The sequence below is a fragment of the Mytilus galloprovincialis genome, chromosome 2, assembly GCF_965363235.1.
Source record: "Mytilus galloprovincialis chromosome 2, xbMytGall1.hap1.1, whole genome shotgun sequence".
Classification (NCBI taxonomy): Eukaryota; Metazoa; Mollusca; class Bivalvia; order Mytilida; family Mytilidae; genus Mytilus; species Mytilus galloprovincialis.
The window spans coordinates 63,286,625-63,430,803 of record NC_134839.1 but is presented as its reverse complement, the minus strand read 5'-3'; the positions used below and the strand labels follow the sequence as shown (position 1 = coordinate 63,430,803).

The window sequence follows — 144,179 nt, the reverse complement described above, 5'->3', positions numbered from 1 at the left end:
AGGCCCCGAAATGCTGTGTGGCAGACAGTTTTAACATTAATTAATTATTAGTTCCCTTGGTAAAACTCCAAATTTCATATTAAAAGTATTTTTAATTTACACGATGCTTATATATATTTGTTAATTGCATAGCTTTTGCTATTTGAATTCATTGGTTAAAGATATTTATTCATATTGTAAAGTTTAATATTTGTATCGTTGCAAAATCTTTGGTCACCTTCTTTGGTAAAATGTACCTTCTGTGAGAAACTTATATAATTTATAGATCCTATTTAAGAAGTTACCGACCGAGGAAGGCATGCAGAGTCAGTCAAGGTCTTATAAACCTTCTACTTGTTCCACCAAATATGTGTGGAATTATATGAGGACTGACATACAGTCCTACCTATAAACAAGCGCTAACTACATGCCTTCGTGTAATAAGAGTGAATTGAAATATAGATTGCTCTCTTTCTACTTTCAAACGTTGGACACGATGTTCCTACAACCTCTAGGATTTAAAACAGAATCTTCGAAATTTCATCCGCAAAACAAAATAAAAATGTTAGAAAACACGAACCAATATTAAAACAAATTCAATATATGTTTCAAATTATGTTTTTACAGCTCTTGATCATATACTAAGTAATATCTAGTATATTTGATGATTAGATTAGCAAAGCTATGTGAAAAAACCGGATGTCCAACGTTACATTTATGAAAAACTGTTTTAAATCTTATGTATAGTGATCCTATTTCTTATTCTCTGATCTTCTTGATACTTGGCAGGAACAACGACAGGTGTCGGTTCTTTGTGGCGTTAAAGCCGTTATTTTTGCCAAATTTCATTTGACTCGGTGGCTTCATATTAAGCGGGAATAAGAAAAATGTCCAACGACGTTTTTCGTTATCTCAACGACTGAAAGTGAATTTTGTAAGTAGCAGAAAATGAATAAAAAGAGTAAGACAATAATAATATCTAACAAAAGTACAAATATTTGCCTCATTGTTCGTGAGTTCAAATATCGCTGATTCAATAAAATCTTCTCTACACAGTCGTTTTTCAAACGGTGGCCATTTTGTCCAAGTTGATATTTCATTTTTCAAAGCAGTTAACGCGTATTTTTTATAATTAATCAAAACAAAAGTTAGATACACGAAGAGTAAAAAATGCCAAGATTCTTTTCTTATTAACTACATGTTTGGGTCTTAAAGGAATAAAATGCTTCCACACATTACAAAACAGTAGCCAATTTGTCCAAACGTCGAAAGTTCGAAAGACGCTAATTTCCGTCGTTACAAGTTTCAATTAAATGTTCATGATAATTAAAACAAATCGTGTTATGAAATTTGGGAAAACAGGTTGATGATTGCTGCCGAAAAAAAAAAAGAATAGCGCATGTTGCTATAGACTCCACCCGGGGACATAGGTTCGACACAGGTTAAATTTTGCAATTTTTATTAATCGTTTATAGCTTTTAACGATTTATTTAAAAGAATGGGGAAAAACATCTCATTACATGAACTTCGTCCAACTTTTGCAAAGACAAATTTTAGACACCAAGACAGTCCTCTAAATGTAAAATTCGAATTGAAATTTATATTGTGGAAGTACTCCATAGATCATTTAAAGTCGTCACTTCAGTAAGGTGCAATCACCAATATTACAAGACTTATACCAGTTCACGGAGTGTTTTACTTCGCGATTTGTCCTGCTATTCATGTTATAACTGTCGTGATGAAATTAATTTCTGTACTAGCGAAGCCGGAACTTTTCGTCAATATAAACTTGTGCATGAAATGGAGGTACTAGTAATTGAAAGACAAATCCCAAACAGCGACGAAAACCGTTTCATCGAATTTTAAAAACCCGGGATTATTTAAGCCGTTTTCGCGGACGATCCAGGAGTAGATTACTATATTTTAAAATGTATATCAGAAATTAAACACTATAGATGACTTGCGGAAATAATTCTCAAGCCAAGGTTCAAGTAATTGAAGGGGTGTATTTCGACAACTTATGTACCAGGGAAAATACAATTCTATTCAAATTTAACCAAGGGTAAAAATGTTCGATTTACTTGCAGAGTGTCAGATATATTTGTATTGGGGTTGAGTTATTATAAGATATAGAAATTTTACAATGGCAGATGATATGCACCTTGAAAGTTAAACATCATATGATAAAAGTTCCGTACATCTAAAAAAAATATCTTTTTTATGGAAAACTGTACCACATCTTCCTATATCTACTTCCGTCCCATCTTTCTTTCCCACATTACTTGCTACAGTAATGCATTTTTAGTTGAAATAACTTAAAGGGTAAACATTATTAAATAGATTTCCACAACTTGAGGTAATTTATGATAAAATGACATCACAAAACGAACAGAACCAGAATCAGAAATTTAAAAAAATTTGTAATATAATAATATATATCACCAACATATAAAAAAACGAATAAAACTTGCAAAAATTAATCAAAAACCCTCTTCGACGACGCTTTTTATGAGTAACGTCGTTTTTTAGGGACATCGTGCCCATCGTTTGACAGTAAATAAAGAGCAATCGATACGTCCATTCACCCTTATTACAACAAACCATGGTGTTGTGGGCTTCCTTAAAGAGAGGTGGAACACTTTGCTTGCTTTGATAGGACTTCTGGTCAATCCTCATAGTCCCCGGTCGGTTTCTTATTACTTTCAATCAGGATCTATAAAATATATAAGTTTCTCACAGAAGGTAACCAAAGAAGGTGACCAAAGATTTTGCGACGATACAAATATTAAACTTTACAATATAAATAAATATCTTTAATCAATGAATTCAAATGAATAGCAAAAGCTATGCAATTAACAGATATATACTTATTCAGCTTCATGTAAATTATTTAACAATGAAATACATTAAATATGAAATTTAGAGTTTTACCAAGGGAGCTAATAATTAATTAATAACACTGTCTGCCACACAGCATTTCAGGGGCTCTCCCTCTGGTATCTTTCGTCCCTCTTTTATAGCTGATTATGCGGGGGCTTTTCTAGTTATTGGGGGCATTATGATATGACCTATAGTTGTTAATTTCTGTGTCATTTAGTGTCTTGGCAATCATAATACATATTCTTTAATATATATAGTGATGTCGTTATTACGACATAGCTATGTCGTTATTACGACATGTTATGTCGAAATTACGACATAGCGATGTCGTTATAACGACATATTATGTCGAAATTACGACATAGCGATGTCGTTATAACGACATGTTATGTCGAAATTACGACATGCTATGTCGTAATTACGACATAACATTTTTTTTTTGAATGGGCCTTATCGGCTTCCGTAGTAAAATGACATCACAAAAAAAAACAGAACCAGAATCAACAACAACATATAAAAAAACAAATAAAACTTGCAAAAATTAATCGAAGTCAAAAACCCTCTTTGACGCCGCATTTTTAGTGTAACGTCGTGTTGTAGGAACATCGTGCAAAACGTTATACTGCAGTAATCCAGTTATATTTTTAGGCAAGGATGTATTGTACAAATGACAGCAATTATATTGGAAAACAATGACTTTAAAATTTTGTTTGCACTCAATTTATAGTTCTATCATGTCCTCTTTTTATTCAAAATATTGAATCGTAGTTTTCATACTTCGGAAGGACCTGTTTAACACAAATCTTTTGACCGCATCAATCTAAACTGACATTATTTTCTCTTTTTTTTCTGCAAATCTATATAGCTGCACAGCAATTCAGTTATAATTTTAGGTCAAGAGGGACTGTAATATACTACAAGTTACAGCAATATTGGAAAACAATGACCAAAAAATTATGTTCGCATCAATTTATCATGAGTGCCAGCATGTCCTCTTTTTATTCAAAATATTAAATTGTATACAAATATCAGTAGTTTTCATACTTCAGACTGAGTTATGTAATAAAATCTTTTGCCCGCATCAACCAAAACTGACCATATTTGCTTTTTTTTATGTAAATCTATATCATGTATATAGCTGCACAGTAATTCAGTTATAATTTTAGGTCAAGAGGAACTGTAGCATACAAATAACTGCACTATTGGAAATCAATGACCACCATTTTTTTTCGCATCAATTTATAGCGCCAGCATTTCCTATATTTAATGAAAATATCGCATCAGAAACAAATATCAGTAGTTTTCATATCTCAGACTGACTCATGTAACAAAATTATTTGTCTGCATCAATAAAAACTGACCATATTTGCTTTTTGTTTATGTAAATCTATATCATGTATATAGCTGCACAGTAATTCAGTTATAATTTTAGGTCAAGAGGAACTGTAGCATACAAATAACTGCACTATTGGAAATCAAATACCACCTTTTTTTCGCATCAATTTATAGTGCCAGCATTTCCTATTTTTATTGAAAATATCGCATCAGAAACAAATATCAGTAGTTTTCATATCTCAGACTGACTCATGTAACAAAATTATTTGTCTGCATCAATCAAAACTGACCATATTTGACAGCATCAACCAAAACTGACCATATTTGCCCTTTTTTTATGTAACTCTTATAGTCGCATAGTAAATCTGTAATATTTTTATGTAAGGATGGATTGTATAATACAAATAATAGAAATATTGGTACACAGTGCTACCTAATTTAGTTTGCTTCATGTCCTCTTTTTATTCAAAATATTGTATCATAAACAAATATTAGTAGTTTTCAAACCTCAGACTGACTGGTATAACTAAATTATTTGTCCACATCAACCAAAACTGACCATATTTGCACTTTATTATGTACATGATGTAAATCTTTATAGCCGCAAAGTAAATCACTTATATTTTTATATCAGGATGGATTGTTTAATATAAATGAAAGCAATATTGGAAAACAATACATTGTATATATATATGACTACAAAATTAAGCTCGCATCAGTTTATAGTGCCAGCTGTCCTCTTTTAATTAAAAATTTTGATCCGTAAACTAATTTCAGTAGTTTTGATATCTCAGACTGACTCATAAAACAAACTTATTTGTCCGCATCAACCAAAACTGACCATATTTGCCAGCATCAACCAAAACTGACCATATGTGATAGCATCAACCAAAACTGACCATATTTACACTTTATTATGTAAATGTTAATATATATATATATATATATATAGCCGCATAGTAAATCACTTATAGTTTACTTACATATCACGATGGATTGTATCATTCAAATGACAGCAATATTGGAAAAATTTCCACATCAATTAGAGTACCAGCATGTCCTCTTTTTATTCAAAATATTGAATCGTAAACAAATTTCAGTAGTTTCGATATATCAGACTGTATAAAAAAGAAGATGTGGCATGATTGCCCATGAGACAACTGTCCACAAGAGACCTAAATGACACAGACATTAACAACTATAGGTCACCGTACAACCTTCAACAATGAGCAAAGCCCATCCCGCATAGTCAGCTATAGAAGGCCCCGATATGACAATGTAAAAAAAATCAAACGAAAAACTAACAGCCTTATTTATATAAAAAACAAAATGAACAAAAAACAAATATGTAACACATAAACAAACGACAACCACTGATTCGTTTTAACAACATTATTTGACCGCATCAACCAAAACTGAACATATTTACACTTTATCAAATAAATATATATGGCCTCATTGTAAACCAATAATATTTCTATGTCAGGACGGATCGTATGATAAAGATGACACCAAATCTAAAAATTTTGTTCACATCAATTTAGCGTCCCATAATTTCCTCACTGTATCCATAATAATGAACCGTCACTATTAAAGTGACTTTTTAAGTCAGTAGTTCGTGATAGTTTTTTTTTAAACAAAACTATTTAAAGGCATCATCCAACACTCACATGACTGATTCATATACTTTATTTTAAAATGAAAAGTACATGTATGAGAAGTTCTCTTCTTGGAATAGTATACTGTTAATATAATTTGAAGAAGGTAAAGAAAAATAATTGATTTTGTTTGTAGCTTAACATCCAGGGGCAAATGTTTCAATCATGTTCAGATCCAGTATATTTTTCTGACGTTCTAGACTCCCAGATATCATTTATCACCGTGTATCATCGTACAGCGGATATAGGTACTAATCAAGCGGGCATGATCGATTTTGAACTGACACGGTAACGAAAGTCTTTGTTTTGTTTTATCAACATTCAGTGTACATTTCTCAACATCTGAAATTCCTGCTCCAAAATAATATTCGCATCGATTTTTTCCTATTTATAAGACAACTTTTATATTTAAATAAGAACAATTAACTTGTAAATGCGCAAATAGTTGTGAATGTCAACACCAACTTCCAATTTCGATACAATTGTCGAGACAATTACATGTTTTACCTGAAAGAAAGCTAATACAGGGCAAACGTAATAGTTACCAATCATAAACCTACCTGTGATTACTCATTCCTTGACAGGGCCGTAAATTACATAGAGGCAGGCATGTAGGCAGTTGCCTCCTATTGCGGGCTAACAAAAAAAAAAATAATAAATGGAGAAAAAAACACTGAAAAGAAAAAATTGGTTAAAATCATGCATTATTTTTATAGCACTGGTTGTTAGTTAAAACAACAAGGTGGTTAATCATAATGGCAGGTGTGTTCAATATTTATATCTGAACGGTCGGTACCCATAAAAGTTGCCCACCAAATACTATTGCATCTACATACATAGAAGTGACAATGTTGGCAATATTGAATGCATAGAAGTGCTAAAAAGATGGGATTCGTCCAGTCAGAAAAAATCACCTTAGCATTGACAAAGCCAGAATAAAACTTTTAGTGTATACAAACATTGTTACGTCTTAATGATTTGAACTTGTTAGATAAAGTTATGAGTTATTGAGAATGCATTTTCATTTAAGGTTTGAAAATTGTGTCTTTGAAACGAGGTCAAAATTAGTTCGATTTGGACAGCCAAATAAGCCGGATAAACCACAAAAATTGACCAACTTCAGGTTGCTTTCATTTTAAGTCTTTGCAAAATTTTCCCCTAAACTTAAGTAAAAATAGCTTGTAAAGAAGCAGGATAAAGCGAAAACAAATCTTTAACAAGTCGTGTATTCTGGGGAGGTACATAGCATACAAGGAAAAGGTCCGAAAAAATATCCTTTTCTGCATAAAATGGGTCCAAAATTTTTTTTTGTTTCTTTACAGGGCAGGCAATTTACGGCCCTGCTTGAATCTTTTTGGGTAATAAACAAGTATGAAATTTTGTTTTTGTGTACGGTGTACAGCAATTTAACTATTCACCGTACAGAAAGATTTATGTGGTCAGCTGAACACCGTACACAACGCTTCTTTTGGGATTAAAATATCGAAAAAAACATATGCATGAAAGATTGCTATGCCAATTATTGATACAGCTATACTTATTACACACGCACAGTGGCCTTCTATCAGAAAAAGAGTTGCAATGAATATAGAATTGTATCGGATGAGACGAGTGCCAACTTCTTTGACAAGTATTTGCACATGTTTTTAGTAATCGTTCTTGTTTTAGGAAAATAATGAGACATATCTTATCATCAACCTACGACCAAATCATTTCTTAAAACAACAATTATGTTTAGATTGAGGTACACATTGATATTTTGTGAACAAAACAAAGATTTTCGTTACCGTGTGAGGTCGATAACGCCCGCTTGGTTAGTACCTATATCCGGTGTTTATAATCGTTATGGATTAGTCTGGCTAAATTGACGAGATGGTTCATACAATAACATAGTTTTTTTTACGTTATACAACACTTTTTCATTAATATCCCATAATTCATCCACTGTACAATTTTCGTTTGAACATTTGTCAACACAGAACCTTAAATCATGAATGTAAATCCAAGGTAAATTACGATTAAACTTCCATGCAAAATGCAGTTATATTAAGGAAGAGATTTAAAAATGACGAAAGAAGAAACGTAAACAATGATGTTTATCATGCAATCTTATAAAAATATTTCTCCGATGAGTTGGATATTTCTATCCACTTCGATATTTGTACATGTAACGTTTGATCAGTAAAAATATAGTAAAGTAATTGGAACTGATTTTTTCTTATAAATTCTAAAGTGCCCTTACTGTAGTGACGTCATTTAGAACTGTTCTACAGTTCTGACTGATTTAGTCAGTTCTGCTGACAGTTCTACGGTTAGAACTGATTTGGACAGTTCTACCTAGAACAGTTTTAGACAGTTCTACCCTAGAACTGATTCTGACAGTTCTACCTAGAACAGTCAGTTCTACCTAGAACTGATTCTGACAGTTCTACTTAGAACAGTTCTAGGGTAGAACTGTTCTAGGTAGAACTGTTCTAGGATAGGTTAGAATAGTTCTAGGGTAGAACTGTTCTAGGTAGAACTGTTCTAGGACAGGTTAGAACAGTTCTATGACAGATTATTCTGACAGTTCTAATGAGAGGTTAGAAGTGATCTCCACTGTATGTGGGCGAACGATTATTGGTAATAATATTATGTTTGGCGAGCAATCCACATTCTATGGATATAAAGAAATATTTGACAACATTGTTTTTGTTTTTGTTTTTGGTAGAAGGTTGGGGAAATGGATAAACTTAGTATTTGGATATGTGCGGTTAGCATTAATGTTCTTCAATCCTTAATCTTAATGCCTTTTGGCAAAAATTGTCTTTAATGTGCATTTTCACTTCTCTGTGATTAAAGGGTACAGAAGTCTGTACTTTTAGTTAATTCTATATCACCAATCAACTAAAGACGAAGATAACATAATGTTTTACTTGCGAGGGAAGTTATTTGTGACACCATTATTGTCTTAAATCGATCGATAACCAACATTCGGTCAATATATATAAATGTATATTCATATCGCAGAATTGTAAGGAAAAATGTTTGCTAACTAAGACGTTAGTGTTCATGGTGTTGAAATTAACTTATGAAGCGATGACCCGTTATTGTATTTTGTATTCAATTAATTAAAAAATGTGGCCGTTTCGTACCCTAATCATTGTGTATCCTCCATTTCGTACCATGTGAAAAAAAACAACATTAATTTCGAACTCTTACTATTTCGTACCCCATGGAATATCTAATCAAAGCTAATACAGTTTCCATTTATTGCTTAAGTAAACCAATCCAATGTCTAGAGAATTTCAATTATTCACAAATAATTATATAATATGAAATAGTAATCTATATGAGATACGAAAGAAGCTACCAATTATGCATGCATTAATATATTGTCATAGCGAAGGGCCAATAAATATTTTTTTTTATTAGAGAATTTAAAAATAACATAAACGTTTATTTTACAGCTATTTAATATTCAAGCTTTCTTTCAGTTATACATTTTCCAAATAAAGCCGGCTACAGTTGTACTTTAAATTTGCATTTGCAAATGCATTCCCTTACTAATAACCATTGTGTATAACATCTCTTAATTGAGGTTAAGATTAATAAAACATAATACTGTCACAGTGACACTATTTATTGGGTCGCGGTAACATTTTTATGGCCCCGCCACTAAGTGGGCGGGGACATATAGTTTTACCCTTGTCCATAAATTCCGTAATTCCGAAATTCCGTAATTCCGTAATTCCATAATTCCGTAATTCTGTAATTCCGTTATTCCGTCATTCCGCAACAAACCATTATACAGAGTTTTTTCAAAACCGCTTCAGATATTGGGCTGATCTATGGAATGTAAGTTCTCCATGATGAGTTACAGATCAAGTTTAAGGTTCGTTCCGCTCCGCTAATTTTTGCCGAAATAACGGGCTTTGGACTTTGATAAATTGTTAAAAATCACATTTATACTGACTTTTTTTCTAAATGCTTTCAGATATTGGGAAGATTTTTGGCATGGGAGTTAACCATGATGAGTTACAGATCAAGTTCAAGTTTTGTTTTGCTCGGCTAATTTTTGCCGAAATTACGGGCTTTGGACTTTGATAAATTGTTGAAAATCACAGTTATACAGACTTTTTATCTATACACTTTCAGATATTGGGCTGATTTTCCGTAATTCCGTAATTCCGTAATTCCGTCATTCCGTCATTCCGCAACAAACCATTATACGGAGTTTTTTTTCAAAACCGCTTCAGATATTGGACTGATCTATGGAATGTAAGTTCTCCATGATGAGTTACAGACCAAGATTAAGTTTCGTTCCGCTCCGCTAATTTTTGCCGAAATAACGGGAATGGACTTTGATAAATTGTTAAAAATCACAAATATACGGACTTTTTTTTAAACGCTTTCAGATATTGGGAAGATTTTTGGCATGTGAGTTAACCAAGATGAGTTACAGATCAAGTTAAAGTTTTGTTTTGCTCGGCTAATTTTTGCCGAAATTACGGGCTTTGGAATTAATTTTGATAAATTGTTGAAAATCACAGTTATACAGACTTTTAATCCATACACTTTCAGATATTGTGCTGATTTTTGGTTTGTGAGTTACTCATAATGAGTTACACATCAAGTTTAAGTTTCGTTCCGCTCTGCTAATGTTTGCTGTAATTTCGGGCTTTGGACTTATAAATATTTGAAAATCACAGTTATACGGACCTTTTTTCTAAATGCTTTCAGATATTGGGCTGACTTTTGGTATGTGAGCTAACCATGATGAGTTACAGATCAAGTTTAAGTTTCGTTCCGCTCCGCTAATCTTTTCTAAAATTAAGGGTTTACAACTTTAAAAATTGTTGAAAATGACAGTTATACGGACATTTTTCTATACGCCTCCAGATTTTGAGCTATTTTTTTATATGTGAGAATACCATCATGTTTGTGTCCACATGTGTTATTGAAACTGCACATTTTTCAACTTTTGGACACGGGGCCATTCGCGTCGCTTTGACACATCTAGTTTGTTATTAAATTACAGACACGAATATATTGATAACACAGCATTCAGTAAAGTAACTGCAGCTATTATTTGAAACTATATAATTTGCTTTTATGTGTTTCTGTGGAATTTTATTCAGATTTGCAAGTGTGAAGTATTTATTGTTCTGTACTGAATCGTATTACATTTCATTAGATGCACCCACTGTAATGCCAGTTATTTAGACGTAATTAATTATTTTTTTTAAGATAATATCAAAAAAGAAGATGTGGTATGATGTCAATGAGACAACTCTCCATAAGAGACCACGGAATATATAAACAATTCATAAAACAGTCGAAGAATTCTTATAAAAACTACATTGAACAGCCCAACAAAATGACGTCAGAAAAAACACGACAGACATAAAACAAATATTGGTCCGAGAAAACAGTTATGACGTAGTGAATTTATCTATAATGCGGGGTTCACACATTGCCGATTATTGCTCCCGTTTGAGATCAGACAGCGATACGAAACGAAAAGTGAAAAAAAAAGTCGGATTACTATCCTCAATTATCTGGAATGTCCTATCATTGTCTGAACGCAGTCGTTTAACTTCGTAACAGATTCCTACGGGTCGGGAATGGTGCGTCCCGTAACATTCGGGGAAACTCAGCCGATTTTGTTTAGTCGGATTACAATTGTGCCTATGTCGTGACAGATTCTGCTGTATCGGATCGAATTCCTAACAATGTTCTGTGTATTCTGGACGGTGTCCTGTGGAACGGGAATGATCTGGGGTAATTTTTCATTGCTGTTTTTCTGCCGATTGAGTCCAGATTGCATCCAGATCTTGTCGATTGCGAACCGTTTTAGCCGAAACCGTTCCGAAACAGTCCCGTTATTAATTCGAAATTCGTCAATGATACCCACGTCAGAGTCCCGACAATTACAGAATACAATACGACTGAGACCAAACAAAGCCGTTTGCAATGCGATAGAGCGGACCGTGATAGGATTACGTTCCAACAGTACCTGATCATCCCGAGTATGCCGAGTTTTCGAACGGATATCTTCCGTCAGCGTCGGTTCACTGTCTGGTCACTGTCTGATCTCTGTCGGATTACATTCGATAGAATCAGGACGCAGTTGTGACAGACACGGTCGAATTTTACCAGGCGAAAGATACAAATCGGATTAGAAGCGGATTTAGAACGGGATTATCGGGATAAATTCGCTTGGAAACGGTTGAATATCGACGCTTCCTGAACAATATCTGATTGTTGTCGTGATTAAATTATTTTTTTTACAAATTTTAATTAAAGTTTGAATTTCCATCCACGATTCACAGGATCTTGATCAGACTTTTGACACATTTTATTCGGGAATGGTCCTGTCAAGGACGGCAGTAAAAATCGTGAATGTGTGACCCCAGCTTAACGCAAAAAAACAAAAATATATTAACAAAAATTAGCACCTACTCGATCCAATTTTTTTTTATAGTGTATTGATTAATTATAAACCCACTAAATGTTTATGTAAATGTACATAGTCCGGAACCACGTTACTGGTTTACTTTTGGTCATATCTGTTTTTCTGTCATTTCGACAAACACTGTTATTGATTGCAGGATTTGATTGTATAGGGCTTACCATGTTCACAATGTTTATGAAGTCAGAGCGATTGAGCACTCTCGTCGATAAATGTCTTACAATACTGAAATGTACAATTGAAATGAAGCAAACAATCCCAATTGAAGGGAGAAATGACTACTAAATAGACTGTTGTTGTTTTTTCTATGGTCGGGTTGTTGTCTCTTTGATACATTCCCCATTTCCAATCTCAATTTTATGATAAATAAACTAAAAATTGATAACTAATAATTATATATTATTCAAAACGTTAATATCAATAACTGAAAAAAAAACCACCCCAAAATTAACATGTTGTATTTAGTTCACCAGACGAACGTTGCGACTACAGGGGCGCTCAAATCTGAAAAGTTGAAAGGGTAATGAGTAATGACCAATTGATTACGAGTTTAAATAATCTACAGTTATTTAAAAAAAAAAAAACACACACTGGAAGACATTTTCCTTACTAAGTTCCTTTTTGGAGTTCTCCAGGCTGACTTTCTAGGTCAATTTGTTAACAATGGATAAGTGTAAAGATATAATAGAAAATGTTTTTTTATGGTCAAAGATCTCAGGATTATTAAGAGCATTCTTTCAGGACAATGTGAAAATAATATTTCACAAACCATACTTTGACATTTCAAACCAATTTTATACATATATCTGTTGGTGATTGAAATGAATATTTGTTTTTCTTTTGGGATTTTTCCGAGTTACCATCGACACTAGAAATATGAAAATGTGTTAAATCAGAATGTACTTGATAGGAAGTCTCTGGTAATATCCAAGTAGGAAATCATTTGTCTGCAAGAAAAAAAAATATGTATGAAAAAAAACCCAAACCCAACTGAAATCAGTTTTTTTATTTGCAATTTGTTTTAAACAACCTTACATGTACAAAATACGTCTTAAAACAAATACCACGTTGGAATTTATGATGAATTATTCTTCATGGAATCAGCTTTCCACTAAAATAAAATAGTATACACATATTACACACAAGTTCATAGCCTGTATAGAAAATATCTGATGTTCATCTCGTTTTGTATATCAATTAATTTACTTCACATTAAATGACATGTAGAAAAAAAAAACATATTGAAAAAAAAAAAACATTTAAGAAAAATTGAAATCACATCGTGTTTTAATAATATTCTTTTTCATCGAGGATGTGATGAGTTTTATATTTATCTCAATTCGTGTAATTTACCACTCGTAAACTAATACTAGCACTGTAGTTAAACATGCAGTAACCTGGACATATAATGGTTTACTTTGAAAATTGTGACTTGAATGGATAGTTGTCTCATTGGCACACATACCACATCTTCATATATTTAGATGTTACGATTCTAATTAAGTGAACACCGACATTGCACGATTGATTCAAGGTTGAATTTAGGATAAGTTGTTCAAGGTGAATGTAGCATTTTGCTGTCAAGAAACCAAATAATAACAAGTTTCGAATCATGAAGCGAATGCAACATCATCCTTGTTTTATATCATGGATCGTGCTCGTTTCGAGAATCAGAGGTCTGGAGTTAATACCAGCTGGGTCAAAAACCAAAGTATTGAAATTGACATTTGCTAGCTGCTCTTCCACGGAGCATACGGTTTGTAGAGATAAGAGCAGAGAGCGATAAGCTATGTTCTAATACTTCATGTTTAAATGCCATATTTTGATTGGCTGATACGAGGGTGTTAATTTACTCTATCACATGGCTCAGAGGATGACATTTTTTTTAATGTTACCCTCTCGTCTAGACCAATCAAAAATCGATAATTTAAAGGACAATGAATTGAATCTACATCAAGTTATCAAATACAATGCTAAAGTTCTACGTTTTGGCTCAGATTAAATTTTGACTGTCAAATTAAAAAAAAAATCATCTTGCTTAACTTTTGTTGTTTTTTCTAATACCCTTAACGTTGTATATATTATTATGAGATTTGATGTAATAGTTTTGTAACACACATGTTGTGTTAGGCTCTGATCCTGTTCATAACGTTATTGTATGTTTTGCTTTTTTCCAATCATATTGTGCATAATAATTTTGTAAAATGATGCCCTTTTTGGGTTCTTGATTAGATTAATAAAATTCTTATCTTATTCTTCTTGTACGTGACGTCATAGAAAAATAATTTATAATAAAATTATCTGTAAAAGACTATAATAGTAGGACATTCAGTATAATAAATTAAGTAACACATAGCTGAGAGGGTGATAGAGCAGATTGGTACCCCTCGAAAAAACATTGTCAACCTTGGCTTCGCCGCGGTTGACAATGTTTTCTCGGGGTAACAATCTGCTCTATCACCCTCTCAGCTATGTGTTATTTATATAATGTTTCCAATGATGTATTCTTGATAGGGTTAATGTCTTTATGCCGTCCGACCTAATGAACCCACGCGTTAAATCCCCAACAAGCTGGTTTGTCTAGTATATAGTTAAGAAATAATTGATGCAAGCTATATTTTATTGTAGTTTTAACAATCATTTGTCTGCAAGAAATTAAATATATATTTATATATATACAACTCGTCTAAACATCAACCCAACAATGTTAGATCTGTAAATTTGCTTTCGCAAATATTTGGTTCTTCCCTCGCCGGGATTCGAACCCAAGCTACTGAGATATCGTGACACCAAATGGCCTGCACTGTAACCGGTGCGCTAGACCACACGAACACCTGGTCTTCATAAAAATGAAGCTTTCGGTGGCCGGGTGTTACCTTTCCACGTCAGTTTTAATCTAGCGTCGTACTACAGTACATGATATATAAGGTATGAAGATGTATATATATATATATATATATTAGTACGTCTGAACCAGTGACAACTCTACAACAGATTTATCCATCGGATCACCAGCAATGATGGTGATACATGGCTGTGTACATTCTGTATATACAACTCGTCTAAACATCAACCCAACAATGTTAGATATATATACATATATATATAACAAACAAAAAGAAACCCAACAACAACTGAAATCATTTTTTTTTATTTGCAATTTGTTTTAAGCATCCTTACATGTACAAAATACGTCTTAAAACAAATGCCTAGTTGGAATTTATGATGAATAACTCTTCATGGAATCAGCTTTCTACTTAAATCAGACAGTGTACACATATTAAACACAAGTTCATAGCATGTATAGAAAATATCTGTTGTTCATGTCGTTTTGTATATCAATTAATTTACTTCACACGAAATAGCATGTAGAAAAAAAAACAAATTGAAAGAAAACATTTAAGAAAAATTGAAATCAAATCGTGTTTTAATGATATTCTCTTTCATGAAGGGTGTGATGGTTTATATTTATCTTAATTCGTGTAATTTATAACTAATAAACCTATACTATTACTATAGTTTAACATGCAGATACCTTGACCTTTAATGGTTTAATTTTTAAAATTGTGACTTGAAAGGAGAGTTGTCTAATTTGCACGCATACCACATCTTTCTACATCTAGATGTCACGATTCCAATTAAGTGAACACTGATACTGCATGATTGATTCAAGGTTGAATGTAGCATTTTGCTGTCAAGAAACCAAATAAAAACAAGTTTAGAATCAAAACGCGAATGAAACATCATCCTTGTTTTATATCGTGATATATCCAAATACGCGTTTATAATTAAAATATAGGCTTGGTCTTTGAAAACACATTTATATAATATCAGTATATCAAGACACGAATCTTTAGCCATTGCTAACAAAAAGTCATTAAGGATGTTTGCTTGTCATGTTTTGGAAATTTTGTCAGATTTTCGAAATCCTCTGGTTTAATCCGTTTGAATGCCTTAAAAAGTTTGCCCATGGACCCCCATTTTTCTTTTTATAAATCTTTTACATGTATAATTATAAGTCATTTGTAAAAGTCTTATAAAATTTTATTAATTTTTTAAATAGTTTTTGAGAACTTTAACTGGTCAATGATAAAGATAAGAAAAATCAAGAGAGAACTTTTTCCCGCCAAAATTCCAATGGCTAATATCTCGAAAACAAGCACATTGACCCCTATATTTTTTTTTTGCTTTTTTGATTCCTCAATTAATACCCTATCAATATATACTAGTGTTATGGGAAGCTATTTATTTTGAAACTGAGCAGCGAATTTCCTTAACTGGTGAACAATCGATGATTTAAAAGTACAATGTAATTAGAACTATTACAAATGTAAAAGTCCCTGAAAATGCCTCTGTATATATGTAATACGTCAACGCTTACAGTACATAATCTACTTGTAGTACTTGCTGCTTTTCCGTTCATGTTAAAAACTCCTGATTCGACAGATACAAACAATTTTCTCTCTCAACTTAATCAAATGCATGCCGCCAACTGGAACAGAATGTATTTGATAGAAGGTCTTATTAAAGTAAGACATCACTTGTTTACAAGCAAATACAAAATAAAAAACGGAAATCACTTTTTATGTTTGCAATTTTTATTTAAATTCTTACATGCACAACATGTATCTTCCAAAACAATCTACAACGTTGATTATACTTCTAAATTGGATATTTGATGTTTATTCGTGCACATGTAATTCAATTTTTGTTTATCAAAATACTTGATTGAAAGAATACAAAAAAAATGAAGAATGCATTTGGGCTTTCTTGTTATTTACCTTTACAATTCGTGGAAGGAATTTTCATAAACTGTCACGAAAAGGTAACTGAAAGTAGGGGTAATGTTTTAATGAATCAATTTAGATTGTTTATAACTGGTTTTTTTTTTTTTAAATTGAATCACAATTTTACTGATTTATGACAATATGAAAACTGTATTGTTCATCGACAAATCAGACGACGAAACCGTAGTTTAAGCATCTTCATAAACAAATACAGTGGGTTAAAAACCACCATTGAGGAGTAATTCATTGGTCAGACGTGATTTGATTCTTGTTTAGACTAGTTGACAATCGAATTCGTGTTTGGAGAGAGAAAAACACGGCTTATTGCTATAATTAAATTATCTTGGTAATTTATCAGTTTTTGTTGTGTTTCCCTTAGTTTTAGTTTATAACCTTGATTTGTTTTCTCTCAATCGATTTTTGACAGCGGTGTACTACTGTTGCCTTTATTTAAGAAGGGACGGTGTAACATACAGATCGATGATTTCACATGACTGCAAGTTGATTTTTAATACTCTTGACAGCACTCTGAATTATAAAATGTACGATGCTCACACGGTATGACTGTATCGTTATATTTTGATGATCATGCTTTGACTAAAAGATACTATACCATGGCTAGCTATGTTATCATGCATGCATCATATTGAACACATGTAGCGAAAAATAATCAGAGAGAAACAAGATGTACAAAATTTGCTTAACTTCGGGATGCCTCGTTAAGGAATTACAGAATCCCACCACGTCTTTTACATGAAACGAGAAGACATGTGATTCTGTTGTACAACGGATCAGTACCACATGTTTCTGCATCTGAAGATAATGACATTACACACATTGCTCTTTCTGCTTCAGTCCTGTACTTTTAGTATTAACTTACATACTGTTCGTGGTTAGGGTTTAAACCAATAGCAATAGACCTGTAACAACATTTTCAATAGGTATAGCGATACAGTGTAACCTGTCTGATCCGTCAAATGAGCATCCTACTTTAACCGACACATAAACATGGTCCCAAAATATACCTATCCTAGCAGAAAAAACCTGAGTTTTCCGACACACTGCTTAATCCAACATTTTTTTCCCGGTCTCCTATTGTGTCGGATTACACAGGTTACACTGTATATTGATCAAGCAAATCGTGTTTTCAATGCATCCTTTTAAACTCAGGGTATTCGAAACATTTTTTATTTTACGGTGATTTTTAACGAATATGCAATTTATTTCGGTTTCTTGGATATTTCTGTCCTATCGAAAGGAGTCAAAATATATATCACTATCGGGTGTTGTCGAAAACATTTAGAAAATTTTCTCTACAATCGCATATAATATATATATGTATAACAGTATAACAGAAATGATTCGTTTAAAAAAAAAGTAGGTACATTGTGTAATTGACGTTTTTATACCTAAATTCATGTACAATACAACAAAGCAAACACCAACATAAGCGATGTCCTTACCGTCCCATATGCAGGTAATTGACTTTTTTGTATATCTAAATTGATGTACTTTAAATCCGGGCAAGTAATACTTTTATTTACCAGAGACGTGTTATGACTTTAATTGAGTGAACATATACATTATTTGAAAAGAGGTACAGACGTAAAAGCATAATAAAGTTGTATATCTAAATTAATGTAGAATTTAATTTCTGAATATATATATTTTTCATGTCTTTTTAATTCTGTCATGAATCAGTCGTTTTTCAAACCGCGGAAAAAAGTAATGTTGGTTTTGATATATACTTTGTCAAAGATTTGTTTTACTGACAAATATTATATAAAACATATGCATGATTGATTTAAGGTTCAATAGAGGAAGAAGTCTTGGTAATGTAGTAAATGCCGTCAAGAAACGCCATTTTGATGCGTTTTGAATAATGGAATGCATGGAAAGTAAATTATTTTCCGATGCCTGTTGTCTCATGAAAGCGTCTCAAGTAAATTTGGTCTTAAATCCCTGCTGGGTCAAACTAAAGTAATGCAACTTGATATTTGACGCTCTACTTCAGACCACACATTATTCAAGGGCAAGAGCAAATACTTGTTGGCTATGACTTGTAATTAATTACCCTGGGTAAGGTGAATGTCTTTCTGCGGACCGACAAAGTTTACTATCCCGTTAACACCCGACATAGCTTGTCGTTCTAGTATATAGTGCTAATCAGACTTCATTTTTTAATCATACTATTATGTTATCCTCTTAATATGCATGTACATGCTATATGTAAATGGTCTTAAAACATCAATCCATCGATTATGTCGAGTCTTATCATGTAAATTCTCTGCTCGACTTTACTGGTCGAGCACAAAATATGATCTTTTCAGACTCTGAGCAGCAGTTTGTAGTGTAACTGAATATAAAGCTTTAACATCGATGGGATCAAAGATAACCGTTGAAATATGACACGCCAGACCACAGTGTAAGTTAGGACAAGACTTATGTAAATTATAAAAAAGAAGATGGGGTATGATTGCCAATGAGACAACTATCCACAAAAGACCAAAATGACACAGACATTAACAACTATAGGTCACCGTACGGCCTTCAACAATGAGCAAAGCCCATATCGCATAGTCAGCTATAAAAGGCCCCGATAAGACAATGTAAAACAATTCAAACGAGAAAACTAACGGCCTTATTTATGTAAAAAAATGAACGAAAAACAAAAATGTTACACATAAACAAACGTCAACCACTGAATTACAGGCTCCTAACTTGGGACAGACACATACATAAATAATAAATGTTTGCATGTTAGCGGGATCCCAACCCTCCCCCTAACCTGGGACAGTAATATAACAGTACAACATAAGAACAAACTATAAAAATCAGTTGAAAAAGGCTTAACTCATCAGATGGACAAACAATAGTAGTTTTGTCTACATTTAGATAAAATGTTAAAAAAATATAACATAACGTGGAATTAATTTTATGTGTAATGACATGCATATATATTTTGTTTTTCCCAAGTCATTATTTACCATGATAAATAACAACAACAGTAACATGTAGAGTTACCGAACGTAAGTATTACATAATGCATATACAAAATTATCATATAGGGTCAAGTACGTTAATTTCCACATTTTTTACCAACATAACTTACATTTGTTATTTTTTTTTTGTCTTAAAAGTGTTTGTTTTAGAGGTATCAGAAAAAATAATCTGTATTTAAGGTTTATTGAATTTTAATGTAACTTTGTCAGATGTTTCATTGATGTTTTGTTTTAATTTTGTTAATGTCTCACTGAATAATAAATATTCATTGGACCAGTACGTAATAATAAAACTCCCCTCTTTTATTTATCAAATTTATAAAATTTTACATGAAATTAATGTTTGGGAAATTCTTAACTGGCAAATGGTTTTTTCTAAACCTTAAAATTGAGAAAGGAAATGGGCAATGTGTCAAAGCGACAACAACCCGACCATAGAGCAGACAACAGCCGAAGGCCGACAATGGGTCTTCAATGTAGCTAAACTGCCGCACCCGGAGGTGGTCTTCAGGTGGCCCATTAAAATATGTATACTAGTACAGTGGTAATGGACGTCATACTAAACTCCGAATTATACACAAGAAACTAAAATTAAAAATCATACAAGACTAACAAAGACCAGAGACTTCTGACTTGGGACAGGCGCAAAATTGCGGCGGGGTTAAACATGTTTATGAGATCTCAACCCTCCCACTATTGTTGATGTGATAAAATATTGTGGCATATATTCTTCCGATGAACCTATTGCAAATACTGGTTTATTCGTTGTTATACATAATTTTGATGCAATGGTTCTTTTTTGCCAAATCTGTTATTTTTTATTTTTCATATCTCAAATGACAAATGCCTTTAACCGGGTTTTGTATTGGGAGTGTTGGTACTCAATTTCTATTTAACTTTTTATTATCGATTTCGTATTTCAACCTTTTCGTACGAAAATCAATGATGAATCTTGTTTTGACAAAACGCCTTTCTGGTACATAACATTAAATTTACACTCCAGTTCTATTGTTATACTTCTTAGTTTCTATTTCTGAAACAAGTGTCAATTGAGCAGATCTATTGCTACGAATAACAATAAATTTTGACCACAGGGTGTGATGAGCGGGGTTTCTGGAAACCCCTGCTTTTCCACCCCGCAAGCAAAATCCATTGTTATTCGTAACAATAGAAATTGATTATTCTTTAAATAGCAAGAGCATAAAAAATTACTAACAGTGTTCACTGCAAATTGTGTCAAGATATTAAAAAAACACATGTTAGGAAATTGCAATAGCAGAAAAAAAAATAAGCATCTATTTTGAATACAAAAATAATCCTTTAATTCTCCTTTGCTTCAAGGTATTTTTTTTATTCCAGACATATGTCTCTATTCTAAATCATTGATTTTTAAAAATGGGATTCAACCCTCTCCCCCAATTTACCCATGGGCGATCTGGAGTTGGGATTTCCGCGGGTTGGATCCAACTTTTATTTAAAAGAGCAATGCATTTGAATGGTTGGACCCCCTTTTTGTCTTGAGTTGTGAACCCAAGGCTGGATCAGCCTTTGGTTACCCCCACAAATGGAGTTCATAAAAACCAAATCTGTATCTTTGTATGTTGAGCATGTCTGGTAGTCGGGTTTATAATGCAGACACAACTATCCCTTAGTATGTCCGAATATGAATGTTTGTTTATTATTGAGAAGAGTAGGGGAGGGTTTATAAAACGATAAGATATAAAATACAGTTATGATTACCTTTATTAGACTGATACAAGTGAGCACTTTGGGTTATGTTGCCTTTATCTTTAGTCTCTTCTACTAAATCCAATACTTCACTCAAAATGTCGCCCGTCTTATACTCTTCCATATTGACAACTGTATACAACGAGCATGATGTTTTGTTTTGTTTGTAATAAGCATACAAGAGAGAGTCAACCTTGACATGCTGATCCATATTAGCTCATAAATTTAACAGGAATATGCAAAACAACTTTGACATTTGTAAAATATACTCACTTGTCAAAGTTTGAACGAAGATATCTGAATAAAAGAAAGGTTACTAGTGGGTTTTCATTTAACAAAAAAATAAATCTTATAAATCATGGTTTGATATTGTCAATAAATATGCTATCGTTTTTTTTTTAATTTAATATTCATGTTAACAAATATAGATTTAGAATGGCGTGTAAGTTAGTTATACACCTCAGGATACGGCGTGTCTGGATAAGAAACCCCTGCGTCCTTCGGCCGACGGGGTTTCTAAGTCCGAACTGGAGTGGTGATATCAAAGACCAATGCTGTGGTCCTTTTCTATAATTTGTCTACTGATAGAACGTAAAAATCGTTTATTTACAACCACTAGGTCGATGTATGTTTTAAATACTAAGGCTTTTCTACCTCAGGAATAGATTACCTTAGCTGTATTTGGTCAAACTTTTAGGAATTTTTGGTCCTCAATGCTCTTCAACTTCGTAGTTATTTTGCCTTTTAAACATTTTTTTGATTCGAGCGTCACTGATGAGTCTTTTGTAGACGAAACGCGCGTCTGGCGTAAATATAAAATTTTAATCCTTGCATCTATGATGAGTTTATTTTCAACCACTGGGTCGATGCCACTGCTGTTGGAGATTTATTTCCCCGAGGGTATCACCAGCCCAGTAGTCAGCACATCTGTGGTGACTTGAGTTATCATTGATATGTTCATAATATTAAATTAACTGTTAACAAAACTTTGAAATTATCATGCTAAAGGTGATAAGTAGTAATTTTGAATTGCTATAAAATGTCCTAAGTTTTCATATAGTTTTTCTTTGGAAAAGTCTTCTATATTTATAAGAATAAGTCATCATTTGAATCTAAACATCTTATGTTCAGTAATATAATTATGTGAAAAAAACAATAGGATTAACAGACTTATGCATGCATACTATCTAATTAAAATATTAAAACGATATCGAATGATTAACTATCCTTCTTTTTCAAATGTTGTCTTGGTACAATTGTGAATTTATTTGTGTGCGCTTTTTCAAAGGACCCTATATGAATTAAAAAAAGGTGGTCATTAGTTTTGATTATATAGCCTTATCAGCCGGGACTAAATCAAGTTCCGTGGCCAGGTTTTTTGGCTTATGTTTGAGACGAAATATATGGTTATTATGGTTGTATTTAGGAGGAAAATGATATTAAAAATGTTGTCCACGTACATCAACTATGCATATATATGTTAATTACTGAATTTAAAAAAGGATCTTTAGATTTCTTGTCAGCTTTTTCTCGTTTTGTTCATTTCGAACAGTAAGTACAGAACGAGTCGTAAATGATGTTACAACACGCGTTTCAATTAATAATTGACGGGGAACGATATTTAGATCCTTTACTGAAAAATTATTTCAACTCACGGTCACAAACGATGTTGAGTCTCCTGTTATTACATTTGAACTGGGGCCATAAATGTATTCGGAATTATATTATTGCACTTTCATGACGTAGGTGTATTGTCACTGATATTTGCATCTTCCCACAATTCGCTATAATGAAACACATATATCCAGGCAGATGATTTGTAAACATAACTAATAAGACGAATGTTAGTATTATAAACATAGCAAGGAGTCAGTTCTTTAATAATAATTCTCTTTAAAACATCGGCAATATTTTCAAAATCAAAACCTTTTTTTATTTTCGTCTTTTTCATTTTTAGCCATGGCGTTGTCAGTTTTTCTTCGATTAATGAGTTTGACTGTTCCTCTGGTATCTTTAGCCTCTCTTTTATTAAATTATTTGATTATCATCTTCTAAAATTTATTAACAAGTAAAACAGAAATTGGTTAACAGATAAAAAGGTCCGAAATAATGCTGGAACGCTGTTTTCTTTGATTGAGATTTATTCTACGACGAAGGGAACGGTTTAAACGAACAGTTTTAGAAACAATATCCAATTTGTTAACAGAATCGGTTCTTTATATATTACCAATGTTCCTTGATATTATCATTAAGACGGAGAGGATAGATTGTCTGTAATTTTTTAATCCAATTAAATTCAATTATTTTCTGTGATCGTTCAAACTTTGAATGAGATTCCCAAAGCTGCTTATTTGCTACTTCTAAAGTTTGAACTGTTAAATATCTAATAGGATGATTGTGCTTCTTAAGGTGTTGATAAATGATACCTTTGAATTAATAGGGGTCGTTTAAAAGAGGGGCAAAATATACCAGAGGGACAGTCGATATAAACTGACAACGCCATGTTCAAACAACAAAAAGACAAACAGACAAATAATAGAACAGAGACACAACATAGAAAACTAAAGACTAAGCAACACGAACCCCATCAAAAACCGGGGCTGATCTCAGGTTCTCCGGAAGGGTAAGTAGATCCTGTCCCATATGTGGAACCCGTCGTGTTACTTATGTTATTACAAATCCGTTAAATAGTCTAATTCGGTAGGTCACATTCGTGAAAAAGGGACGGGTATTTTAGTTACGACATAAAGAATATATCCAATATCATCTGTGAAACGGTTATTCCATAACGTTCAACTAACTCGTGATGGCGTCCGTAAAATTGACGAAGGGATGATTTCAGCTTCACCATTTGGAACTCTTGGTTTAATAGCTTCCTTGTGAGCAGCAACCCTCTACCAATGTAATCATGATAGGAAATACAAGTCCGGCAATATCGTATCAATTGGGATATATATACTCCGTATGCAGGCGCTGCTGGAATATTGCTATATAGAAACGATAAAAGTGTTCTTGCTAGTTTTGAAAGAAATTACGTCCAGTTTCACCTACGTACCGAAAACCGCATTCCAGTTTGTAACATGTGCAAAAAAAAAGTAAAATCACAAAATACTGAACTTCGAAGAAAATTAAAAACGGAATGTCCCGAATTAAATGGCAAAATTAAAAGCTTAAACACGCCAGACGAATGGAAAACAACTGTGAATAAAAATAGACTAGTGATATTAGTTTCAAAATTAAATGAAAATATGCAATCATTACACCTGGATCTTCATACTTGTATCAGTAGAAAAAACCCAAAGGATATGGAGTATGCATCCATGGCACAAAATTAGTAATGCACATAAAAATGAAAGGAACAGCGTTTATATTGACTATTTACGTGAACATTGCCTATTGGTGATTTAAAAAAAAATAAAATAAAATATATACAAATGCAATTTTTGGAAAATTCCACTGATACAGCACTATAACGAGTTTAAGTTACACATTCCAGACCTATTTTGGTTACTTTGAACACGTTTTAACTGCTCTATGTCAGTATAATTTTAAAAATATGAACTAAATACAACTGACAATATGTATGTTTGTGCATCACTTAAAGTGTTCATGTTTTGTACAGCTGTGGTCATAAGTGTGTCATGACAACAATGCAACAATAATATAGAAATTAAACGAAAGTCTGAGACCATGGTTACATGTATATAGATTAAAACTTAAATTGTAATGGTTTATACTTATGTTTAAGATTTTTTTAAGGGGTTAGAGAAGCGATGATTTTGCGCAAAATTTTAGGTTAAAGTGATTTCACCCTGCTTACAAATTATGTTTTTAAAGCACATTTATAAGCCCCGTACAATTACCTATAAGAAGTATTTTATTCTTAATTAATACGATAATGGCAAAATTCACAGATTGAAAAAATCTCCAATACGCAATATATGTAAATAAATTGATTTGTTTTTGCATAATCTTTTATAAATCTTCCTTCTCCTGGTCTTCATATAAAAAAATATAGCTATACCTGACATATATAATGAATTGTTTTATTGCTTTCAAATTTCAATTTGGATCTGTTTTGCTGATAGTTCGTTCGTTTGTCAATGTAAGGTTTATAAAGCTTACGTCATAAAATTTATTTCTATTTGCACGTATAGTTTTGTTGCTTTCAATGTGCAGATATCAAATCGTTATTTTCTGTAATCTTTACCAACCTTTAAGATGGGCACGGTGGACTTTCCTTGATTAAAACTCGTGAGAATGATACTCATTCATAAATCTCATAGATGTATATCGTAAATAATATGAAAATCCTATTCTGTTGTATTTAATTAGATTGTCAAATAACAAAAATAAGAATATATATTTCATTTAAAAATGTAGATATGTCATTTATGTAAAAAGATTATGACAATTGATGCTATATATAATATATTCAGATTTGAAATAAAAGAAGAAAAATATATATCTTACTATTACCTACAAAACTTATCATAGAATTAGGACACATAATTTATCATGATATCACGGCCGACACTCGGCTAACCGAGAGTTTGGTTGGTTAATCTATATTGAGTATGCGGCTATATCGGCGGTTGGTCTGTTAATCGGGTTGGCTTAAGTCTGTTAATCAGGTGTTATCGAGAAAATCATTGAAAGTTAAGCATGTTTAACTATATAACTTTTTAAATATATGTTTATCATAAAAAATATTCATGTCTAACAAAACATTTCAATGTACTGAATCCAGTGGTGTAATTATTATTTTTCTAGCTTCAATGTACGATCTATAAAATTAAAAGGCGGGTTACTCATCAATAAATTTATACACATTTTAAACACACAAACTGTACACAAAATGACACGTTGGTTGAATTTACGTGCATGCAATATTTTAAACATCGAAAAAAGACAGGCATTATGTTTGTTAACCATACTGAAATCATTGTGTGAAAAATCTTCACGAAAATCTGTATTTTGGTGACATAAATCAATCTTTAATTAAAACCTGGTCTGTTAATGGGTCGGATGTATAAAACCCGGTCTGTTAATTGGCCTGTTAAGAGTTATGAATGGCAATAAAAGTATAATTTTATTGCTATATGGGATGTTATCGGATCAAATGGGTAGGCTCAAGACGAGCGGCTAAAATATACGGAAACAACACATTAGAAATGAAACATAAAATATACGGAAACAACACATGAACCAGTGGCGGATCCAGGGAGGGGGGTTCCGGGGGTTGGAACCCCCCTTTTTTTGCCGATCAATGCATTTGAATGGAAGCATATAGTTGGAACCCCCCCTTTTTACTCTGGGGTGGGAACCCCCCTTTTTAATTAAAATGGCTGGATCCGCCACTGTGAACAATGAACAGTTTAAACAATGGAAATAGAAAATTGATAAAAACGGTTTCAAAAAGTGTAATATTAAAATAATGTTAATTTCATCCAAGAATGGTCGCATATGTCATGTGGATTCTGTTTAATTGTCATGCATGACACCAACTTGTCATGTACATTGGTAACCAGTATATAAATCAGAGATAAACGTCGTAATGTAACTAAACATCAGTAAGTAAAATATATTGGGGTGCTAAAATATAAAGAATAGAGAAAGAATAATGAGTAAGATAAATAAAAGGTAAAAGGAAAAAAACGTCACGGAAGAAACGTGACATAACAATTTAAAGAATACAGAAATAAACAACACCCCCAATCCGAGCCCTCATGTTATACACGATAATCTGGATGGAGTAGCAGAATATAGAATAATAGATAAGGACAGTAGAGAGTGATGCATTGCTAAAAAAGAGAGAAAAAATAATAATTGTTTAAGAATACACACATGAAACACCCCTGGGTGTTGAAACAGTAACGGATTGCGATGTACTCATATTGGTGACAAATGCTAGAAGTTTACATGCGAACAACTGCCGTTCTCCTCTACACTTACGAAGAAAGGAACTAAACGGAATAAAATGTATTAAAACTTAAGATGACCAAATGTAGCTGCATTCGCTCCTTTCCATTTACTTCTTGAGAATGACTAACATTGCCTATGTAAAATTTTAAAATCGTTTGTATGCACATTGAACGACAAATTTATGTGACGTATAAAATTTTCTGATGTCAGACACTCAAATCAATGAATGTGTTCGTAGATAGTAGATGTTTTTGTGTTCTGTTAAATTGTTCCTTTTAAAATTGTTATACGATGATGACTGATGTACCCATATTTTGACTATTTTATTTATTTTGTCTGTTTATTTAACGCCATCAATGTAAATATAACGGAATTTTATGAGACTGTCATTAAAGTGAGAGTGTTAGCGCTATAGAACCAGGGTTAATCCACCATTTTCTACATTTGAAAATGCCTGTACCAAGTCAGAAATATGACAGTTCTTGTCCATTCGTTTTTGATACGTTTTTTTATTTGATTTTGCCATGTGATTATGGACTTTCCGAATTGATTTTCCTCTAAGTTCAGTATTTTTGTGATTTTACTTTTTTTTGTAAACAACATATGATTAAGCAATAGAAATAAAGAACCAATTGGAGGATGCTTACGAATTAGGGTTTTTCGTCCAGTGACAAATATCATGTGCATATGAGAATGACAACACGTTATATGCACTGGACAGATGTACAGTTTATATTTATTTTACCGGTACCCTGTGTTGTATTAGAAAGACACTTTCAGTCGGATTTGAGAACGTGCTACTTTGAACAGACACAAAAATTGAGGCTGGTTGAAAACATTAATAATAAATTCATGCATATTCCAGCGGCCAATTTATATCACGCTATATTGAAGTGACACCCTTCAATAAAATGCAAAGAAAGTCAAAATAAAAATGCTCTTACTAGTAAATCACAACCGAAATGAATGACAGACGGACATTTTTTACAAAACTTAATGAACAATTGCAATCAAGATATTTGAGGTTTGCGTTTAACGCAAATATAGGAAGAAAAATTTTAAAAAAATGTGTGGCGCTAATTCGCTTCCGTAGGATACTGTTGCACCGTATTATCATTTTTTTTTATTACTTAGGGACATCTCATTCTTAACTTTTTCTATGGGAAAATATAAAGGTAGCAAAAATAACTGTGGCTAAATAACTCTTAACTGACACAATTTCAATTGTCCAACCCATTAACAGACTTTATTCCCATAATTTTCACTAAAACGTGGTAATATTCACGTTATATTACAATTATGAAATATTCACCAATGCAAATTTATTTTTTAGACCCAAAGTACTATTTTGTGTCCTTTAAATGATATCTAAAATTGTTTGTTTCGACTTTTATTAAAAAATTCCTATACGTATAAGCATAAATACTACATACTTGCGCGACGCCTTTTAATTTTACTGAAAACTGCGTAGACTATGAAATGTTTTTACAAGTGGAAAATGTTCTATGATAGATATCATTTTGTCAGACACTTTTCTTTTTTTGATTTGGTTCTTATAATATGCCAAAAATCTGTATATTTGATACAGTTTAACATTAAATTGTGCGTTTTACTCTTAACAGACGTATAACCAACCCGATTAACAGACCAATCTCCCATATAGCCGCATACTCAATATAGATTAACCGACCAATCTCTCGGTTAGCCGAGTGTCGGCCGTGGATATAGTTTAAATCAAATCAACTGTAAATAAAACAGTTAAGTTTTAGTAAGCTAATATTCGTATGTATAAATTCCAATGACAATAAAACAATATATTGAAGTTTGAATTGTGTTTTATGTGCATTGTCATTCGTTGTAAATAAAAATTATTTTGAAAAAAAAAGTATTCGATGGTTTAGTTATAATCTCTTTTACCCATATTTAGATGTACGAAAAATGTTGAAATTGTTGCTCGTTGCATAAAAGTCATCTCACTGTCGGTTTTAAGAATAAGAAAATCTTTACAATGTGTGAAGTACTACCTTTTTCTGTGGTGTCCTTAATTTCAAATGCATGTGAATAGATACGATATAAACACTCACCAGACTTTGTTTTACAAAGAATCAATTATAGAGTGGATTAAAGGCTTTCATTCTATTTTGAAGCCTCCACATAAATCTTTTTCCTAGGGATTAAAGCCAAGTCAACAACAACAACTGTTTTCTGTGGGAGAGCCGATAACATGTTTGGAATACATTTACCAGATGACGTGTCGTCAAATATATTAAAGGAAAAAAACAGAATATTCACAAGTCATCCGTTACAAGTAACTTTTTCTATTAACATACTCATATTTGTTTATTGTTGAGATTTATTTTGCCCCTTTTCGAAGATTCTATTACACAATGCGAGGCCATTTCCCATGTTTGCAAAACTAAATAACATATTATTTTATTACATTATGCGAAAAACGTTTGGCATGATTTTACTGCTTAGAAATATACATGTATGATAGTACATAATGCAAGGAACATTTACCGTGTTTTAACTTCTTATGAAAGGAATATTATATAAAACAAAGTGGCGAACGTTTTCCATGCTCTCATTACTTCGTAACAGCAGATTCCTTTACATTATACTAGAAGAGGTTTTCATATTTCACTTCTTAGTATCAGTGGATTTTATAACAGTATGCAAGGAACATTTTCCAGGCTTACATTACTTTGTGACAGAAGATTCTTTAACATTATATTTCTAAAAACAGAAGATTCTTTAACATTATGTTTCTAAAAACAGAAGATTCTTTAACATTATTTTTCTAAAAACAGAAGATTCTTTAACATTATGTTTCTAAAAACAGAAGATTTTTTAACATTATGTTTCTAAAAACAGAAGATTCTTTAACATTATGTTTCTAAAAACAGAAGATTCTTCTAAATTATGCAATTGACGTTTTCCATATTTTCCCAACTTAGTAACAGAAGATTCGATAATATTATGCTTTCTATGTCATATTCATGATCATCGATTCGATACATAACATGCTAAAACATAAATTCAAATGAAAAAGTAAACAAAAAAAAACAAACAAATGATAACCATGCATTACTTTGTTATAATGTATCAAAATTTCTGGTTTATGTTAGACTAACGCAATCTAATTAACTAGTTATCAAGGGTACCAGGATTATAATTCAATACGCAGAGGCGTCTTCGTCTACAACTGTGTAATAGCAATAATTAAAAAAAAAACACTTCGTTTTACCATGTGATATGAATGATTTTTGTAGGCGAATCAATTAAAAAATATTATTTTTTTTGCGATGTATATATATATATATTTATTGATATTGTGTATTTTTTTTTTTTGATCTTTTTTTGTGATAATTTTCATATCATGCTTCTCGCTTGAGATCGAAACATTATCGCTATAAACTAAGAAGGCCACGTGGCGTTGCTGACGTCTTCATATGTAAAATATCGATTAACGGATTATCATTGGTCATCTCAACTAGATTGCTTTTCTCACTTTCGCTGTACCAGCTCAAGCGTGAAAATCAATCTCGTTGAGATGATCAACGTTAATCTATAAATATAAGCATATTTTGACAAAATTGGACCAAATTGACAGCTAATAGCGAAGTAGTATACCGGTTGCAGGTAAAATAATCCAAAGTTTGTGTAAAAATTAACAAAATATGAAGGTGAAACAGTGGGAATCATATTTTGTCGAAGAATAAGAATATGTCGTGTCACTATAGTCTCTTTTTATGTATTCAATGATATGATGTTGCTTAGTTTTATATGTATGTAGGATATAAATCTGCTCCATTAAATGGTATGCATGAATCATATAAAAAGAAGAAAAGAAGGGGAAAAAAGAAGTTAACTTTATTGATTCACTTAAATGTTACAGACAAAGAACAATTTTTGTCAATAGAAATGATTAAAGTATTGGAAATGATAAAATCTGTAAAGTGTCAAATACTATTATCCTATTTCATTTTAATGACGTCAAATTGATGCAACTTGTAATCTGAAATGATTGATAGATTCATTTTTCCCAAACCTAAACTGCCATTTCAATGTAAGCGAAGGGATATCTAAAAAGATTGAGGAAGTTTTGTTTGATGTATACAGTCTAGACATTTCCGTATAAATTATGGTGTGACATTTTAGCTTTCGCTCGCAGTAAATTATGGTCTATGTAGTCTCATTTGAAACACTGTAAAGAAGTTGTATTGTATTTCTGAATAGAATGAAACGTGCATAAGTTTAATTTGTGTTTTAAAGAACAGTCGGTCAAAACCTTGCTGACAGTACGGAGGGTATTATCAAAGACTCTCGGACTTAGTGGATCTGGAGGCAACACTTTGCAGAACAGGCGTACAATTGCAAAACAGTCAATCAAGCTGTTCACAAGTTAATTATCTGTATTGAATATTTATTTCTGAACTGCTGAAAACATCAGTGAACATACTTATAGTTATCTGGTCTAAACAAAACCAAAAGACAACAAAGCATGTATTTTATGAAATATATACAACATATATCTTTCTACAAAAACATCCTCTCAGATTGCATGTATATGAAGATAGTTATTTTTCAGTCATTGCAAATTCATATATCCATATCGTTTGAATAGACCAACACACATGATCAATTTTGATTACGACATTCCAGAACTGCAAAGCAAAATTTTTACAGTATTACCACTCTTTGAAAATCTGCAGGTGTACCAAATTATATGCTTGGTATTTTTTATGTATTTTTACAAAACCCGACGGTATTTACATTTGTTGTTTGAATGTTTGAATGTTTATCTTTGTCGTACGTGTGATGTATATGCTCTTTTGTTTTACTATCAATGAACATAAAAACAGTATAATTTACCACAGTAATATCGTCCCAAGTAAAGTCATATATTCAATCGTTCTTTATTGGGTTGGAGATGAATAAGTAAACTTGTGAACCCATATACATAGATAGAAAGGTTTATGAGGTTTGTTGTAAATAAATATTCTTTTTTAATGTATACAAACTCATCATAGATACCAGGACTAAAATTTTACACTTACGCCAGACTCATCAGTTACGCTCGAACCAAAAAATGTTTAAAAGGCCAAATAAAGTTCGAAATTGAAGAGCATTGAGGACCAAATATTCCTAAAAATTGTGCCAAATACAGCTGATATGTATATGTGATTCACGTTTTATATTAGAGGACCTTGTCACATTAGATGTTAGACTTAATGTATTTTTTTTGCGTTTTTTCTCTTTTATCAAGTCCGAAAAACCCCTGGCCTTTGTTAGTCTTGTATGTTTTTTTTCTTTCATGTATGTGTTCTATGTTTAGTGTGGTGTCCATTCTGATGTAGTAGAATACATTATTGATTAGCGACCAGCAAGAGTCCGCCTCCAAATGTGGGATATTCTGCCTACATTGAAGACCCTTTGGTTTATGTTCTACTCTTTAGTTGGGTTGATGTCTCTATGACACTTTCCCCGTATAAGTATTTTGTTTTATCATGTAACAAGCCATCTTGTGAACAATAATACATCTCATAAAACCGAAGTGAAAATAAGGCGACGGTGTCATCTCCAATTTTAAACTGTTCCAGAAGATGAAAGGTAAATTTCCAATTTATCTGTTTTTTTTCAATTTCATTTAGATCGCTTCAAAAAATAGAAATTAACCATTCTATAATTCAGGGATTCGTCGAGGTTTTACAGAATTGATTGTAAGTGTTGGATTGCCATCTGATTTACTTTAACGCCACATTTCCATTTATTGAATTAGATATGAAATCAATCTTCAGTATTCAGTTTTATGATTTAACTGACTATTTTAGTAAACAATTATACGGCTCATAAAAACGATTTATTTTGTAATCATTTGAAGTGAAAAAAGGGCGTCGATGTCTTCTCAAGCTCTAAACTGTTGCAGAAGGTGAGATATAAATTTCCATTTTATCTTTTTTTTCCATTTCATTTACATTAGAACGCTTTGTAAAATAGATATTTATCAAATGAGCAAGTATTTTGATCATAATTGAAAATAAGGAGATAACATCTTAAATAATTTCTAAATAACAAATCAAAAACTGGTTAAATCAGACAAAATAAAGGTAGCCATTTCGTCTGTACGTCAACTATTTAACATACCTGCACAAGTCATCTATTAAATTACTAATATGAAATATCTTTGATTCTTTTTTTTTAAATTTCTTTTCAATCCAAAGTCAATTTAGTCTGAAAGTGCTTAACAAATATAGATATGATGATCATTAAGTGGTCCGAGACCACAATTGTCATTCCTTGATTTTCGTTGTTCACAAATATAGTCCCTAGTGTTGACAGTGGGTTACTTGCCATTTAATTTTATACCCCTTCCAAATTTATTTCTCCATGTTTAATGCCTTAAATTGCAAGTAGGATGGTGAAATTACACTGTAAAATAATTTGGGTCCAGAATTTTAAAGGAAAGTAGTGATTTGGTCCAGCTGAAAAAGGTTAAAAATTAGCACTTCGGAAGCTGTCAAAAGATTTCAAGACCCCCTAAACATAAAATTGTCCATATTTGAGTTAGAGCCGATGAAGTTTTCTATAATTTTGATATAATTTGTCCAAAAAGTAGTACAACACACTGTAAAAATTTCATTGAGAAAGCGCAGGTGGGATTTTTTAAATTTTCATTTATGTTCTAAAAGAAATGCACTACGAAATAATTGTGGACCAAGTACACAAATAAATCAAAAATCTAAATCTTATTTTTTCGTCCTTTTTTTTTTTTTTTTAAGCGTTCGATTATTTACTAACAAACATGAATTGAATATAAACATAAACTCATCTGATTTAATGTTAAGATAAAGCAGATAACATGTGTATATAAAAAAGAAGATGTGGTATGATTGCCAATGAGACAACCGTCCACAAGAGTCTAGAATGAAACATTTTTTTCTGAATCAATCTTTCACTTTTATGTTTTGTAAGCGAAATAATTTTGTTCTTGTTTGACTGATATACAATCGACCTTAAAAGTTATAGGACACCCTAATATTCTCTTTGTATAATTTAAATTCAAGCTTGTGGTTAAAATCTAAAAGTGAGCATTAATTGTACATGGCACTCATTGTTGCCTTTTTAAAAGTTTTTCTGTATCTAGATAAATGTTGCGACAGTGTCCAGTCATATAAATGTGTATTAACACAGCGATAAACAACATAGGCGTTTTAAAATGAAGTCGACACTTCAATGATCTACAAAAGAGAAAGCGATTTTTGTAAAGTGATCATATCATATCCAACTTTGCATTTATATTTATATATTGATGTATACTGTATTCCATGTTTTATCACTAAAGTCATCAGAAAGAGTAACAACGCATGTCGTAAAAAATTAACATAAAGTGTTGAAGCGTATAGTGAATTGTAAATATTCATATTTTCTCAGGTATAAATTATAATTTAATGTATAATCTGATGAGTATCATTAGTTATTTACTTGAGCACACAGGTAAGGGATTTAAATGATAATATTTGTTTATTCATTATATGTTTCTCCTCTTTATAACTTTATTTCAGAAGAGCTGACTTCCCAAATTTCTAGTCGTGAATATATTGTATTATTCGTGTCTTCATATTTCTTTTCACTTAATTTCACTTTTCACATTTTTTTTTGGTTTGGTTTGGTTTTGGTTTGTATGTCTGTCGTTTGTATTAGTTTCGGACGGAGAATAATATAGAATCATATGCAAACATCATATGAAAAATGTACGCAAGAGCTCGGATTGAAATTATTTGCATCATGGGTGTCCAAGTATTCACAGAATCACATTTATATTGTCATAATCATTAATTGATTTTTAAACAAGATAATTAAATAATGAAAAATAAATTTCCAGATTATCAAATATCAAATAATCATGAAGAGGCTCAAATAAACGTCATGACCTGGCAAATATTGCTAACCAAAGGAATAGTTCTATATCCAAAATAGTCATTTAAAATGAACATCAAAATATGCTATTAAATGAACCTCTTATTATTCTAACTATTCACATTATAAAGTTTTGTATTTACTTTTGTCATTCATATCATGAAGTTACATAAATTTTATAGTGCATTTAACTTCAGAAACCATAATGTATAGCTTTGTAAATAGCTTTATATTCTTTATTTGAAGTGCGGAATACATTATTTCATTACAAAGAACTTATAATTTGTCCTTCTAAATATGAATAATTTTCACCTTATTCATTAATGTATAGAACATAGGAATTCACCACGAAAAAATAAAAATTTTGATGAGATACACATCCTCTCTTTCGTTACTGTTTTAAAATGCTACTTATAACTGGAATTTTGATTGAGTAATAGTGGGGAATTCAAGCATAACTAGGACTTTTTCTCTCCTTATTGTCAAAACACCATTGTAATTAAAAAACAACAGTTACCGTAAAATATATATGTATTATGATTTTTAAAAATAATTACAAAATAGTGCTATATTTTTGATGAAAAAATAACAATGAGTAGTATATTTTGTTAGCATAAATTAAATTCAGTATTTACAGTAATTAAACTGGAATTAAATTTTGTGAAATATGTTTGTAATATAATAAAAATAAGTATTGAAACACAACATACACGGTAAAACAAATATTGTTAGATTCTATTTGTGTGTTCTGAGTATTTATATCTATTTAATATAACAAGATGAGTAAGACTTTGCCTTTTTGACTTTGAAATCCATCCATCCTTCTATAGGTATATATCCGTCCATTTAGCCCTTTTAATTTAAATTAACCGATCAAACTTATATTGTAAATTAATTCTTACTTACTTATCACTTATCATGTAGAGTGATGCATGAAATACTTACCTTGTGGAGGCACTTATTTCCGCTCCATTTTGGAGTTTTCATTCATACTGATTAGTTTCTTCTTGGTAGATTTATGAAATCTGAACATTAGTAATGCAATGTTGACTCCATTTACTTATATGGGTTGAATGTAGATTGCAAGGGATAAATAGCAACCGGTATCAATTCAATTATTTATTGTGCAAACAATTATATATGTTTTTACCTGAAATTGTACCCCTTGAACGAAGAAGCGTATATTTTTATTTTTGGACATTTTTGATAAGCAGATTCAACTCTAAACACTCGCTTTCAAAGTGAGACTGCAAACATTCTTTGATATGGTATAATATAATCGGGTTAACATATACAATATATAAGTTCTACAAGTATATAATCAAGTAGAATACCTTATTTTATGTTTAAAAATTGTGGAAACTGATTGGAAATAAAACAGAAAAGTTTAATTGATTAAATTAAAACTACTGTTTTCAACAAATACTTATGTTCTAGACAGAAGCCGCGTTAGTTGTTGCTAAGTGTGTACAGTACAACTTTAAACTGAAAAACTACATACCTCTTTTTCTTTTTTTTTTCAAATAATGTTTGTGTTGTAATGCTAATCAAGTGTTCATTTTTATATTGTTAGGATTGTCATGAGGCCTGTCCTTGTTATCAGTTTTTATTGAACCCACAACTACATGTTACTTACATGCGTCATGGGAATTAAACATTGTTTAGTTCAACGTATATTTTTTACCACATTTTTATAAGTGATTACTTTTCCAGTCAGTGTGAAGGCTAAGTTATTATACCAGTTATTACAATTGCTGTTTTTTTTTTATCACATTTTTAATGCACATTCATCTCTTTAAGGAGTGAAATTTTGTCTGTTGTTAAAATAAGACCAGTTACATGCAATTGGATTTAATTTTATATGTATAATAATAAAAAAATAATGAGAAGGATATTTATAACAGGAATTACCAACAACAGTGTACATTACATCAGAAAAAACTAAACTTGGAAAACAAAGCTAAAATATGCTTGTTAATTTATGAAAATATCTAATTTAAACACAGCTGTCTCGCAGGAGAACACGACTAATTTAATGATATATCATTTGATATTTACCATTTGAAATATCGTCATTTGTATTAAAATATTTTATTTTTATCTATAAAAAAAAGATTCAAAGAAATATTATTTTTTATGACATTTATCGTGTTCAACTGATTTATGTAGCAGATAAAACTTTCAGATAGTTTGATGTGAATTTCAGTGTTAAAAAGGTGAAGAGTTTAAGCCTTTAAAATTTTAGGAATCTTGTTTATAATTCAACTCGCTTTCTGATAATATGTAAACAAAACTAATAACAAAAAAAGGAGTGAAACCAACATAGAATGGATAAATAAGAATAAAATTTGTTAAGATTGTCTCATTTGTTATATTGAAAATTTGTATACATGATATTTTTTTTATTATAATGATCGTTTTCTTCCAAAATATTTTCAGTGAAAATTAGAATCTGAAGATTGTTGACCATCTAATATTGATTGTGTCAGTTTTGTTTTCTTTGAGCAGTCAAAACGCGGCAAAGTTAGCTATTTGTCACATGATTCTTGGTGAATCAAAGTTATTAACATTTTGAACATCTAACATTGTTTGTATCAGTTCTGTTTTCCATGAGCGGTCAAAATGCGTCAAATGTTGTAATTTGCCACATGATTCTTGGTGAATCAATGTTATTAACATTTCGAATAATAACCAAATTCCAGTTTGTTTCCTATGAACATCTAATATTGTTTGTGTCAGTTTTTGTTTTTCTATGAGCGGTCAAAACGCATCAAAGTTTGTTATTTGTCACATGATTCTTGGTGAATAAAAGTTATTAACATTTCGAATAACAACCAAATTCAAGTTTGTTTCCTATACATGTAAGTATCTAAATTTGTTTGTATCAGTTTTGTTTTCTATGAGCGGTCAAAACGCATCAAAGTTTCTTATTTGCCACATGATTCCTGGTGAATAAAAGTTAACATTTGTAATAACAACCAAATTCCAGTGTGTTTCCTATGAGCATCATGTATTGTTTGTGTCAGTTTTTGTTTTTCTATAAGCGCTCAAAACGCATCAAAGTTTGTTGTTTGTCACATGATTCTTGGGGAATCAAAGTTATTAACATTTCGAATAACAACCAAATTCAAGTTTGTTTCCTATAAGCATCTAATATTGTTTGTGTCAGTTTTGTTTTCTATGAGCGGTCAAAACGCATCAAAGTTTGTTATTTGCCACATGATTCTTGGTGAATCAACGTTATTAACATTTCGAATAACACCCAAATTCCAGTTTGTTTCCTATGAGCATCTTATATTGTTTGTGTCAGTTTTGTTTTCTTTGAGCGGTGAAAACGCTTCAAATTTCGTTATATGTCACATTATTCTTGGTGTATCAAATTTATTAACATTTCGAATAACACCAAATTTGTCAGACATTTGTTAATATCAGTGTTTGGTTAATTGAAATCTAAGCATTGTTTTTTCTCATATAACATATTTTCAAAAAGTGAATAAGAGAGATTGTTGGATTTATATTACATAAACGATGAGATCTTTGAAAAACATAAAGCTTGCAATTTTTAATCTTATTATAACAAATGTTTAAATTAGATTTAAACAAAAAAATAATGTAGTTTTTATTAGTTTTCACTGCATAGCTATAGTGTTAGAACTATTCGCAAAGTCCTATTTACAACACGTAAAAACGCAATGTTCATTTATTTTCTTCTTTTATTATGGGTGTTTATAAGCTTGAAATAAAATTTAATAGATACTATCTTCAGCAATGTCATCTTTATCATAAATATAACATTTTTAAAGCAATTTATCATATATTTAATCACTTTCATTAATATGTATCTGATAAAAGGTTATATTTTTGCATAAAATTTAAACATTAAAGAAATCCAAATTATGTAATTGTTAGGGCTCAAGCTATGATTCATTTCATAAAACATCAATTCAAACATTTTTGGAACATATAATTTTTTAATCTTAAATTCTTAGAATCTAGGTCATGTTATAATGTGTAAAAAAAGGGGGAGAGGGAAAGAGAGAAACAGAGAAACAGAGAAGTATGTCAACATATTTAATAAGTATATTATTATTATTAATTTCCTACGTCATATTATTTTAGTTATGAATAACTGGATAAGGAAAGGCTTAAATTAACGTGTCGCTTGTGTTCTACATCTATAAAATATTGAAAACATTACAACTGGACTATTTTTACTTTCTTTATTATGTAATTTTTTATTTTAATTTAACCCATGTTTCGAGAGTAAGAAGCTATACGTTTATTATACATCTCGATTTTAAATACTGTAAACACATTCAAGAATTATTCTTTGCATATTTAGTTTGAAATAAAATCACTAACAGTTAATTTATCACTTTATGAAATCTGAGCCTTGCAAGCTCCTTACTATAACAAACATTCTTGTATGTTTGACGTTTAACAAATTAGAAACTTGTGGCTGGCATGGCAGATAATACATTAATTGTAAAATATGAATATGCTGTATAAAGAAAATTAAAACGTGACATTTAACACATTGAATTAACATATTAACGGTATGATACAACTAATTTGGGCATATTATGTAGACCACACACATCAGATAGCATATACTATTACAGATAATCGATAAAAGGGCTTGGAACACATTACTTTTCTCAAGTGTTATTATCTGAAATCGGAATTTGTTTAATTGTTTTATAAGTAATTGGCATAATAAGACAAGTTTGGGCTATAAATGTAGAGGTCAATTACAATAAACAGTGATAACAAATTGAAATTACGGAACATTGTATATTAGGTAACATGACCGAAACAATAACCATGGCTTTATTAAACTTCTTTTAAAAGATATGCTATTCATTTTGCCCATCTCATTCACTAGATGACTGCCAATTGCCTGTCTTTTTTCAATAAAAATTATCCAAAAGTAAAATTACAAAAATACTGAACTCCAAGAAAAATTCAAAACGAGAAGTCCATAATCAATTGGCCAAATCAAAAGCTCAAAGACATCAAACGAATATGTAACAACTGTCATATTCCTGACTTGGAACAGGCATTTCTAATGTAGACAATGGTGGATTGAACCTGGTTTTATAGCTCGCTAAGCCTCTCCTTGTATGACAGTCGCATCAAATTCCACTATATTGACAACGATGCGTGAACAAACCAAACAGATATAATAAGCAGAAATGTCAAATAAAGGGGTACAGCAGTCATCATTGTGTCATAATTTTAATAAAAAAAAAACCCAAAGCAAAACAAACTCCAAAAAACAAATATGTAACAAAGAAGCACAATATGGCATAGACTAAGCATATTAGCAAAAATTAAAGAAAAGAATACACCATAGTAGTATAACACAATGACGGGACGTATACGTATAGAGCTACGTCATATATGTATCAAAGAAACATAAAAAGGCGTATAGACAAACCACATAGTAATAATGAAATACAAGCATACAACATTTAAGTGACACTGAAGAGACATGTACTGTCAAAATGCGCATCTGGTGCAAGAAAATTGGTACCGTTAATTTTATTACTACCACTGTGTCGATGCCTCTGCTGGTGGACTATTAGTCCCCGAGGGTATCACCAGCCCAATAGCCAGTACTTCGGTACTGGTATGAAAATACAGATTTTTTGTTATTAAAATTTGCTGTTAAAAAATGATAGAAATTATTATAAATGAAGGAATGTATCTCCCTCATGCAAAGCTCTGATTCCTTTCACGGATTTGGTTATACTTTTTGGACCTTTTGGATCATAGCTCTTCATCTTTTATATAAGCTTTGGATTTCAAATATTTTAACCAAGAGCATCACTGAAGAGACATTTATTGTCGAAATGCACATCTGATGCAAGAAAATTGGTATCGTTAATTTTATAAACATATTTAACAATATCACAATAACGGGATGTATAACTACACAGCCACGCTATATGTATCGAAGTAACACCAAAAGGCATATAGACAAAGCACATAGGCAAAAAATGAAAGACAAAAATACGAGATTATCATAAACATTAACATAATGCTGGGATGAACAAGAACCACAAGTATCTTAATTACAATAACAAACAAATTTTTAACAAAGAATCACAAAAAAGAATATATCAAATTTAACAACCTCATTCATTGCTTTTTTTTAATTTTTGAATCTTATGTACGTTAAATCCACCCTTAAACGATTGAAAGATTGTAATTTTTATGAAAATATTCTTTATAAAGCACAAAGGTGTCAGTATTCACCTCAAAAACTAACAAAACCTTTGAATAGACTTATTAAGAAGGGATATAGTTACGATACTGTTGTCAGGTCATTAAAGATTGCATATTTTGGCGTTAATATTGATTCAATTATAGGGTCTTTGCATCGGAACTAAACACATTTATTCAAAAACCAGTTGTTGGCATGACACGGGTTATGTTCTTCTCATATATATGTTATGATGGTATGATACTAAACCCCTAACGGGAAGGTTTGTGCCTGATGTTCATATGATGAAATCATAATCTTTCAGTCAGTTTAATTGAAGTCTGGAGCTGGCATGTCAGTTAACTGCTAGTAGTCTGTTGTTATTTATGTATTATGGTCATTTTGTTTATTTTCTTTGGTTACATCTTCTGACATCAGACTCGGACTTCTCTTCAGTTTTAATGTGCGTATTGTTATGCGTTTACTTTTCTACATTGGCTAGAGGTATAGGGGGAGGGTTGAGATCTCACAAACATGTTTAACCCCGCCGCATTTTTGCGCCTGTCCCAAGTCAGGAGCCTCTGGCCATTGTTAGTCTTGTATTATTTCAATTTTAGTTTCTTGTGTACAATTTGGAAATTAGTATGGCATTCATTATCACTGGACTAGTATATATTTGTTTAGGGGCCAGCTGAAGGACGCCTCCGGGTGCGGGAATTTCTCGCTACATTGAAGACCTGTTGGTGACCTTCTGCTGTTGTTTTTTTCTATGGTCGGGTTGTTGTCTCTTTGGCACATTCCCCATTTCCATTCTCAATTTTAAGTACTGGGACCGAACGGTTAAATCAACATAAACTCTGACGTAGAATCGCACGTTTGTCGTCAGAATGTAAACGTCACACAGGTAGCGATATAATATAATTTTGTCGTTCAAAGTATTAATAGAATATAGTCTATAGTTCTTTTAGGCATATTCTTTGCAAAATGTAATTAGAAGTTTACCGTTCCTTCTTGCCGCTTGTCTATATGCCTATTGTGTATTTCTTTTAAAAATAGTCACGTCATTATGAATAACAGAAACACAAACATTCACTGTATTCTATTGATTTTACACCTATAAATTCAAATGATAATACATTAACTACTAGTATTAAAATCAAAATGATATATCTAATGTTTAAAATTCATTCACGTGTGTCATACGTAAACACGTGTTTTTACATTAAAAAAAAGACAAATTTGTTTAATTTGATGTAAAGGTAACATTTGATGAGTTTCTAAATATTTCATGAAGTGGAAATGAATCATTTCGATGTGTTTCGAAAATTCCTTTCATGGAAAATGACACGATTAACTGGATTTGGAAATGATTATTTTGATCAAAGCAAGGCAACATTCGTTTACCGATGTTCAATAACGTCAACAGTGTTTTAAAACAGTCTTACGAAGACTTGTTTTGGCTATTCAGTCAGTTTTCCGTGAAGACCAATAAATTTGTTAACTTATGTTGAGACTTGACTAAGTATAGATCTATCTAATTTAATTTAAGAATGTTCGCTAGATATTAATTACCTTAGCAATTCAATAAATACGTCCAGCTTCCCAATTGTGAACTTTCCATTTCTATATAGCAACATCACAGCAGCGCCTGCATACGGACAATATATATCTACCAATTGATACGATATTCCCAGGCTTGCATTTCCTTGATAGAGGGTAGCTGCTCTCAAGAAAGGTTTTTAACCGAGAGTTCCAAATTGCGAAGTTAAAATCATCCCTTCTTAAATTTTACGGACTCCATCAGGAGTTGATTGACTCTTATGGAAGAACCGTTTCATAGATGATATCGGATATGTTCCTTATGTCGTAACTACAACCCCCTGCCCTTTTAACGAATGTTTTTTTAATGGAATTGTTACGGTTACAAATCTATCAAGCAGAAGCATCACCTAATTTGTTACACGACGGGTGCCATTAGTGAATCAATCTGCTCACCTTTCTTTAACTTTCTAAAAGTGTTGACTATTCGCTGCTTCTATTGCTTTTAAAAAAAATCTATTCCATTGAACCAGAAGATACTTAAGAGACAGTTAAGACTGCTCAATTTATGGACTTGAATTTGACATCGCAATATTCGACTGATTCACGAATGTAAAACTTCCCATTAGCAACACGCCTGGTTTATTTGGTTTTTCTACGTAGATTTCAGTAATTGCGCCGTCATTGACACTACAATAATAGTTTTACCGTAAGAACTAAGTATTTACAATTTCAAACACGTTTTGTATTTATAAGATAAAATAATAAATTTTGCATTATCAAAATATAGACGTTTTCACTGTGAAAGCGTCCAGTCAATCGTCCTCAAGATAAATTTGATTCCCTCAATTTGTGTTCGTTACCTTGCTTTGTTTTTGAACATCGGTAAAACAAATATATCACCAAGCTACCGAATTTCAAGGTCAATTCAATAATAGGAGAATAGAATACAATAGAGTTCATAGAACCTGACACAATCTAAAGGTTTACTATATCAACCAGGAGAAAGAACTGCAACAAACTGTTATATTTATGACTTAGTACATGCATTCTCCTAAGTTCTACTATAGGTTGCGTTTCTTTAAATACAGACAATGCACTTTCTCATATGAACTCCCTTTGAGGCTTGAACTGTGACACTTTTACTATGACGTTTCGTGAAAAATTACATCCTAGAATAAAAGTTTACTAGAACACACCAATGAAATCGTGGTCATTTAGAGCTTGGCTGAAAGTATTTAAACTGTTGTAAAAAAAAAATTTGTTTGAAGAATTTCAGAAAAGTTATCAAAAGTCAGAGGTACTTGGAGACAGGACAATTATTTTAAGCCCTCCCGCTGTTTTCAAAAGACCGTTATTTCTTTGTTTTCTATTAAATGCCACGATTTTAGCGTTTCTGTATACTATGTCTATGAAAATCGTTATGTTATAAATAAAGTGAATTTGCTATTAACTACCAATTCTAATTGCTTCTCCATGGCGATTACTGCTATATTATAAACAGTCTCTACATAATATAGGAGTATAATCATATTATAAACGCAGAATAACGCGAACATAGTTGTCCTGTCCCCCAGTAATCATGAAAATTATGTTTAAAAGTTTAAAACCAGTCTTTAAAAAAGTCTTGTTTATGACTTAAAAGTCGGTTAGATGACGGAAACAATACCCGGACGCCTTTTCTTTCATTGTTCACCCAAAATAATCCAACTGAATAATCATAAGAATGAATGATAAATGCGACTATGCATTGTACCTATAGTACATAGAGGCATGATGATTAATTCATTGCAAAAAGAAGAGAAGCGACACACAAAATGAGATCTTCTCGTTAAACAGTATAGATATGTACTACTATTTTATTCAAAAGTCAAAATATAGGGCTGTGCGGCATATTTTTAACATGTATATGCCCTGAACTTGTTAGATTTAAAACTCATACTAAAAGTGTGTACTACCCCAACTTTTACTTTTTTACTACTTCAGAGTTCATTTGTTACCGCAATAGTATGTTTTATACTGTTAACAGTTTTAAGTTATGTCTCTATGAAATGAAACATAGAGATCATATCTTGGAACCAGAATGTCAACAAATCAAATTATCTATAAATATTATATTAGGAAACAGCTGTATTTTCAAGGTGCAATCTATAATAATTTCTTATAGTTAAACTGTAAATTCAAAAGGTATTTTCTGTGATGTCATAACTAAAGGTGTTTGTATATTGATTTGTATGTTCGGAACGGAGTTATGGGATTTGAACATCAGTACACCTCTATAGTCAGTTATTTACGCAGAAAATATAATACAATGTAAAAAAGCTCTGATAATTTCAGTTAACTCAAGATAGGATTTTAAAAACTAGTTGTTCTAATAAATGTATAAGAACTTGCTCATCATCATCATGATTAGAAAGTTTGAAAAAAGTAAGGATGTTGAAGTAGGATTGGAATAATTAAACATAAAAAAGCCAACAACCATAGGTAAATGAATAGAATTTGAAGAAAAGCAGATGTAATTTTATGTAACAATGGACTTCAGATATCTTCAGATTTGATCGGTTTAGTTTTTAATATAAACAAGAATTGTGCAAAAAAAATTGATTGAATCGTCAATAAATTTTCATCGGAAATTTACTGATATCTCCATTTCATTTGACAATTGAATATGTTTATAGTTATCAAAAGTACCAGGATGATAATTTAGTACGCCAGACGCGCGTTTTGTCTACATAAGACCCATCAGTGACGCTCATATCAAAATATTTATAAAGCCAAACAAGTACAAAGTTGAAGAGCATTGAGGATCCAAAATTCCAAAAAAGTTGTGTCAAATACGGCTAAGGTAATAAATGCCTGGGATAAGTAAATCCTTAGTTTTTCGGTAAATTCAAAGTTCTGTAAAATTAGAAATTTATAAAAATGACCACATTATTGATATTCATGTCAACACCGAAGTGTTTATCATTTTCTTCCGTTACTCAGTTCTGGTGTACTAAATTATAAGCTTGATATTATTTCGGTAAGTGTTTTTTTTTATCTTCAAATCAATAGGTAGACTTGTATTTGCACGTAACACTATAATGCAATATATGACTCGATGGCTTGGTCATAGTGGGAAACCTAGTGAACGAGAACAAAGAAAATGTACTCATCTTACGAAAAAGTCGAGACAATTAATCATAAAACGAATTCGGTGACGATACCGATCAAGGGTATTTTTAAACAACAGTTGTATGTTTTCAAGAAACTATTTGTCAAAATGTGTTAATTGTATATATGCTCAGTATTTATAGGGATAATTGATTTAGAAGTGTATGAAGCTCTTACTGTACATTTATATTGATAAAAAAAAAAACAAACAAAAACAAAAAAAAACGTACAAAATCTAAACATCTTTTAGATCATCAATTTCGAAAGTGTTCCACAAAGTCTACTGGGCTAAATCTGATGACCGTAACTCAATTCACGGTCATCCCAAGAAGGCGGATGAAAAATTCGGTCAGTATCTGTATTGTCTGTTAAAGTATTTCTATATAATTTTCATTACAAAGGATATAAAAAGATTCACACGGAAAACACAAATTACTACGGAGAAATTTGCATGAAACAGGAAATTCGATTTAAAAAAAAACCTAAGATGACCGTAATTTATACAGGATGACAGTAACTTTTAAAGGATGACCGTCAATTATAAAAAAAATCCGTATTTGAATTAGTAGCTTGTTTGTATCAAATAATTAATCGTGTTGGTATTAAACTTGTTTATAAGAGAGTGTTATCCTATAGGTAGAAGAAAATAAGACGTGCTTCAAATACAGAAATTCCCATATGTGTTTTTTTTTATGGTAGAGGATATCATTTTTAAAATTAACATACAACAAGACATGCATATGAACAAATGATGAAATCATGCAACCATAGCGCGATTGAATGACACCTTGCAAGTAAAATGAAAAATGTGGTGCACATCCTCCTACTACAAGCCAAAAGTTTTTTTTTTAATTCTGGGATTCCTTTAAAAGACATATAATAAATACACCTTTTTAAAAATGCCAATGCATGTACATATTCTATCGTTTCAGCTACCATTGCAAATCTTCTTTGTTTTTGATAAGTACATGTGTTATCATTATACCACCTGCAAATTTACATCATCGAATGTAGACAGAATTTTGATACATACTATTGACAACCATGTTGTTCCACAAACATTTAAATTTAGAAAGTTTTGAATGAAAACGCTGGTCATTCTGCCTATTGGTCCGTACATTTCGGAGTTAAAGTAACAAAACTTAAAGTGATGGGCAATTGATTGCATCTGTTTAAAATCAGGAATTTAATGTTGAGTGGTTGTCGTCTGTTCATAAGTGTTTCTGGTTTCTCGTTTTTTTTTTTATAGATTAGACCGTTGGTTTTCCCGTTTGAATGGTTTTACACTATTATTTTGGGGGGAGGGGGGACCTTTATCGCTTGCTGTTCGGTGTGAGCAAAGGCTCCATTTTGAAGGCCGTACCTTGACCTATAATGGTTAACTTTTATAAATTATTACTTGGATGGAGAGTTGTCTCATTGGCTTTCTTACCTCACTAAAACACACCCGCAAAATCGCGGGCATATACAGCTTGTAAACTGTTATAGGTTTAATTTTTGTACAAGATATTATGACTGGAGAATTTCATATAAGGTATCAAAAGCCCTCTCCCTTTTTTCCAAAGTCCCTTATGTGTTTCCTTTCTGTTAAATTCAATTATTTTTCGTGTTTCTGGCCTTATACCACAATTATTCTTCCCCTTTGCTACAATGCATTTTTTGGTAAAAGTCAAATTAAATGAAAAAATTGCACCGCTTCAAACATGAAATAAATGAAACTGCTTATAGACCATTATTATTCTAATAAAATGTGCCTGTAGGACAATCCATCAGTGCCTTTTCTTTAGAGAGCCCTATTAACAGACCAAGGGTAGGATTTGATTCTCGTATAAATGACTATGGCTCATTTGAGGGGTGGTCTGAGGGGCCCTGATCCCCAAATCACGGGATTAAAAACATGAAATCCCGAAGTGCGTATTTTAACGAAATTCATATCCCGACTGTCTGGCTTCAGGTTAAAGTTTTCACTTTAAACAATAATTTTTTATGCCCCATTTATGGGAATTATGTTTTGTAGTCTGTTCGTCCGTTCGTTCGTTCGTCCGTCCGTCTGTCCCGCTTCAGTTCAAAGTTTTTGTCGAGGTAGTTTTTGATGAAGTTGAAGTCCAACGAACTCGAAACATAGTAAATATGTTCCCTATGATATAATCTTTTTAATTTTAATGCCACTAAACATAGTAAATGATAGTGCCGATGTGGCATCCGTATACTATGGACACATTTTTTTCCAAGTGTTTTACTTATTTCAATATATATGCAACTGGTATGACCCCTTAGATAGTAAATACTTCAGAAAAAAGTAGACAGAATACAGAGAGTCTCACGGTATATTATAGTAGTATAATCGTAGTTTACATGTGGATAAACCAGAAAACATAATTGTCTCTAAGGAGGTATAATAGTTGTGGCTCTTGCGATCTAAAAACCATGATATGGAGAACGCTCTGATTGGCTTATTTATTTTTCATTTTTGTAATCTATCATACGATTGGTTGTTCATGTGCATGTTTAAAACAGGAAGTCTTATCTATGACTAAAAGTCAGTCTGATAACGGAAATAATATCTGAACACCTATTTTGTCGTTTTTCTCCCAAAATAACTCAATCTGAAAAATCATAAGAATGGATGACAAATGCGGTTATGCATGTTCCCGAAAGAACACAGAGGCATGATGATTAATTTAGTGTGGAAGGAAGAGAAGCGACACACAAAATGAGGTCTTCTCCTTTAATTCATACCACATATTCCTATATTTAATTAGGAGATGCTAAAAGCCAAATATAAATTTTGGAAGAACAAACTGTCATTCAAAAGATGTTATCCCCTTTGAAAGTCAGTTACGATTATGTGGAAGGAGAGCGTCAAAGGGAATTAAACAGTGAACTTAATGAACTGTTGCCAAATATTGAAGCAAAACCTAAAGAGATAGGGAGATACAAAGACTTCATTTCCGTATTGAAACCCATATCTAACGGAATATTAACTGAAAATATTGCTTTTCGTTGTATCACTGTCAATTTGTATTACACATTTAACGTCGTTATCAATAAATATTCCATTGTTTACGAGAAATATGCAATCTACTATCACTGTCATGATACGGCAAATAGTTAAATAAAGGAATTGATTAAACATATTTATATCCGCTTGCCGAGCCCGTATTAAGACAAACTCAACAAAAAGCTATGAATACAATCACGGATGTTTCTTAGACTTGACGGCTATCCTTTATAAATTACAGTCATCCTTTACGGTCATCCTTGTTATATGTTACGGTCATCTCGAAAATATTTTGATGATGATTTACGGTCATCTTAGAGATTTTTTCAAATCAAATTTCCTGTTTCATGCACCTTTTTCGGTATTTTATTGTGATTTTCGTCTGAATCTTTTATAAATTTACATCGTACCAATGTATGCCTTGTAAAGAAAATGATATAGAAACACTTTAATAGACAATACAAAAACTGACCTAATTTTTCATCATAATATAACAATGGCCATTTTTCTGACTTGGTACAGGGCATTTTAAGAAAAAATATAACATTAAAGTTGTCGAGTACACATATTGGCTCTTGTCACGTGAACTTATATATACAAAATTATTGTCTTTTGTGACTTTAAATTTCTGTCTGTTGTAAATACACAAACCAGACCCTTGTTTGTTTCGTTTTTCCATTCCAGTCCTCTTTAAAGGTATACGGTATTCGTTGTCTCTTTGTTGAAGGTTATACTGTGATTTATGGCCCTCTTAGAATAAATCTAAGAAGGGCGCAGACAACTATTAATCACCGGAACATGATTAAGCTGTGTAGTATGAACTTTGTTTATCAATATTCGTTACAATTTATTTTGAGATATTTAAAATGTGAATTTTTTTCTAAATAGTGGAAACTATGTGAACTGAATATTTTGTTAATAGTGAACAAAAAGGTAAAACATGATATACAGAGAAAAACGTGATCAGTATGCTAGAGTTTCTTATTGACAACATATTTGTTGAATTTTGAGGTAGACTTTTTCAACAAACTGTAGACATTCCTATGGGAACGAAATGCGCGCCTCTCCTTTCTGACCTGTACTAGTTTTCATATGAATCGGAGTTCCTTCAGACACTTGTCAAAAACAAGAATATGAAAGGAGCCAGGTCAATTAATTTCACATTCAAATATATTGATAATGATCTGTAGTTAACAATCCAAACATTTCTGATTGGGTTCATTTAATATATCCACATACCTAGATACTAAAGAAACAACAAACATGGCCGCCCCTGCCTCATTTTTAGACTTATACATCGAATTTGACATTCACGCTCATCGCAGTATCAGATTCTATGACAAACAAGACGATTTTAATTCTGAAAGTATCAATTTCCATTACCTTAGTAGCAATATACCAACTTCACCTACATATTGGATATACATTTTCCAACCTATTTTGTATTTAAGAGCTTGCTTCTCTTAGTCCGACTTTGTAAAACGTCACCAGTGTCTGAGTAGAAAGTTGATGATCGAGGGGCATGTCAAAGAACGTCTTTTCTTTAAAAAAAAAAGGTTTATCGGAAGGTACTCAGTTCTTGTTGATAAATATTCCGTATCAACTTCCCACAAAATACACGATGGTCTTGAGGGATAGATTATGCGTACTCACTACCGACGTTGTTAAAATCTTAATAACGTGTTATAGTATTCTTTTATTTGTCTTTATGAACATACCTTTTACTGTTTGATCTGTTTTTGGGGATATCCTTTGACGTGACTCTGTTCTGACATCCCGTCATTGTGTTATTGTCTTTTGTGTTTCTTTAATACACATGATGTGGCTCTGCCAATTCTTGTCTTGCATTTTTTCAAAAGTACTTTGTCTATATGCCTTTTTTGTTTTTCTTTAATACATATAACGTATCTCTGTATTTACACATGCCGTCATTGTGTAATCTTGCTGTGGTAATTTTTTGTATTTTTGTCTTTTTGTTTGCTAATGTTCGTTTTCTATATGCATTTTTATGTGACTTTGTTATAAATGCGTTTGTTTTATAGTGATTTAGATAATAATACAATCTTGACGGCTGTACCCGTATTTTTTTTTAACATTTTTAACTATTATGTCTGTTTCATTTGGTCACACATTGATGTCAATATAATATAATATGATGCAACTGTCATAAAAGTGAGAGATTTAGCTAGCTATCAAACCAGGTTTAATCCACGATTTTCTACATAAAAAAATGCATGTTCAAAGTCAAGAATATGACAATTGTTATCATTCGTTTGCTGTGTCTCAGCTTTTGATTTAGCCATTTGATTGGGGACTTTCCGTTTTGGATGTTCCTCGGAGTTCAGTATTTTTGTGATTTTACTTTTTTTTAAAAGATAAGAATTAAAAAAATATATCATTTTAAGCAGTATACAATATTTTGTTTTCTTTTTCAGAAATTAATGTGGTGATATATATGGAAAACTAAGAAACAAAATGTCGAAAACCTTGTACATAACCATTATTAGTTATGTAATCACTTCATATCATGGTATAAATGCTTGCACTACTGCAAACTGCGTGTGTTCAGGAACAAATGTTATTTGTTCCAACAGACAGTTAACGTCAGTACCAGATGGTATAGAAGCAAATGCTACACGTCTGTAAGTATTGATAAACTATGTATATAACCTTTTGGAATCTACGTTTGAAAATTACAGTGGCTATCTCAGGAATGATGCACATTAAAAATAAATTGAAGGTGTTAGAATATTATTTAATATTGATTAATCAACCGAAATTCCATTCTGATTATGAAGTAAAAAGTTATCAAAGGTACCAGGATTATAATTTAGTACACCAGACGCGCGTTTCGTCTACATAAGACTCATCAGTGACGCTCATATCAAAATATTTATAAAGCCAAACAAGTAGAACGTTGAAGAGCATTGAGGATCCAAAATTCCAAAAAGTTGTGCCAAATACGGCTAAGGTAATCTATGCCTGGGATAAGAAAATCCTTAGTTTTTCGTAACATATTCAATTAAAAACGATACGTCTCAAAGCTCAGATTGAGTGGCACAGTTTTTTTTTTTTTTGGGGGGGGGGGGGGATATATGCAGAATATATACATGATAAATTAAAAAAAAAATTAAAAAAATACCACCAAATATTATATATGTAAACTTTGCTTGAAAATCCTTACGTTGACAATTATAGATTTGTTATGAAGGTCTCTTTGGGATCCCGAAAACATCTATATTGATGTGACTCTGTACTTGTACTTCCCGTCATTGTGTTATGGTTATTTTTGGCATTCCTGTCTTCCGATTTAGCTAATTTGCTTTGTAAATATGCCTTTTTGTTTTTCATTGATGACATATTTGTTTGTTTTTTTAAAAGTTGTTAAGGTTTAAACAAAATGTTAACTGCTACACTCTTATTTTTGACATGCCTACCTATCATGTCTGTTTTTTTTATTCACACATCGGTGTCAATATAATAGAATTTGATGTCACTGTCATACAAGTGAGAGGTATCGCTAGCTATAAAACCAGGTTTATCCACCATTTTCTATATAAAAAAATACCTGTTCCAGGACAGTTATTATCCATTCGTTTGATGTGTTTGAGCTCTTGATTTTGGCATTTACTAGGGAACTTTCGGTTTAGAATTTTCATAGGGGTCGTTTTTTTTGTTATTTTACTTTTTAGGCCACACAAATTTAATTTCTTGTTCTACGGATTTTTGGACTCCAAAAATTGGGGCGATTTGAAAATTTTAATAAAAAAATATTTATTTTCAAATTTTATAGACGAAGCTTGAAAAGTAAATGCGAACGATTATAATTTTTTTTTGTAAACATAAAATAGTAGGTTTTGACAATATTAAAACTTGATTTATCACTTGTACTTTGACATTTCTTTAATTTATGAAGTGTTTTTTCCCTGTTCACCAATAAATTATTGAATAATTAGGTTTGGTATATGTATGTGTGCCAATTAATGAGACAATTCTCCATCCAAGTCATAATCAGGTTGGGAACAACCCTTCAATTTTAAAAATATCCTTTTTATGAGGGGTCAATATAAGTTACAATATATTTCTTTGTAAATAAAACTTTTTAGTACAAAGGAGCTCATAGTTTCCCAAAGAACTATATATCTATCTGGTATTAAATGGTCAAAACATGCCCAAGAAATTTGTAATATTCCTGGACTTAGGCCATGTTGACACATTTACTTTAATATTATACAAAATAGTGGACCTCTCTTTAAGAATAGTAATGTTGTTTAAAATATGATGTATTTCACCTCTTTTTAATTAATTTTTTTAAAATTTTTCAAAGGATTTGTATAGTTACACTATGTAAATCCTTGGTATTTCTTTTTTCTTTTTTACAACAGTAAAATGGCCCCATATGTGCCCTGTCTGAGGGAGGATTGTTCCCAACCTGATAATAACAAATACAGGTCATGATAGTACATACGGCAGGGCTTTGACCCAGACTAAACAGCAAGCTATAAGGGACCCCAAAATTATAAGTGTACACAATTCGAACAGGAAAACCAACGATCTAATTTATATATATATATATATACAAACGGTAATATACCAAAAAAATATTTATGAACATCAACGAACGGTATCGAACTGCTGAACGACAGGCCCCTGAATTAATCAGGATAGGTGCATAAACATGCAGAGGGTATGGATAGTTTTGTATCGCCAGCATACAATATAATTGCAGTTGAAGGCATTTCTTCCGGAAGTTCTTTGAAATTTATTACTAACATTGAACGAATATATTTTGATAGGGAATATAAGTACGGGGGAAAGAAACCAATGTTTTGTTCTGTACAAGTATTTTCCTCTGTTGTATATTTATATAGGAGCACTCCCATTTGGAATAAAAGGGTTTCATGCTGAATCAAATATTATCACAGACATTGACACAGTGAACTTGTGTGCTTCTATCTTTAAAATCGTTATAAATACAGGGTAGATTGTGATTATAAAAACAAAGTGCAAACATCTTTTTACAATATTTACAAAAAAACGGTGCGGGAAATGGACACGATTACATTTCCGGATGCGGGAAGAGGGAATATAAAAAAAATAAAAGAATTCTGTTTTGAAAAAAATAGGTGCGGGCGGGTCCGTCGAACAAGGAATTAAATTGGTGTGGCCTTATATATACAAGGATGGAGTCGGATAAAAAATGTATTAAGCAGAATGTCGAAGTTATAAGGACTATTAGACCTTTTAAACAACTCTCTACACCGACTTATGACACCTACAGTTTACAGGTAAAATGGAGGGGTCGTCTCACGGACAAAAAAACGTCTGATTATCATTACGATATATAAATTCGGTTTGCAGTTATATATAGCTACAGAAGATATAGAAAATATAAAAATGAATAAAAATATTTTTCTATCATACAATATTCTTATTACATGTATTTACACGACATTTCATGTTGAATTGATTAAAAAATTACTGCAATCATTCCGCATCCTGATCAGCTTTCTCTTCAACTTTATGTTTATGCCCCATGCCAATAAGAATAAATGTGTATCTGTAAAAGTTTTTCTGAAAATTTCTGAGAATTTCTGAAACATTATTACTGGACTGTCTGTCCGTCTGTTATCACACTTGTAAACACAGTCGACACTTTTTTAAACGATCTTAACCTTACCCGATGTACATATTCAATTTTGGGAGGAGTAAACACATATTGATTTCAATGGTCGAAGGAAAAGATCAAGATACCTTGTTTAAGTTGGTGTATTAGCTTCTTGAATAAGGGGAGATGTATCAACATTAAAGCAATACATACCTGTGTATGGAATTTATAATTCAACATACTAGTTACTATAAAACTTTGTCATTGTAAATTCGTTTTAGATAGTGCTAAGTAGGGGTTGTGAGTCCAATGACTTATATTTTCCCTTAATTTAATTATATGATCGTCCTCACGAACTGATTATCCAATATAATTGCCCGTGTTCCGAAAAAAACCAACATATGTTGTCCTTTTTATCGTAGAGCCATTCTCATGTTCTCGAAAATGACCTCTACGTTTCTTGCAAGAAGCGGGAATTGCTTAGCAATACAGTGTAATGGGGTCCGTGTTGATCAAGTATCGTTGGTTTTATATATTACACTGTCATTGGTAAATTGGTTTTGTTGTCAACGGGTCAGAAATTGTTTCGCTGCTTCTTTTTCCCTTGACAAGTCTTTGCCGGTTTTATAAACTTTTATTTTTTTTCGTACTAATGATTCTTTTTAAATTTAGTCTATGATTATGGATAAGGGAGTTTTTTTTATCTAATTAGATTAGTAAAACCCCGTCGCATGTTTTGTGCGCTTGAACCAAGTCCTCAAAATGTTGATACTGTGTACGACCTTCACACGATAGAAATTATGCTTCGTCTTCATATTTGATTCCTTTTTAGTCGATCAGAGATGGCTGGGTTTTTTTTTTCTTGTCTTTTTCACCGTACAGAAAACGAGTTGATCTAAATTAATAAAATCCATGCCATTTTACTCTGTTGGAAAAATATATCATTGTCAATCAAATAAATTTCAAGCTTTATATCTCTTAGTGATGTATAGTATTATTTTCAATTTTTATTTTTGAGACGACCTCTCACACCTTACCTGTCGTAATCGTGCTCAACTGTAGGTGTAGACAATTGTTGAAAAAGTCTATTACATGTAGTCCCCGGGTGTATCATCAGGTCAGTAGTATGTACTTCGGTACTGACATGATTTAACAAACTTTACTTTGTCCGTTTAAAAATTTTGAAAATTTTGAAATTATTAAGAAACTTAGGTTTCAACTCCCTAAGACAAAGTTGGCTCTAGATGAACTTGGCTATTTATTTTAGGTATTTTTGACATGTAGCTCTTCAACGGTTTCGGTACTTATACATCTTCAAATGTTTGGCTTTACCTTTGATGAAGGTAAATCCAGAAAAGCGCTTCGGACGCAAGACATTATTTAACGTGTTGTTTTCAATATTTCATAACGTGACAATGATTTTCATACTACATTTTCTTTTCGCGTAAAGAATGTAAAATATAATATTGTGATACAGCTTCCTTACATTTTAGTTTTAAGGAAAAACAAAGTAGGTTCTTTAAAAAATAAAAAGCTTTGGGAGAAGATAAATAACCCTAAGATGCAAACTTTCACTAAAGTCAAAGTTGTTTAAATGAAATATTTGAATATTTGATAAAACAAGAAGGAAAAATAATGACATTATTGACCATTATGGAATAACCGTTTCACAAATGCTATCGGATATGTTTCTTACGTTGTAACTACAATCCCATTCCCTTTCATGAATGTGACCTATCGAATTAGACTATTTACCGGATTTGTTATCACATAAGCAACACGACGGGTGCCATATGTGGAGCAGGATCTCCTTACCCTTCCGAAGAACACGAGATCACTCCTAGTTTTTGGTGGGGTTCGTGTTGTTTTTTCTTTATTTTTCTTTGTTGTGTCATATGTACTGTTGTTTGTCTGTTTGTCTTTTTCATTTTTAGCAATGGTGTTTTCAGTTTATTTTCGATTTATGAGTTTGACTGTCCCTTTGGTATCTTTCGTCCCTCTTTTTCAAATATTAAATTTTCCCTATTATATGTTGCAATAGTTAGTAATGGTATTTTAAAGTTTTTCCCTTTGCTTAATACCATTATGCTTAATGCTTAATTATTTTGTAAGCTTGTATGTTTACTTCTATGCGTTTGTATAAACTTCAATTTTCTTTACTGTGATTCAATAAAAAGGATCACTATATTTGTATGTGAGTAACTTGCAAGGTTCTCATGCCCGTCAGACAGTTTTCACAACTTGTTCGCTATGCCCGTGTCTGTTGTGACGTTTTTGATTTTAACAAACGCAACCTATGTATTACTGGTAAGTTATTAAACCAGGAATATCGCTACCATCAATTACTTAAAACCTTTACTAAATTTTTCCATAGATATAAAGATTTGGTTTTGAAGTTTGGTTGTACCTGTAGAAAACTTATTTCAAACGGGATAGTACATCCTCATTTTTACGGAAATGTTGTAAACCGTGCCAGGAAATTTAAAAATGATCCATGTAAACTTGTCGCTCCTTTTAAGTAAACTTATTCTAAAAGGTTACCTATTCAACACTGTAATAACATCATTGAATATTGTTTTTATTGGTATAAACATTGATTTTGTTATCAGTAAATTAAAAGCCAACTAAATATTACTAGTATGTTATATACATATACATATTCATGGATCTACAATCTGTCGATACCTGTAACTTGGAATTGCACTAGGTCATGTTTTTCTCTGGCTGTTTATGACGTCTTTACACTAAATCCATAGGATGTTGGATATGTACGGATTGATAGTTTTGTCTTAGATGCACGATTTTTTTATTAGTTGTTAGTGGATTTGAACTAGCTGTCAGATAATTGCGAGTACTCTCAGATCTGTTCATTGTGTCTTTTTGTGTCGGGATGTATAAGTACCCAGCCACATACGTCCACTTGTATTTTTGTCCATCTGATGAGTTAAGCCTTTTTTAACTGATTTTTATAGTTCGTTCTGATGTTGTACTGTTATATCACTGTCCCAGGTTAGGGGAGGGTTGGGATCCCGGTAACATGTTTAACCCCGCCACATTATTTATGCACGTGCCGGTCCCAAGTCAGGAGTCTGTAATTCAGTGGTTGTCGGTTGTTTAACTGTTACATTTTTGTTTTTCGTTTATTTTTTTTTACATAAATAAGGCCGATAGTTTTCTCGTTTGAATTGTTTTACATTGTCTTATCGGGGCCTTTTGTAGCTGACTATGCGGTATGGGCTTTGCTCATTGTTAAAGGTCGTACGATGACCTATAGTTGTTAATGTCTGTTTCATGTTGGTCTTTTGTGGATAGTTGTCTCATTGGCAATCATACCACATGTTCTTTTTTATATTCACTTGACTTTGACCTCATTTCATGGATCAGTAGACAAGGTTAGGTTCTGATGGTCAAGTCAATATCATATATAATACAAGTAATAAGTCTATTAGATTTAGCGTATGGAAGAATTGTAAGGTGTCATCTGAACTTGACTTCATTTTTATGGTTCAGTGGTTAAAGTAAAGTTTTTGTGTTTTGGTCAGTTTTTCGTATACTGTAGGCAATAGGTATACTATAATTGGTGAAGTTGACTAGAAAGGGTAAAACGCGAAATAAAGTATCCGCGAAAAAAAAATCGTTTACAGTATTATATGCAACTATACATACTATATTATTATACTATATATTATGTATGGAAATATTTGATGATATATGTCAGTATTGTTGGTTTCGCTTGACCTTTACCTCAGGGGCGGATCTAGCCATTTAAAAAAGGAGGGGTCCAACCACGGATAACTAAATGTCCCCATTCAAATGCATTGATCGTCAAAAAAGGGGTTTCTAACCCCTGGACCCCCCTGAAACTTAAACTATAAGCAATAGGTCTATATTAGTTGTATAGAATGATTAAAGCTGTATGTATCCGACTGACATGGTTCCTATGACCTTGTTCTCATTTTCATTGCTCATTGGTTAATGTTTAGGATTTCTTGGTTAAGTCTTTTTCTTAGAAACTATAAGCAATAGGTCAACTATATTTAGTGAAGTGAATGATTGTAAGAGCTACATGAATTTCTCGTTTGATTTATGTGACATTGTTCTTATTTTCTTGGGTCATGTTTATGTAATAGCTGTAGTAAAGTCTGGGACTATCAACATAATATCAATGGTTAGTAAAGAAGGCGAGACATTTCATTGTGTGCGCTCTTGTTTTCAGATTCTTACATTTGGTGAATGAAATAATTGTAAGGTGAAGATATCTGTCTCGCATGTATTATCTGACCTTGACCTCATTTTCATAGTTTATTGGTCAATGATACACTTTTGGTGGGACTTAAGACGTATTAATGTTAATGTATATGTTAACTTAAATCAAACTGCATACAACCACTTGCGTAAAAATATACTGTAGACAAAGGAAAACCAATGAAAACGAATGGTATGACAATAGTGGGGGGAGTGGCACCGTTTATCATAGTATATATACATATTAATATGTTAATTGGTTTGAAGTAAAATTTGAAGTAGAAACGATCTTTATAGTTTGTTGATCTGAACTTAGATTGGTGCACCATGCGCTCAAACCTTTTAATATCTAGTGCAGATTATAGGTAAAAAAGATTAATGATTGTAATCCATTATATGTACCGTGCATTGGTTACCTAAAGCAAAAAACGTAAACCTCTTTATAAAAGATAAATACGACAGTTTCTTTCAAATATGAAAATTAACAATGTTATTACTAAATCGTTCATATCAGGAAAAGATCAAACCAGCTGTTTGTTAATTACAAGTCCGAAAGGTTCTTTCTGTAAAGTAGAACCTCCTTATTTCCTATAAAAAAAAGTGATATTTCTGCTTGAAAACTTTTCGTTTTGTAATCGTTTAATTTTCAGGTACACTAGACTATTTGTACATGTATCAGTTAACTGAGTTAACCAAGTTAGGAGTACAAACAAACTTCACGGCTGTCGGTCCCATATCATTTGCATCTAAAAGTTTGTGAATAAGATTCATTTAAAAATTCCTCAGCTTGAAAAAGATGTTACCTTTGTTTCTAATGTGCTTTGTCTATATGCTATTTAATGGGCCTTTTTGATAAATAGTTGTAGTGGTTAATATTAGTACACAATGTTGACTGCTGTACGCCTATTTTGACATTTTAACCTATCGTGTTTGTTTTTATATTTTTGTTCACACATCGTTGTCAATATAATGGAATTTTATACGACTGTCATATAAGTGATAGATTTTTAGCTAGCTATTAAACAAAATTTTATTCACCATTTTCTACATAAGTCAGGTGTTTGAGCTTTTGATTTTGCCATTTGATAAGGGGTTTTATGTTTTGAATTTTCCTCGGGGATCAGTATGTTTTGTGCTTTTACTTATGTATTAAGTTTGTGATCTGTTTAAAACAAAATTGAGAATTGAAACGAGGAACGTGTCATAGAGAGAACAACACAACCACAGAGCACAAAACATATATATGTAAATGGTTATCAAAAGTACCAGGCTTATAATTTAGTACGCTAGACGCGCGTTTCGTCTACATAAGACTTTCAGTGACGCTCATATCGAAATAGTTATAAAGCCAAACAAGAACAAAGTTGAAGAGCATTGAGGATTCAAAATTCCAAAAAGTTGTGCAAAAAAAAAAGATTGAAGTTATACATGTCAAACAAATCACTTATCATTTTATCTTTTAAAAAAACATCATCATATCGATTGTTCTCAATTACTAAATTTATCTTACTATGACCTACATGTTTTAATGAATATCATTATTGTTTAAACACAAGTGGAATCACACTTTTTCGTATACCTTGGCGGCAATAGCAATGCAAGTGGACGAAACTTTCGGCGTCCATATACCGTTTGGTTTAATCTGAAACATTTTTCTATGCATCATTTGATAAGTTTGATGCTTTTTTTGTGTGTATGATATATATTAAAAAACCTCACAGTATAATTGAATAAATTTATTCACTAATAAAAGATCACGTGGTCTGAATTAATTTTTGTCAAAATCGGATGGACCGGTGAATAACATCGACAAACTGTTCTGTCAAGGGAATAACCCTTTTATTCACCGCTGGTGAAACAACATTGTACGGTCTGGTGGTTACCACCATCATTTACCCCCGATGAGGCTAATATTTGCTTGGTATAATGGTATAATAAAACAGTTACGCTTCTCTGAGTTAGCAGATATTAAAAATTGTCAACTATCCTGAAAGTTATTCCCCTCTAACCTTCGTTAGGGTTGAATCTTTCGGATATTCCCCCTCACATGGCCTTAATTTTATATAATCAAACGATAAATGCTAACATACAATCTGACTTGTTTTAAATAGAAATGCAAACGCGATATTCTAACAATTAGTTACTAACTTGAAACCACCAACCACCATAATTGCATGAATACAGACATATCAGACAATACCCTTCAATGTTTAAAGCCGTTAATGTTTTCTACGTATTTTCAGTTTAAAATGCTATTTTCTGTACGACATCTTCACCAGATTAAAAATTAGCAATTTCCTTTAGATTTAATGCATCCCAAACGTTTTTCTGGATTTACCTTTATTTCATTAGGAATGCTCCAACTTAAGATTTGAAAACTAAAGATGGGCTGCCACGTTTGAAGCTATTTATATGACTGAAAAGGACTCAAATGAGTAGCTAAATTCATCTAACACATAAGGCAAACTTCAATGCGAAAGTTGAAAAATTAAATTCTGTATAATTTCTAATTTATGACCAGTGAATGTGACTAAAATTAATAATAATAATTGAAAACACTGAAGACAAATTACGACAATTTGATTTCATTGATAGTAGTTTTATGTGATATATCACATGGACGCTGTGGTGGAAATTTTGATTTTTCTCTCATTCATTCATCAGGCGAGTTATTTTTTAATACATACTTTAAAATCATATACAAACTAAGTTTTTCATTCTGATTTTGTTGCATCATCATGGTGACGTAAGTTGGTCTCCTTATAGTTTAAACATAACTATTTTCTTTTTACTCGCGATTGTAATAAAAAATGGTTATGTTCAATTAACTAATAAAATTGCACTTATTTCTTTTACTGCAAATTGTGATGGATACGAGTGGATGATTAAATGTTTGAAAATTTGTTTAATTGTAAGTTCCAAATGATTTATTAAAGTGATTTATAAAGAATGGTAGTTTTCAAAATATCCACTTAATTGCATGAAAAAAAGTATAGTACATTCGTGTAAACTTGTGGTAACCATGCGCCTATATTTAACCGAGGTACATATTACATACATTTTATAAGTGCATTCCAATTCTATGGTGAGACTTTTGGTGGAAATGTTGCATTCCTGTGCGATTTTATAAAAAGAAAATCTAATTAAGTATAAAATGGTTAAGTTTCCCTACATGTATTGGGGAACATCAGTAACCATATTTACTAAAGAGTGATCAAAATATGTATGTAATTAAATATGCTAATCGTACCCGTCTTCTTATGCAACATTGTTTTTTTTAAGCTAAAGGATACCAAAGGAACCTTTAAACTAATAAGTCAAAAATAAACTGACAGCGCCATGGCTAAGAAAGAAAAAGACAAACACACAAACAACAGTTCACACAACACAACATTAAACCCAAAGACCAAGATACACAAACCCGAGTAAACACTGGGGGTGATCTCATGTGTTCTGGAAGGGTAAACAGATCCTGCAACCGTCGTTATAGTACAAACCCGGTGGTAAGTCTGATTCGGTAGATCACATTCGGGGAAAAGGGGACGGGATTGAAGTTACGACAATTGGAGCATATCCATTGTCATCTGTGAAATGGATACTCCATAACAGTCAATAAACTCGTGATGGCGTCTGTATTTGAGGTATCCTTCCTCTAAAGTTCGATGGGATAGATGCGTTCAAAACAGTTATCAAAGGAGTAGGTTCAGTAAGACCCCTTTTTGGCCCCAAAATATAGCAGTTTTACAAAATTGTTAAAATGTAAACCTTTAGTTATTTATTGGACAGTAGAATGCTTCTGCTACATAAATATGGACTGTTTTTGACAATACAATGCACATATATCCGGTACTAGCACCATTAAATCATGCTAAAATTTAGTTAAATATTAGACGATTTTCGTGTAAAACGAAAGTGGCCGCATTCGTGTTCATCCTTAGTATTGAAATGTAAGTTGTAATTTATGATAATACATAACATATGTAAAGGTTGAGGATGAACACGGATGCGGCCACTTTCATTTTTACCAAAAACCATCTGAAAAGTGACATTTTCGGCATATTTGGTAGATTTTTTATATTTGAGCTTGAATCGGATCGTTTTTAATGACTAAATCTGTTAAAATCTTTCACATAAACTAATTAATTCAAATAAAATAGACACTTAAGTGTTTAAAAAGTGGTCAAAATCTTTCGTCAGATGAACCTGAAATTTTAGGCCAAAATCGGTTCTTACCGGACCTACTCCTTTTGAATTATTTAGTAAGAGAACGCATCTTTATAGCGGAAAATGAAGTGACGGGATACTGCTAACTTCTTTTCTTTCTTCATAAGAAGTTCCTGTATGAAGGAAGCCTCATATGAGTAAAAGTAAAGTTGAAAATCACATCCTGGAAACATAATAAATATGTTGTCAATCTAGAAATCAAGCATCTTGATAATTTGAATTACAGAGAAGGTTTTGTTTGTATCAGACATTTAAAAGTACAATTTATCCCACCCGAAGACATTTGACGTTAAAATTGGCACCGTGTTTTTGTCCAAACTTTTGAATCCTCCAACCGCGTACATTCGAGATGTGGCATATAAAATGTTTTCAACAAACAACTATAATTGTCCTTTTATCGTGATAGCACTGAATAATTCTGGCCTTCACATTATCCTTGACTAATTTCCATGGCGGAATCCGATATTTACTTACTGGAAATGTTGCCGTTGAGTTTAACGTTCAGATTTTTTTTATACAACAAGGTAAGTCTAGAGAAATATTCCAGTGCACAAGATAGGCATATATAAAGCTCGGGAAATTGTATCACATCAATAACATAAATATTACCGGAGAGTTACGAATGTTATAAAACTAAGGACCATGCATAAGACCAATTGAATTAGAATAATCTCGTTAAGGAAGATGGAAGTTCTTAATTCAAATCCATAGAATGTTTGGATAATTTGTCAAAATGTAATTTATAATTTTATATCATATTTTTTCAAAATGATTATAAAAAGTATGTGTCACTGTGCCTGTTTTCATGCTACAGGTTGAGCAAAATTGTCAGATTTGTATAGGTTGTGCATGGAAAACCAAATTTGGGTGATAAAAGAAAACTACACCATAGATTTTTACGGTAAAAGATAAGAATATCGCTCTCAAAATATGCTTTAGATGAGAATAAAAAAATAATGGGTTCACGGTACTCGTTTTCTTGGTACATAATGAAATAGGTAAATTCACAACACATTCTTTTATAAAAATAACATTATCGAGTTACCTCCACTTAAATCTGAGTTATGTACCCGTGTATGGCAAAATTTGAAAAAAATAATAATAAAATAAGAATAATCTGATTTTTGTAAAATACAGTCTAAAATATGATAAAACACAAAATGTTCTATTTTGAAATGCCTTACACATACATTGCAAACTGCTCCTGAATTTGCAAATTTCATGAAAGATCTAGACCGATTTTTATATGCTTCTTCACAATCCAAGATGGAGGAGGACAACCGAGATATCTTAGTAATCATATGTGTTTTCTACTTGTGAAATTTACACAACTATTGCTTCCAAGCTTTTATTTTATAATCTCTCATGTTCTTAACATTGACTTTAAAAACTGTTCGTTAAAACAACTGAATCAAATAGTTATCACAGGTACCAGGATTATAATGTTATACGCCAGACGCGCGCTTCTTCTACATAAGACTCATCAGTGAAGCTCAGATCAAAAGAGTTATAAAGCCAAAAAAGTACTAAGTTGAACAGCATTGAGAACTAAAAATTCCTAAAAGTTGTGCCAAATAAGGCTAAGCTAATCTATTCCTGGGATAAGAAAATCCAAAGTTTTTCGAAAAATTCGAAGTTTTGTAACAGGATCAAAGTTTGTTTTTGATCATTGATTAAAACAAATAAATTTTTTTTTTTTCATAAACCGCTCACTTCTTCGACATTAGTGTTATTTGTCCATTATATTAGTCATGTCTTTGAAAACATTTATTATGAAGAAAATCATACTTTGCGTAATTTTTGGGAAAAACTTATATTAGGATTGGTGCAGTTGGTACAGGTGAATGACCGAACAATAGAAATGAAACATCTAAGGAAAATGTTTATCAATAGGAAACAAGACTTACAAATATACCTGCTATGTCATCCTTCATAAAATTAAATGTGCAATACATAATTTATAGGTTAAAAAATTGCATTTATTTTGGGAGAAACATAAAACTTCTATACGATTTAAAAAGCATTACACCTTTAAGTTGGCAGTAAAAAATCAAGTTCATAATTTTTCAAATGATTTGAGAACACGAAGGAACACAGTCGAACGTTAAAACACAGATTATATGGATATTTCTTATATTTAATGAATTTAAGTCTCCTTTATTTATCAATATAAATTAAATGTTGTAGAAGTGAAAATCAGTTTTCAAGTCGAAAACCATAATGTATAAGCTCCATAATAAACAAACCTTTTAAAGTGCATTAGGATAAAAGTAAAATTGTTGTAGTAATCGATGCAATTAATCAGATTTCTTCACTTATACAAATCATTTGGTGATGAAGTAAGAATATATCAAAGTATATTCAGTTATTAAATTTCTCAGAGAAGATTAAATAAATCCAAAAATACATTGGAGAAAAAATGAAGTCCACAAAATATTAACCCAGATTGAGCAATAAAAATCTCAAATTTTCCAAAAATATATATATGTCCTCCATTTAATGATACCTAATGTTATGCACATGTGTACCGAAATAGTATTCAAATTTCATTCAAGAGCTTATGTTAATTTAAAAATTATGTGTAATTTTATAACTGTGACCTCAAACGAAGCAGTAAGAACAGTTATTGTCTACAGTAGTAACCATATAATAATCAAATTCTGATAGGACATATCGCATAACTTTCAATACTGTAGTTTATGTTGTATGTGGTTTCCGCAATGTTGAATGCTGTACGGTGACTTTTGTATTGAGCATAAATGAATGCCGTATCCTGACTTCGAATTCTTCGTTCTCTAGTTCTTTGGTCTTAAGTGGATAGTTGATTCAGTGACAATCATACCACATCTCTTTATATTTCCGCGAATCAATACAAATGTATACATGTATAAAACGTTTATGATCATATATTTAAACATGTATAAAATTAATATGATAATACATTTATAAATGTATAAAACTAATATAACCAAACATTCATACATGTATAACACTAATATGATCATAATCATGCCTTAGCAAATTATTAAGAGCCTAGGTAAACGTCGGCCCAAAGTTCAGCACATTTTGTGTTTTTTTGGTCATTCTGCAAATTCTTCCGAAGTTTTATTGTTAATGGCTGTGTTTACATAAACAGTACAAATGTTACTGCTCCCAATGCGCTTTTCAACAATTTAGAAAAGATCTTAAAAATCTAAATATCTTTGGGGAGCTGATAAAACCGAAAAGAAGCAAAATCTTTAATCAAATCCGGAGAAGGAACTAGCGATTGTAATTGGGAGATACAATCCTTAAATTAAAATGTTTTCTAAGATTTATAACAGTTACAATAAGTTTTAATAAACTAATATCCGTCATTTAATAACCGTTAAGAATTTTATAAGTTTGTGATAGCCGCATGTATTAACTGTCTACCAAAAGAGAGACGATTTAATATTGAATGTGAACAAGGATTTGTAAAATAACCAATGCTGTCAAAACATATATAACAACATTTTCATATTGAAAAACATAGAATATTTAAAAAAAAAAAAAATAGATTTATTTTAGTCTGAAAGGAACAAAAATATATACTGAATTTAGGCAACAACCATTTTCTTATGGGGGCGTGGGGGTGGGGTTGGGCGGGGGGGGGGGGGGGGGTAGGGGGTGGCTGAGATTGCTTTGCTGTCACCTGCTTGAAAAAAAAATTCACGGCTGAATTTTAGAATGGTGAAACAGATGAGGCAGTGAAACAGCAGATTATAATCATCTGTCCAGTCTACAGATTAAGCTTAGATTTCTATTTATACCTTATCACTTTTTGTATGTTCCTGCCTGTAATGCCTGTACTAGTGTTTGATCCAGAAATATTTAAAAGCATTCCAAATCTCCCGCATAAATGTTACTACATTAAGACCATACTTAAAACTGCAACTATTATAAACATGAAATAGTCATTTTATAACAGGAATAGATACGGTATCATAAGCAGAAATTTTGCGCCTGTCCCAAGTCAGGAGCCTCTGGCCATTGTTAGTCTTGTATGATATTTAATTTTAGTTTCTTTTTTATAATTCGGAGTTTAGTATGACGTCCATTATCACTGTACTAGTATACATATTTTTAAGGGGCCAGCTGAAGACCGCCTTCAAGTTTCTCGCTACATTGAAGACCAATTTGTGGCCTTCGGCTGTTGTCTGCTCTATGGTTGCTATGGTTGTTGTCGCTTTGACACATTACCCATTTCCTTTCTATATTTCATTTTAAAGTAGCCCTGATTGTGTATGACTTGTATACCGGTAGTATTTTCTGTGTGTATCATTCCTAATACATCTTTTTTCAATGGAATGTCAATTATCATAGTTGGAAACAGTGGATGTTTATAATTTGGAGCTACTCACGCTTTGCCATTACATATGGCAATGGTGGCCACATCAAAAATTAAAATTCAAGGACTGTGGTACTTGTATGACGGACGCAGAGAATATCATAATGTAGGAAGTAGGCTAAAAAAAAACACAACAGAGAAAACAGAAAATGACAGGATATAGACAGAGCCGTGCACTCTACATTTTACATCAAATAAAAAATTAAAATGAATTTTATGTTAATTTCATAGGTTTGTGAAAAAAAATGTATTTCTGTATTCCACATATATAATAGGAAAGAAATTAAGCTTTCCTTCTCATAAGAAAAAATATATTATCGGAGGAAGGTTCTGAAAAAGAAATTATGAACACAATAAAAATCCAAGGCCCCCCCCCCCCCCCCAGATAAGAAAATGGTTGTTGCCTTAAGCAAGTATTCAATTTGCTTGACTACATTTCATTGTTTTTAGAGCTTAATCTAGGATTTGATACATTCTTCTTGCTTACAGTAAAAGAAATAAGTTTGAAATTGTAATATTTTATAATTTTTAAGCTACAGTTGAAATATCATTAACTGTATAAATTGTTACATTAAAGTAAGTGATAACTTAATACTCGAATTTTCAGTTTAAGTTTTATTCTCAAAAGAAATATTTGTAGATGACCTTGATCTAAAAACATTTTTTTTTACAAGTTTTCGTTTGTGCAAGTATTTCGCACTTCACACCTAGAGATACTAATCGCATCTTAAATATCAAAAGAAGTCAAGTAAATGAAGTTGGAAAAACAATCTGACCTTTTATTACGGACGTAAAATAAGATCCCCATCATGTCTCCTTATTGAAAAGATACTACTAATTGAGATGAATTGAAAAGAATTATAGCGAGAGAAAATAGTTAATACGATCAAAACTAATTATTTTCGATGTTCTACAAGTTTTAAAATTTAAATTAGGGTACACTGACCCACGGTTATATTGAATTGATGATAGTTTTTGTAACCTAAGATGTAAACAGTATAACACATATAATTTTATGTGACAAGATATACAAAAATATGATAAATCTTCAATTATACTTACTTCAATTAAAAAAAACCATGTATACATGATTGTGTTTAAAGTGTTCAAAAATATACGGAAGAGAAACAAACATGTTATTGAATGTGTTTCAACAATCATCATTTTAGACTCTATTAAATAAAGGCAACAGTAGTATACCGCTGTTCAAACTCATAAATCTATGGACAAAAAACAAAATCGGGGTAACAAACTAAAACTGACGGAAACGCATAAATATAAGAGGAGAACAACGACACAACACTACAATGTAACTAACACACACAGAAACGGACCAAGCATCAGACAAAATCCCACGAGAATAACAAATATAACATCAAAACCAAATACATGAATTTGGGATAGACAAGTACCGTGACACTTCTTATCGCAATGTCAATTTACACTCAAAAATAAAAGAAAACAAACGACGCAACGTTAAATTGTAACACACACAGAAACGAACTATCATCATAATATAACTATAATAAAAACTTAAGAAGACAAATAAATGTCAAGGGCTTCCTTCTGAGACACAAATGTGTGTATACATGAAACAAACTTTCCCGATTTGTGAATGTTGTGTACTTTTAAACAATTTTTTAGGCTCTTTCGAATCCTCTTTTTAAAACGTGGATCCGCAACAAATTGATATTTTGTCAGATTTGATATATTTATCAGCCAGTTATACACAATATATGATCAGCAATTGGTGACCATTTGTTCCATGTTGAAATACTCACTGTGATTGTGAGACGAAGAACAGTCGTAAAAACTTTTTTCATGTCAAGTATGTGTAGAAATTCATGAATCAATTACCCGCATCCCTTCTTTTCCATTATTACACATTTGTAAGAATAGATTCTCATGTCTCTAATTTTACACATTCGATGTTGAGGGCTGGTTTCTACAAACCTGTTTAATATCAAGACGATGCATGCACCTGTAATCTGTTTGTGTTTTTTTTTTGCAGGATGTTATCGCGTAATCGTCTCATCGCAATTGATGGCAGCGACTTTTCTGGACTCGCAGAATTGGAAAGATTGTAAGTATATTGCACAGTCAATGTGAACCATTTTGCAATATATGACGTGACCTCAGTTAGAGACTATCCATGTGCTCAGGATGTTCAGTTTTAAAAAGAAATACAAGATGGAAAAACACAAAGGATACCAGGAGAAAAAACAATTGCCTGTAGTGTTCGACGGACACAAAAAATCATTTTGCTACATGTTAATTAAAGGTTCACATTTTGTTCATCATTTATCAAAGTTATGAACTCAAACAGAACTAGGAAAATCGGCATATTTACTGTAACACATGCTTACATTGTACCTGACTATTTGAATTTATATTTGTTTTGGGGTCACAATCCCATCGATATATTGTCGTACATTCTCATAAACGCACGTTATTGATATCTATCAATAGCATGATTCCTTTCATTGCATTTTGCATATCTGAAATACATTTAAGTATGTTATAAATCAAATATTAGATGAGTTGGTAATACATTGAGCATCTATTGCCGCTTTAATTAAATATATTGTCCCGGAATAATATAATAAACATATGTGTTGCTCAGAACATAGAATGTGTAGTAAGGTTTCTTTTAAAAAAGATTGCACCACAGGACAACGTAGGTGTTTTTCTGTAGGGTGCTAGAATTTCTGTATCTCACGAATGCATTTTGCACAGGACCAGACTTAAAGAGAGACCAACCAAGCTAGTTACAATTCAATTCTAGTTTTATCAGTAGATCACGTAAAGGTTATTTTATTTCCAAACACATCAACAAGGTCATCATACTGGTGTCAAAATATCCAATTGTCAATACAATAAGATGAATTGACTGTTTTATCCAATTGATGTATTACTTATAATAATTTTACTTCAATTTCCTTTATAAAGGTTAAATTATATGAGTTATATCCCCTGATATTGCTAAGTTGAAAATTAATGAATCAAACAAAATGTGTTCTCTATTTGATAGAAAATAATAATAATAAGATTAACATATAATTTTCTTCATGTATATGATATTGCAATTTTTTCAGAGATTTAGATAATAACGAGATTGTCAGTATTACAGCAGATGCGTTTCAAGATCTTATATCGTTAAAATTCATGTATGTATATGGATTCAAAAAGCCACTATATTTTATTCACTGCATCAATGTAAAGAAGCGACTGCATATTTCTAGTGGATGCATAATTATATGATTAGCAAAAAGTCGTCTAAAAGCCAAGATATTTATACGTTTTAACATCTTTCATGTATGTGTTATGTATTTCAGTCGTTCTACTTGGCAGGAGATAACTCAATTTTAAAAATGTTCTATCGACCATTACAAAATTAATGCATTATACGTAACAGACCTCGTGCTAGCTCGAATCTTAAGTTGATTCTTCTAGTCTGTTATCATATTAGGTACTTTTGAAACACATTTCAGGGATTGTTGTGATTTTACTTTTTCCTTGGAGGTCGGAATTTTTGTAATTTTACCTTTTTCTAAAGACTTGTTAACAATAACACGAAGTAATTCTTTCTAATCAGGTTATTTTGAGCATAAGTTACTTTTTTCATGTGAATAAAATTTCCAGAAGCTGATTAAGTACTTATGGATTATGTTTGAACATCTCAACGGGATTCATGATCTTGCTTTAGCCGGTACTGCGAAAGTGATAAAAGCAATCGAGTTGAGATGACTAATGATAATCTGTTTATGGCTATCTTACCTATGACTACGATGTCAATTTTATGTCAATTACATGTTAATTTCATGTCAATTTCATGTCAATTTCATTAGAAACGCCACGTGCCCCCTTAGTTTCTAGCGACGATTTTTCATATCACTCGACTCCGCTGAGAAAAGACATTATCAGTCAGCAAGATCAAAGGACAATTTTGTAAAATAGCGATAATAGAAAATATCAATGGTTGAGTATAAAACCATTTACGCATTACATATATTTTGTCAAGTAATAAGTTGATATATACTGTAAACGTGTTTGTTTTGGTTTAATTTTGATATCGGAATGTATGCTGTGCGAAATCGTTTCTTCAAAGTAATCCAACGATTTATTGAAATAACTGTGTAACAATAAGCACATCGAAAGCATCACATTCCTTCCGGAGCACCTGAGATCACCCCTAGTTTTTGGTGGGGTTCGTGTTGTTTATTCTTTAGTTTTCTATGTTGTGTCGTGTGTACTATTGTTTTTCTGTTTGTCTTTTTTATTTTTAGCCATGGCGTTGTCAGTTTGTTTTAGATTTATGAGTTTGACTGTCCCTTTGTTATCTTTCGTCCCTCTTTCGATACATTTCTCTTTGATTCAAACATAACGAAAGAATGAATTGTATACTTCTGTTTTTGTAGATATCTAAACGATAACCAAATAACAAGTTTACCGTCAGGGTTATTTTCTGCTAATGTTATTCTTCAAAATGTGTAAGTAAAACGAATATCCTTCTTATGGTTGTTTTATTTTACGTTTTACACACATCTAGATTAAGAACACATCGTTTTTTACCTTTCATACATTTGTATGTTATTTTACAGCAGTTATATTATTACTGAATATTAAATATGTGAAGGGTTTAAGCGCATATTGGCATATGCAGAGTTGCTAAGAAATGAAGGTAAATCCCCTAATAAGAAATCATATTTTTTCAAATCAATTAAAAAAAAAAAATTGAAATATTCCTATTTTTTAGTAAATAATTCAGGTACTCGATTATGTTTGTTTGATTTTAGCCTTAACACTAACATGACCCGTTATTTTTGTCAATAGCATTATACAAAAGTATATAACAAAAACACAATTAAAAGCAAGCTCATACAATTCATTTAACTATGTTGTTTCTGTATTGGCGTCGATAAAACAAAGACACAAGTAAAATAGTACATACTACCATGCTATTCTCGAATAGGTAATATTCTTTAACGTTAACTTTAAGGATTTGTGATATCTTAAAGAATCAATTTTTCAATTGCAGATATGTAAATGACAATAATCTGACCACAGTATCAGCTGATGTATTTCAGGCGATAACACGTATAACAACAATGTAAGTTTATATATACGACAAGGGTACCTTAATTGCACATATTGTGACAGTTTTTTCACCTTCGTTAATTCGGCAACTGTTTTCTTGCAGTTGGTATCGACAATCCAGCTGACTTATCTGATCATGCCATATATTGATAGTTGCTGCGAAAAATTTGAACGAAGAAAAATAATGCAGTCTCCACTCTTCACGTACATATTTACATGTGTTTTGCAACAGTTAAGTCCCTGTCACACTGTCACTTTTCGATAGCTAGGTTGTAGTACGTTTAGAAATGCTACGTTTCATGTATTTTTTTGACAATTTTTGACCGCCTGACGTTTTTTTTTAGGTTAAGCTACGTTCTGATAAGTTCGTCTATGCATTGCTACGTTTTATTAGGTTTTTCGATAACTACAAGGGGCACGTTTTACTAAGTTTTAATACGTTTTATAACGTGTAAACAACGTTGTACTACGTTTCAGTACGTATTACAAGAGGTCAGTACGTTATTAATTCGGTTCACTACGGTTAAAGTAGTTTTCGCACGTTGTCCTACGGTTTCGTATGTTTGTTCTATGCAGTATCACTACGATGTAATCATTGACCTATGCAACGGCGTCATTAATTTATAAAATTCAGGAAAGTCAGAGATCCAGAAATGGAGCAAAGTATCTCCAGAAAGTCAAGGAGAAAAGCTTCACTTTAAGAATTGTACGAACGATCCAATAGATTTGCAAACACAATATGCGTTATTTCTGAACGCCTTATTAAAAAGGATATTAAAAAATGAAATTAAAACTGTAATGCAGGAAGCGACTGTACAACAAATATATAACACATTAATGGTTAAACCCAAATCTGTACTACGGTCGATTTCCTTAGTATTCTCCACAGTATTTTCAAGAAGGAAACACACATTAAGAAAAATATTTTAAAACACTTGGATAGATTACAAGATGACGAAAAGAAACAAAACTTTTTTTTGATAAAAATATCTCTTTTCGCTTTCCCTAGGTATACACAACAATGCACACTTGGAAGAGTCAGTACTCTGAACAATTAACATGTTCCAAACTATTAAAACATATTCTATACTGTTTGTTAATTTTATAAACATGAAAAACAAAATGAAAAGTATAGAAAAGTATTAGTCGAACAAATCACGAGGTGTCTAGTCCCTTAACAAAAATACAGTTTTTTTTTTAAATTAGTGTCACCATGTAATAGATTAGGCTCCTTGCGATGGACATGGCCATTTTCAATAAGTCTATTATAATTGGTATAAAACGATGTTCGAAACACCTTGTGATGTATGGCGTTGGGGTGCTGGGATAGATTTGACAACGATTAATTGAAATAACTGTGTAATAATAATCAACAATTTGTCAATTCCATCCTTTCATACTGCTCATAGACTGGGGAACTATTTTACAAATTAACGGGTTTTAAGCCACAGACACACTGTCCCGTTTCAGCTATCCCGTGTTGCTACGTTTTCAAACGTAGCGAAACCGCAAAATACGTAGCGAATCGTATCGATCAGTACGTAATACGGCTATATACATGGATTGATACGTAATCAGTCCCGTTTGTATTGGTCTACACAAAAGAAAAAAGTAGTATGAACGTAGAAAAGCGTAGTAAAACGTAAAAGGGAACGTAGAAATACGTATTAGAAACGTACCTGATACGTACTAAAACGTATTTGATTCTAATCACTAGGTGTTATTACGTTTTAGTACGTATCTGTCACGTTTCATTAGGTTTTTGTACGGTATATTACGCTTCAGGGTACGGTTTACTAGGTTTCATTTCGTTATTTTAGGCATTATTACGTGTCGATCCGTATTACTACGCATGTTTATCTGCTACGTATAATCAACTCACGTGTATCCACATTTTCCGCAATTTATTACAATATTTTGTCAGTCTAACAGACAACGGATGGAATTGACAAATCATGGATTATTGTTACACAGTTATTTCAATAATTCATTGTCAAATCCTATCCCAGTAACCAAAGATCACAAGGTGTTTCTAACATATATTAAGACCAATTAGTATAAACAAATTTACCAAGATCATGTCTATTGTCAGGAGCCCAAGTCATTGCATGGTGACACTTATTTAAAACATACTGTAATTTATATTAGGGTCTCGACACCTCGTGATATGTTTGACTGATACTTTTCTTTACTCTTTTTCTTCTTTTTTTTCATTTTTATCAATTTAACAAGCATAGTATAGATATTTTTTTTTTCATAATTTGCAACATGTTAATTACCCAGAGTTGCAGATGCCACTTTGTCTTTCAAGTTTTTATGCCTACGGTAAGCAAAAAGAAATCTTTTATCAAATAAAAGTTTTGCCTCTTCGTTATCTTTTAATTTATCTCTGTGTTTTAAAATATTGTTCTTTAAGTGTGTTTTCTGTCTTGAAAACACTACAGAGAATACCAAGGGAGGTGGCTATAATACATATTTGGGTTTTACCATTATTGTATCAAATTTTTGTCTTGCAGTCACTTCCTGCATAACAGTTTTAATTTCATTTTTTTTTATATCCCCTCTTGATAAGGCGTTCGAAAAAAAAACGCATATTGTGTTTGCAAATCTACTGGATCGTTCGTACATCTCTGAACGCAAAGCATTTCTCCTTTAATTATGCCTAGTAGAGGATAGATGGCACGAGGATCTCTCTAAGTTATGATAATTATCATTTTTATTCCGAAATGTCGTGAGGTTTAAGATTCCTGTTTCTCTAAATTTTTGGCCTTTGAATACCAACTCATGATCAAAGGTTACACATAAAAAAACTGCATTTTAGGTTTCTCGAATGTCCTTTTAGAAGTGCATGGTGCCTGTTAGCATGTTCAAAAAATTGTGCTGAAATGCATTTCATCATCGGTACCTTCGTTGTAAATTAAAAAGCCATCGTCCAATAAACCTATAGAGGTTCGTTATTTTCTGTTTATGATGGAAAGTCCTTAAAATAACTTAAGACTTCATAAATTTTCAGATTGGTTATTTCAGGTGATAAACTATTTCTCATTAGAGCTACAGTTGAAGTATTTTTTTCAAATTTTATCATTAAACATCAATTATCAGGCGACGGACTAACTTTGCGGCCTCTGCCACGCCCACCATGACCCCATCCACTACCTCCGGTCCTCATTAGAACGGTCTTGTTTAAAACACACTTAAAAGATAAATAATATACCGGTAGGAGGGAAATTGGAATCATAACGACATTATGCAGCGTAAAACATTTCAAAAGAGCAACTAACATAAAAAGGAAAGCATTGACTAGGTACCCACCAAGGCTTTGAAATTTTTTCTTGACATCTTGCTTTGAGTACAAAATAAAATCAAAATTTTTGACCATACAGATAGGAACAAAATAAGCTAATTGAAATGACAGATGTATTAATATTAATAAAGTGAACCTCTGTTGAAGTCTCTTGATTTTCTGGAGTTACTTTGCTGCCTCTCTGCATCTCTGTTTTCTATGAATTTTATTAGTTAATGACGGCGGCGTTTTATAGGTCAATGATTGCAGCGTAGTGACACATGATACAGCGTAGAACAAACGTGCAAAAACGTTGGAAAACATACTACAACCGTAGTGAACCGAATAAGAACGTACTGTACACATGTAACACGTACTGAAACGTTATAAAACGTTGTTTAAACGTAATGAAACGTATTAAAACCTAGTAGAACATGTGACCTGTGTATTAATCAAAACACCTAACAAATAAAGGCAACAGTAGTATACCGCTGTTCAAAACTCATAAATCCATGGACAAAAAACAAAAACGGGGTAACAAACTAAAACCAAGGGAAACGCATTAAATATAAGAGGAGAACAACGACACAACACTAAAATGTAACACACACAGAAACGGACCAAGCATCAGACAAAATCCCACAAATATAACATCAAAACCAAATACATGAATTTGGGATAGACAAGTACCGTGACACGTCTTATCGTAATGTGAAATTACACTCAAAAATAAGAGAAAACAAACGACGGAACGTTAAAATGAAACACACACAGAAACGAGCAATAATATAACAATGGCCATATTCCTGACTTGGTACAGGACATTTTCAAAGGACAAAATGGTGGGTTGAACCTAGTTTTGTGGCATGCCAAACCTCGCACTTTAATGACAATGTTAAATATAACATTGAAATGACAACATAATATTACAGGACTACAATACAAATAAATAGGAGAACGTATTAGACAAAGAAACACATGATTAATGAATAACAAAAAGCATCAGGTTTAAAATTCAATACGTCAAAAACGCGCCTCGTCCACACAAGACTCACCAGTGACGCCCAGATATAAAAGATCGAAAGCGAAAAAAGTAACAAAACGTAACAAAACGTAGAAGAACGGACCAAAACGTGGCATTAACATAGAAAAACGTACAGACCGTTAAAAAATGACAAAAAATACATGAAACGTAGCATTTCTTAACGTACTATAACCTAGCTGTCGAAACTTGACAGTGTGACTGGGGCTTTTTAGAAACACCTGGTTTGATTATACGTAAAAGAAGAGAAGCATGTGTAGTAATACGCAAAGACACGTAAAATGCCTTGAAAAACGTCATGAAACCTAAAAATGCGTACCATGAAGCGTTATATACCGTACAAAAACCTTATGAAACGTAGCAGATACGTAATAAACCGTAATAACACCTAGTGATTAGAATCAAATACGTTTAAGTACGTATCGGGTACGTTTCTAATACGTATTTCTACGTTCCTTCTACGTTTTTCTGCGCTTTTCTATGTTCATTGCACGTTATTATTTGTAGTTACGTTTGTATTGTGCAGATCACTACAAACGGGACCGATCACGTATCAATCCACGAATAGCTACGTATATAGCTTTTTTAAGTACGGATCGATACGATTCGCTATGTGTATTGCGGTTTCGCTATGTTTTGAAAACGCAGCAAAACGGGATAACCAAAACGTGTCTGTGCGACTGGGACTTAAACAAATTTATCGTTTGACACTTATTCGTATACAGAATTAAAGAACCTTTGACTTATTTTTAGTCTGGATTTTCAGAATTCGTATTGTTATTAAGTAGTCAAGCTGATTAAAAGGTGCAAATTTATTCCCTGTATAATGACAAAGTTGAGGTGTAATTTTTACCCACATTTACAGCAAATCCTTAATACTTCATTTGGTTGTGCGCCTATCAGAGACAAAACCCACAGATAAGGTAACAGGGATCAGATAATTGTGTGTCATATACTATAAGAATCTGTATCGGATTCGAACTGGAACTTGTGAATTGGTAAAATTAATTATCTGGAAAACAAAGGTGCATGAAAAAGTTAAATTTTTTAATCTTCAACATTGTCTTATGATATTTATATCTAAAGTTAAATTTTGCGGGCAGTAAATCGATTGAGCATGCGCGAAGCGTATAAGACACGGATCGATTACAGTCTCCGAATTTGGATGTTTTCTCAAAAATGGCGTTTTCTTAGGGAAAAAAATGTTTCAAAGAAACATTTACGAAGTACAAAACACTATATATGCGTCTATATTTGTGATACGTCATATCTCAAATATTTCCGACTTTGTAAGTTTCAGATGATTTGAGTCGCAATGATATCGGTCCCTCCCTTTATTAGTATAGATAAATATGTGTCCGTGTGTTGTCCATATTCATGTTGGACATGAAGTGATGTGGTATTTAATTTAATAAATCAAAAATCAAAAACGTAACATACAGGCAGGAACAGCGCCGCTGTAAATTTTAAGACTATCCATCAGAGTTCAAATGACGTGGAATTGAGTAATTATAGATTACAGTCCACCCGTCAACAATGATAACCACTTAGACCTTATAGCCAGTTTCAAAAGGACAGGTCAAGAAATTAGAATTAAAACAATCTCAAAAAACTAAGGGCCTAATTTATAACATTAAGTATCGTTATAGCGAAATTCATAGATAGACGTTTAGCAGGCAGCTAAAAATATCTTTCTAAATTGCATCACAAACAGATGCGGTATAATTTTAACAATTCACAGAAGTACCAGACAGAAATAGTTAATAGTAAAAGCTTATTTATTTTTAAATTTTAGACAACTGACAGAAAATCTGCTTGTATGTTGCACTATGACAGATTTGTTAATTTGGAAACACAACCAATCAAGTCTGTCTGACGGAACCTTTAAAGCAATGTGTTATGACTTTAATACAGAAACTGATATCCATTCATTTGATTCGTCAAATTGTTCAATAGGTGAGTAAAGTCAAACTCGCTCACAAACCTATCGCCGATCCCGCAAAAACAATTCAGAGAAAATATTTTAATACTTTGTTGTTTTTTTTAAATATTGCGTTCATTGTATACATGTATAAAGGGTAAAATAGACCAAAAGAGGGACGAAAGATACCAAAGGGACAGTCAAACTCATAAATCTAAAACAAACTGACAACGCCATGGCTAAAAATAAAAAAGACAAACAGAAAAACAATAGTACACACGACACAACATAGAAAACTAAAGAATAAACAACACGAAAACGTCATTACAATAGTTTAATCAGATTTGTATTGAGGTAAAAATATTACCCCGTTTTGGACAGGTTTGGCGGTGGAAAGTAGGGATCCTATTTATGTAATCGATCCCTCCTAAGATCTCAACTATTACAGGAAAATTGAATACATGCTTAAACTGTGCGTCAATCATACATGTACCACATCTCCTGAAAGTCCGGACTTCATCATGGTCATTTTTTTCCACACCGAACAGCAAGGCTATAAGGGCCCCAAAATGACTAATTGTAAAACGATTCAAACTGGAAAAGCAACAGACTCACCTATATAAAACGAGAAACACCAACACACGACAATCACTAAACATCAAGCTACTTACTTATGACAGGTGCATAAAAATTCAAAAAGAGGGGGGGGGGGGAGTTTTAACAGGCACAATTTGTCACCTAACCTGAGACAGTTGAGTAACATTACAACATAAAAAGACACACTATAAAACAGCAAAAACATGACCGACCTCGATCAAAAAGATATCTAAACAAAAACAAGTAAACACAAATGTAACGAATAAGTTTGATCTATGACACACTATAAATACAATAATAAAACGTAGGTATCTAGATGTTACAGATAGTAATAAAAAAGACGAAGAAAGGGTGTCGATAAGACAACCTTTACCTGGGACAAAACGGCGTTACTAAAACAAAAGAGGGACGAAAGATACCAAAGGGACAGTCAAACTCATAAATCTAAAACAAACTGACAACGCCATGGCTAAAAATGAAAAAGACAAACAGAAAAACAATAGTACACACGACACAACATAGAAAACTAAAGAATAAACAACACGAACCCCACCAAAAACTAGGGGTGAATATGTGTAAAATACGTTTTATATAATTCAACATACACAGGTAAATTTAGATATAATAATTGAGCACCTGATTTCACTCCCGGATTTTAGTGGAGTTCGTGTTGTTTCTTAATTATTATTTATAACTGTTGATGTAAATGTCCTTTGGTTTTGTGAGTCTTTGTTTACTCCTTGGTTTTGATTGTTATTGTCTTTATTGTTAGGAGTACGAAGTAACGATTAGTTTACAAAATTGATTAATTTGTATTTAGAGTACGAGGGTAGAAGTGAAAATAGATCATTTGACTTAGAGGTTCTTTGCAATTTGTAGCCTACATTTGTTCATGATAAATAATTTTTACAACCTTCATGTTATTACAACTACATTGTAAACATTTTACATTAATAAGTCACAATTATTAAAGTACGGCCATTTGAGACTGTTTTATCTACTTCTATATTATAAGTTGCTGGACAGTGGAGTATGTGGATAAATTCCTCTTGTTCAGTGACATGTGGGGATGGAATAATTACACGAACAAGAACTTGCGATAATCCAGCGCCTTCAGACGGTGGTGATGATTGTTTTGGATCCAGTAATGAAACAGTACAGTGTAACGTAGACCCTTGTCGAGGTAAGATTTCATTAGGTGTGAATAAGTTTTTGAAGTTTGTAAATTCATTTTATGCAAAACTACATGTTATTTGAGCGCAGGTTTTTCCTGGTATTATACAGTTTAATAATGTCTTGGTTAAGGTTTGTAGAGGGTCCAAAAATATATCAATAGATTTGTTCAACAAGTTGTCAAAATATTATTTGAATTATTTATTTTTTCTCAAAATAAAACCCAACAAATGAATGTCGGATATGTTTATAATCAAGCTACAGGTTATTCAAAGTTTTTGAAAAAATTGTGTAAAAGAAAGAAAACTAATAGGATAGAATTTTAAGATATAAAATTGCAAGACAGCTCTTATAGTTGCTTTCATTGAATGAAAACATATTTGGGGTCACGGGACTGATTTTCGTCATCTTCTTATAAAACAAGATTGGTAAATATACTTCACATTTCATTATAAAAGGTAGATAATCCGAGTTATCCCTCTTTATAACACGAAGCAGGAAAACAAGAATTATATAAAACGTTTTCTGTATTTGTAAATCAGTCGTAATAAGAAGAATAAACAAACTATAATTGCAAAACTTTGTAATGCATGACATTTTTTTGGATATAGTTCAGAAGTTTGGGTTTATCTTTATCTAGTCATTCCATGACAAATCTTGAAAGAATATTAAACATTCTAGATACTTTATCATTTTTATAATTTTTAAAATACTATGTTTATGTCTTTATACTAATGCTAACATTTTATATCACTATGAATATTTTGCTGCATATTGTAGAACCATATATTTGAAATTAGGGATTATTATTATTTCATTTTGCTAATTTATTTTTATTGCTGCTATTAATGTTTTGATTGGTGTGTGTTGATAAATCTTTATCCTTATTATATTTCTCGGATATTTATTTTATAATGACTGACACTAAAAATATCTTATAGCCCCGGTTGTTGCTAACCTATATACCCGGACGTTGATACCTAATACCCCGAGGAATATAACAATTGTTTCTACGCTGACGGTGTCCATATTAAAAATTGCACAGGGTTTGCCGTCCGCATGCAGGATAAAATTCTTGAAAACGAGTTTAAATACAGATACAGAAAGGATAATCTTAACATGCAAAATGGCTGTTAATTTACTCTCCAAGAAAAATGAAGACAAACACTTTGAAATTAAATTAATGGTCGTCTAAATGATGTCCTGAACAAATTTTAACTCGACGCCTGTAAACCTGATGAGGAAATGTATAGCGTTAACTCGCTTGATTCAATTCGGTACTTTAATAGATGAAGAAAGTTTGCCCTTTTGAAATTAAGATCAATTTTACACCATGAATCATGAAGGCGTAAGTGAATCAAATCAAGTATAAAAATCTAACCTAACAAAACAGAAATCCACGCAGCACTTTCCGATAATTTCGGTTAAATTGACAGTAAAATATTGTATTTGTCAGTGTTTATGCAACCTCCCTGACTGATTCATATTTAGTTATAATATATGTTTTGTAAAAGAAACACTTTTTAATACAAAAGGGCTCATATTTTCTCAAAGAACTATATATCTATCAGGTATTAAATGGTCAAAACATGTCCAGGAATTTTGTAATATTCCTTAACACATCTAATATTATTCAAAATAAGTGAACCCCTCTTGTTTAAAATATGATGTATTTCTCCTTTATTTAAGTAAACAATTCTAAGTTTTCAAAGGTTTTGTATAGAAGCACTATTCGAATCCTTGGTATTTCTATTTTCTTTTACAACAACAAAATGATCCCTTGACTGAGGGAGGGTTGTTCCAAACCTAATGATAACCAACATAGGTCAAAGTACGGTCTTTTACATGGGGCTTCGATCCAGACCAAACCGCAAGCTATAAAGGACCCCAAAGTTATTAGTGTACACAATTCGAACAGTGAAACCAACGATCTAATTTATAAATCCAAACGGGAAAATACCAATGAACCACATCATCAAACGATAACTGCTGTATGACAGGCCCCTGAATCAATCAGGAAAGGTGCATAAACATGCAGCGGCTATGGATAGTGTTGATTCGCCAGCATACAATATAATTGCAGTTAAGGCAAATCCTTCAGATGTTCTTTGTACTTTATTCTGACAACGAACCTTTTTTGATAGGTAATATAAGTAAGGGGAAAAGAAACCAATGTATTGTTCTGTACAGATATTTCCGCTGTTATATATTTATATCGAAGCACTCCCACTTGGGATAAATTGGTTTCATGCTGAAATAAATATTCTCCCAGATATTTATATTACACAGGTTAGACTGTGATTTTAAAAACAAATTTTCATCTTTTTATAATATTTACAAAAAAACGGTGCGGGAAATAGACATGATTACATCTCCGGAAGCGGGAATATAATTATTTTTTTTTTAATCTGTTTTATAAAAACATAGGTGCGAGCGGGTCCGTCGAACAAGGAATTAAATTGGTGTGACCTGAATTTATTTTCATTCACATTTTTCCCTATGTGATATCTATATGCAAGCTGTCTGTTTTGAACAACTTGTAGCTTGATGAAAAAACGCGCCACTCATATATTTTTTTAATTAAAAAAAACCTGATTGAAACAACATTTTGACAAATTATTTTTAAGTCGAAAACCGCTATATTTCTCAGATTGACTGCTCTTTTAACAATATTGAAATGTAAACTACTTTGACAAACGCCAAACGAACCGGAAACAAAGTTCATGATTATTTACCGTTAATGATATGATCCCACATCAAAATTACCAAGACGTAATTCAAAATTCAATCTAACCCGGACATGGGCCTAAGTTACAAGGTATTGTATCAATATTGGATCAAATACAACCAGGACCACCATTTGAAGGAACAGGATTATCACAATTCCTTGCACTGGATATTAATGATCCATTACCTCAGCTCATTGAACAAGAGGAATATGTCCACTCACCCCACTTCACAGCAATTCATGATACAAAAATGAACCAAACTCGTAAATGGCCGGTATGAAATATATGTGACTAGTCTATGAAAATGTTTATAATGAAGGATGTACATTTATTTATGTTTAACATAAGAATCAAACGAGTTGCAGACAACCCAAAGTCAAATGACCTAAACGTATACGTAGTATTTAAATAATGATAAAAAAATATATATGAAGGGAACGTGAATGCCCAAACATTAAAAACATCTTTTAATTTTTGTTATGGAACGAATAGCTAAGGGTAAACCTCAGATTCTCCACTATACTAGAAGGATTGTGATGTATTAAACATGTTTTTGCAATTAAATTAAATAATATGATTAAGGTGCATGACTTAAATGATAAAAATGCAGAAAAGAACCGGCCAATATATTTTTTAATAAAAGGTAAATATTTTGGAGAAATATGTATTTTATTTGTTGCATTTTTCATTTTAATTAAATAACATATGTGTTGTTTAGTTTTATTTTACTGTTTTTTTTTCAACTTAGCATTTTAAACGGAGATAACTCAGAATATAACGTAAATCAATGAATGAGTAGTAAATTTTATCTTTCTTTGTTTTATTATAAGAAGATACCAAAAAATCAGTGACGTAAAGAGGAGCTATTTTCTATATTTCTTCCTAAAAAATTTATCATTTTACTTTAATATCTTTGACACAAATTCATATTTCCTTAAAAAGTCTAAATAAAATCTGAATAAAAAAATGAAATTAAGACTGTCAACGTCATTAGACGTGAATCAATTCAAACTTGTCAAAGGAAAATTCATCGATTTGTACGTTTTGATGTTTCCAATGAAAGGGATATTTATAACATTAAGGGGTTGTATGGAAAATTGTCTCATTGTCAGTCACACAAACATAGACCAAATTTAATTATTCAATTATTTCTTGGAAAACAGGGAAAAATAATTCATAAATTAAAGCAAAGCCAAAGTACAAGTGATAAATCAAGTCTAATATTGTCATAACTTACTATTTTATGTTTACAAAAAAAATTTATAATCGCTCGCCTTTACTTTTCAAGCTTCGCCTAAAAAAATTGCAAACAAAATATTTTTTTATTAAAATTTTCAAATTGCTCGCTCGTCCCAATTTTTGGAGTCCACAAAATCCGTAGAACAAGAAATTGAATGGGTGTGGCCTAAAAGAATGTATTTTTTTGTAATAAAATAAGAAAATAACTCTTTATCATTTACTTTCATCAAATAGGAAGATAATTGGGATATTTTGATACAAAACACAAACGAAAATAGAAAAAAAAAATTCATATTCATTTATAAATTAAAAAAAGAGGATGTGGTATGATTGCCAATAAGACAATACTTCACAAGAGACAAAATGACTCGGAAATTTACAACGATAGCTCATTATACGGCCTTTAAGAATGAGCCCATACCGCATAATTAGCTATTAAAGACCCCGAAAGACAAATTTAAACAATTCAAATGAGAAAACTAATGGCCTGATTGTTTTAATACAGCAAATTACGATAACCATTGAATTACTGGCTTCTGATTTAAATTGAGACAAGCACATACATACAGAATGCAATGGGGTTAAATATTTTTAGCGAAATCCCAGCCCTCCCTCTTTCTTTGGACAATTTTGTTACAGTGCAACGAAAGAACGAACCATATAAATCAGTTGATATAGGCTTTATTCATCAGATGAATACAAATCAAAATACATGTAACAAGAACAAATCACATAGTGGACGTGGCCGGGTCCTTGTGCACCATAACAACAAAAAGACAATAAGTACAGATCTAAGAGTACTCGCAGTAACTGACTGCTATTTCGAAGCCAATTACAACTAATACACAAAATCGTGCATCTCAGACTAAATTATCAATCCATACACATCTAACATCCAATGTATAAAGTGTAAAGCCGTCATAAAAAGTCAGAGAAAACACGATCTAATGCAATGCCAAGAAACAGGTATCGATAGGTTGTAGATCCATAAAGTCCATATGTATAAAACATATATGTATTTTGCTTTAAATTGACTGATAACAAAATTATTTTTTTTTATTATTATTTTTTTAATACAAAGATCTAATAGCATCTAGTATTGAATTTGTAACTTTTTAGAATAAGTTTATTTTAAGGGTCGATAAATTCATCAGGATTGCTTCTTAATTTCCGGGTATGGTAAATAAAGGTAACAGTAGTATACCGCTGTTTAAAACTCGTAAATCTATGGACAAATAACAAAATCGGGGTAACAAACTAAAACTGAGAGAAACGCATTAAATATAAGAGGAGAACTACGCAAAATATTAAAATGAAACTCTCACAGCAACGGACTAAGCATGAGACAAAATCCGATGACAATAACCAATATAACATCAAAACCAAATACATGAATTTGGGATAGAAAAGTACCGTGACACGTCTTATAGTAATGTGAATTCACACTCAAATATAGGAGAAAACAAACGACACAACGGAAACACAACGTGAAAATGTTACACACATAGACACAAACTATGATATAACAATGGCCATTTTCCTGACTTGGTAGAGGACATTTTTAAAGAAAAAAATGGTTGGTTGAACCTGGTTTTGTGACATGCCAAACCTCGCACTTTAATGGCATTGTTAAATATAACATTAAAATGACAACATAATAATACAGGACTACAATACAAATAAATAGTAGAACGTATTAGGCAAAGAAACACATGAATAATAGATAACAAAAGGCATCAAGTTTAAAATGCATTACGTCAAAACGCGCCTCGTCCACACAAGACTTACCAGTGACGGCCAGATATAAAAGTTCAAAAGTCAAAAAAAGGGTACAAAGTTGTACAGCTCTGAGGATCAAAAGTCGAAAAAGGTTTTGCAAAATACGGCTAGGGTTTTCTGCTTGTGCTAAGAATATCCTTATTATTTAGAACAATTTATGCTATTGCAAACAGTAAATTTTATCAAATGAATATAAAAGATTTACATGATAAAACTGACGTCTTAACTAATTACAGAAAACGAAACCCAAATATATAATACATTGAAGACCAACACAGAAAATAGACACACCCGACTTAATTCAGGCCTCAACGCAAAAAGTCATAAAAATGACGTCACATACGAAGTGGTGAAAAGGCAAAAAAAATTACGTCATGCAGAAATTTGAATTTCTGAAACAGCACAAAAATGACGTCAAATTTGAAAAATGATATCTCAAAAATAAGATAGAAATAGGATTGATTTAAGATTATAATAGAACTAAATACTGATATTACATTTAAACACAATGCACATTGCAATACTAATTAATAGCAATTAACTTTATTATATATATGTCCGGTTTGTTTTGAATCTAACTTCAAATATAAAATATCGTACAGATTACGTTGAACAAAATCAAAACTAATAAATGAAGGCGGTGATTAATTTTCTTTACCATAACACATGAATATAATAGAAAAGACGTCAACTAATTTGACAAAATCCGATGAAAATTACAAATATAACATCAAACTAAATACATGAATTTGGGATAGATAAGTACCGTAACACGTCTTATAGTATTGCGAATTCACACTCAGCAAAACAGTCACAATCGGGAATAAGTCACGTTCGGTAATTAAAAGATTAGACGACGTAATGACAAACCACAATCTACCATGTGGTAAAAATGTTCTTAGCTAGTTTGGTCAAAGACACATCGTATGGATCAACTTATTCGTGATGGTGTCCATAAAATTTACGGAGTGTCAATTTTAATCTGTCCTCCTCATAACTTTGTTGAAGCAGTTTCTGTGTAAGAAGCACAGTCTGTATATGAAGTCCGTATAGTGTGAACATGCACGAGAATAACATACCAATTGTAATATGTAAACACCATACGAAGGGGCAGAAGGTATGTTACTGCTGAGAAATGGGAAATTGATAATTGGGAAGTTGAAATCGTCCCGTTTATCATAGATTTTCGTGTGAAGTCGTCCATCTGCGTCAATATTGAGGAAAAGATCAAGGTATGAATCAGTCCTTCTAGTATCAGTAGTATCCTTAATTTTAAGTTCGCTGGGATATATGAGATGTAAGTATTGGCTGAAATATGGGTTATTCAATGATAGAACATCATCAATATATCGGAAAGTAAAATTAACAATTTCGCATGGTGTTTTTTCTTTTTGTCTTTTAGAAGGTTCTGAATGAATTCTGCTTCATACGAGTACAAAAACAAATCGGCCAGTAGGGGTGCACAAGTAGTACCCATTGGAATACCGACTGTCTGTTGAAATATAAATCCTCCAAACTCAACACATATATTGTCGATCAAAAAGTCCAACATTTTGATAATATCATCTTCAATATATTTTCTGGAAGATCCAGTGTGATTCTTCACAAAATATGAATTAGTGTAACCCAAAACCAGAAATTTGTATCTACGATTCCCATTTTTATAGAAAAAGCTCTGTTTTATGAGATGGTGAAGTCGATCTTTCAACTAAGCATGGGAAATATAGTAGTGTATAGCGTAGAAAAATCAAAAGTCTTTATCTTGCTGCAAATTGCAAAGATTGTGATCGAAGATTAAGCAGTAGATCTTTCGAATTTTTGAGAATCCACATCTGGTCAACACCACTGGTAGAATATATCTCATCACAATATTTTTGAAGCCCATCTTTAACTGTAGAAAGAATAGTAATCAGTACTTTAGAAAGATGTTTAGTCGAACATTTTGAAGAACCAGCTATGTATCGTTCTTTATATGGAGTTTTGTGTAATTTAGGTATCCAGTATAAGGAAGGTAAATTTTCTTCGTTTTCTTTGATGTTGATGCCAAAAGAAAGAAGGACAGATTTATGATTTTGTAAAATTTCGTCCTTGGTAAATGATATTAAAGAATATGTAGGTTTACCAGTAGTTTTATTTATTCCAAGCTCTGTTGTTGTAAACAACGTCTACGTAAAAATAAGGATGTTGTTTCCCGTTTGAAATAAGTACAACCTAACTTCAAAATTAATTATTCATATCTGTAGAATAATTTCTTAACGAATTTAAGTAATCTGTCGCAACAAAATTCCTGACATAAAAATTTACCAGTAATACATAGGTTAAGATAAGATATATCAGCTCTCTTTATAGAGTTTATAAAAAAAAAGGTCTGTATATGTGAAACCTTAATGATAACAAACTAGAGACTCTCAAGAGCCTGTGTCGCTCACCTGACTTTACTTGGGTTTTTGAAATCATACAAAAATAGATTCGAATCATAACAGATACTTAAAAAATGATTGGGGCCAAATTTGGTTTAATATTGCATATCGTTCTTTGGTTCTCTAAAAGACGACATTTGTATGTATTTCTTATGGGGTTCTATGTTAAACTAGGCCCCTCCTGGCGGCCATCTTGGATGCTGGATCGGCTACAAAGTAACAAAACTTCGTCAGTACATCATCAGGTACATTCATACCATCATACCATGTTTGATTTCATTCCATTCAGTGTTCTTTTAAAAGAAGACATTTGGATATATTTCACATAGGGTCCTATTTTAAACTAAGTCCCCCGCTGGCGGCCATCTATGATGATGGATCGACTACAAAGTAGCAACACTTGGTTGGCACCTCATAAGGAACATTTATGCCACGTTTGGTTTTATTCCATTCAGTGGTTCTCTCAAAAAAGACATTTGTATGTATTTTCCATAGGGTTCTATGAAAAAACGAAGTCCCCCGCTAGCGGCGATCTTGTATGATGGATCAGTTACAAAGTAACAACACTTGGTCAGCACTTCATAAGGGACATTTATGCCATGTTTGGTTTTATTCCATTTAGTGGTTCTCTTGAAGAAGTTCAAAATGTAAAAAGCTAAGGACGACGACGACGGACGACTGATGACGGACGCCAAGTGATGAGAATAGCTCACTTGGACCGTCGGGACAGGTGAGCTAAAACAGACATATAACAAATTTTTGTGAATTATTTTTTCATTCGTCTCTTTGCATATTTCATTACGTATATAGACCGGTTGTTTCTGCTATAACATCATTCATGATAGTTGCTGACACCTTATCTACCTTAATTACAATTAAAAATTAATAATTAAAGAAAAACACGTTAATATATTAGATTCCTTCGGATGGTGTGCAGAATTTTGTGTTTATTCCATTGCAATGAAAATGTCGAAAGCAATTTCTACGTTAGAATGTTTCAGGCATTCGCTTACTGCAGATTATCAAGTTTTATCATTATTCAAATACTTAGTTTATTGCAAACTTAGCAACTGGTAATGTACATCGGTTCACGATGATTAAATGTTTATTTTTCAATGTTTTTGGTATTCTTTTCGTCAAATCGTCCAACAAATGTGAAGTATTTTCCCACATATGTTATTCATATTTGTCGGAAAATAATGTCTTTATCGTTATTTTATACAATGGTTAATAAAGCAATTCTATTATTGTACGTATTTTCTTATTTCAAAATAGTTAGTAGTTGATCTCACTAATTTCGATTTGTATTAGTTATCTTCTTTTCCCTTTAGAATTAGAATTAAAAAATGCGTAGAAAATTGATGAATTTATTTTCACAAATGCACCGATGATAGTTACATTCAGAAACAGAATAATATAATTTTCTTGCGAATAGTAATATTTTCAAATTCATAAATTTGTATAAATTGATTTGGGAGCTGTATTTAAAGCATTCCTTTTCCCACATAGTTCTTTAGGTGTCCAACATTTTACAATATAGCCAGTTACAAATTCTACAAATAAAACACATATTTTGAAAAACAAGGGTTATTTCAGGAACCATTCATATGTACCATACATTATTATGTTACAAGTGCATCCTCTTTTAAATAAGATAATAATTGAAAGTTTGATTGTGATGTTTTTCGTTTCCAGGTTCTACATTAAGGCCAGGTATGTCACTTTATATATTCTAGAGGTGGCGTGATATAAAAGACAAATTGAAAGAGTTGGTATTTGCTTTGTTTAATAAAAAAGAACGACGGACGTAGATACAAGTATCTTGTCTTCGGGAAGGATAAATCATGTATTTGGTTTTGATGTTATATTTGTTATTCTCGTGGGATTTTGTCTGATGCTTGGTCCGTTTCTGTGTGTGTTAGTTACATTGTAGTGTTGTGTCGTTGTTCTCCTCTTATATTTATGCGTTTCCGTCAGTTTTAGTTTGTTTTTTGTCCATGGATTTATGAGTTTGAACAGTGGTATACTACTGTTGCCTTTATCTACTTTGTAAAGAATCACTCTGATTAAACAAACAATTCTCTGAAATTGAGATTATCAGGATGCTTAATTTCTTGAATGACAACATATTTGCTACGTTTGGAGGACGTGTTTTTCAACAGAATGTCGGCATTCCAATGGAAACCGATTGTGTCCCTCTTCTTGCCGACTTGTTTCTTTATTATCATGAGGCTGCATTCATACAGGAACTTCTAAGAAAGGAAGATAAGAAGCTAGCTTTAATGTACACTAGATGGACGTTCCTCTGTTCAGATGAGGACAGTGCACGTCTTTCATTCAGAAGGTTAAATCTAAGTTTTGCAACAGACGGCGGCACATCGGGAACGACACTGTAACCACTTCCACGTTTTAATTTCATTCCTGCAGCCAGAACATCATCTCGATCTATTAGGCTATTAAACCGTACAATGATCTTTCTCTTCTCCTTGTCGCTCTCTTTTCCTGGTAGCCTATGCACGGCCTGGAATAGCATTTTTTCTATGCGCTCCTTTGGTATCTCTAGAGTTTTTTCAAAGAAGGCCCGGACATAAACATCAGTCGCTTTAGGCATCTCGGTCAAGGGGGATCCCCTCACGCCACTTATAACCAGGTTCCATTTTCGGCCCCAATACTCCAGCTTTAGACGTTCCTTTTCTTCTGTTGATATTTTTTCTTCAATATCAGGGAGGAGTGTGTTATGGACATCTTTTATACTATCCTCCATGAGTTTAGCGTGAGATTCAAGGTTTTCTACATTGTCCCTTAGTACCTTGACCTCCGTTCTCAGAGTTTCAACATCCCCCTCTAATTTAAGGTGCAAACTTGCAAAACATTCGGACACAGACTTTGATTCGTACATTTGTTTTAGTGTCTCATACCTTTCTTGTTCCCTGGGGTCCATTGTATCAGCTGTTTCAGTATAATACCGTCAAAATGTATTTCAGGTATTGGTTTCTATTCCGACCAGTGGCCTCTGTTTACACGAGTACTGGAATTCGGTCCACTCGAATGATCTTATAACTGTAATGTTTGTGGCAATTAAAGAGTTTTTATCAGATAAATGTCATTAAAACAGACAGAGTTGTTTCTGGATCATCTATTGTTTTTATTTTAAGACCTAGCTCATAACTCACATAACTTATTAACTGTGTTTTCAATAAAAACGGCGGAGAGTAGAAAAACACCACTTCATGCAATCGCCATGTTACCGGAATTAAAGATTATCCGTTTGTTATGCTGAAAAAAAAGAGATCATCATAGACTTTTTAGCTTACCTACTCGTGAAAAAAAACCAATGACAACTTTTAACTGAATTAAACCAAGAATTGTAACAAAAACTCATTTGAACACTCATAGTATATCTTTTTAGTATTATTGTATGTTATAACTTTGTTTTTTGATGTTTTTTTGCCATTGTGTATTTTGAAACTCTCTCTAAATTCGGGTTTTTTTTCTATGTTGTTAATTGAGTGTCCCGGTCAATCTGCACATGGCTAATTTGCATATTAGGTATCCCAGGTAGACATGCGCAAACAAAACCGGATGTTTTGACTCGTGCAAGCTAATCAGACATAAACACTAATAGATTCATTACAGTAATATTGCCTACTCTAAACTAAATAAATACACAATATGTGCCTTTTGAGAGTAATTAGGCAAAAGGTAATCCAGTTACGTAACATGTTTGAACTTGTCCTATTGGTGAAAATAGTTTTATAAGTTTTAAGCGTGGTCACCGGCGGTAGATCATAAAATCCACATGTCAAGATACATATCACCACATGTTGCACTTTTTCTCTATTTCAAAGAGCCCTACATATAAGTTACATGTCACTAAAGAATATTTATAAAACCCTAGTATCTTTAAAAAAAAAACATGTCTACCTGAGAGACAAGTTACAAACAAATAGTTATCTGCTTTCCACCAAAAAAGGGGGCACCCCTGTCAAAAATAACAAATACTTCATTCAAACTTCCGAACCTTAATCAAACACTATTAAAATTAACTGGGAAATAGATTTTACACCATATTTAAGGTTAAAAAACTGTTCTTTTAGAGGCATGAAGAAAAGAGCCAAAAAAAAAAAAAAAATAATAATAATAAAAAAGATTTAGACAACACTATATTTTGTTTACATAAATGGCTGGGGAAGAAGGAAACCCACTGTATCTTAGTTACTTAATTTATTTGATTTAAATTGTATTTGCTGCAATACCATGAAACGGGAGCTTTTTGGTAGTTATTGTTTAAATGGTTGGAAAAAAGCATTTTTATGTCACTTTCATTTCTCTCTATTTATTTGTACTTCATTTTTTTGTATTGCTCTGAATATGTTTATTGACTGTATAATTTTAGATCATTCATCCGTTACAATTGTAAGTGATATAAAATATGGGTAGTTTGAAAATTGGTTGCATAAATTGTAGAGGCCTGTCTTCTGATAAAATTAAAAGAAGAGATATATTTAGTAAATGTAGAGAAAACTATGATATGGTTTTCTTGGTAGATACTCACTGTAAAAAAGAACTTGAAAAGTATTGGCAAGCAGAATGGGGGTATAAAATAATATTTGGGTCGCATACCACGAGCAGTAGGGGCGTGGCTATCTTATTTAGAAGCACTTTTTCTTTTGAAATCTTTGGACAGAAAGTGGATCAAGACGGGAACTATGCAATTCTAGATATAAAAATTTTCAATCATAGAATGACAATAGCAGTAGTATATGGACCCAACGAGGACAAACCAGTTTTTTATGAAATACTCCAAAGAGATATTGAAAATTTTGGTAATACTTCAGTAATAGTGGGGGGTGATTGGAATTTACCACAAAATTATGATATGGATACTTTAAACTATTTGCACAAAAATAATCCTAAAGCCCAAAAAAAGGTTAATGAAATGATGTCAGAAATAGATTTGGTTGATGTTTATAGGGAATTATACCCAGAGAAAAAGAGGTTTTCCTGGAGAGGACCTAACAAGAAGCAGGCAAGACTGGACTACTTCCTTGTCTCATCTGATTTTCAACCATTGATAACCTCGTGTGATATTGGTGTTGCATATAGGTCTGATCACTCACCTGTATCTCTGTCCATTCAATTTAATACAAATGAAAAAGGCAAAGGGACGTGGAAATTTAACAATGCTTTATTATACGACAAAGAATTTATTGCTAATACTAAAACTTGTATTGCTGATTGTATTGATCAATATAAAATAGTTGATTCTGAAAATAGGGAAGAAATAGAATTTTCCATTTCAGACCAACTGTTTTGGGAAACATTAAAACTGATGATACGAGGAAAAACAATATCTTATTCATCTTTTAAAAAGAAAGAACGCAGTAGGGAAGAAGAAGAACTAGAAAGTCAATTGAACAATTTGAACAATAATGAAAATATCAATGATAAAAGGGAAGAAATTACACGTATTGAACTTCAGTTAAGGTCTTTAAGAGAATCTAGAATAAAAGGGGCAATAATGAGAGCAAAAGCAAAATGGCAAATTGAAGGAGAGAGAAGTACAAAATATTTCTGTAATCTAGAGAAAAGAAATTATATTGAAAAAGTAATTCAAAAATTAACTCTAGATAATGGTGAAACTATCACTGATCAAGCAAAAATTCGTGCGGAACAAAAGTTATATTATGAAAATCTATATTCATCTAAGAAAACAATTATAAATAATACACACAGAGCTAATTTCTTTTCTCTGGAAAACCCATTTATCAAAATTCTCTCTGATGAACAAAATATTAATTTAGAGGGGGAACTAAAAAGCTCAGAAATTCATAATGCATTAAAAAATATGAAAAATGGAAAATCTCCCGGTCTGGATGGTTTTACAACTGAGTTTTATAAATTTTTTTGGCACGACATTAATCCTTTCCTACTGCGTTCTTTCAAAGAAGCATTTCAAGGAGGTAAATTATCAATTTCACAAACACAAGGTGTTATTACCTGTCTACCCAAAGATGGTAAACCAAAACATTTTCTAAAAAATTGGCGACCTATTTCACTACTTAATGTAGACTATAAAATAGTATCAACATGTATTGCAAATAGAATTAAAAAAGTCCTAGATCACCTGATTAGTGAAACTCAAACTGGCTTTATGAAAGGCAGATATATTGGTGAGTGTACAAGACTTATATATGACCTCTTGAAAAAAGTAGATGAGGAAGATATTCCTGGCTTGCTTGTTTTGTTGGACTTTGAAAAAGCTTTCGACTCTCTTGAGTGGAACTTTATATGCGAAACCTTGAAATTTCTAGGTTTTGGTGACACAATAGTGAAATGGTTCACAACTCTTTACTACAACTCAAAAAGTTGCATTCAAAATAATGGCTATCTATCTGATTTTTTTGTAATAGAGAGGGGGGTACGACAAGGGGATCCGCTGTCTCCCTATCTTTTTATTTTATGTTTGGAACTGCTTAGTGCATCTATAAAATATGACAACAACATCAATGGTATAAAGATTAAAAATTCTGAATTTTTACTCAGTCAGTATGCTGATGATTCGACTTTGATCCTGGATGATAGTGAAGAATCTCTCAACAGTGCTCTAAATAAGATAGACTTGTTTTACTCATGCTCTGGTTTGAAGGCTAATTTTGAAAAAACCCAAGTTATATGGATTGGGGCAAAAAGGGGCTGTGGTGAGGAGCTAAACACAAATAAAACAATAATATGGAACCATTCAGGAAATTTCAAACTCCTAGGCATTCAATATTGTTTGTCAAAAGTTGATATATGTGTTGATAATTATTTAGAAAAAATTCAAAAAGTAAAAAATCTTTTAAGTGATTGGTCATTCAGAAATATTACTATATATGGGAAAATTGTAGTTGTGAAAACTCTCGCCCTACCAATTCTAATTCAATGTTTTACTGTTTTACCAGATCCATCCCCAGATATATTAAAGCAGTTACAAGCTATGCTATACAGATTTGTGTGGGATGGTAAAGGGGACAAAATTAAAAGAAATATACTTATCTCAAATTACGAGGATGGTGGGGTAAAAATGCCACATATTGAATCATTTATAAAATCACTTAAGTTATCCTGGGTTAAAAAAGTTTTAGACCCCACAAATTATTCCTCATGGAAAGTTCTATTGGCAGATCACCTTGAAATGAATGGTGGAGAAAATATGTGGCATCTATCAAAATCAGCACTCAATGAAATTAAAAAAGAATTTAACCCTTTTTGGCAAAATGTAATTTCATCATATGCCTCACTGTGTGAACCTCTGACCACAGCCCCAAGTGATATCTTGTCTCAACCATTGTTTTTAAATGAAAATATTATGATTGATGGAAAAACAGTTTTTTATAAAAGGTGGATACAGAATAATGTATTTTTCATAAATGATCTCATTAAGGAAAATGGAGAATTTTACAATTATGATGAATTTATTAGAAATCATAATATAAAAACAACTTTCTTAGAGTTCTATGGACTAATCTTGGCTCTTCCAAAGGAATGGAAGAATATAATTCATTCACAAGTATTTATCAAACTAAATACTGTCAGTCACAAAATTGTTACCGCCATAAAAACAGTTGATAAAGTATCAAAACATTTGTATAAATTTTTTCTAGAGAAAATAAAGGAAACCCCATCACGCATACAAGAGAAATGGAAAATAAAATTGGGAATAGATATTGTGGCCGAAGAATGGAATTATTTTTTTAGTCTTCCTTTACTTATAACTGAAGATCCCACATTAAGGGCATTTCAATACAGATTACTCCATAGAATTCTAGGAACAAATATTTTACTTATGAAGTGTAAATATAGTGAAACAGAACTGTGCACTTTTTGTACAGAAACTAAAGAAACATACATACACCTCTTTTTTGAATGTAGATACGTTCGAACATTCTGGCTTAATTTTTTTCAAAAGTTAGAAGATGTATGTAATGTAAGCTTTCTCCCAACCTTATCAAGTATAATCTTGGGTGTTAATTATCACATATTTAAAGATATTCTAAATACATGTATTCTGATATTGAAGAGATATGTTTACTTATGTAGAGTTAGATTTACAGTCCCATCTGTTGCTGAAGCAATTGAATGGCTTAACTATTATTATAGGGTTGACATGGTCTCTATGAGTTTGTGCTCTACCAATAAAGCAAAAAGAATAAAAGAAAAATGGTCAAACATTAATAATATTATTAAAAAATAGAGCTCGATGCAGATGTATTCTGTATTCTGTTATTTGACTTTGTACAATGTATTTTATAATTTATAACAAGTATGGTAAACCATATGTTTAAGATTTATAGCAGAATAATTTGTGTGTACATCTTTATTTGTAGATGAGATTTGAAAATGATATGAAAATAATAAAATATACATTACAAAAAAAAAGATAAGAAGCTAGCAATATCCTTTAACTTTACTTTCCGCTATAAAGATGATGTTCTGTCACTAGATATTTCAAAATTTGGTGACTATGTTGAATGTATCTATACTACGAACTAGAGATAAAGGATACAACAGATACAATTAAGTCTGCCTCATATTCTGACTTATATCTAAAAATTGACAATGAGGGTCGGTTGAAAACAAAAATTTACGACAAAAGAGATGATTTCAGCTTCCCAATTATGAACTTTCCATTTCAATGTAGCAACATTCAAACAGCACCAGCATACGGAGTGTATATCTCCATATTGGTACGATATTCCCGGGCTTGTATTTTCTATCATGATTTTACTTGATAGAGGGTTGCTGCTCACAAGGAAGGTAGTATACCAAAAGTTTCAAATGGTGAAGTTGAAGTCATCCTTTCGTAATTTTTTTTTTCGACGATATCACGAGTTGGTTGACCGTTTCACAAATGATATCGGATATGTTCCTTATGTCGTAAATACAATTCACTTCCATGCTCACCACGATTGTGACCTACCGAATTAGACTATTTACAATAACATGAGCAACATGACGGGTGCCACATGTGATGAATGATATGCTTACCCTTCCGGAGCACATGAGATTACCCCAAATTTTTGGTGGGGTTCGTGTTGATTAGTCTTTAGTTTTTTAAGTTGTGTATTTTGTACTTTTTCTGTCAGGTTGCCTTTTTGTTTTTAACCATGTCGTTGTCAGTTTATTTTTGATTTATGAGTTTGACTGTCCTTCTAGTATCTTTCACTCCTCTTTTATAGTCATACTCAACCTGAAGCTCGTACAATTCGTTTTGTTCGATGATATATTATTTGTTTTATTGTTTTCTTAGATAATGTTTGACGAATATATGGTAAAGAAACAAAATAAAAATAACAGTGACTTTGATGATTTATGCATTCGCACAACTTAAAATATATTACATTCACGTGATAGCAGAATTTCTCATTTAAGATAAGCATGACACACCTTATGTCTTGAATAAACACTTGTTTATACAATAAACGTAAACACCACTTTTTGAAGGACGTGCGTTCGAAGCGCCTTTCTATGTTAATAGTCAACAAGAACACTAAATAGATATAGGAAGATGTGGTATAAGTGCCAAAGAGACAACTCTCTGTCCAAGTAACAATTCATAAAAGTAACCATTATAGGTCAAGGTACGGCCTTCAAAACGGAGTCTTGGATCACATCGAACAGCAAGCTATAAAAAGCTGAATACTTTAAACAAAGGTTGTATAAGAAACAAAACAGTTTGAGGAAAAGTGTGACCAAACAAATTATTGCTTTATCCATGTTCCGGACCGTATGAGTATTTGGACCGTACGCGTACGGTCTGGACCGTATGCGTATATTTTCAAAATACGCATACGGTCGGACCGTACGCGTACGGTCTGACTAATATTAAGAAGTTGGTCACGTTTATCAGATACAAATGTATATAACAGATCAACATAGCTTACATCTCAAATTAATGTAAAAAGTTCAATAGTAATTGAAATAAAACAAAATAATGTTATAACTATTTTTAAAAATCACGTTTATTTGATCTGTTAATCTCCTGTATTTAGCATGTCAGTAATTCATATATTGAAGCCAAGTATGCTAATTAAAATTGAAGTATTCGGAAGTAAACTTAGAGTGGGAGGACAATCGTTTTAGAATATTAAAGAACTTTACAAAAAAAAATGCAAAGCAACGTGCATGAACAAATTATGTTACTGTAAAAAAAATATGACGTTCTTTGTGGAAGTCAGTGTCACCTTGAGTACCAAAATAGGAATCACGGATATATAAATAAACACATATTTAATTTCAATTGTTCGCTTAATCATTTCATCCATATACATGTAATAAAATCAATTTGTATAACTAAAAATAATGATTTTGATAAATATTTGTTTAAATTTAACCATTATGATCCCAAAACATCAGCTGGACCGTACGCGTATACTCATACGGTCCGACCGTACGCGTATGGTCGGACCGTACGAGTATACGTATACGGTCCGGACCGTACGCGTACGGTCCAAATACTCATATGGTCTGGAACATCCATATAATGTGATCTTAGCACCAGGAAGTTATAATATCTTTATTATTTTATAATCTGACAATTCAAATGTCTTATCGTTTTATTGCGTATTGTCATATTGGCATGTATCAACGATCGCCTTTATAACTCGTATTCAAGAATCATGAAACAAAACAAGAGTTTGTTTCTGAAGAAAAATTTGACATCATCTGATCTTTGGATAAACGAAGTACTATTGCATTTTTCTAAAAATAGTTATTCTAGTATATAAAACTGTACGGAGATGCAATTAATTGGTTTAAAGGAATTTTACCAAAGAAATCTATTATTCATCTGTAGCCAAGATTTTATATAAAAAGGGACAAATCAGTTAAAGGGGCACAACAGCGAATGCAATTCATTATCCACAATCATACAGGTTAACGATAACTAGCAGAACGAGAAACAAAAGGCAAAATCACAAAAATACTGAACTCCGAGGGAAATTCAAAACAGAAAGTCCCTAATCAAAAGGCAATTCAAATAATTAAACACATCAAACAAATGGACAACAACAATTACTGAGTTGCAGAGGCGTTGGATATAATTATCAATTACGTACAAATGTATTATATTATTCTTCTATTTGTCTTAATGAATATATTACTTTTACTGTTTGGTATGTTTTTGGTGATTCCATTGTTTTATTGTTCTATGAATAATTTTGTATCCGTGTCTTTCATTTAGCTGATGTGCTTTGTCTGTATGCCTTTTGGTGTTTTTTTTTTGATACATATGACGTGGCTCTGTACTTAAACATCTTCACATGACAAATATGTTGTTGTTCCAGTGGATAAAGCCTCCAATAATATAGTCGTTAAAGCCATTATTTGCAATGTCTTACAAACGAGCTTGGAATAAGCAGTTCAACTTGTAATCTTACATATACTTTAACATTATTTACAAATTCTAATATATTGACAACTATGTGTGAACAAAACACACAGACATGATAGGCAACAATGTAAAAAAATAGGGGTATATCAGTGAACATTATGTTATAATCTTTATCGCTATAAAAACCATAAAATGTAACAAAGAAGCAAAAAAGGTATAAATAGACAAAGCATTAGCATTAAATGAAAAACAAGAATTAAAAACAATGTACTATTTTACAATGAAACAATGCATATGACGAGATGTAAAAGTACATCATATGTATCAGCGAAATGTCATTGCCTTTTAACCACATATTCTTTATTGATGTATATCTATCAACGAGTAACTAACACGTTAAATTATTTATTTACTTTCAGAATTAAAAACATTAGTTATCAGTCTTGTCTTAGGAATTTCTGCTGCTGTCGGAATTACGATTTTCATCATATTAATCTCACTAAAAATTAGTTCGCTGAAAAAAGTGAAAAATAAAAGTACGGATGACATATCATCGGTCGTAAGTAAATTTTTTTTAAAGATTTATGTTTTAAATGTGATTGAAGTTTGATAATTTTTTGATATTGATTTTTCAATTTGTATGGTTTCGTATGTTTTGATACAAATAAATAACGAGAAAATATTATCTTAAACATATCTGTTTGTATTGATCACGAAATTAACCTGTAATTTCTAAAATATAATAAAGTTGGTTCCAATTTGTAACACGTTTACATTACTCCAATCTCTTTTATTTGCATTAAAAGTACAAAAAAGTACAGTTTGTCTGTTACTTTTAACATAAATTTATTTTGATATATTATATTTTGAAAAAGCATTTCTATTGCAAAGTTATCGAGAAATTGCAAAGTTTTGTGAAAAAGACGAGATCCGACTTAGTACGTACGAATATCAATTTATTTACATATTCACCATTTTTTTTTACAGAAGAAACATCATAAAGCATGGACATAGATAAAATCTTAGGACACTACGTTACATACAATTCAATGTGTGTGATACAACTAATGGTAAAGCGCATTCATGGCAGCTGATTAAGAGGATTAATCCAACTGATATCAGAGCAAAAATATCAAAACACTGAATCAATTTTTTTTACAATTGTTATTTTAACTCTTCCTTTATGTAATATTTGCACCGATGCACTATTATTTTAACTAATTTGTTTTCATAAACGCTTTGATTTTTTGTAAAACAACTCTTTACCCAACTATACTAATCTTCTAATAAATGAAGTAATGTGTGCTTAAATTTCAATATAAATAATGTCCACTACATGCATTTACAAAAAGAGAGAGAGAGAGAGAAAGAGAGAGAGAAAGAGAGAGAGAGAGAGAGAGAGAGAGAGAGAGAGAGAGAGAGAGAGAGAGAGAGTAATGTTCAAACCGGATACGGAATGGCCCTTACCGATTCCGAAATGATACAGATACAAATATGTGAATTAGCAATCATTGTTAACAACGAAAGTAAGATATACAACACATTACTAAAGACAAACACATGACATTGGATATACATAATGTATCCATGTGGATACTTGAAAATTCAAAAGATCTTTTAGAGTACATACAATCTAACTCTCTTTCATCTTGTAATAGTATTAAAACATTTGACTTTTCTACACTTTATACAAGTATTCCACATTCCAATTTAAAAGACAAATTGAAAGAGTTGGTATTGCTTTGTTTCATAAAAAAGAATGGCCAACGAAGATACAAGTATCTTGTCATAGGAAAGGATAAATCCTACTTTGTAAAGAATCACTCTGATTCAAACAAAAAGTTATCTGAAACTGACATTATCAAGATGCTTGATTTCTTGATTGACAACATATTTGTTACGTACGGAGGACCTGTTTTTCAAAAGACTATCGGCATTCCAATGGGAACGAATTATTGCCGACTTATTTATTATTATTATGAGGCTGACTTTCATACAGGAACTTCTTAGGAAGAAATATAAGAAGTAAGAAATATCCTTTAACTCTACTTTCCGCTATAAAGATGATGTTCTTCCACTAAATACTTCAAAATTTGGTGACTATGTCGAATGCATCTATCCTATTGAACTAGAGATAAAGGATACAAGAGATACAGTTAAGTCGGCCTCATATCTTGACTTACATCTAGAAATTGACAACGAGGGTCGATTGAAAACAAAACTTTACGACAAAAGAGATGATTTCAGCTTTTCAATTGTGAACTTTCCATTTCTAAGTAGCAACATTCCAGCATCACCTGCATACAGTGTATATATCTCTCAATTGATACGATATTCCCGTGCTTGCATTTCCTATCATGATTTTCTTGATAGAGGGTTGTTGCTCACAAGGAGGCTATTAAATCAAGAATTCCAAATGGTGAAGTTTAAATCATCTCTTCGTAAATTTTACGGACGCCATCACGAGTTGGTTGACCGTTATGGAATAACGTTTCACAAATGATATCGGATATGTTCCAAACGTCGTAACTACAGTCCCCTTCCTTTTCATGAATGTGACTTCCCGAATTAGACTATTTACCGGATTTCTTATCTCATAAGCAACACGACGGGTGCCACATGTGGCGCAGGATCTGCTTACCCTTCCGGAGCACCTGAGATCACCCCTTGATTTTGGTGTGGTACATATTGTTTATTCTTTAGTTTTCTATGTTATTTCATGTGAACTATTGTTTGTCTGTTTGTCCTTTTCATTTTTAGCCATGGCGTTGTCTGTTAATTGTCGATTTATGAGTTTGACTGTCTCACTGGTATGTTTGGTCCCTCTTTTATGACAAAAGAGTTTAGTGATCAAACACTCCCTCTGCCTGGTCTTTTTCGCGTGTAAGATATAAGTTACGCACGTGCATGATCACATTAATTGAAATACAAAAAAACACTATTATGGTAAAAGTTCATTATTCTGTTTTAAATTTGCAGGAAAATTAACGTTGTAGATTACGTATTACAATGTTTGACGTGTAACCTGCAAACTGAAAAAAATAGAACATTACAGTTAGTTGTTCATAACTAAATGTCATTTCATTGTACATTATGAACATGAAACAGTGCTCAAATGAGCTCCATACGAGCACTTTTCTCACCATTTTTGTGACATGTGTACGTAAATTTAGTTTGAAACAGTTTTATTTACAAAAAAATTGTAATTACTGTTTATTATATACATTTTAGTTATATACACCACTTGTATTTGTACATATTATTGGTATAGATATGCGTTTACAATTAATGATTATGCTGTTGAACGAATCTAAACTTAAAAGAGTGATGTCTTTTTTTTGTAAAATATACAGGATAATTTAAATGTTTAATTTTATATCTATGTTGTGAATGTTTTATTCAATGAAAAAAAAATGACATACTGCTTTGCAATATATAAGACTGTGATATAGAATGTTTGTGTATTTTGCTCATTCTTTGTATGATAGATTTGTAAATATAGATTACAGGACCGATATTAACGTGTATAAATCAATTTTAACACTTCAAATTTGCTTTCTTTCTGTAGTTATAATGTACATGTTTACTTTTTAAATTGTTATTTGTATGGAGAGTTGTCTCATTGGCACTCACACCACATCTTCCTATATCTATGTATAACTGCATGTGTTGAACATTCTCATTATAAGACAAAAAAACTGACAAATTCATGCTTAAAATAAAAAGACAAACAGACAAACGATAGTACAGAAGACACAAAATAGAAAACTAAGTACTAAGCAACACGAACCCCACCAAAAATTAGGGGTGATCTCAGGTGCTTTGGAAGGGAAAGCAGATCCTGATCCACATGTGACACCAGTCGTGTTGCTTAAGTTATTACACATCCAGTAAATAGTCTAATTCGGTAGGTCACATCCGTGAAAAGGGAAGGTTCACGTTAAATATAACATTGCTTACTAATCGGAAGAACCCGTATATGATATGCAGGCGCCGCGAATTCAAGAGGCATTCAGAATTCTAAGTCGAAAAAAACCAACAGTCACAGGACGAAACATCATGCATCATGTTATCCTCAACATTTAACATCCTCAGATGCGACTAATCAACGAGCGTATGTTTACATGAGCTACATAACGGGTACAACATGTACAACACTGTTACAGGACTTGCTTATCATTCCAGAACACCTTAGATCACCACCTGTTTATTGTTGGGCCCACGTTGCTCAGTCTTTGTTTCTAGAATTTTTGTCTTTTAGTGTTTTTTTTAGGGTTTTTTTTCTAATTGCATTGTCTCTTACTCTAAAGTTGCTCAGGTTTCTTGCTCCATCTTCTATTTTGAAAAAGCGAGTAACAGTTGGTCTAGTTCTTTAATGACATGTTCAAATTTTGAGAGTAGTATGTTATTCTACTTTTGATGTAAATATTTAAAATAATGCGTTTTATCATACTGACGACTGTAATTTCTAAAAAATCACCATATTTGTGTTAGCTTCATTTTTTCAACTTTGCCAAATAAGGGTAGATAACTCAGAGAGTAGATGATATAACTGAGATACAGTAATTCTATAATAGAAAGTGTTGTGATTTTAACCTATTTTGATATGTTGCAAGAAAACAAGTTCGATGACCCAATTTTTTCTGTTCTTATCTGTAAGCATGTTATAAGAGCTATCTTCTCACATTTTATCTTAAAATTTTATCATGTAGGTTTTTTTTATGACACAAAATTTGGGTTTTCCATGCATGATCTATACAAAATCTTGAAATATTTGCACAACCCATAACGTGAAAAAAATGATAAAAACTTCATTTTGACAAATTACTAAAACGGATCTATGGACTATATGCCCCAGCAACCTTAAAATTGTCTTAGTTCTATAGTTACACGACATAATCAGATAAATTGAACCGTATAAAGACAATAGATGCACATTGTGTTGCGTAAAATACAGAAACTTTATTGAATTAATATATTAAAATTATCGTGTAAAATAAACGCTAATGAATTGACTTTCGGACATAATGTTCTTTATAAAATTATTCGTCGTATATTTTTGTCAATTGTTGAAAAGAAGGTATTGACTTATATATGTCTTGCCAATTCTGTTTTTTTTTATCATCAAAGGAGTAGGGGCAATAAGGGCCAAAATCGGCCCCAGCCTAGAACAAATTCATTTTTTCTGAAAATCATGCCTAAACTATCCACTTTATAGAACAGAAAAGATTTTGTTCATATTTCAAGCCGTTTTTCAGTAAGAAACTTTTAAAACTGATGACAGATCAATAAAAATATAGTCTATTTTCATGGAATATTTTTATTTGTAGCCGTTTTGAAGTTTCAATGTAGCATATACTATTTTAACATTCAGTTGATTAAGGAAATGCTATTTTTCAATTCATACAGTGTACAAATGCTATTTTATAATATTTGTTTACAATTCAATAAACTTACAATAACATAGTTACAGTTGCTATGGGTGTTTAAATGTTTGACGATATATTTTTCTTAAACTTCTTTTAAGACCTCTGGATCAATATAAACATGGTAAAACCTAGGTCATAGGTCTAGAAATTATTGGAATTAACAAAACCACAGTTATTTCATAAGGATAAATAGGAGAAACCAATTTTTTCCTTATTGAGGAAAAATTCAATAGTAGAATTGTTTAAAATTAAAGGAAAAAATTGTTTTTCATAAATATTTCAGAAACATCAAATCAAAATGTCAGTAATAGGCCCTGTTTCCATGAAAAAAAAATTGTCCTGTAAAATTCTGTATGATCATTTGAAAATGATAATTCTCTCTAAATATTTTAAATACACTTGAAGACACTTAATTTTTGAAAAGGAGCAATTTTAAAATTCAAGTCTTGTTTGTTAATGATACTTTCTAAAATATTCTTAAACCATGATTATTTTTCTAAGATGCCCAGAAATATGCCCAGAAAAAGAATCAGATCTACTATGAACAGTATATATAGCAATTCGAAAAAAAAAATATATCTGTTTTTTTATCAATTGATTTGTTATTGGGTCGTTATCTATATTAATTCTCACTTAGAACTTTCATAGGACCCCGTTTAATGTGGACATCTACACTGGAAATAGAATTAACAATAGGCATATGCATACAGTACTTTTATCAAAGAATCTTGTAAAATATTTTCTCTTTGTCTTCTCCAGGCCGATAGTAAAAATTATCAAAAGGAATTGTGTCTGTTGACTTTGTAGTATGTATAAATACGCAACCGCTTCTAGTCGAAACCGAGATATTATGAAATCGTATCTATTTGATGTCTCGTGTAGGGAGTTTGCCACACACTCAGCACGTTAAAGAACAACTCCAGCAACTCTTTGAGGGATCGGTAATAAAAGGTCTGTTGCTTGTTAGAATTTCTGTCAAAACCAAAGGAAACCTTCACAGTTTCCTTGCCCTGCATTCATTGTTTCCACTGGACGATAATCAATCACGCTATACCTTTATTTATATTTTCAAGTAATCAAAACACAATGCCATCAAGATAGAGGTTAAAGTATGTAATAATGTACAAGTGACAAGTTCCATTACTTCTTTTTCATATTTTTTTTTTTTATTTTTTTTTCCTATTTTGAAATGTCTATATGTACACCAAACGCGCGACTGAGATATTAAATCAATTATCCTAGTACCTTTGATAACTATTATCAATTTCTTTTTGTTCCGAAAAAATATTTTGCTTTCTCTAATGTACACTTGTTCTTCTTTTTGTCGTTTTTATGTCTATTTCACCAACTCGATAGTGATTACTCCTCTTTCCCCATAGACACATTTTTATATCTTGTAATGACATTTCTAAATTGTTTCTTTTACAATTTTTAACACAATATAAACTATACACTATTTTTAAGCTAATACTATGACTTCACAATAATATTAGTTCCTAAGTAAAATAGAAATGTATTGTAAAATATAACAAATAAACTCATCATAGATAACAGGATCAAAATTTAATATTCATTTTAATATTTTAAACAAATGACAAATGAAAAAATGAGACTTGTTTTGTGTGATATATTAATGGGGCTTTTGTCAAAATAGTGTTAGACTTATACAGAATCTAAATAAAGTTAAACAAAACGTTTACTCGACATTACCTGCGAAATAGTGTGTGCATTGATTTCCATTTCTAAATAGTTTTGTTTTTGCGTCACTGATGAATGTTGTGGAGTGGAAAACGTCCGTGTCGTGTACTTATTTATTATAAGTCAAATTGTAAATAACACAAGCCATTGCAGTCTTTCAAACATATTAAACAAATAAATTTGTTAATATACAAATACTTGTATTAGGTTCTTGTGTAATAACCTAAAATCTCAACGAAAAACTAAACTTAATGAATTTGTTTGTAATCTAAAGAAAAGATCGCTTACCTCTCAAGTTGTTTTTTTACAAAATTTATACAACTTGTTTTATGTGCTTAATGCAATGTAAAAATCAAAATTAAATGAGAGATTGGTGTGGTTTTTTTTTTTATATTTTAATTGATGTAAAGAATGTTTAGAATTGCGGTACATGTGCCATCACATGGCAAAGATTAGTATTTTGTTATATAAAAAAGTGGGCTTGTTCTGAATTTAAACCTTTTTCCTTTTGTTTAAAAGTGCAAAAATCAACCAAAAAAGTCCAATGTTATCGTAGTTTCAAGACCTAAAATAAACAAAATTCAATACAAGTTGACTCAGAAACACTGAAATCAATATGTACCATAGTATAACATTAATACTACTTATACTATTTGTTCGCAGAGATATAAATCTGCAGGAAATCAGGTATATTGGTCAATAATTATTGTTGAAATGTGTTTATTGACTTGCTTTTTCTGTTTTGTTACATGCAATTGAGAATGGCAACATGTAGGTTGCTGAATCATTTAAGTATACCCCATATCTGCTCTTGTCTCCTCCTGACCAAAAGTTAAACTTTACTTAAGGGTTTGTACCTGATTTACTGGGTAGGATTATCAATACACAGCCACGTCTGATCGAAAGCATGATATTATGAAATTGTATAAATTCTATACATTCTAAAAGACGTCTACAACCCGCTAAGCATGTTAAAGAACCACTGCAACAATTCTTTGCGGAGTCATTAGATAGTCTGTTGCTTGGAAGAATTCCTGTCGCAATCGAAGGAAATCCTTCCCGGTCTACCTGCTATGCATGCAATGTTTAACACTGGGCGTTAATCAATTAAGCTCAATGACTATGGAAGTTAAAGTATGTAATCATTTACAAATGTGAAAGAGACATCGACTAGTGCCATCAGTCTTTTTATTAATGTCTTTTTGTTCCGGAAATACTTCTCTTTCTCGTGTGTACCTATGTTCATCTTTTTGTCGTGGACATTTTTTAATTGCACATATTGAATTATGAATACTCCCTTTTCCCCCCAAAAAAACGTTTTCCAAAATCTGAGTATAATAGTCACTTTTAAATTGCATTTAATGAATACATTGAACAACACCTACCGTTATCTAATATTGTGTAGTGAAATAAAGAAGAACTTCCTAAATATACTGCCAAAATTTACCCAATTTTTACTTTGAATAAATCCAATTCAATCGACAAAAGCTATCCTTTCCTAGATTTAAATATTTTGGTTTTACACAGCAAAATGCACACTAAAATTAATGACAATAGAGACGATTTTTCTTTCCCTATTGTTAATATTTCCTTTTTGAATGATGATGTTCCTTTGGCACCATCATACGGTGTTAATATTTCACAACTCGTTCGCTATACCCGTGTCTGGTGTGACGTTTTTGATTTTAACGAACGTAATCTATGTATAACTGGCAAATTATTTAGCCAATGATTTCGTTATCACAAATTACTTAAAACCTTTACTAAATTCCTCCAAAGATATAAAGATTTAGTTTTGGAGTTTGGTCTCTTGTGGAGAGTTATCTCAACGGCAATCATACCACATCATTTTTATTTGTAATATCAACTTTAATAAGCGACATAATAAGTTAAAAAAAAAATCATAGAAAAAATAAACTTAACTCAATACGGGTGCTGTTTACGGTGCAGGAAATGCCTACTCCTCCGTAGCACCTGAGTTTACTCCCGGTTTTTAGTGGAGTTCTTCTTGTTTCTTATTTATCATTTATAACTGTTGATGTAAATGTCCTTTGGTTTTGTGAGTCTTTGTTCACTCATTGGGTTTGATTGTTATTGTCTGTTATTGTCTTGTTTACAATATTCCGTATCAACTTCACAAATGATACACGATGGTCTTGAAGTATGAATTCTGGATACTAACGTTCTTGATCATCTTAATAATGTGTTATATATTTTAAAAAAATAAGACAAGAAGATGTGGTATGATTGCCAACGAGACAACTGAAGTTATATACCGTAACTGGTGATCCAATGGATGGATCTGTCGCAGAGTTGTGTCTTCTTTAGACATACTACGACATTTATTTATTCAAATTTGTATTGTGGGCCTGAATATTCACGTAATAACAATTTTCACAATCAACGAAAAAGAGAGACAAACCTGCAAACCATATATTTTTTTTTTATTAGTAATAGAATCATTCATTAGTCTAGGAATTATTCTTCAAAACCAAGGGATCTATTATAATAGTATACATTTCCAGTCCAGCATTTGCGTTGTTAAATATGATATATCAATGTATAAAGTGTATCCAATCGTGCTTAATTTGTATGTATGGACTCTTTCTCTTCATTTTTTCTAATTACTTTTTAATCATATTCCATCTGAAAGTAATTTAATCAAATATTTATTATTTTGTATCGAATTCTTCGCAATTTTCTCATCACCTTTTTTTAAACATTTGTCACAAATATAAGTACTAGCAGTACATTTGTATGTACTTAAATTAAGATGATTTCCCAAGTCTTTTTGTTTGTTGTCTTAATTGGCCCACTTCTATATTATACTTAGCTAACATTTACTGTATGACCTTACCAGATCATTAATTTCAATTCGAATATTTACATTGGATTAGTAGGGCAATGTCACTAGTAAGAATGCTCTCAATGGGTATTTCAATAATTAAATCATTACATGTTTTTTTTTGAAAACATATTAGTATTTGAACATTGCAAATGTCAATGAATTGCATCTTGCATTATGCTACCTTTTAATATATATTTGGATGTACGTCTTTGTTTGTTGTCTATCTAATACGACTTTTTAAGATACTTTATTAGAATATAATGCTCTACTTATTCAAAAAGACGATGTTACATACACCATGGGTAATCAATTGAAAAGACGTCGATTGAATCGCTTCGTTTCCGGTTTATTGACAAGCGGATAAGGATGGAGTGCTATCAATCCTACAGTGTTTACAAATTGAGACTTGGAACTATTTCTACTCTGATAGCTTTTAATAGTTATCAAAAGTACCAGGATTATAATTTTATACGCCAGACGCGCGTTTCGTCTACATAAGACTCATCAGTGACGCTCAGATCAAAATAGTTAAAAAGCCAAACAAATACAAAGTTGAAGAGCATTGAAGACCCAAAATTCCAAAAAGTTGTGCCAAATACGGCTAAGGTTATCTACGATTAATCAAGCAAATGCTTTATTTGCATATTTCGTCTTGATAATGTTAATCACAGCTGCTTGATGTAGAGTATTTTAATCTTCTATTTAATTGCATTTCAAAAAAAATTTCATTTGAAAATGTCTATTCAATATTAAAAAACAGATAAATTATAGGAGTTAAACGGCAGACAAATAGTTTATTTATTATTGCAAGTAAGTCATAGAACTAGGCAAACCATACAATAAGAGATAATGATTCATATTTTTGCGAAAATCATGTATTCTTGTCTTTCATTTTTGCTAATTTACAATGTGCTTTGTCTATAGTGATTAAAATTATTATAACACAATGTTGACTGCGGTACCCCTATTTTTGACATTCTTAGCTGTTTGTTTTGTTCACACCTCGTTGAAAATATAACGAAATTTGTTGCGACTGTCATACAAGCTTAAGTGAGAGGAGATTTTATAGAAAAGAACCAAATATCAGTCCCTACTTTAGTATTAAGATAATAAAAAAACGTTATGCAACTCTCCCTTCGTTATACTGTGTATATAAAAACTTCAGACACATACTTATTTAGAAAGATATAATACCGGATGGTTAACGTTGTTCCTCTTCGCAACATTTTTAATATTTTACAGTACAATATGGCTTTTAAAGCTTATTTGTAATGACCTGCATTCAACTAGCGCTGTAAACAATGGTTAAGCGGGTGTATGTAACTGATTTTGTGTAATTTGTCGTTTAGTGAGATATTGACCCGTGTAAATAGACATGATGTGTGATGTATGAATAACAGGAGAGGCTTATTCTTTCCAAGCACCCGGTCTCGGTTTGTTTGGATTCCTGATTTTTATATCTATGAAGTATGTCAATACTTATTATATTATATTTTAAAAAAAAATCCACCTGTGAAAATCTTAATGTTTCGAAAGATTGATAAATTATATGAATAGAACATGTAATGTACAAATACCTAATCAATGATTATGTTATTTCATGTCTGCTGCAGACGGCTCTTAATTTTAGTGAAACATAGCTCAGAAGGCGAATTTATGCAGTAGTCAACACAGTTCATTAAAGAGTCGTTTCAATGTCGGAAATAATTGCTAAACGACTTGTGCATCGAATATTCAACACAATTTTTATATAATTATGTCTTATTTTTTTTTAAATTATTTCTTATACATAATTATTTCTTACATATATTCTACCATTTGAGCAAAACCAACAAAATTCAAAAATCTCTCTCTCCTTTCTCTCTTACCTGAACAAGAAAATTTTATAATATAACAAGGTTAAAATATGACTTACTTAAAATAAGGTCGCTGAGTACATTTTATGTAACATATTGTCCTATCATGTGCGTTTTAAGGTGTGTTGTTTATGTTTGTAGATCTGAATATAAATATCTTTTAGAATCTACAATAAGAAGGACACAATTTTCTACTCATCATACAATGATAGGTTTCCTAACATGATCTTGTTTTAGTGTTCTAAAAACTTAACATAAATGTGACTATTGAATTACGATTGTCTGGGAAGATTAATGATCACTTCCGTTTTATACTGCTGGCAAAACGGGAATCGAATGGAATGTAAAAAAGTTATAGTACCTTTTATTCACAATATTTCTGATGTCCTTTTATGGCAGAGATTGATATTATTTTACAGTGACAACCGATATCTTTTTGTTAATAAAACAAACACCTACTGTTTAAAAAGAAATAACTCAGTCAAGATATTCTTCATGCCACAAGTAACAAACTAAGAAATTAATCTTCTGTGTTGTAAATCTTGTTTTTTTTAATGAATGGGTGTTTTTTATGTTTAAAGTAATGGTCATACATTCCTAAATCTGGAAGTTAAAGATATTTCACATCTATATGGTATCAGAAATGATGAAGTCAGAAAATAATAACAAACACATCTTTTAATAGGATATACATTTATAATTCATAAAAGGAATTTGTCAACCAGACAATTCTCCACCGTATATTAAACAACGAACAAATAAGCGACTATAGATCATCATACGGCCTTAAGCAATGAACAAAACCCACACCGTAAACCAAGCTATAAAATGCCACTAAATGACATTTCGAGAGAGAAAATTTAAGGCCTGATTCATTAAGCTTACAAATAGTCATGCCATATATAACTTCAAATAATTCAAATATCAGGGAATCAACACAGTTGTGGTTGATTGAGTAATAAAGAGTTGTACGAGTAAACAATAATAATCTGCAAGTTAAAGCAACACACTAGGTGAACAAAGGTGATGTGATACAATGCTTTCGTTTGGACATTTCCGCAACACAATTGAAAAGGTAGTCAACATAAAAACAGGGTCATATTTTCTCTTGTTCTCTCTTTCACATTTTGATATCCAACCTATTTTGTGATTTCATTTAACTTTCACTATGAAAAGACAAAAATAATATATGAAAATATGGGCATGATTTTTTTTTTTTTCAAAAACTAAATTATCAAAAGTAATAAATGTTGTTTTTATTTTCACAGTTTTTGATGTCATTCTTATAGCTACTTGGGGTCACATCGTTGATACTGTAGAATTCAAACCAAAAATCGTATCAATATCAAATATTTCTTGCAGTTGATTTAAAGAGGGAAAGTCATTGTTCTTATTCAATAAATCATTGAAAAGAAATATTCCTGGCTCACACCCTTTTTAATAAACAAATAGTTTTATTTTCAATTATTAAAGGTGTATAAAACCAAATAGGCTCACTCCTAAAATCATTTGGTCATGGGGTGGATTTCTTAGTTTAACCCAATTTAGTAGATATCCTTCCAAAAACTATTTAAATATACCGAAATCGTTCTTTTTCTATACAATAAGATCAGTTTTAAGAGTTACCTCCCGTACAAAATGGATTTGACTATTTGAGGACTCTAAATTAATTGGGAGAAAATGTAAGTATATGCAGTCTGAAACTCAAACTAAAACTCATTTATCTCAATCAAATATATAGTTTTCAAGACTAAATCAACATAATATCGTCGATGGGCTTACAAAATGTCGTATATGACTACTTTTGGACACAAATGGTCTTAGCGGAATATATCATACAGTTACACCAATCAAAACATTTAAAATAAGACATGCTACAGAATTGCCAAATCTCAGTTGTTTGTAAAGTTTGCATCCCAAATGTTGTATCTAAACTTCAAAATTGTTGTGTAGTGGCTTTGAGAATCAAATACTAGTTCATTTCTTTATGTCTGTAAAATGAATTAAGTTTTAAGGTAATCCAGAAATTTCAAAGTTTTTATTTCACAACCATTTACAAAAATGTTTAAGTTCACATACGACATTTTGGAAGAATGCATTTCGATCAAATTTTTAAAGCCTGTTAGTGAGTATTTGTTGTTGTTGAGAAATTAGTAATCTACAAAATTTTGGAAACCGAGCGACAATATGGTAGTCAATGAAACTGAAATACGATTATGATTACGTGTTACAGTGATGCATATCAGGTAAAATCAACGGTATTGGTTGTTCAAGTATATGTATGGAAAACATTGGGGGTTTACATTCATTTGATTTGTTCCCTGGTCAAGTGAAACTGTTACAAATAGAGGGGTCACTAAGTATACGACCTTGGCAACAAAGTTGTTTATATATTACGAAATAATTGAATAAAATATTTGATAAAATTGTTAAAAATATGTAAATGTAGTCTCCTTAGTTTTGTGTTCAAAATGAATTTGTAAGTTATATTGCCTTGCATAACAGTAAAACAATAGAAAATCAAGATAAATCCAACCAACTACGGAAACACTCTGTATGTCAATACATTAACTGAAATTGAATAATAGAAAAAAATATGTGTTGAGGCTACGGTAGATGTAGATGCTAATTTAAAACAACAATGATCATGATGATAGTTCCACATTGCGGCTATTCACTCTAACCATACACTAGTAATTATCTTTAATAGAAACTCAGTTCATATGAAACAGATCAATGCGTTTATAAAAAAAAGATTTAAACAGACAGCCTTGACTGGATATATGTACTTGAAAGTGCAAATCGGAACAAAGAAGAAATATAAGCCTCTGGACTTTGTTAGTCTTGTATGATTTTTAATTTTAGCTTCTTGTGTATAATTCGGAGTTTAGTATGACGTCCATTTTCACAATACTAGTATACTTATTTTTATGGGGCCATCTTAAGGACGCCTACTGGTGCAGGAATTTCTCGCTACACCGAAGACCCATTGGTGGCCTTCGGCTGTTGTCTGTTCTATGGTCGGGTTGTTGTCGCTTTGACACATTCCCCATTTCCTTTCTCAATTTCATCTACTTAAGTGCTTCCTTGTCGTTAAAAGTAATATTACTGACAATGAAAAGAAATCCAATTTGAATGTTTTAAGTATTATTTCAGTTTTAGTCGATTATAAAAAAATAATTTCCGCTATACATATAAGAGTACTATTACTTTGTTTCGAGAATAAAAGTACGTTTGCATTTTTTTCAGCATCTCATCATCAATTCCGGTGACCTAGATATCGGACATTATTGATATTACAGGTTTTGCTGTATATGCAGACAATTCATACACGGTTGAATAAGTACTTGCTATATTGTAACGACAACTGTCTATTTCTAAAGAATGTCGATTATCCTTTAGATACCATTTGTTTATTGTGTATGTATACCCAATATCTTTTATTCATATTACACTTGCAGTTTATATTATATGCATTAAAGGACGCTGACGTATATTACAAATCTTACAAAGATAATCAATATACCCACACCATCTCCGAATGTGAAAGTACACTTGAGGTTGTGTCCTTTTTTCAAAGACTTATCCACCATGACCCTTTGGTTATATTGCCTATCAATGTGGCAGTAGACTGATTTAATTAATGAACAGGCGAATGTTTTGAAAAGTATTATTTAGATAAGTTAAAAAATGTGCCGTTTTGTTTCTTAGTCTTTTTATTCCCTAGTTCCCTGGTTCAAAATAGAAATCTAGTTAAAGTTGCATTACATACATATGGAGACGACCAGAGCTGACTAGAATATTGCATTAGTAAACAAATTTTGAGCTAAAATGGTCATGTTGATCCGAACTGGTCTTAAAACCCTAATCTATAAATTATTTAGTCATGTTCAGGTTTTAAGTAAATCGTCATACATACATGTATATGATGCAGTAAATTTCATACTGTCTACCTAGGCTATGCTCAGACTGTATAATTGTTCTTATTTACTGTACAAAGTGAAGCATACTGACTTGTTTGAACAGCTACTATACAATACTTGGTTTACTGCAAACCATGAATTTGAATTGTACTGAATTTCATAAGGTTGGTATCTTCAGAATCTGTAAGCTTTTGCTTTGCAAATAAGTTTTAACGACATTTTTAGCATGTAAAAAAATCTATAATTTTAACGATAAAAAAGAAGAATTTCAGGCAGAATATACTATTTTCTTGTAAACAAACTCCTCTATTTTTTCTAAAAGTTACTAGTATATATAAAATAATTAAAGAGAAAAATTATAAACACAATATTTTTTTAACATCAAAATTGAGAAATTCAAGGGTTTTAGATAAATTTAATTATCAAAATATTTTTCCTACCTTAATCCAATATTCATATACTATAGTATTCATCAGGACATAACAGTTCTAATTTCAAATATTTATTTGGTAGATATATTCGATTTAATAATTTCAAACTTAATCGTAAATTTCTGTCTGCACAGAAAAATTAAGACAAACCCTTCATGGTGCCCCAGTAAAAAATTGATTTACCTCTCCTGATTGTACTCTTTAATGTTTATATTGGAGACAAAATGGAACCACATTTTCTACTGTATTATTTCATGGACAATCTGTAATTATGTTATTAATGCATAACTATGCAGTATGAGAAAAAGAATGAAATGAAATGTACATTTGCTTATAAATCTGAATGTGGACAATCATTGCATTATGCTTCAAATGACCTGTGTATCCCTATAACCAAATGTGACAAAGCCACAAGTAGCCTTGCCAGACGTCATAATTATTTGACCTACCATTTACGTAGTCCTGGATGTAACTCCACGGTTTATGAACTACCAGAAGGGGTTTTAATACTGTACAGAAGTGGGATATTTTCAATAGATTGTTCGTCATGTGACATTTACATACGCCCGAAACGCAGGGATGATTTTAGAATATATCAGTATATTGGAGGCGTCAAACAAGAAAGTGCCAGTCACCTACACATCCAGACCAGAGTGTTGCAAAAGCAAGCAGAGGCATACCAGCATCAGTATGCAAAGTGTGATAAAATTTCTTAAGATAAAACTTTGTATGGAAAGGGGGAGGGGTGGTTATACATGTAATGCACTTCATGTGAAATACTCAATTTAATAAAATTCTTACAAAACATTAAATGTCATGGATAAAAAAAATATTTGGGAGATATCATATTCTGAGACAATTGTTTGGGGTGGTGGTGGTAGTTTTTTTTTGGGGGGGTTGCTACATTTACTATGCATATGTCAACACAGATTGGTACAAATGTACATGTACATGTTAAATTGGTTGGCAGAAAAAAATCAGTATATATGCATGGCAAAGAAATCAAAATGTAAAGGAACAGTGCTTTTATTCATCTTATAGTCATTGTTTAGGCTATCAACACAGATCAACAAAAACTATCAAAAAGTATCCTGTATCTCAAGACAGCAAGCAGGCTTTGATAACTGATATTGGTATGTACATACTTGTAGATGAAGTCAAAATAAATGTGCCTAAGATACAAAATCAAGGTCATATGCACCTTAATTTACATTTGGTTTCTTGTTGGTCAATTTTTTTATTGATATTTTTAAATAAGTAAAAAGAATGCTAGCTTAATATGTGTAATAATATTTGTATTTGTAATGTTCTACTATGGATATCACTTCTTGTAGGTTGAAGAGCCATCCCCAATCTTGCATAACAACAAAGGTTCCTTGACAAGCCTCTCTGTAAGACCTGAAGAGCAAACTATGGAAGAAGTACCAAGGAATGATAGCCATGAAACTGATCAGTCAAGTTCTGAACCGAATAACCTGCTGTATCTATGTCGTGATATGTCTTGCTCAAAAGTGAATACAAAATTATGTTATCTGGAAAACCATCTATGTTTTGGTAATCATGTGTACAATAATAAGAAAAAAATCAGTTTGACTTTATTAAAAAAGCTTGGGCTTCACAGTGTGTTGCAGTGGAGAGAGAACACAAAGTGCCTGTACGAGTTACAGCATCTTCAACTGTTTTGGTTTCTAACAATGAAGGTTGGGCATTGAAAACTTTCAAATCTGTCAAACGTTTATCAACAAAAGTCAAAGACTACATATCTTCATTACATCAATATTTTAACACAACAGGTAAACGACCAAATTTTGAGGATATAGCTGAAGAATTAAAAACTAAAAGGGATGATGATGGGAACAAAGTATTTAAGCAGGAAGATCGGCTTTGCCCATCACAAATAAGAAGTCTGTTTTCAAACTTTGTGAGAAAGAATGCACAGTCTATTGAAATTCATACTGGTACTCAGAAAGAAACAAAGAATGATGAAGATCTTCAACAAGCCCTAGCTGAAATAGATACGTTGGAGTATCATGCTGACATGGTCAATGTTGCTTTGGCACCTGAAAATGATTTTTCATAAACTATATTGCTTTATTATAACGCAGATATTGTTGTTCACACTTATCCATTTTAATTGTATAGAATTAAAAATAGAAGATGTAATTAGCATAATTGATAATGGGACACCTCTCCTGGGATGTTAATTCTCCAATTGATATTGTCACACTAAAAGCTGGAAATACTTGAGTTTTTGCTAATTATTTGGGTTTTGCCCATTTTTCTTTTCCTCTACTGATGAAATATCAAACAAATGATAATTTAATAACACAAATTAAATTGATTGAACACCTATGAGTATGTTAAAAGTTATATGTGAAATAAAAGGAAAGTAACTAGGGACAAAAACAGCATAAAAGTAATGATAAAATTTATAGAATCAATTTTTTAAGTGTTCAGAACAGTTTGATAGACTTTAGTAAGTACATACAAATGTTGTGTTTAGATAAAAAAAAATTGCAATCCTCAACCTAAAGCATGTAAGTAGGTAATAATTGTAAGTGGTCTTACATTGTTCTATTGATTTTAACTGTTGTAAATATTACTATGGGAGATAATAAGAATTACAGAGGACCAGATTTATCTCTTTGTCTTCACAAATCTTTATTTGATTACATGCAGGTTGTTATTTTATGTATGTCAAACACTATATTATTTATATGTTCAGATGTTGAAATTATTGACTTTGAATAAGCATTGTAAACTGAAAACAGTTTTACATAAAGGCACTGGGGAGTATAATATTTAACCTGTCAATGGGCCAATGCTACATTAAGGGAAATACCAAAACTTATAATACAATTTTGGGGTCACTTATGTTTTTCATGTTAAAACAAATCATACTTTCTGTAGAAGAGGGGCGAATGATATCAGATAGACATGTAGTTGTTAATTAATGTTATTTTTTTTTTATAGAAAACAGCTTTTTCTGCTTTAGTAAAAACAAGTTGGCTACAAATTTAAGCAAGAAAAAACTAACTATTCATGAATTTATTTTCAAAATATTTTGAAACAAAGGGGGTTACTTTATTTCTGAAATTGTTTATTTGTTCTATTTAACCTCCATATGATAAGTTATCTCCCTTTTTGATAGGGCTGTTCTAAAATCTGTAAATACATTATCACAATAGGTTTGTATTAGAATCTTATCATATCAACCTTTTCATGTTCTATTTATAATTCAGCATTATTTGATAAAGTACTTTCACAGAAAATAATTTGTTTTTAACAGGCAAAAAATGGTGTTTAGCCACCCCCTCCCCAATCATCTTAAAGCAACCAAACTTCATTTTCTAAATACTGTGTGTTTATTATTTCTATGTAGTCTGCTTTTTATTAATTTTCATGTAGACCAAATTTTAATATCTGGTAGAATTATTATTTTGCAAAAAGTGTGTCATTTATTTATTTTGCCTTTGCTCAAATTTGCTGCCAACCAATAACACCATGATTTTTAATTGTCCTTACCCACCGAGATATTTTAAAATAATTATTTAATGTAATGTAGTCTCTTGTATAATCAGAGTAAAACCCCACTTCCAGTGTTCATTTTTAATAATGCACTGTTTGCTTTATTGAATCTTGAATTTTATTAATTTTTCAGGTTTAAAAAAAAGGGGGGATAGTAGATAATTTTTTTTAATATTCAACTGCAAAGCAAAACCTGTTATATGGTAGCAAGTAACACTTGAATTATTGTAAAAAAAGCAAAAAGAAAGAAATAAAAGTGTTATCTTAGCATATACAACCCTATGAACTTTGGCATTTTTTAGAAAAAAGGAAATTTGGAAAATTGCAAAATTTACAGAGTTATCTGCCCTTGGGTAACTTCAAATTTTTTTTATGGCAGATATGACTATGAAAAGGTCTTTGTATTATGCTTTACAATTGATGCCACTTTTGTTGATGATATGTTTATAAATACATTAAATATTGTTTCAAAATATGCTTATTTTGTGTATTTTCTATTGGTTTTCATCCGAACATTTCCAAATTACAGGTGGCGCCCCCTACGGCCAAGATATATAAATCAGATCAAAACATTATATTTAATTACAGTAGTTATGGTAAGGTTAACCTACAAACAAGATTTCATAAAGATTGGCAAATATTGATTCTGGACTATTTTGCATGGTTTTCTCATGGACAGGCTCTTAAAGTAATATTGTTTAACTTGTCCAGATCAATACAGATGGTATAGAAACTTAATTTATTATTCACTGCTATAGACTATCTCGTCACCTATACAATTTTATACATTACGCTCATATATTCTCGTCTACTTTATGAATAATGCTTAATATCGTTATATTGAACTATACATAGAATGTAGCATTTGTACATGAATTTCGGTCTTCAACGGTCATTTTGATCTTATTATAAACGGAGAATTTTAATTAATAGATTCAGTCATTGTCAGTCGTTCTAGTCATTTTTAAGACAAAACTATTGTGGTGGATTCAGTATGGTTCAGATAAATTTCTTAAAGTTAATTCAGAACATTTCAGTAGCTTTTAATACCATTTATTATGATGTTGATCTGTACATTTGAAAAGCATTTACTGTACAGTCTGGTCATATAATGAATAGATATAAAAAGCATTTACTGTACAGTCTGGTCATATAATGAATAGATATAAAAAGCATTTACTGTACAGTCTGGTCATATAATGAATAGATATAAATAGCATTTACTGTACAGTCTGGTCATATAATGAATAGATATGAATAGCATTTACTGTACAGTCTGGTCATATAATGAATAGCATTTACTGTACAGTCTGGTCATATAATGAAAAGCATTTACTGTACAGTCTGGTCATATAATGAATAGCATTTACTGTACAGTCTGGTCATATAATGAAAAGCATTTACTGTACAGTCTGGTCATATAATGAATAGCATTTACTGTACAGTCTGGTCATATAATGAATAGATATGAATTGACTGCAGGTGAACTGTTTGAACAGTGCTGAACTAACCACAGCGTATAAATTTGAAAATGAACTGAAATATTCAAATTGTCTTATGATTTATTGGAACGCTTATATTTTCAATTTTAAGAGGCAGAAAAATGTCTAGATAAATCCACTAGTACAACAGTATAGCTAAAAAGCGAAAAAAAATTAGTCGTATGGAAGAGGCAGTAACTCTGTTTTAAAAAAGAAACAATAACATCATCCAGAAAGTTTATCTAAATATATGAACTACTAATAATTGTTTCAAAAATATCTTTATCATCATATCGTTTTTTTAGTAAATTAAAGGGTAATATAATGAAGGTATCAGTTTTGCAAATGGTTAAAGTTGCACTTGGCCTGTAGCTGCTTAAATCCACCTCATTTTGACTATGTAGTCTCATTGGGAACTTATTTGTATGACACACATTCTACAAACTAACCTACTGCTATAATAGTGCAGCTCATTGTATATATAGTTCTACAGTAATATGTGATCGTCTGACATACAGTCAATACTTTTTACAACTCCTAACTTAACTTACATATTCTTAAGTTTCAGTTTTCATTGCAGATAAATTGAAAATGGTATTACACGGTATTAATTATACTGCACCAAATGCGCATTTCTAAAAGCAATGTTTGTCCAGAGAAGTTTATAATAGAATTTTTTAACATTTTGTCATACTGTGACTTTTTTAATCAAGCTTTATTTAGGATTTCGTCTATTTTCAAAAGAATAACGGCATAAACGGTGACCTGTAATAATTCACTTTAACTGATATGATGTTTTGAATATACATATTTATTAATTAGATATTTTTATTCAGCGGACAAACGTAGCACTTTATATAAATTTTGGTATCATGATAAAACCTTGGTGAATTTTGTTATGGACATTTTATTGAACTATGATATGCAAGAATATGTCTAATGTTTATATATAAATATAAATTTCGTAATGAGCGTTTTCAGATAAAGTTTCTTTTCGTTGCTACATTTTGCTTTAATGTTAAAGTTTCAGTCTGATTTCATATCTTCCAACAGGTTTACTGGTAAGATATTTTAGCTCTTTGCTAGTGGTAGGTTGTTTATATGAATTAATTGCAGTTTAATAATAATAAAAAAGCCACCCAATTACAATAAGAGAGAGTATTTAAAAAAAAAAACAAACCCGGAAAAACATTTAGGCCAATTCGTTTATCAAAAAATGCAAAGCCTATATAAAGAGAAATTATTATGATGCGACAAAATTCAATCAACGATTTAAAAAGGCTAATGAAGGTTCAATGTTTCTTCCACTTGTTAGAATTTCGTATAATTGACATTCTCTACTACGTGTTAGATAAATACTTAACGAACATGATGGTGTTGATTTAAACGTAAAAATGAATGCATTCTAATGAATTTATATCACAGAAACCTTAGTACATTTTTAAAAGTCGTACTTTAATACCAGTTCAAAAATAAAAATTGTGCTAATGCGGCGTAAAGCAACCAACAATCAATCAATCAAAAATAAAACTTTGACTTAGTTTACCTCTACGTTTTAGATATATATATAGAACATGAATGTCAGTTTGCACTATTTATCCATGAAGGTAAATATCAAGTTGTCATAGAAAGTTAACTTTAGATAGAAAAAATTACATTTGATGTAATTTTTTGCTTTGAATTACCAATAATAACTATGCATGTGTGCAATGAATTCAAGTATCGTGAAATCAAAATAGAAAGTAAACGACGTTTCATGTACTCAAATTCCTACCACTGTGAAGACCAAACGTTGTATAGTTGCTTGATTTCGTCTTATTATAGTTTACTTTGTACATAAGGTAACATAACACATAACACATAAAGCTCATAAACTCTTGAGTACGATTTGAGTGTTTTTTCCGACATACTTTTGCAAAACAAATTCAAGTTTGAACAGTTTTTGATAATTATCATGTTTTCCTTCGTTATAAAACATTTTAATAATGATAGAAATTTTATGATCTTCATGTCAAAGTGCTATGTGGTTGTTGAAATATCTAATGACACGATTGACAATTGTCCAGAATTTCAACTTTTTCCCCCATGTAGGACCTCGTCAAATGGGATTTCAAGACTAAAACAATTAATATCTACTTATTACTGTTGACATGTTTGATGATTATTATAAGCACTAAAATATAATTAAAAACAAAAAAATCACAATATCGACTCTTCCAACATAAATGCATTTCAAGAAATGGATAAGAGTATAAAATGAGGACTAAATAAGAGCAGAAAATAATCTGTCTAAGAACAACAACAGTAATTAAGTTATCAGGTTGCGTAAATATTCTGAATTTTTTTTAACAGTTTTGCATATCGCATATATCATATAATTAAATACATTTCAAATTTAGACATCATTACTGTATTTGAATAGATGAAAGGTCCATTTTCTTATTAACAATAACAACTTTTACATAATACAATATTTATAGACTTTCGATGGTTTTTTTCTTTCAAACGAGATAGTGTTTTTCAGCTACAATCTCATCGGAAGGCAACAGCAATGTGACATCTGATGTAAATTTCACCAAATTGTTTTTGAAAGGCATATAATACCCTTCATACGTTGGCGTTTATATATAATAATCTTTTTTAAAATTTGTATAGCTAAATTTGTAATTATGATTCCCCGTCACATGTCAGCAGTTAGAGTGTATGTTAGCATCAGTCGACAGTTAATTTAAAAAAAACTTTCTACAGTTAAAACAATAGACTTGTGTCAGAGAAATACATTTGCATAATACTGCGTCGTCTGTTTTTTTTATTCCCCAAACCTATCTATCCCGTTCCCTATTATTCTTTTTGAATAAAATGCAATACAATGTAGGTATTATTTTCTTGAACCAACTCGATAACCTGTTTGCGATTTTAATTTGAAATCGATGATGTTATTCATAATAGAGGAAGTGGGCTGATTGTCAATACTGCATAGTCAGCTGTAAAAGGCCCCGAAATAACAAAAAAAAAAACAAACAAGAAAACTAACAGCTTGAGTTACGTACAAAACAGTGAACGACCAAAAAAAAAAAAACGGAAACACAGAAACAAACGATAACCACTGAAATACAGGTTCCTGACATAAGACAGACACATTGACTATTTTGTAATCTTTTTTTGAATAACCATCGTTCGTTATGAACGTTTTTCTTTTTACTTTTTCTGAACTTAAGTGATTAAGACTGATTGTATAGTATGAATGCAATTTTAAATCAGCATAAGAATGTATTAACTAGGTTTAAAAAGTAGAATCACAAAAATACTGAACTTAGAGGCAAATCAATTCGGAAAGTCCATAATCACATGGCAAAATCAAATAACAAAACGCATCAAAAACGAATGGACAAGAACTGTCATATTCCTGACTTGGTACAGGCATTTTTAAATGTAGAAAATGGTGGATTAAACCTGGTTTTATAGCGCTAACCTCTCACTTTGATGACAGTCTCATCAAATTCCGTTATATTAACATTGATGCGTTAACTAAACAGACATAATAAATAAAATAGTCAAAATATGGGTACACCAGTCATCATCGTATAACAATTTTAAAAGAAACAATTTAACAGAACACAAAAAAAAAAACATCTATCTACAAACACATTCATTGATTTGTGTGTCTGACGTCAGACAATTTTATACGTCACATAAATTTGTCGTTCAATGTGCATACAAACAATTTTAAAATTTACATAGGCAATGTTAGCATATAGGGTTGAAAAATCAATAGTATGTTAGAATTAATTTCAGAAATAGACCGACATTGAAACTAGTCCAAAAGTATATATAGAATTTATATATAACAAATAGTTAATTCCACTATCAGTCATCATCGTATAACAATTTTAAAAGGAACAATTTAACAGAAGACAAAAGCATCTATCTACAAACACATTTATCTGGCTCTCTGATGCATGGATATGATCCATGAAATAGACTACCTCGCTTATAATTTGTAGAAATGTTTATCCAACTTAACATTATATGTACTTCTATACGTTTCCAAATCTTCAATATACGACTAAATTAGATTATGAATCTGATACAGGAAATAGTGTCATTAATCATTGGATCAAATGTGTGCCTATAAGACATTATAAAAATGCTATCTACAGGACATGCTTTGTTATTTAAGAAGTAACACTAGTTTCATTATTTGAGTCATTTCGTCAGGAAAATTGATTGACAAGATAAAAATAATGTGACAGGTGCCATATTATATTGAGAGTTTTGATAGATACATAGAGGAATTGTATAAATATTCATGAGTACTTGAAATAACCATACAGCAAAAGACCGTGTGAAAACATAAAAATTAATATATAATGTGATGCCCGCCGTCCCCTCTTTTTCTAGTAAACCTAGGGGTAAATATGTTTTTTATGTCCAAGGTTTGAAATAACATTAGTTATTAGTTATTAGCTGATATGTTTAGGAACTGATTACTAACGCACGGTAGATTTATTTATGTTGAGAAGTTTTATTCCCGTACGGCCTCCATATTTCTTTCTACTATTAAGGACAAAGTTTGTCATGCTCATTTTTTTGATAATGAATATAATATCCAAGTGTATTTAGTTCGCTTAATTGGCATCTGTAATAGGAAGTCAAATCGGGCAATATTATGGGTATGACAGTTGGAAAATATCTGTGGTCAATTTGACTCATATATTCCAGTTCGGCAAAATACTGTTGGCTATTTCTTTCTCTCTCCTGTCACTGCCAAACATGCTGTGACGTAGTTTTCACGTGTAATATAGTTGCTAGGATCCAAATGACCTTGCTGTGAAAAGCATTAGGTTTGTAAGGTCTTCCTTATCAATTTGTGTGGTATACTGCCATATTTAAGCTCCAAATATACTACTGTAAGCTTCCCTTTGATTTCCATGTCTTTAGATATCATGGTGATTATTTGAATATACTCCAGGCGTTCAGAAAATCCTGCAATCTCTCCTTCGTTTATCGTTATAACTATGTACTCTTAACAATATATGTTTTCATTCTTTGTGCCAGCACAGGGGAAAATATATTGTTATAAACTGCTTAGCTCATTTGAACTTTCTTATTTTAGCATTCGGCCATTCATTCAATGACCCTTAGCATGATATCTGAACTTATATCTTGTGTCTTCAATTATAATCTAAAGGTTATTCCAAAGTCTATGTTGTCTCTTTATATACCCTGTATGTTTATCCATTTGGTCCTAGTACTTTATATTCTGAATTTAATTTTTTCAGCGTTGAATCTTTCTAAATAGGCTATTTGTCAATTCCCGTTATTGACCCTATAATTAAAGGCCCCCTTTTTAGTCTCCCTTATGAGGGGCATTCATTTTCATTTACAATGGAGAGCCAGCAGAAAGAGCAAATTTAGCTGTGCGTAATGTGAGTAAGGTTTTAAAATCTTCTAATTACATTAATTTGTTGTTAAGCTAAATACTTTTGACATCACAAATTATTTTTCATGAAAAATTAGTTAAACAGCCGATACATCACATGACTTTCAATTCATCATGCTTTGCAAGATCAAAGGCCAATTGTGTCCGGTATGGAAGTAGCCTACAATTGACAAAGGAAAGTAATTTGTTTAAAAAGTGTGTAATAACAGAATCAAATCGGTAATTGGCAATGGACTATTGGAATTGCCGTTGTTTGATGTAACTCTTTTATTGAACTGTTTCCCCAGCTACCCACATGCATGGATTTCTTCCTACTGTGTTTCAAATATGCGTCAATATTGTTTTATACTATTGAAACCCAATTTCTCATTGCGAGAAATAACAAAACGATTTAAAGTTGAGAGCTGGAGGCTTTTTTCTGGAAACTTTTAAATGTTTACAAAACTAAATGAATCATCGATTGAAGTTTTCAGACCCACGTGTGTTTCCTGATATATAAACGAACGGAAGATCGCGTTTCATTAACCCGTTGTGTATCATTTAATTTATAATATTGGTATATATAGTTATCAAAAGTACCAGGATTATAATTTAGTACGCCAGACGCGCGTTTTGTTTACATAAAACTCATCAGTGACGCTCATATCAAAATAGTTATAAAGCCAAACAATACAAAGTTAAAGAGCATAGAGGATCCAAAATTCCAGAAAGTTGTGCCAAATACGGCTAAGGTAATCTATTCCTGGGACAAGAAAATCCTTAGTTTTTCGAAAAATTCAAAGTTTTCTATCAGGAAATTTATAAAAATGATCACATTATTGATATTCATGTCAACACCGAAGTGCTGACTACTGGGCTGGTGATACCCTCTGGGACGAAACGTCCACCAGCAGTGACATCGACCCAGTGGTATAAATAGTTATCAAAAGTACCAGGATTATAATTTAGTACGACACGCGTTTCGTCTACATAAGTCTCATCAGTGACGCTCATATCAAAATAGTTATACAGCCAAACAATACAAAGCTGAAGAGAATAGAGGATCCAAAATTCCAGAAAGTTGTGCCAAATACGGCTAAGGTAATCTATTCCTGGGACAAGAAAATCCTTAGTTTTTCGAAAAATTCAAAGTTTTGTATCAGGAAATTTATAAAAATGAGCACATTATTGATATTCATGTCAACACACCGATCATTTGCATAACATCATATGCTATACATGAACAATCAATGCTTTGCTGCTGTCTGACAATTTCTCCACCACCCGCTAAAAAGAAAGTGCTATAAATATTAAGGTGTTTTGATAAAAAAAAAATCTTGTAATTATAAATGGGTTTTGCTTATTGTTGAGTTCGTACAGTGACCAATAGTAATTGACCTTTATAGCATTAAGTCTCTGGTGGAGATTTATCTTATTCATTGTTGTTGGTAATTATACCACATCTTTTTATTTGTAACTCGCATTTTAAGTGTAGTTCCCGAGGGTATCACAAGCCCAGTAGTCAGCACTTGTTGTGCTGACATGAATTGTCATTAATATGGTTATATTTATAAATTTACTGTTTACAAAATTTTTGAATTTTTTGAAATACTAAGGCTTTTCTACCTAAGGCATAGATCACCTTAGCTGTATTTGGCAAAACTTTTAGGAATTTTGGTTCTCAATGCTCTTCAACTTCGTACTGTATTTGGCCTTTTTAATTTTTTTGGATTCGAGCGTCACTGATGAATCTTTTATAGACGAAACGCGCGTCTGGCGTATATACTAAATTGAGTCCTGATATCTATGATGAGTTTATTTAAAACCACTGGGTCGATGCCACTGCTGGTGGAGATTTATTTCCCCGAGAGAATCACAAGCCCAGTAGTCAGCACTTTTTGTGCTCACATGAATTGTCATTGATATGGTTATATTAATAAATTTACTGTTTACAAAATTTTTGAATTTTTTTAAATACTAAGGCTTTTCTACCTCATGCATAGATCACCTTAGCTGTATTTGGAAAAACTTTTAGGAATTTTGGTTCTCAATGCTCTTCAACTTTGTACTTAATTAACTTTTTTAACTTTTTTTGGATTCGAGCGTCACTGATGTGCTTTTGTAGACGAAACGCGCGTCTGGCGTATATACTAAATTTAGTCCTGGTATATATGATGAGTTTATTTACAACCACTGGGTCGATGCCACTGCTGGTGGAGATTTATTTCCCCGAGGGTATCACAAGCCCAGTAGTCAGCAATTTTTGTTCTGACATGAATTGTCATTGATATGGTTATATTTATAAATTTACTGTTTACAACATTTGGAATTGTTTTTAAATACTAAGGCTTTTCTACCTTAGGCATAGATCACCTTAGCTGTATTTGGCAAAACTTTTAGGAATTTTGGTTCTCAATGCTCTTCAACTTGGTACTTTATTTGGCCTTTTTTTTTTTTTTTTTTTTTTTGGATTCGAGCGTCACTGATGAGTCTTTTGTAGACGAAACGCGCGTCTGGCGTATTTACTAAATTTAGTCCTGGTATCTATGATGAGTTTATTCATATACCTCCGATAGCAACGTTGATCATAAAAACATTTTGGTTGTACCGTTTTTGCCATTTTTTTTTTTATTTAATGGTCTGAAATGATTAAGTATTTATATTTAATTTTCTACATTTTTTTCTCCTACCGGTTTCATACTTTGTGATAATCCTGGATGATAATACATAATACGAGTTCCAAACATTTTGTTAGTACTGTAATGCATGTTTATAGAGAAACACGTGATGACCGCACACTTAAATCTTGAATTCGTGTGTTTTTATTTAAATAAAGTTTATAAAAAGTAGTTGTTACATTGTAGCTTACTTTTTCGAAACATTTATGAGTGGCTGAATTTTTGAACTAATGCATTGGCAAATTTTGATAAACTATTTAGGCTGATAAATTAGCAAACTTACATAAATATTTTTGTGGTTCGATAACTTTAATACTGTATCTGTCATACGGTGTTTGCAAAAGCATAACTTTACACAGAAACAAAGTGTTTTTTTAACTCAATCAGGGGAGAGAGTCGTACACTCACTCTTCTAATTAATAAGTTTTTAATGAAACACAACAATATCCTGTTTTGTGTTCAAACTTACTTTTAACCAGGAATATATTACCTATCTGTATTAGGCAAAATCTTACGAAGGTCCATGTCCTCAATGCACATCACTCCTAAGTATTTGTTGACAAAATGTTGTACAATTTATTTAAGTGTAGTATCTGAGGAGTTTAAATTGCCCACTTTTTTTTAATTTTCACTAGAAATTAAGTATTGCCATTTTTACTAGCTTAGAAGTCCTTTTTAGTATCATGTGACCATGAGTTTATCAGGAATACTGGAAGATTTGGAAATTGCTCTCCTGCGAATATGGTTAATCATGTTTATGTATTATCTCGTTGAAATATATCAGAAAATGATCGATGAAAACAAGCATGTTTTTTTGCTATAATCTATTGCCTTAAATCAATTCCTTGTTGAATAGGGGGAATAACTATTTAAATAAAGTCACATGACTTTCTATAATACAAGGGAAATAAAACAAAATAGTTCGCATTTCTTCAAATGAAAAAATCTATACATAAAATGAACCAAACTATCGGTTAGCATTGAAATAATACATAATTTAATTATCAAAATGCTCCATTTATAGCGCTAAAAGTTCATTCATTAGTTGCAGTTAAAGGCTGGGTCATAACGTTTAAACTCTTAAAGCCGAAAGGCGGTTGCCTTGCTGTTTTTTGCTTAGAGTGACTTAGATGTTTGAGGTAAAGCTTGATCATGAATTCATCAAATATACCTGAATTAAAATATTTGGACGCCAAACGTGCGTTTCGTCTACATTAGACTGATCCGTGACGCTCTAGTCAAAACAGTTTAAAACGCCACATAAAGTTTAAAGCTAAAAAGCACTGTGGACCCAAAATTTCGAAAGGTTTTGCCAGATACGGCTAAAGTAATCTACTACTGGAATAAGAAAATCCTTAGTTTTTCCAAAAACGGTTAAGGTTACTTATTCTTGGGTAGTATTTTGAAAATTAAAAGTTTGGTAAAAAGTGTATCTATCATTAATATAACAGTAGCCGGCACAACTGTGTGGACATGAATTATAATTGATATGGTTAATATCAATTATAATTCATGTCCACAAAGTTTTGCCGGCTACTGTCGGATAATATGCATTTTGAAATAAAAGATATAATTAATAACCCCATGTCCTATCTCATGTCATTACTTTAGCGCTTAAATATTCCGTGAGTGTAACCCTTACCTTACCTTAACGCATATCCCACATATTAGTAGGTCAGCCAACCTGTCGATAAGTCAAGACATTGACCTGTTAACTTGTCCACTTGGCGACATGTCTAACTTTAATTTAATGAAAAAGGACTATTAGATAACTTTACTTAATTCTATAGTAAAAACAATCCTTGATTTTTATACGTAGTACAGTCTTCAATCTTTAAAAGATACCCATATTGTTATCTTGTTTATGTGTTGGTTTAAACCAATGATTTCAAACTCTAAATGGTTAACAACTCATTATGCATATCGCATTTTATTCAATATTCAAAAGTTGCAAAAATATAAACAGTCATCAAAAAAGTGTTAACTTTTGTTTAAATAGGTATTCTCCTATTAGAATGTGATATGTGTAAAAAAAAGCAGCCGTTTAAAAAAAATTAGGTCAGACACAGAAAGTGTCATATATTGAAATATACAAATCAAATTATTGTTTAACATCAAATAACCAAAGATTTCCAGAGTACACTGCAGAGATCGGATGTCCAGAAGACAAAGACAACGAGTTAGCATAAGTGCACTACATGTTGATAACATTATGAACACTATGATAATTTTACCGTGGAAGTGATAAATCTTCATAGTTATGGTCCGATATAAACCAACGAGCGTTTAATGAAGAGCCTTGAACATTTCAAAAGTTTCTTTCAATGCGTTGGGCAAACAAACGTCACGATAAATCAAATTTCTTGGACAAATATTCAAGTCATTCATTGCATCTGTTGTTCCGTTGTATAATTAGTCCAGGATCTACAGATATTCAAGAAAGCGTTCAATGTAACTTAAAAAAATAATCCATTTATCAATTGTCATCCATCTCAGTGCTTTGTAGGGTTGTTTCTCATTCCATGGCTTTGCACAAAGATTCATCAATTGTCTGACGTCAAAATCAACAATAAAGAAGGCCTCGCTTTAAAAAAGTTGCAAAGGAAAGTAAAATTCTTTCAAAATAATGGAAGTACTTTTTAGTGTTTTGTTTATCAACTTATTTTTCTTTATTGGTATGTATTAGTTATATAATTGTGCATGAATAAGAATGCAATGAAAATTATTTTTAAACTGCATTTTTCTTAATAAATATAGATGAAATATATTATGTCATACAATATCGTATCGTAGATGAGGGCTACATAAACATGATATATTTAACCCGAGTCTTTTTGAAATTTTAAGTATTCATATTCACATCAACTCAATAACAAACTGTTTCATCGTCACTGGATATCTAGTACAAGTGAAGCGTATGAGAGAGAAAGTGTTAACTCTTGCTAAGATTTTTCTATGCTTTTTTATATTATTGTTTTGTCCATAAAGTACCCAACAAAAATCTCTATCCAAAAGACGGCACAAGTTTTCAGAAGTTTTGAGGTTGAACACCTTTCGTTTCCGCGCAGGCCACATATTCAGCTGTGTTTTCCACACGAAGAGTTTAAATATAACAGTGTTACATCCTATTCTAGAACGGAAAACAAATTCCTTTTTATGCACAACATGGAGTCGTAAAAGCTGTTGGACACTCATATGTGGAAATTGTTTTGTTTTTTTTATTATTTTATTATCATATATATATTCTTATTGTCGGGTCATGCTTCTTTCAACTATTGTATCGTGATTTTCAGAGGGAATTTTCGAAAGTCCGATAAATCATTTTATTAACCCTCTACAAATATTTCCAGGAAAGACAGACAAAGTCCTTTCGTTTGGTTTATTTATATAATTAAAAGGTGTGTTTTTTTTCTGTTTATTAATTATGATTGTCCTTTAGCATCGTCTGCAATTTTCTTTATCACCCAATAATACAAATATAAAGTTCGACTCTTGCCTATAGGTCTATGTCACGGCACATTTTGAAAATAAAAAAATGTTTGGGAAAGATATCAAAAGGGTTTTCAAACCCATAAAAATGACAATGCGGTGGCAAAACATAAGACAAAACAGTTATTAGACAGACAGTATTCAAAACACAGCATATAACACTATTGGCTGATCAACACCAACTCAACACAAAACCGCTGGAGAAAATAAAATATTGTTCAGGAAGCGTCCAAATTCAGGCGTTTTCAACGGATTTGCCCTCGATTATCCGATTCTCCATCCGACTATTATTCGATTGGTATCATTTGATTGGGAAAAAACGTCCCAATATGTTCCCACTGTAATCCGATTCTGCCGAAAACAATCCGACACAGATCAGACAGTAACTAAACAGTAAACCGACGTGGACGAAAGATATTCGTCAGAAGACTGTTTCGTGTGATAGTCCCGTCCAATAAAAAATTATCATTGTTCTGGATGATCATGTTTTACCAGAATGCAATCCTATAACAGTGTGTTGTACAGCATTGACAACGGCTTTGTCTGGACTCCGTCATATCGTGTTCTGTAATCTGTCGAGACTCCGACGTTGGTATTGTTGCTGAATTTTGTATTTATAACGAGATCGTTCCCGAACAAATAAGATTTGCATGCGACAAGATCTGGATGAAATCTAGACTCAATCGGAAAAAAACAGCAATAAAAATTTTCTGCCGGTCATGTACTTTCCACAGAAATAAGTTTAGAAACACAGAATAGTGTAACGATTTTGATCTGATAGAACAGAAAAAAGAGGGGCGAACGATACCAGAGGGACAGTCAAATTCATAGATCGGAAATAAACTGAAAACGCCATGGCTAAAAAAGAAAAAAGAAAAACAGACAAATAATAGATCACAAGACACAACGTAGAAAACTAAAGATTAAGCAACACGAACCCTGCCAAAAACTAGGTGAGCAGATTCTGCTCCACATATAGCACCCGTCGTGTTGCTCATGTGATAATAAACCCGGTAAATAATAGTAGTGTAATTCGGTAGGTCATATACGTGGTTGAAAGGGAAGTGGATTTTAGTTACTGTTGCTGTTCTTTTAACGATTGAGTCCATAGTGTATTCAGATCTTGCGGATTGCAAACCGACTTTGCTAAAAATGTCCACGCACTGTCCCGCCATTAATAGAAAATTCGGCAATAATACCCACGTCAAAGTCCCGACAATTACAGAACACGATACGATTGGATTTGGACAAAGATGTTTGCAATGCGCACAGCCGACTATGATAGAATTGCAATCCGAAAGTACATGATCATCCCGAAATAAATATCTTCCGACAGCGTCATTTCACTGTTAAGCTGGGGTCACACATTCTTGATTTTCACTGCCGTCCTTGACAGGACCATTCCCGATTAAAATTTGTCAAAAGTCTGACCAAGATCCTTTTAATTGGGGATGGAAATTCAATTTTAAATAAAATTTGTAAAAAAAAAAATAATCACGACAACAATCAGATATTGTTCAGGAAGCGTCGATATTTAACCATTTTCATGTTTGTCCCGATAATCCCGGTCTCAATCCGATTCTAATCCGATTTGTATCTTTCGCATGATAAAATTCGACCGAGTCTCTCAGGACTGTTCCGATTCTACCGAATGTAATCCGACAGAGTTCAGACGGTGACCAGACAGTGAACCGACGCTTACGGAAGTTTTCTGTTAGAAAATTGTCGGGATATTTGGGATAATCAGGTATTGTCGGAACATAATCCTATCGTGGTCCGCTCTATCGCATTGCAAACGGTTTTGTCTGGTTTCAGTCGTATTGCTTTCTGTAATTGTCGGGACTCTGACGTGGGTATCATTGACGAATTTCGTATTAATAATGGGACTGTTTCGTAACGGTTTCGACAATGACGTTCGCAATCGACAAGATTTGGATGCAATCTGGACTCAATCGGCATTATTCGGATTTTGATCCGATACAGCAGAATCTGTCACGGCATAGTCACAGTTGTAATCCGACTAGGCAAAATCGTCTGAGTTTCCCCGAATGTTACGGGACGCATCTATTTGTCGGGGTGCTTCGCAGAACTACCAGGACCATTCCAGACCCGTATGAATCTGTTACGAACTTAAACGACTGCGTTCAGACAATGATCGGACATTCCAGATAATTGAGGATAGTAATCCGATTTTTCACCTTTCGTGTCTTATCGCTGTCTGATCTCAAACGGGAGTAATCATCGGCAATGTATGAACGCCGGATTAGGTCAATCACTGATCTCTGTCGGGTCACATAGAATCAGGACGCTGTCGAGACAGATTGGTCATTTCTGCAATTCAAACGATACAATTTGGATTATAATCGGATTGAGAACGCGGGACAAATTTTGATGGGAACGGATGAATGTAGACGCTTCCTGAACAATCTAATTGTTTCCGTGATTAAATAAATAATTTTACAGACATGACAGATTTAAAGTCACGATTTACATGATCTTGATCAAATAATTGACAGATTCTAATAGGGTATGGTGCCATCAATGCAGGGACGGCAGTTAAAATCGTGAATGTATGACATCAGCCTTATGCAGCGTTGACACAGTGCCGATTATGGCTCCCATTTGGGATCTGACAGCATTAAGAAAAGAATAGTTGAAAAGTTTGATAACTATTCTTATTGATCTAGAATGTCCTAGCATTATCTTGACGAAGTCGTTTACGTTATCAACAGATTGCTACGGATCAGGGGAAGTTGGCTAAGCATCCCGACCATAAGGTAGCAATAAACAGTTAGTAAAAAATATCAAAATTTGCCCTCATCAATTTTACCATCCCCTTTTCATTGCTTTCTTGCAATATTTCGCTTACTATTTGTGTCATATATGTGCATATGTATGTAATCAGAATCTTCCATAGATTTTATATCCAGTATATAAAATGGTAAAATATAGTTTCTTTTGAGTGTATCCATGGCAACAATCAGCATTTATTTGCACTAAAAATTATTTGCAAAAAGGGGGGAAAGGTGTCACATCTTTATACAAAATTTGACTAAAAGTAGAATTTCAATCGCTTGAAGTAATACCTTTTCTGAAGGTGTTTACATATATCTTTCAGTTAAACCAATGAAAATGATATGTCTTTCGTCTCATTTTTTTGTAAAATTTCGTCAAAAACTTCGTGTAGAAAAAACAGTGTTTGTAAACATTACATTAATTTCTGGACCGATGGCTGGTCTAGCTATGAAAATACGGTGAGTCAAACAGAAAATAGCCAATAACACACACAAAAAATCATCTTGATGATCTTATAAACCATGTTTGAAGGTTATTGAAGGAAATTAGTACTCATCTGTCTAAAAATGAATTTTATTACACAATAACTTTCATTTTTGAAAAATCCACCTGGGCCAAAATGCGAAACTAAACTCCTAACTGTGTATTGCTACCTAAGGTGTGTCCGTAACATACAGCTGAAACCGTAATATAAAGGTCCAGTTATAAATACGACATTTGGCAATGACACAAAGTAGAGTCCCGACAATTACAGAACACATACCACTGAGTCCAGGCATAGCCATGTACAATGCGGTACAGCAAACTGTGATAGGATGGTGTTCCGACAGCACATAATCATCCTGAATATAGCCAAGACTTTCGAAAAACTTTAATCGAGAATAGTCAATTCAAGGACGGCAGTGAACATCGTGACTATGTGACAACAGCTTTAATGTTGAGAAGATAGACAGAAAAGTCTTCTGTCTTTATAATTTGCTACATTGCAAATCTTTTTTGTGTACTTTTCTTTCTAGGAAATTGATTTTATCATTATCTCCCATTATAAATAATTTGTTTATTTATCAAAAGGTTTCTAGACATGAAGTTGCATCATATATTTGTAAGCTATAAGTGTATGTATCTACAACATGTACAACGTATGTATTAAGATTTAGAATGCTCAACGGTTGAATAGACGGTTGAATAAAAATTTACATTTAAAAGACAAATACTGCGCTCAACCCAATAAAGATGTGACACATTCCCTAAATATCATGTAATTCAATTTCGTGCAATAATAATGCTTTGATGTTGTTGTTTTATTTTGATTATTGGAAGTAAAACCTCAAGTCAATTTCTGACTATAGTTATCAAAAGTACCAGGATTATAATTTAATACGCCAGACGCGCGTTTCGTCTACATAAGACTCATCAGTGACGCTCAGATCAAAACAGTTAATAAAAAGCCAAAATAGTACAAAGTTGAAAAGAATTGAGGACCGAAAATTCCAAAAACGTTGTGCCAGATACGGCTAAAGTAATCTACTCCTGGAATAAGAAAATCCTTAGTTTTTCCGAAATTTCAAAGTTTTGTAAACAGGAATTTTATAAAAAATGACCATATAATTGACATTCATGTCAACACCGAAGTGCTGACTACTGGGCTTAACTATGGCCGAATTCATTGAAACACTTTTTATACGCCAACTATACATGCGAGGTTACATTAAAAATTCTGTTCCGTCTGCCCTTTCAACAAATATGTTTGTCATAACTTTTTTTAAATTAATGCACATAATATTCAGCAGCTTGACAATGATAAGGTTATGATGTGAACACTTTTTACATATCAGATACGTATTCCATGTTTGCACATAATTATTTTTTAAAGAACTTAAACTTCATAAATTGCAACACTACTGACACCATCACTTCTTATATTTTTCCACAGCTTTCTTCTGACTTGTGTGTGCTCTTCTTGTCTGTCAGACACCTATCAATTATTTGTCATACTTCGATTTATAAACGCTGCCATGCATAGTTTTTCTTGTTTTTGTAATTGTAATTAAAAAAAATTCTAATCTGCAACACAATTTTGAAAAATTTACACTGAACACTGTATTCATAAATTCTGTAAAAATTGTTTAAATGAAAACAGATTGTGTTTTAATTATTAGTTTATTTTCCTTAACACATAATGTTAACAAGTTAGTAATATTTACTTATACATTGTAATATAAATGTTTTAAAAAAACATTCCAAAGTTTGGTGATAAGTGATTTGTTATTTTGCTGAGTATAGATAAAATATTGACATGACGTATTTGTTTTATTTTGCTATATAACTATAAAATTATTTGTAGGTGTTTAAATCACTGAAAAACATTGTGTTTTTAATACAACATGATATTTAGGTATTTAGAGTCCAATCACTGTTTTCAGAAAAAATGGAATAATGTTAAATATTGATAGCAAAGTTGTCGTATATTTGGAAAGTAAAATGCCAAACTGTAAATTTGGTAAGCATAGAAATTCGCCATTCAGTTAGTTTTAGTCTTTTCCAAAATGATTTTTATACTTTGTTTTTAGAGAAAATGAGGAAATATGACGTCATACTAGCACATTCATCTTGGCAAAAGTAAAACCAGTTGAATATCACTGTTTCCTTTCCCAAAACACTTACGAATAACGATTTTTAGTGAACATATAGTCGCTAGCCTGCGGAGAGACTGATGCAAAATTTGCATGTATTATATTTGTGCACGATTTGTAATAAAACCCAAAATCTCGGCTTTGTTTGGTATTTTATCACACAGAAAAAAAGATTTTTCACAACAAAATCACTGATCAGAGTAAAATCTCGTCATATCCTTATAATTGATTAAAATGTATTTTAAAGAAAACCGTATCTTATTTATACTGTAATTTTGTAATCTGCTGGCGAGTAAGTTATAACATTAAAATATAACGAAAGACTGTTCATATACATATAAATTTGGCTACGTCATTTAATCTTATCTTTTGTTTTATTGATACAGAAAAAAATCTTTGTCTAACCTTTTTAAAAGTGTTCTATTGAGAGTGAGTTTAAAGTTGTCACTGGCTGGTTGTCCATATTTGTTTTTCAATTTCATCAAGGAAACTAGAAACTCATTATCTTAAAAGATTACATGGAATATAAAAAGCATTCCTATTCTAAATACTTTATTCAAAAATAAAAGTGAGTGCTTCACCAAAAAAATCAAGAAATATCTAACCGAAATTCTTTACAGGCATACTGTTTTAAAACTACTACTTTAATATTCATATACATTTGTACGAATATTACTATTTTTGAAACGAACCTTTAATCAACCATTTTCAACATATAAAACTGCCTGTCTCTAGTCGGGAATATAAAACTTTTCGCTTGATTATTTTGGGTTTTTTTCAGCCATTTTGTTAGTGGCTTTCCGTTGTGAATTTTCATATTGAAGATCGATATTTTTTGTAAACTTACTTTTAATTTCTGAAACTCTTTTACTAGTCGGTGTCGTTGTAAAGAAGACATACTAGTAGTCGGTTACCTAAAAGTTCTACTATCAAGTTCGCGTGTCGCTATATAGACGATGTTCTCTCAACACATGATTAATTTCGATGACAATGAAGATTTCCTCGATTCAACAGTTCAACTAAAATGACATTCATGATACAAGTCACATATTTATGTCTGCTCATGTATTAGATGTATCGCTCCGTTAAAATAATATCCCAGACGTTCCCCGTGGCTACTAGTACTGCTGAAAGAGTTGCTCAATGTATAAATGCAATTGAATGAACGATTTTAATGATGAAGTTTAAAGTTTTTAAAATTGCCTCTTATAGTTGCCAGTTATGGAATGTCTCTGTCACGTGTACTAAATGATATGTTCCAATTGAACTTCAATTTAGCCACAACCTTTGTGAGCCACGAGCCAATCCTCTTTTCACAATGCTAAATTGATACACCACAAAATAAAACTTGTCACGGGATACGTACTTGTCATGTGCCATGATGCTTACTCTTTCTGAGAAGTCCAACAATAGATGTTTTAAAAAATTCAAGGTTGCATTTGTATTCTGCATTTATCTTTTTATATATTTTTATATTTTAGGTAACCTTTATTGTTTCTATTGGTAACAGTCTCGTCTATACAAAAATGATTTTATTTCATGTCATGAATGGCGTTGTCAATTTATTTAGAGATAAAGAGTTTTGGATGTGACCTTGGTGTCTATCGCCTCTTCCTTACATGCAACTACAGTTTATAAGTAATAAAAAAGGTATTCACCGAGCCGCTCTTATTTAATGATGCTGTAATAACCTGGTGTTATATTTCTTTGAAATATTATAAGGAATGTTGTGTGTCTGTTCGTTGTTTTGTCTTTAATTCATGGTGTGGTCTGTTTTCATTAGACTGTTTTACTTGAAAGTCTCTTCAGCCTTTCTTTTTTTTTTTATTTTTACCAAACTGAACATAACGATGCCATTAATCAGTGAAAGAACTCATATGTCTTCAATCCAAAAGAAATCAATTATGATAAAAAGATACTAAGATTATAATCGAGTACGCCTGACGTGTATTTCGTGTAAAATAGATTCATCGATGACGCGCGAATAAAAAATAGTAAAAGGTCAAACAAAGTAATAACTTGGGGAGCATTGGTTAGTACAGTAATAATGACATATTCTTTCAATATAGAACTAGTATTGCTTGACATTTGCCTTCCTAGATTAAGATTTATTCACCTAGTTGTACTACGATCTTTGACATGTACTTTCTGTCTATGTAATAATTTTGTAAGTAAAATTTACATTGATAAATATTGACAAAATTAGACGGAACCTCTGCATATATTTTAAATACTAATTTTATACTTAGTCAGCATATTACATAGAGTTTAGTTGAGGTTTTGAGCTGTCATGTTATTAACTTCTAGTAGGTCATTGTTAATTTATGCATCATTGTCATTTTGCATAGTTTCTTCTGTTACCTATTCTGACATTGGACGCAGACTTATTTTGAACTTAGTTTTGTGTTTTGTTGTGTTTTTTTTTTTTTATTCTACATTGGCTTTGGTCGGTTGTTGTCTCTTTGACACATTCCCAAATTTATTTTTTAATTTTAGGTTTTGTTAAGGGATTATATCGAAAAAGCATTAACCGTTGTTATAATGGCATGATTGATGATGAGACAAGTATTCACCAAAGTATTTTGTTTTTAATTGTATGCGATAAAATTTAAAAAACAAACTTGATAGTAAACAATCAATTTTCCAGAAACAAAATCTCACAGATAACGACAATTGAAAAATTAATATTAACAAAGAAAGCAACTTTTAAATAATACATGAAAAAGCTTTTTTGAAACGAATCTCTTTTTTTAGTCAACCCTGTTCACAAAGTGAACAAAACTATAAAAATTCAAAAATTCGTTATATTTATATACAGTTCTGACATCAGACTCGGACTTCTCTTGAACTGAATTTTAATGTGCGTATTGTTATGCGTTAACTTTTCTACATTGGTTAGAGGTATAGGGGGAGGGTTGAGATCTCACAAACATGTTTAACCCCGCCGCATTTTTGCGCCTGTCCCAAGTCAGGAGCCTCTGGCCTTTGTTAGTCTTGTATTATTTTAATTTAAGTTTCTTGTGTACAATTTGGAAATTAGTATGGCGTTCATTATCACTGGACTAGTATATATTTGTTTAGGGGCCAGCTGAAGGACGCCTCCGGGTGCGGGAATTTCTCGCTACATTGAAGACCTGTTGGTGACCCTCTGCTGTTGTTTTTTATTTGGTCGGGTTGTTGTCTCTTTGACACATTCCCCATTTCCATTCTCAATTTTACATGTACATTTTTTTTAGACTAAAATAATTGAAAAATCTACATTTTTCTCGAGAAAACTAAAATGGCGTCCGCTAGCATTCAGTGCAATTGCGAGAATGCTGGCTAATCTAAACACATGCGCCTAATCCTCATTGGTCAATTACATATCATTAAACAATCATTTAGTAATTAATCGTGACCCTGATCGTGAGATGACCCCACTGATCCTTGCCTGTAATCAAAAACTTAGACAACCCCATGCAAATTTACAGATTCATATTACTCTTGATAAGAATAATTTCCTGACAAAAATGTTTTTATGTACCATAAAATGATTATATCTTATCATAGATATATGTCTATACAACTGTTGTAATAAATTGATCTAATGTATTTTTTCAGGGAAGCATGAATGTGCTAGTTTTCTCAGAACAGCAGAATTCCAACAATTAGAACAGTATAACAACAAATTTGTATCTACTGGAACATTGTGGCAGAACACAGTTTCTAGTATTTTGCCCTGCGCAATCAGTTGCCACAATGATCTACAATGTATTTCCTTCTTTTATGACAACGAGATATGTCATGGATACGACAAAATAGTCCCCATCGCTGCCAATATGATCTCATTTGCTGGAAAGGAATTTTACCATACAACAGGTAATATTGTCTTTTGAGGATTATTCCATTTATTGGATAAAACTTGACAACAAACACGTAGTGTTATTGTTTTAAAGTGTGAACACGGTGAGCAAGGTTTTATGCACAAAAGAAACAATTCTACACTCATGCAACAGGCATGTTCTAAAACATAAATTAGCTATAAAAACCCCACTTTATGCTACCTTTCTGAACTTTCATTGTTTTTTTATTATGTCTGTGGACAAAGCCCTGGTATTATTCTTTTAGTTTGTAAACAAATCACGGTATATGGTACAAGTCATTTTAACGTCAGATTTCTGTTCTTTTTGTTATAAGAAAAACAAAGGCACTAACAATGATAACATAACATTGTTGCATTGAATACCACAGGGTCTTAGCGTCTTTACATTTTTCATTATAATAGCTGGATCTGATCAAACTTTAAATGATTATTTCGAAACAGTTCAACAAAGTTAATCCAAAAGTAACAACGCCAAGAGAATCATCTTTAAATTGTAAAGATCAATTTGAATAAAATCAATCAATAGAAATTTATAATGGAATAATACTATTACATCCTGATTTTTTTAACTGAGGGTCTATTCAAAAGAACAAAATAAATTCAGATTTTGAAAATTTAAAAAAAAAACATACAACGAACCTGTTTTAGTAAGTGTGATTATGAACAAAAGTCCACAATCTGTTTGAGTTATATTTAGTTTGTCGACATGGTGAACTTCTTTTGATTTGTATGCATACTTTTTCACTCGATTTCTACGTCAGTATCTAATACCATGAGTCAAATGTTTTGATAACACTTAAATTTATTTATATTAGTATTTATGATGGCCAATTAATGACACAATTATCAATGGACGAAGCAATTGTTATTATTCTGAAATTCAAAACATGCATGTAATGGATTTTGATGAAGTTTGATTCGATATAGCCCTTCAGAAAAAGATAAAAGGAATGCAGCAGTTTGAATTTAAAACTAGTGACATACACATAGCTCATTTTTCTTTTTGCCATGTTGAGCAAGAATGAATAAAATATGATTCAGGCATAACCTTCAACCTAAAACAAGTAATTATATATGTGTTAATGCGTGAATATTTCGTGAATTCTTTTGTAATTTCTGATAAAACAAAACACGTATATCATCGTACTACATTATTTCTAGCTATATAGGTTAGTCAACATAACAAACCAAGCCAAAGTTTGTGATGTCAATGGGAATTCTTGTAGAATGCTACACTTTAGAAACTATCAATAACTATGCAAGATAACTTTGCCTATATGAGACAAAAAACCTACTTTACAAACCTATTATTTCAGATAATTCGACAATAAAAACAAATACAGGAATGTCAACGGTAAGACAAGACACTTCATCACAGACGATTACGCCATCGCCAGAAACAACAACACTTCAAGAGTCAACGCTGTTACAAGAAA

General features: G+C 31.8%; 1 protein-coding gene across 4 annotated transcripts; it reads left to right on the top strand.

The window, feature by feature from the left end:
- The first annotated feature begins 35,169 nt into the window (after positions 1–35,169).
- Positions 35,170–102,020, top strand: LOC143064089 (uncharacterized). Of its 4 annotated transcripts, none has more exons than XM_076236640.1 (11): positions 35,170–35,245; positions 52,005–52,211; positions 70,027–70,098; positions 71,111–71,182; positions 72,434–72,505; positions 73,054–73,125; positions 79,233–79,393; positions 80,971–81,138; positions 90,991–91,008; positions 101,089–101,228; positions 101,657–102,020. In XM_076236640.1, exons 2-11 carry the CDS (start codon positions 52,045–52,047, stop codon positions 101,681–101,683), a joined length of 969 nt encoding a protein of 322 aa, XP_076092755.1. In that variant the 5' UTR covers positions 35,170–35,245; positions 52,005–52,044; the 3' UTR covers positions 101,684–102,020. The 4 variants fall into 4 exon arrangements, with proteins under 4 accessions (XP_076092755.1, XP_076092754.1, XP_076092757.1 ...); XM_076236639.1 differs by lacking the exon at positions 35,170–35,245 and adding an exon at positions 46,817–46,916; XM_076236642.1 differs by lacking the exons at positions 35,170–35,245; positions 72,434–72,505 and adding an exon at positions 46,817–46,916.
- The last annotated feature ends 42,159 nt before the right edge of the window (positions 102,021–144,179 follow it).

What these genes read in the sequence shown, in the direction of transcription:
- LOC143064089 (XM_076236640.1), top strand. Translation starts at nt 52,045, where the DNA reads ATGTCGAAAACCTTGTACATAACCATTATTAGTTATGTAATCACTTCA. An exon ending in GAAGCAAATGCTACACGTCT is followed by an intron (nt 52,212 to 70,026) that starts GTAAGTATTGAT and finishes TTTTTTTTGCAG; the next exon opens with GATGTTATCGCGTAATCGTC. An exon ending in TTCGTCAAATTGTTCAATAG is followed by an intron (nt 79,394 to 80,970) that starts GTGAGTAAAGTC and finishes CTATATTATAAG; the next exon opens with TTGCTGGACAGTGGAGTATG.